The sequence below is a fragment of the Pseudophryne corroboree genome, chromosome 5 (assembly GCF_028390025.1).
Source record: "Pseudophryne corroboree isolate aPseCor3 chromosome 5, aPseCor3.hap2, whole genome shotgun sequence".
In the NCBI taxonomy this organism is placed as follows: Eukaryota; Metazoa; Chordata; class Amphibia; order Anura; family Myobatrachidae; genus Pseudophryne; species Pseudophryne corroboree.
In genome coordinates, this window is record NC_086448.1 from 850,269,210 (window position 1) to 850,413,388 (window position 144,179).

At 52.6% G+C, this 144,179-nt stretch overlaps 1 protein-coding gene across 1 annotated transcript; it reads right to left on the reverse strand.

Moving 5' to 3' along the window:
- Window positions 1-46,804: 46,804 nt before the first annotated feature.
- LOC134928694 (gastrula zinc finger protein XlCGF17.1-like) lies at window positions 46,805-101,956 on the reverse strand. Its single transcript, XM_063924711.1, has 3 exons — window positions 101,609-101,956; window positions 90,305-91,193; window positions 46,805-47,099 (listed from the first exon to the last, which is right to left on the reverse strand). The coding sequence occupies exons 2-3, from the start codon at window positions 91,110-91,112 to the stop codon at window positions 46,969-46,971; spliced, it is 939 nt and encodes a 312-aa protein (XP_063780781.1). The 5' UTR covers window positions 91,113-91,193; window positions 101,609-101,956; the 3' UTR covers window positions 46,805-46,968.
- Window positions 101,957-144,179: the final 42,223 nt, after the last annotated feature.

The following is a 144,179-nucleotide window of genomic DNA, read 5'->3' on the forward strand; positions in this document are numbered from 1 at the left end:
CATCTATATATATATATATATATATATATATATATATATATATATATATATAAACATACTGTGTTATGAGGCAATGCAGTGCCTGGGTATGTGGAGCCTGTGCAGGGCACAGGTTCAGTGTATATTTAACAGACATGAATGTGTTTAAATGTAATGTAGTTAAAGGTAAATGCACTTACTTGGTTGTGTGTCCCAGGAGGGGGGAATCCATGGCTGTGCAGGCTGATAAATTCTCCCAGACCTTTTCCCCCAAAACGGAATGCTTTCTCTTCCAGCCTCAGACTTGAAAGTGGCATTGGAAGAGAGAGGAGAAGCTCAGCTTTGAACCAATCTGAGTGGTTTTCTGGAGCTCAATAAGGATCACCCGTAATGGCCAGGAAACCCTGACCGGGGATCTAGGCTGCCCAGCTCTGGAGCCTGAATCCAGGCTGCAGACAGTGGGCTAGGTCCTGGGTAGGTTTCTGGAAGTCAGTTTAGGCGGGAAAACTTCCCCCAACCTAGACTGAACGGCACCGGGGCGTATCCTGATCCCCCAGGATGGGACATTCAAAGGAGAGTGACCCTCCCCACTGTCCATAGAGGACAATGGTAGCTGTACATGTGACCAAGGCATGCACAGCCCATGGGTAAACATTGATTGGTTGTAAACCACAGGGCGGGCTTACCCCCTGTGGTATTGTGTATTGGAGTAGGATAAAAGGAGGGCAGTTGCCCCATGAAAAGGTATTATACCATTTTCATTCTGCTGTAACATCTTGCTGTACTGCTGAGTTCTTTTCAGAACTATTTGTTGGCATTAAAACATCATCTGCCTCAAGAAGATTGCGTCATCTTGTGACCTACAGGGCTATGCGAAACCTAGCTCCGTTCACCAGCTGTCCAAGGTGAACCAGCGTCTCCAAGTTCCGCCAGCTACTGGTAGAGGCCTAGTCAGCGACTAGTGGGGATTCGTCAACACCACACAGGTGTGGTAAGGCAGCATGTCGGCACATAGAGAGCAGAACTGTGGTTCCAAACGCCACGGCAGGTAAGGAGTTTGGTGGTGGCAGCATAAACCCGCCCACGGTGCAGTGGGTGGAGTCAGTAACAGGTGGTTACTGACGGTAAGTGGGAATCCCCTATGTGGCCAGGTCCCGTGTGACCTAAATATCCATTCTGTGTACTGGGGACGGGACCGTCCGGTCACACTCTGTGGATGCTATGTCAGTAAGATGGAAATTTCGTCTGGCATATGTCTTCCCGCCAATCTCCTTGTTTCCCAGGGTGATTTGCAAATTCAAACAGGAAGGCAGCTCTGTGATATTGATAGCTCCGGCTTGGACCATACACAATTGGTACACAGATCTGCAGATGCTATCACTTGTCAAACCATTGCTGCTGCCCCAATGACCAGTTCTATTGATTCAAGGTCCCGGTCTCTACTCACACCTGGATAAGCTGTCTTAGACAGCGTGGCTCTTGAGTCATCCATCCTAAAGACAAAAGGATTTTCACAAGCAGTAATTCAAACAATGCTTCAGGCAAGGAAACCATCCTCAGCCCGCATCTATTACCGGATCTGGCATGTATATTTCCAATGGTGTGCTGCCAGAAGTTATGAGCCTTGATCCTTTAGGGTTCTCAGAATCTTGGCATTCCTTCAAGCCAGAATTGACAGAGGTCTCCGCCTAACCTCCCTTAAGGTACAAGTTTCGGCATTATCTATATGGTTTCAGAGGAACATTGCAACTCTACAGGATGTTCACTTTTTCTTTCAGGAAGTGCTTCACATCCAGCCTCCTTTTGTACTTCCAACAGCTACTTGGGACCTAGGACTAGTTCTCAAAGCTTCAAGCTCCCCCATTTGAACCATTGCACATGGTGGATCTCAAACAGATGACAGCTAAAACTCTATTTCTACTGGCAATAGATTCAGCTAGGAGAGTATAAGAAGTAGGAGCACTTTCCTGTCGTCCCCCCCCCCCCCCCCCCCATTTCTGGTCTTTCATCAAGACAGAGCATTTCTCAGAACCAGGTCTGGTTATCTTCCTAAGGCGGTCTCTAAATTTCACCTTAATGAAGAAATTGGACATAGGGGGTCATTCCGAGTTGATCATAGCTGTGCTAAATTTAGCACAGCTACGATCAGGCACTCAGATATGCGGGGGGATGCCCAGCACAGGGCTAGTCCGCCCCGCATGTCAGTGCACCCTCCCCGCAGAAATGCAAAAGCATCGCACAGCGGCGATACTTTTGCATTTGAGGAGTAACTCCTGGCCAGGAGAACCTCCTCGCTGCCCGGTCGCAGCGGCTGCGTGTGATGTCATGCAGCCGCCGCGGCCCGCCCCCCCAATGGTCCAGCCATGCCTGCATTGGCTGGACCACGCCCCCTAAATGGCGGCTTAACGCCGCCATCCAGCCCCCTCCCGCCCAGTGACCGCCTCTGCCTGTCAATCAGGCAGAGGCGATTGCTACACTACAATGGTCTTTGGCCACCCAGCATGCACCGGTGCAGATCCAACCCGATCGCTGTGATAAACTGCAGCGAGCGATCGGGTCGGAATGACCCCCATAGTTTGTGCACTAAAGATCTACGTGGATCGTACAGTGACATCGGAAGAACAGAAGTTCTCTTTGTCCTATATGGATTCCATAAGAGAGGATGGCATGCTAATAAGCAAACACTGGCAAGATGGCTTTGGATGACGATCTCAGAAGCATACTCTCGATATGATCTCCCTATCCCGGATAATGTCTCTACCCATTTTACCCACTCAGTCGGTCCCTCATGGACAGCCTGCCGTGGTTCCTCAGCTGAACAACTCTGTAAGGCAGCCACGTGGTGATCTATCAATACGTTTTTAAGACATTATTCCTTTGATACTTTTGCCTCTCAGGATGCTTCGTTTGGCCGTTGGATTCTCCTGTCAAATCAGGAGCATCCCCTCCCTTAAACTCTGCTTTGGGACATCCCCATGTCAATCCTGTGGATCAACTGTGGACCCTGAAGAAAAATAGGATTTTGGTTACCTACCGGTAAATCCTTTTCTTGTAGTCCATAGAGGATGCTGGGGTCCATATTAGTACCATGGGGTATAGACGGGTCCACCAGGAGCCATTGGCACTTTAAGAGTTTAATAGTGTGGGCTGGCTACTCCCTCTATGCCCCTCCTTCCAGACTCAGTCTAGAAACTGTGCCCGAGGAGACAACATACTTCGAGAGAAGGAATTACACAGATAGTGGCGAGATTCATACCAGCTCACACAACAGGCAAATTCGGCTAACATGCCGGTACAACTCAGCAACAGCTGAAACAGTAAATAATGCAGAACTTACCTAGGAACCAGGCAGTACTGAACTATAAAACCAATGCAGGAAAACGCAGCGCTGGGCGGGCGCCCAGCATCCTCTACGGACTATGAGAAAAGGATTTACCGGTAGGTAACCAAAATCCTATTTTCTCTTACGTCCTATAGGATGCTGGGGTCCATATTAGTACCATGGGGATGTACCAAAGCTCCCAGTATGGGAGGGAGAGCGCGGAGGCTCCTGCAATACTGCTTGACCAAACTGGAGGTCATCAGAGGCTAAAGTATCAAACTTGTAAAACTTGTCAAACGTGTTCAACCCAGACCAAGTAGCTGCTCGGCAGAGTTGTACAGCCGAGACACCCCGGGCAGCTGCCAAGGAAGAGCCCACTTACGAGTAGAATGGGCCCTTACAGATCTTGGACATGGCAAACCTGCTGTGGAATAAGCATGCTGGATAGTGAACCTGATCCAGCGTGAAATCGACTGCTTAGAAGCAGGACACACAATTTTCTTGGGATTATAGAGGACAGAGAGTCACTTTTTCTATGACAAGCCGTCCTCTTCACATAAATCTTCAAAGCCCTCACAACATCCAAGGCCTTTGAAGCAATTGAGGAGTCAGTAGCCACTGGCACCACAATAGGTTGGTTGATATGGAAAGCCGAAACAACCTTAGGCAGGAACTGTGGACGAGTCCTAAGATCCGCCCTGTCTTCATGGAAGATCAGATAGGGACTTTTACAAGATAAAGCCACCAATTCCAACACGCGTCGTGCAGAAGCCAAGGCCTACAAAGTGCCCACCTTCCACGTGAGAAATTTGATTTCAGCCTCAGGTAGAGGCTCAAACCAATCCGACTGCAGGAACTGCAACACCACATCAAGATCCCAAGGTGCCGTTGGCGCCACAAAGGGAGGCTGGATGTGCAGAACCCTTTTCAAAAAGGTCTGAACCTTAGGAAGGACAGCCAATTGTTTTTGGAAGAAGATGGACAAAGCAGAGATCTGGACCTTGATGAAGCCCAATCTCAGTCCCATATCCACCCCTGCTTGCAGGAAAAGGAGAAAACGTCCAAGTTGAAACTCCACCGCAGGGAACATCTTGGACTCACACCAAGAAACATATTTTTTCCAAATGCGATGGTAATGTTTAGACATTACCCCCTTCCTAGCCTGTATAATGGTAGGAATTACCTCTCTCGGGATACCCTTTCGAGCTAAGATTTGGCGTTCAAACGCCATGCCGTCAAACGTAGCCGTGGTAAGTCTTGATAAGCGAACGGCCCCTGCAGTAGCAGATCCTCCCGAAGAGGTAAAGGCTTTGGATCTTCCAGCAGAAGATCTAGTAGATCCGCGTACCAAGCCCTCCTTGGCCAGTCCGGAGCAATGAGGATTGCCAGAACCTTTGTTCTTCTTACCACTTGAAGAACTTTTGGTATCAGGGGAAGTGGAGGGAACCCATACACTGACGTGAACACCCACCGGTGTTACCAGTGTGTCCACCGCCACTGCCTGTGGGTCTCTCGACCTGAATAAGTACCTCCGCAACTTCTTGTTGAGGTGGATGCCATCATGTCTATGTGAGGAACCCCCCACCAACCGGTTACCTCCTCGGACACCTCCGGATGGAGGCCCCACTCTCCTGGATGGAGATCGTGTCTGCTGAGGAAGTCTGGTTCCCAGTTGTCTACTCCCAGAATGAAGATTGCTGACACTCTTCGTTCCGCCTTGTCGGTTTATGTAGGCCACTATGTTCACGTTGTCCGACTGCACCTGAACAGCCCGATCTTGTAGAAGGTGTGCTGCTTGCAGAAGGCCATTGTACATGGCTCTTAGCCCCAGAATGTTTATCGGGAGAAGGGATTCTTGATCCGACCACCTTCCTTGGAAGGTTTCCCCCTGAGCGACTGCTCCCCAAGCTCTTAGACTTGCATCTGTAGTTAGAAGGAACCAGTCCTGAACTCCGAACCTTCGGCCTTCCAGAAGGTGTGGTAGTTGTAGCCACCAGAGGAGTGAAATCCTGGTTTTCGGTGACAGACGTTGTGGCCGTAGAGAGCCCTCCGCCACATGGTTAATGGCGGCCATGGCACTGAAGGGGTTAATCCTCAGCTGCCAGGCACCATTTGGACAATAGGCGCTTGGCATCACTGTTAAATGTACTTACGGCGCTGGGCGCGGACTGTTTAAAAATATTTTAATGATGTGTTTTAACATGTCATATGTAGTGCTCTGTGCACAATTGTAGGAATGCATGTTTAAATGTATTTATATTTAAGATGTGCTCACCTGTATTTTAAAGGGAAAAATGCACTTACTATATCTGTCTGAATAATCATCTCCTATCTTCTGGAAATAGTGACATGCTAATCGCCTCTGCTAGCAGAGAGGTGTGAATGACAAAACCCTTTTGATGTTGGACAATGCACGGCAGGTAATGGCTGTGAGTGTCAGATTGGGTTGGGAACCTGTATTTATTTATGTAGCTAGTTTCATTGATATACGAATCCTGAATGGTAGATGCAGGAAGGAAGAACATTTGTTTGGGAAATAAAATACAAACCGTATTTGAAGCTATGTGATAAATTTATCAATAGTGAATGTTAAACTGATAACAAACGTCTGTGTGACAGGAAGGATATTGCTTCATGCACTTATCTCCTTTTGAAATGTAATTTATTTATTTGTATTTTGTAAAATATCCTGATTGGATAGAATGGACTCAGGGGGAGACATGACCCCCTGTGGTACTGTGTGGAAAATTGACATAAAAAGGAGGCCTGCATGCCTCCAGAGTTGTATTATACCATTTTGATTCAGCTGTAACATCTTGCTGTATTGCTCAGTCTTTTTGAAGGCTGTATTTGGGCAAATAAAGATCTTCTGCCTAAAGACAACGCTTCATCTTGTGACCTGCAGGCCTATGTAAAACATAGCCCCATTCTCCGGCTGTCCAGGGAGCAACCCAACGTCTCCAAGTTCCGCCTTCCGCCAGCTACCGGTAGAGGACTAGTGGGGATTCGTCAATACCACAGAGGTGTGGTAAGGCAGCGTGTCGGCACATACAGAGCAGAATGCCACGGCAGGTTAGGAGTTTGGTGGTGGCAGCATAAACCCACTCAAGGCGCATTGGGTGGAGTCAGTAACAGGCAGTTACTGACGGTAAGCGGGAATCCCCTATGTGGCCAGGTCCCATGTGACCTGAATATCCATTCTGTGTACTAGGGACGGGACGCGAAAGTGGTGAGGTCTTTCTTACGAGACCGTCCGGTCACAGAAATTGGTGGCATAGCGGTGGGATAATCCCAGGTGGCTTTTCGGTCACCCGACTGGAGAAGCCGAGTTACTCAGGAGAGGAGTAACTGCAGCGCAGGAGAACGCACAAACGCACAAGATGGCGGACTTCAGTGGAATGTCTAAGGACGATTTGGAGATCGTGTGTCGGCAGAAGGGTGTGCAGATCCCTTCCAATGTGTACAAGAGCACCATGAGGGCGGCGCACATGAGCTTGGAGGAGTCCAGCCGGGCGGAGGTAGAGAGCACTGAGGGCGTCAGCATCGGAGAGGACGGCCCACCAGTGTAACTTCGTAAGGAATCGGTGAGACCCACAAGCCCCGTCCCCTCTCGCAGCAGCAATGTTTCCCTGCAATCCCTGGCAGGGCCAGGATCTCAACGTCCCAGGGGGGCCAGCAGATCGGCCAGCGGAATTTGGGGAAAGGGCAATGGAGCAAGAACGCATGCTTGTCATTCGGATGTGGCATGCGGAGCGGGCATCACAAGCTGTGGTACCCCGGGAGCCGATGACCACTGCTGTACACAGATCAGGACGTATTCATTTTGCCAAGTTTGCAGACAGTGAGGGGGACATTGATGGACATTTACAAGTTTTTGAAAGGGCTTGTAACCTACATGAATTACCCAAATCGGAGTGGGTGAGACACCTTGTGCCCACTCTGCATGGAGAGGCATTGGAGGCCTATCGAGGAGTGGTCACGGAGGACTGTGGGGATTACGACGAAGTCACGAAGGCTCTCCTCCAGCGATTCTTCATCACTCCATAGTCTTACAGGAAGAAGTTCAGAGACTTGCCAAAGAATCCTAGCAGCACCCATGAGCAGTTTGCCACCCAGCTGCGGCAGTACGTGGTGAAGTGGGTGAAGGATTCTGAAGCCACTACATGGGACACACTGATCGACCTGATCTGCAGGGAGCCGTTCTATCGCAGGTGCACAGAAGTGAAGGAGTGGGTGCTAGACCGGGAGCCACCCAGCTTAAAGATGGCTGCCCAGTTAGCCGACAAGTATGTGGCAATTCGGCCACGGGGGCAGAAGCGCCCAGCCAGCAGCCAGCTCCAAAAGACTGTACTCTTAGGGGGACACCCCTCTTCAGCTCATCGCCCCCCAAAGCAAGCATCTTCCAACCCGGGTGCTCTTGGCCAGCAACCGCACCGCAGTGTCCCTGCAACTGATCAGACATCATCCGTGCCACGACTGGAGAAGAAGTGCTACGGCTGTGGGAAAATCGGACATCTGAGGATGAACTGTCCTGCATCTCAAGCACCCCAGACCCGTGCCCCAAATCCGAGTGCTGGAGCCCGGCTGGCTTGTTTGACGAGAGGAGATGAGCCTACAGAGGCTGTTCCCACTCCAGTCAGTCCGATGGAGTGTGGCGAGAAACAGGTGCACTCTGCGGAGAGAGTCACCTGCATGGCCAAACAGCCCCGACACAATATGTGGAGGCACCTGCAGCCGGTCCACGTGGGACACCTGCAGGGGGAAGGCCTAAGAGACTCTGGGGCCTCAATCACTGTGGTGAGCCCCCACCTTATAGATCCTGCTGCAGCATTGCAGGGTCGCACTGCCAAGGTCACCCTGGCAGATGGAATGGAGAAAGCGGTTCCCATGGCAAGAGTCTACCTGGACTGGGGAGCTGGACCAGAGTTGTGAGAAGTTGCCATTATGGATGGTCTACCCAACTGATGTGGTCCTAGGAAATGATCTGGGTGGTGGGATCGTCACCACATTTGCTGGCGCCATTCCCCGGAGTCAAGTTCCACAACCACCGTTGACAGCTACTCCAGCACAGCTCAGCCCAGAGGAAAAGACTACAGCTGCTAGACAATTGCCAGCACAGCCAACCACAGCATCAACCAGCCCAGAGGAAAAGATTACAGCTGCTAGATCGGCACATCGACCCAGCATGCCTTTTGCCTCTGGTATGCCGACATCCCCTAGCAACACAGAACATGTTGGTTCCAGCTCGTTTGATCCTGTGGGGGGTGCCCAATGATGCTCCTGACCCAAGTGGTTTGCCAACTCTGGCGGTGAGTATGAGAAACCACACTGACCTTTCCATGACTGACCCCTACCAGACTGAACCAAGTAGTCCCCACCTAGATCCCCCTGTAGAGTGTCCCAATTTAAGAGAGATTGAAGGCCGCAGGCAGAAGTTTAGGGAGGCTCAACTCTCTGACCCATCCCTGAAAGGCATGAGGCGCCACTCTGGCAGTGGCCTTGACAGTGTTGGGGGAGGAAGTTTGACCTGGTGGGTGTCACAACTGAGGGCTGGAGACCGTGACTGGGAGCCTCAGTTGTAGGGGCTGACGGGTACTTAAATTTAGGAGGAGCTATGTGACTCCTGGACATACGTATTGACAGCAGCAAAGAACGCCCGAGGGCGTGACCACGACAACTGGGAATTCCTTAAGTGCTTTTATTATATAAAAAGTCAAATAACGTGCAAAAGAATAATAGAAAGTCACACGTGATAATTAGGTTCACAATCGGTAAAGGCCAGTAACCTGGAATATGGAAGAAAGTCCTGTAAACAATAAATGAGGCTGGGGTTCGCTGGAAGATGAGGAATGAAGCTGGAGTACGCAGGAACTGAAGGATGAAGGATGATTACTGCAAAGCAAAAGTTCAAACACAGGAATCCAAAGTAGGCTGTAGGGGTTAACACTGGAGAGTCGGGTTACACTGCAGAGTGTAATCACCAGGGAAGTCAGGCTGATCTGCAGAATGGAATTGCAGGAGAAAGTCTGTAGAAGCTTGTAGGCTGGAAACACTGTTGACAATGAAAGCACTGACATCTTTTAGGAGCTGGGACCGGATATTTATACCTGCTGCATAGCAGGGATTGGCTGAGCAATTATGACAAGGCTCCAGTACCGTGGATAGGAGGAATAATGTCATGTGACTGGAGTCTAACATGGCTGCGCCCATGAACAAACAAAGAAGGGGAATTAAGTACTACAGGAAAGGTGTAACACTGGCGATGTAGGCCGCAGTAGCAGAATAACATGCGCCCAGCGGCACGCTGTGGTCAGCGAGACAGGAGTGGCAGCAGAGGCCCATGGAGGACGTACATCCAGAAGGGAAATGGTGTCTCAGTATCCGGATCGTGACAGTACCCCCCCTTTTAGGAGTGGCCCCAGGACACTTCTTAAGTTTACCTGGCCATCTGGAATGGAACTTCTGGATGAAGACTTGTGCCAACTTGGAAGTGGGGAATCCATGACAGGATCCATCTAGGGATGAGCCCACGGACGATGAGGATCAAACAAGGAAACCAGTTGCCTAGTGGGTGACTGGCGGGGTACTTTGTGCTGGGCACATTTTGGGCAGGAGGCCACAAATTCAGTAATGTCCTTTTTTAGGGTCGGCCACCAATTTGACCTGGAAACGAATTTTAAGGTCTTGCGTATGCCCGCGTGTCCGGCAAAGCGAGAGGAATGTGCCCAATGCAAGAGCTTCCTCCTGAAAGCTGGCCTCACGAAATTTTTCCCTGGCGGGGGCATAGAGTCCATCCTCACTGCGGAGAACGCCACTGGATCAACAATATAATGCTTGACAGTAGACTCAGACTCATTTTCTTGCTCCCGGGAGCGGGAAAAGGCATCAGCCTTGTGATTCGGTGACCCTGGACAAAACTGTAGTTTGGAGTCTTGGCACGGAGGAGACGGGACATCAGAAGACTTGTAGGAGGATATGCAAACTGGAAGCTCTTTTTGGAGACAAGTCTCTGAGCAGGAAGGACCCCATGCCAGGATACAGGTCGACTTCCAATCAACTTGAGGGTTATGCAGACGTAGCCATGGGAGGCCTAGGGCCACAGGATGGGTGGCCCTGGGGATAACCTGGAAAGAAATCAACTCTGTATGCTGGTCCCCTACCTTCAGACGGATAGGTAGGGTCTTGGAGGTAATCACCGCCTCAGGAATCCTACTGCCGTCCACGGCAGTTAGAGATATCGGTGATGACAGTCTCTCAGTGGGAAGAGACCACTGCTTAACGAACCTCTCTGTAATAAAGTTTCCGGCTGCTCCAGAATCCAATAAGGCAGTGAGATTCTTTGTACGCGGAGCCACCTGCAGAGAAACTGAGAGATTGCAGTTACTTGGAAATGGAGAGAAATTCGTCACTCCTAGCTGACCTTCTCCTTGGTGGGCTAGGACTTGAGGTTGTCCCGGACGCTTGGGACAGGACTTGATAACGTGAGAAGATTTGGCACAATACAAACAGAGACGCTCAGCGAGACGTCTACTACGCTCTGCTTGAGATAAACGAGAGCGACCTATCTGCATAGGTTCCTCTCTAGACGGAGATGGCTGACGAGGAATGGAAACAGTAGGAATCTTGGGAAATGTGGATCTTCCTCGTTCAACAGCCCTTTCACGGAACCGTAAATCGACCATAGTGCAAAGGGAAATAAGCTTGTTTAATGTTAAAGGCAAGTCTCTAGCCGCGAGCTCATCTTTGATACGCTCGGATAGTCCTCCCCAGAAGGCTGCATAAAGAGCGTCATCATTCCAGGAGACTTCAGATGCCAAGGTCTGGAATTGCACCAAATACTGACCGACAGTTCGCGTCCCCTGACGCAGCCGTAGGATCTCTGAAGAAGCTGATGTCACTCGACCGGGCTCATCGAAAATTCGTCTGAACGTTGCCACGAAGTTAGCATAGGATGACAACAGAGCATCAGACCTTTCCCATACAGGTGAGGCCCAGTCTAGAGCGGCACCAGTGAGTAGAGAAATAAGGTATGCCACCTTAATGCGGTCAGTAGGGAAACTGCTGGGTTGCAATTCAAATTGGATCTCGCACTGGTTTAGGAAACCCCTGCAGGCTTTAGGGGATCCATCGTATTTAGCAGGAGTCGGCAGGTGAAGATAGGGAGCAGGAACAGGTATGGTGGGTGGGGACACCACCGGAGGCGCTGGAGTCGGCACACTGGACGCCCCTGATCCACGGAGGGCCGCTTGAATTTCATCCAGCCGGGAGGAGAGATCCTGGAGACAGCGAACAACATGGCCTTGAGCAGCCTCCTGACGTTCAAGGCGGGTTGCCAATTCTTGAATCAGCCTAAGCGCTTGGGCCTGGTCTCCGGCTGGATCCATTTGGTCAGTGCTTACTGTCACAACTGAGGGCTGGAGACCTCAGTTGTAGGGGCTGACGGGTACTTAAATTTAGGAGGAGCTATGTGACTCCTGGACATACGTATTGACAGCAGCAAAGAATGCCCGAGGGCGTGACCATGACAACTGGGAATTCCTTAAGTGCTTTTATTAAATAAAAAGTCAAATAACGTGCAAAAGAATAATAGAAAGTCACACGTGATAATTAGGTTCACAATCGGTAAAGGCCAGTAACCTGGAATATGGAAGAAAGTCCTGTAAACAATAAATGAGGCTGGGGGTCGCTGGAAGATGAGGAATGAAACTGGAGAACGCAGGAACTGAAGAATGAAGGATGATTACTGCAAAGCAAAAGTTCAAACACAGGAATCCAAAGTAGACTGTAGAGGGTTAACACTGGAGAGTCGGGTTACACAGCAGAGTGTAATCACCAGGGAAGTCAGGCTGATCTGCAGAATGGAATTGCAGGAGAAAGTCTGTAGAAGCTTGTAGGCTGGAAACACTGTTGACAATGAAAGCACTGACATCTTTTAGGAGCTGGGACCGGATATTTATACCTGCTGCATAGCAGGGATTGGCTGAGCAATTATGACAAGGCTCCAGCACCGTGGATAGGAGGAATAATGTCATGTGACTGGAGTCTAACATAGCTGCGCCCATGAACAAACAAAGAAGGGGAATTAAGTACTACAGGAAAGGTGTAACACTGGCGATGTAGGCCGCAGTAGCAGAATAACATGCGCCCAGCGGCACGCTGCGGTCAGCGAGACAGGAGTGGCAGCAGAGGCCCATGGAGGACGTACATCCAGAAGGGAAATGGTGACTCAGTATCCGGATCGTGACAGTGGGAAGGGTTAAGGTACAGGGTAGCCAGGAAAGTGGGAGGGAATAGACCAGATAGGGAATGTGTCCAACTGGTCCCCCCAGGGAACTTTTCTGCCTGACACAGAGCTTACCCTGGTCTGGAATGTCGGATGACGCCCAGACCAACTGTAAGGCTGGTGCCATGCGTTGGCAGCTGGGGCACTCTACCGAGTGTGTTGTCTCTGGGCCTCTGCCCATAGAACCTTTACAGCAAGTTGCTGTGGACATAGCAGGTCCCCTGCCTATGCTCAGTAGATCGGGGAAGACACGCAACCTCCCTGTAGTGGATGCCACACAGGATCCAGAGGCTGGTGTTCTGGCCGCCATCACTGTGGCACAGGTAGCGGACGAGGAGGAAAGAGTAGGCGTAGGTGACAGGGTAGGTTTCCTGAGTGATAGGTCGACAGAGGAGGATTGGAGGGCAGGTCTGACAGTTAGGGCAGACCGTTGCCATATAGGAATGACGGAGGTGCAGTGCCTGGGGCACCATGTGGGAGGAGACAGGGGTAGGCCCAAAGCAGAGGCCACCAGAGACTGTCCCCGACCCACATCACCCAGACCGGTACTGACCTTAGAACCTGTAAGGCCCTACGGACACGTTGTTATTGACTTTAGTCCTGTAGTGAACCCCTTTACAGAGATGGCTAGGAAGGGCATTCCCAAGTCAGTGGACTTTGCACCCGCTTACGAGTTGGCATACCAGTCATTGGAGGAGGCTCTGGTACCCGCTCCAGTGCTGATGGCGCACATTCTTGACCAGGACTGTGTTTTACGAACTACTGCGCCACTGCACAGACTGGGAGCAGTACCGAGCCAGGAGGAGCCATATGAGCAGGAGCACCCTGTGGTCTGTTTGAGCAGTATACTGCTATGGTGGGAGGTGGGGTATTCCACAATTGGGACACCTTGGGTGGCACTTGTGTGTACACTGGACCAGTTTTTACTCTGCTCGTGTAACTAGACCCCACAGTGGTGACTTTCCACCCACCTGAGACTTTTGTGGTGGAGCCTTGAACATGTGGACTATTTGAACTTTGTGCACCCACGAAGAAAGGCCCACTGCACTATGGATGAACTGTCTAGGCCGGAACCTACACCCCCAAGGTAGCGTCCCCTTCAACCCAAGGGACTGCGGGACCAGGAGCCATATCGTTGGGACATGACACACTGGTTTTCCCGCTTGAATTGGGGGGGGGGGGGGGAGTGTGGCCGGAGAGAGCCCTCCGCCACATGGTTAATGGCGGCCGTGGCACTGAAGGGGTTAATCCTCAGCTGCCAGGCACCATTTGGACAATAGGCGCTTGGCGTCACTGTTAAATGTACGGCGCGGACTGTTTGAAAATATGTTTAATGATGTGTCTTAACATGTCACATGTAGTGCTCTGTGCACAATTGCAGGAATGCATGTTTAACTGTATTTATATTTAAGATGTGGTCACCTGTATATTTAAAGGGAAAAATGCACTTACTATAGATGTCTGAATAAGGATCCCCTATCTTCTGGAAATAGTGACATGCTAATGGCCTCTGCTAGCAGAGAGGTGTGAATGACAAAACCCTTTTGATGTTGGACAATGCACGGCAGGTAATGGCTGTGAGTGTCATATTGGGTTGGGAACCTGTATTTATTTATGTAGCTGGTTTCATTGATATACGAATCCTGAATGGTAGATGCAGGAAGGAAGAACATTTGTTTGGGAAATAAAATACAAACCGTATTTGAAGCTATGTGATAAATTTATTAATAGTGAATGTTAAACTGATAACAAACGTTGTCTGTGTGACAGGAAGGATATTGCTTCATGCACTTATCTCCTTTTGAAATGTAATTTATTTATTTGTATTTTGTAAGATATCTTGATTGGTTAGAATGGACTCAGGGGGGGGGGGACGGGGACATGACCCCCTGTGGTACTGTGCGGAAAATTGACATTAAAAGGAGGCCTGCGAGCAATGGTATTATACCATTTTCTTCTGCTGTAACATCTAGCTGTATTGCTGAAGTTCTTTTCAGAACTATTTGGGCAAATAAAGATCTTCTGCCTAAAGACGGCCGCGTCATCTTGTGACCTACAGGGCTATTTGAAACCTAGCCCCGTTCACCGGCTGTCCAGGGTGAACCAGCGTCTCCAAGTTCCGCCTTCCGCCAGCTACCGGTAGAGGACTAGTGGGGATTCGTCAACACCACACAGGTGTGGTAAGGCAGCGTGTCGGCACTTACAGAGCAGAACCGTGGTTCCAAACGCCACGGCAGGTTAGGAGTTTGGCGGTGGCAGCATAAACCCGCCCACGGCGCAGTGGGTGGAGTCAGTAACAGGCGGTTACTGATGGTAAGCGGGAATTCCCTATGTGGCAAGGTCCCGTGTGACCTGAACATCCATTCTGTGTACTGGGGATGGGACGCGAAAGCGGTGAGGGCTTTTCGTACGAAAGCCATCCAGTCACAGACGTATCCCCTGGTGCATGTGTAGGTGAGATCCCGACCACTGGCCCAAGAGATCCAGCTGAAAGGATCGAGCATGAAACCTTCCATATTGTAGAGCCTCGTAGGAGGCAACTATCTTCCCCAGAAGGCGGATGCACTGATGAACCGAGACCTGGGTAGGCTTTAAGACATCCCGGACTATAGATTGAATCACCAATGCTTTCTCCACCGGCAGAAACACCCTCTGCACTTCCGTGTCTAGGATCATCCCCAGGAAAGACAGCCTCCTTGTCGGCTCCAGATGAGACTTTGGAAGGTTCAGGATCCAACCGTGCTCCTTGAGAAGATGTGTCGTGAGAGCAATGGATCGCAATAACCTCTCCCTGGACGACGCCTTGATCAGGAGATCATCCTGATACAGAATTATTTTCCCCCCTTGCTTGCACAGGAGAACCATCATCTCCGCCATCACCTTGGTGAAAACCCTCAGTGCTGTGGAGAGGCCAAACGGCAGCGCCTGAAACTGATAGTGATCGTCCAACAGTGCAAACCTGAGATACAGTATGCCTGATGCGGAGACCAGATGGGAATGTGGAGGTACGCATTCTTGATGTCCAGGGACACCAGGAACTCCCCCTCCGTCAGACCTGAGATGACAGCTCTCAGAGACTCCATCTTGAATTTGAACTCCCTGAGGTAGGGGTTCAAAGATTTTAAGTTCAGAATTGGCCTACCGAACCATCCGGCTTCGGTACCACGAAAAGGTTCGAATAGTAACCTTTGTTCCACTGATGAGGTGGAACTGGAACACTGACCCTGGACACCACCAATTTTTGGGTAGCTTCCAGAAGAATTGTTCTGTCTGCCAGCAGAGCTGGCAAGCCTGACTTGAAGAAACGGTGAGGTGAAAGATCTTGAAACACCAGCCTGTACCCTCTGGACACTATATCCAGTATCCAGGGGTGCAGGCCAGATGACACCCAGACGTGGCTGAAATGCCGGAGTCTTGCCCCCACCTGACCTTCCTCCAGGCCTAGCTGTCCACCGTCATGGACTTTGGGGTATTAGAAGCAGGCTTCTGGTTCTGGGAGCCAGCGGGAGCAGGCTTCTTTCCTTTAGCACGACCACCTTTGAAGAAGGTGTTCGAAGGCTTGTTCTTTCTAGGCCTCGCGGCCCAAAAGGGCTGTGACGTGGCTGGTGTAAAAGGCTTCTTTGTAGCCGGTGCAGCTGAGGGGAGCAAAGGAGACTTACCCGCTGGAGCCATGGCAATCCACGCATCTAGCACCTCCCCAAAGAGAGCCTGACCTGTATTAGGTAGGCCCTCCACACTCTTCCTGGATTCCGCGCCGCAGACCATTGGCGCAGCCAGAGACCCCTGTGAGCCGAGACGGACATGGAGGAGTTCCCGCGCAGCCATGGAACCCAGGTCCTTCATGGAATCCACCAGGAACCCTGCAGAATCCTGAATATTACGTAAAAATAAATCAACGTCACCTTTATCCATCGATTCCTCCTGCAGAGTGATTGACCACCTGGCATTAGCTTTAGAAATCCAAGCACAGGCTATAGTAGGCCGCAGTATAACCCCTGAAGCCGTGTAAATGGATTTTAACGTAGCATCCACCTTGCAATCTGCCGGGTCCTTCAACGCGGTAGATCCTGGGACTGGTAATACCACCTGTTTGGACAGCCTGGAGATAGGCGTTGACAATCGGCGGAGACTCCCACTTTTTTCTATCTTCTTCTGGGAAGGGAAAAGCAACCAAGACCCTCTTAGGGATCTGGAATTTTTTCTCCGGATTTTCCCGGGCTTTTTCAAAGATAGCGTTTAATTCCTTAGATGCTGGGAAGGTGAGGGGGGCTTTTTACTGTCCGTGAAAAAGGCCTCCTTAACCTGCTGAGGAGTTGTGTCAGCAATGTGTAACACATCCCTCACGGCTTCAATCATCAACTGCACCCCTTAGCAAGTGATGCCGTCCCCCTCAACACCTCCCCATCACCGTCTGCTGTGTCGGAATCAGTGTCCGTGTCATCCTGCATAATTGCAAGTGCACGTTTGTGAGAATGTACCGCAGGGGACCCAGAGGAAGCAGTATTATACCATACCACCATAGAGGATTGCAGGACCTGAGTTGCATGCTCAGTCCTAGCAACCCTATCTGAAATCTGAGAAATAGTCCCCCTAAGAGAGGCTAACCACTCCGGTTCTCTAGCTGGGATCTGCGCTACAACAGTGCAATCCTGATTACATGGGATGGGATCTTCCTGGGAAGATAAATCCTCTGCAGCATATGAAACAGAGTCTCTAGACATGTTTGCAAATACACACCAATCACCCCACAAACACACAGGGTACAGGGCAGACAGAGTTTCCCTCCCAAGAATGGCAGAGAGACACAGAGATTGGAGCCAACCCACACACAGCGCTGTTAGAGTATAGGGAGACCGCAAACCAGCGCTGACTGTGTCCCTTAATAGGTGACACAGCCTATAATACAGCCTCCCCTCCCTTCTACAACCCCCTGGTACTGTACAGATAGCTGGAGATTGCTCTGGAGGGACCTGTTCATCCACTGGCAGTGAGCTGCAGGCAGGAAAATGGCGCTGAACGCTGCTGGATCCGCTCTGAGAAGCTCCGCCCCCTTAATGGTGCTGTCTTCCCGCTCTTCTGAGATTATACTGGCGTGAGGAATTTTTGATGGCTGAGATCTGCAGACCCAGACAGGCTTGATTTGGTCAGTGTAGGGTCAGGTGCTGGCTCAGGGCGCCCCTCACAGCGCCGCACCGCAGTACCGCTGAGCCATCCAGAAGCGCGGTTAATACCGTGCTCCTACCCTTAAGCCGCCATCTTCACACTGACCCCCCGATTGTGAGGGGGGACAGTGACTCACTCGCCACACTTCAGCTCTGCAAGGGGGTGGCAACTGGCTGCTGGGGTGAGCGTTCCCCAGTGGCGGGCGCAATCTGTCCCCTCTGCAGCTCAATGTCCAGTCAGCGGAGACAGTGGCTCAGACCCCGCAGAGCGCACACTGCTCCCCACCTCAGTCCCTCATTGCAAGGAGGCTGTTGCCAACAGCCTCCTGTAAAAAAATAAACTCTAAAAAAAACTTTTTCTAAGAAAGCTCTGTAGAGCTCCCCTAGCTGTGACCAGCTCCTCGGGCACATTTTCTAAACTGAGTCTGGTAGGAGGGGCATAGAGGGAGGAGCCAGCCCACACTATTAAACTCTTAAAGTGCCAATGGCTCCTGGTGGACACGTCTATACCCCATGGTACTTATATGACCCCAGCATCCTCTAGGACGTAAGAGAAACAAGAGTTATGGTAGACTTACCATGGTTAACTCTGTTTCGTTGAGGTCCACAGGATCCACAGGGCGCCCACCCCGATGCACCTCATTTGAGAATCTTTCACTAACTCCTTCCTTTTGGTATGGGAGAATGTGTTGTTTTTCTCATATGTACAGGTCTTCCTTCTCGCTTAATTCTGCTCCTGCCTTGGGCTTGCTGACAAAACTGACTTCACTTGGCCAGGAGGCGGGGTAATAGGGATGGTTGGACAGGAACATTCTTGGAGCTCAAAATCTTAACCATTTGGTGCCTGATCCTTTTCCAACCACCTATACCCCATGTCAATCCTGTGGACCTTGAAGAAAATAAGAATTTACTTACCGATAATTCTATTTCTCATAGTCCGTAGTGGATGCTGGGCACTCCGAAAGGACCATGGGGAATAGCGGCTCCGCAGGAGACTGGGCACAAAAGTAAAAGCTTTAGGACTACCTGGTGTGCACTGGCTCCTCCCCCTATGACCCTCCTCCAAGCCTCAGTTAGGATACTGTGCCCGGACGAGCGTACACAATAAGGAAGGATTTTGAATCCCGGGTAAGACTCATACCAGCCACACCGATCACACCGTACAACTTGTGATCTGAACCCAGTTAACAGCATGATAACAGAGGAGCCTCTGAAAAGATGGCTCACAACAATAATAACCCGATTTTTGTAACAATAACTATGTACAAGTATTGCAGACAATCCGCACTTGGGATGGGCACCCAGCATCCACTACGGACTATGAGAAATAGATTTATCGGTAAGTAAAATCTTATTTTCTCTAACGTCCTAGTGGATGCTGGGGACTCCGTCAGGACCATGGGGATTATACCAAAGCTCCCAAACGGGCGGGAGAGTGCGGATGACTCTGCAGCACCGAATGAGAGAACTCCAGGTCCTCCTCAGCCAGGGTATCAAATTTGTAGAATTTAGCAAACGTGTTTGCCCCTGACCAAGTAGCTGCTCGGCAAAGTTGTAAAGCCGAGACCCCTCGGGCAGCCGCCCAAGATGAGCCCACTTTCCGTGTGGAATGGGCTTTTACAGATTTTGGCTGTGGCAGGCCTGCCACAGAATGTGCAAGCTGAATTGTACTACAAATCCAACGAGCAATCGTCTGCTTAGAAGCAGGAGCACCCAGCTTGTTGGGTGCATACAGGATAAACAGCGAGTCAGATTTTCTGACTCCAGCCGTCCTGGAAACATATATTTTCAGGGCCCTGACTACGTCCAGCAACTTGGAATCCTCCAAGTCCCTAGTAGCCGCAGGTACCACAATAGGCTGGTTTAAGTGAAACGCTGAAACCACCTTAGGGAGAAATTGAGGACGAGTCCTCAATTCTGCCCTGTCCGTATGAAAAATTAGGTAAGGGCTTTTATAGGATAAAGCCGCCAATTCTGAGACACGCCTGGCTGAAGCCAGGGCTAACAGCATTACCACTTTCCATGTGAGATATTTTAATTCCACAATGGTGAGTGGTTCAAACCAATGTGATTTTAGGAACCCCAAAACTACATTGAGATCCCAAGGTGCCACTGGAGGCACAAAAGGAGGCTGTATATGCAGTACCCCCTTGACAAACGTCTGAACTTCAGGAACTGAAGCTAGTTCTTTCTGGAAGAATATCGACAGGGCCGAAATTTGAACCTTAATGGACCCTAATTTTAGGCCCATAGACAGTCCTGTTTGCAGGAAATGTAGGAATCGACCCAATTGAAATTCCTCCGTGGGGGCCTTCCTGGCCTCACACCACGCAACATATTTACGCCAAATACGGTGATAATGTTGCACAGTTACATCCTTCCTGGCTTTGATCAGGGTAGGGATGACTTCATCCGGAATGCCTTTTTCCTTCAGGATCCGGCGTTCAACCGCCATGCCGTCAAACGCAGCCGCGGTAAGTCTTGGAACAGACAGGGTCCCTGCTGGAGCAGGTCCTTTCTTAGAGGTAGAGGCCACGGGTCCTCCGTGAGCACCTCTTGAAGTTCCGGGTACCAAGTCCTTCTTGGCCAATCCGGAGCTACGAGTATAGTCCTTACTCCTCTCCTTCTTATGATTCTCAGTACCTTGGGTATGAGAGGCAGAGGAGGGAACACATACACTGACTGGTACACCCACGGTGTTACCAGAGCGTCCACAGCTATTGCCTGAGGGTCCCTTGACCTGGCGCAATATCTGTCCAGTTTTTTGTTGAGGCGGGACGCCATCATGTCCACCTTTGGTTTTTCCCAACGGTTCACAATCATGTGGAAGACTTCTGGGTGAAGTCCCCACTCCCCCGGGTGGAGGTCGTGTCTGCTGAGGAAGTCTGCTTCCCAGTTGTCCACTCCCGGAATGAACACTGCTGACAGTGCTATCACATGATTTTCCGCCCAGCGAAGAATCCTTGCAACTTCCGTCATTGCCCTCCTGCTTCTTGTGCCGCCCTGTCTGTTTACGTGGGCGACTGCCGTGATGTTGTCCGACTGGATCAACACCGGCTGACCCTGAAGCAGAGGCCTTGCCTGACTTAGGGCATTGTAAATGGCCCTTAGTTCCAGGATATTTATGTGAAGTGACGTTTCCATGCTTGACCACAAGCCCTGGAAATTTCTTCCCTGTGTGACTGCTCCCCAGCCTCTCAGGCTGGCATCCGTGGTCACCAGAACCCAGTCCTGAATGCCGAATCTGCGGCCCTCTAGAAGATGAGCACTCTGCAACCACCACAGGAGAGACACCCTTGTCCTTGGAGACAGGGTTATCCGCTGATGCATTTGAAGATGCGATCCGGACCATTTGTCCAGCAGATCCCACTGAAAAGTTCTTGCGTGGAATCTGCCGAATGGAATCGCTTCGTAAGAAGCCACCATTTTTCCCAGGACCCTTGTGCATTGATGCACTGACACTTGGCCTGGTTTTAGGAGGTTCCTGACTAGGTCGGATAACTCCCTGGCTTTCTCCTCCGGGAGAAACACCTTTTTCTGGACTGTGTCCAGAATCATCCCTAGGAACAGCAGACGTGTCGTCGGAATCAGCTGCGATTTTGGAATATTTAGAATCCACCCGTGCTGTCATAGTACTACTTGAGATAGTGCTACTCCGACCTCTAACTGTTCTCTGGACCTTGCCCTTATCAGGAGATCGTCCAAGTAAGGGATAATTAAGACGCCTTTTCTTCGAAGAAGAATCATCATTTCGGCCATTACCTTGGTAAAGACCCGGGGTGCCGTGGACAATCCAAACGGCAGCGTCTGAAACTGATAGTGACAGTTCTGTACCACAAACCTGAGGTACCCTTGGTGAGAAGGGCAAATTGGGACATGGAGGTAAGCATCCTTGATGTCCAGAGACACCATATAGTCCCCTTCTTCCAGGTTCGCTATCACTGCTCTGAGTGACTCCATCTTGAATTTGAACCTTTGTATGTAAGTGTTCAAGGATTTCAGATTTAAAATAGGTCTCACCGAGCCGTCCGGCTTCGGTACCACAAACAGCGTGGAATAATACCCCTTTCCCTGTTGTAGGAGGGGTACCTTGATTATCACCTGCTGGGAATACAGCTTGTGAATGGCTTCCAATACCGCCTCCCTGTCGGAGGGAGACGTTGGTAAAGCAGACTTCAGGAACCGGCGAGGGGGAGACGTCTCGAATTCCAATTTGTACTCCTGAGATACTACCTGCAGGATCCAGGGGTCCACTTGCGAGTGAGCCCACTGCACGCTGAAATTCTTGAGACGGGCCCCCACCGTGCCTGAGTCCGCTTGTAAGGCCCCAGCGTCATGCTGAGGACTTGGCAGAAGCGGGGGAGGGCTTCTGTTCCTGGGAAGAGGCTGCCTGCTGCAGTCTTCTTCCCCTTCCTCTGCCCCGGGGCAGATATGAGTGGCCTTTTGCCCGCTTGCCCTTATGGGGACGAAAGGACTGAGCCTGAAAAGACGGTGTCTTTTTCTGCTGAGAGGTGACCTGGGGTAAAAAGGTGGATTTCCCAGCCGTTGCCGTGGCCACCAGGTCCGATAGACCGACCCCAAATAACTCCTCCCCTTTATACGGCAATACTTCCATATGCCGTTTGGAATCCGCATCACCTGACCACTGTCGCGTCCATAACCCTCTTCTGGCAGAAATGGACAGCGCACTTACTCTTGATGCCAGAGTGCAAATATCCCTCTGTGCATCTCGCATATATAGAAATGCATCCTTTAAATGCTCTATAGTCAATAATATACTGTCCCTGTCCAGGGTATCAATATTTTCAGTCAGGGAATCCGACCAAGCCACCCCAGCACTGCACATCCAGGCTGAGGCGATTGCTGGTCGCAGTATAATACCAGTATGTGTGTATATACTTTTTAGGATATTTTCCAGCTTCCCATCAGCTGGTTCCTTGAGGGCGGCTGTATCAGGAGACGGTAACGCCACTTGTTTTGATAAGCGTGTGAGCGCCTTATCTACCCTAGGGGGTGTTTCCCAACGCGCCCTAACCTCTGGCGGGAAAGGGTATAATGCCAATAATTTTTTAGAAATTAGCAGTTTTTTATCGGGGGAAACCCACGCTTCATCACACACCTCATTTAATTCATCTGATTCAGGAAAAACTACGGGTAGTTTTTTCACACCCCACATAATACCCTTTTTTGTGGTACTTGTAGTATCAGAAATGTTCAAAACCTCCTTCATTGCCGTGATCATGTAACGTGTGGCCCTACTGGAAAATACGTTTGTTTCCTCACCGTCGACACTGGAGTCAGTGTCCGTGTCTGGGTCGACCATCTGAGGTAACGGGCGCTTTAGAGCCCCTGACGGTGTTTGAGACGCCTGTACAGGTAATAACTGATTTGCCGGCTGTCTCATGTCGTCAACAGTCTTTTGTAAAGTGCTGACACTATCACGTAATTCCTTCCATAAGACCATCCAGTCAGGTGTCGACTCCCTAGGGGGTGACATCACTATTACAGGCAATTGCTCCGCCTCCATACCATTTTCCTCCTCATACATGTCGACACAACGTACCGACACACAGCACACACACAGGGAATGCTCTGATAGAGGACAGGACCCCACTAGCCCTTTGGGGAGACAGAGGGAGAGTTTGCCAGCACACACCAGAACGCTATATATATATAGGGATAACCTTATATAAGTGTTTTTCCCTTATATAGCTGCTGTATAGATTTATCTGCCAAATTAGTGCCCCCCCTCTCTTGTTTTACCCTGTTTCTGTAGTGCAGGACTGCAGGGGAGAGTCAGGGAGCTTCCCTCCAACGGAGCTGTGAGGAAAAATGGCGCCCCTTCTCGGCGGCCTTTCTCCCGCTTTTTTAAGGAAAAATTGGCAGGGGTTAAATGCATCCATATAGCCCAGGAGCTATATGTGATGTATTTTTTGCCATCTAAGGTGTTTTTATTGCGTCTCAGGGCGCCCCCCCCCCCCCCCCCCCAGCGCCCTGCACCCTCAGTGACCGGAGTGTGAAGTGTGCTGAGAGCAATGGTGCACAGCTGTGGTGCTGTGCGCTACCTTATTGAAGACAGGACGTCTTCTGCCGCCGATTTTCCGGACCTCTTCAGTCTTCTGGCTCTGTAAGGGGGCCGGCGGCGCGGCTCTGGGACCCATCCATGGCTGGGCCTGTGATCGTCCCTCTGGAGCTAATGTCCAGTAGCCTAAGAAGCCCAATCCACTCTGCACGCAGGTGAGTTCGCTTCTTCTCCCCTTAGTCCCTCGGTGCAGTGAGCCTGTTGCCAGCAGGATTCACTGAAAATAAAAAACCTAACTTAAACTTTTTCACTAAGCAGCTCAGGAGAGCCACCTAGTGTGCACCCTTCTCGTTCGGGCACAAAAATCTAACTGAGGCTTGGAGGAGGGTCATAGGGGGAGGAGCCAGTGCACACCAGGTAGTCCTAAAGCTTTTACTTTTGTGCCCAGTCTCCTGCGGAGCCGCTATTCCCCATGGTCCTTTCGGAGTTCCCAGCATCCACTAGGACGTCAGAGAAACAGAGTTAACCATGGTAAGTCTACCATGACTCTTGTTTTCTATGCAATTTCATTTCTGTTACAATCAAGTTTTACTATTCCGGCGGATCGATTCTCCATATCTGAGAACCACTGCCTGTGACACTTTACTTATTACCTCAGCGGGTTTGGTAAATCAACGCAGTTGCTGCCACCAGCAGAATTACCTTTTGGGTCAAGTCCAGGGTGAGCTCCTGCTCTCACCTGCACACACAATTATTAATACTTAAACAATTAGGTAACATGAGCTTCTCAGGGTTAAGGTGTGAAAACACAGAATCCAGAACTAAAACTAAGATTTTAAAACTTCATAGCTTATAGTTACAGAGAAAAAGAGTTACAAGAATATGTGTAAATAGTCAGATCAGTAATCACAATTTCAAGAAATAAAAATAAGGGGGAAAAAAGACAATATTTCAATCACCTGTACAGTTGAGTGCTGGTTGATTGAGGTTTCTCTTCATATCCTGGACATTATAGGCCCCAGACTCTCCCTGGATGCCACCTCAATGATAATGACCAATTTGCAGAGAGTTTCCCATATTTAAACCTACTGCATTTCACACACAGCTCCACTCCCTTGGGATTCATTTTTACCCTTCCAAACCCAGATTTGATTGAATCTCAATTTACACTTTGGGGTTACTGATCTATTCTAACAGTGGTGGAGTCCCTTATCTTTAATTGCTTATTTGAAGTTGGGGAGAACTGGTCTTGTAATCAGCCTGGACTAGTGTTTACAACTTGTCTCAGGAAGAACAGGTCATGATCTTTTGGCCATAGTGTCTCTGAGGGGTTTGTTGGCTTGACCCCTGCCATGTTATATACAAACTCCAACCTCGGGGAAAGGGGTCCCATGTGTAAACATGGGACCGCTTTCAGTGCGTGGTTCGGGTTTTTCGGTTTGTTTTTTTGCCAAGTACGTGGATTACAAGCTCAGAAGAGGACCGATCTACACTGGATTTTTGTGAGTATAATTTTATTCACAGGTACCCCATGGATTCTACTTGAAGAGGACCGACCCTCGTGTGAACATAGGTATGTGTGCATGTATGTAATAAAGTTTTACTTTCAAGGTGTGTGAGTTCTGTTATTATTTGGGTATTTTTTTTGTAGTAGTACTACAGGTACCAGCGGGCCCGTTTCCCCCTCGCATGCTGGTACCTGTGGTTCTTCAAGTACCAGCTTGCGGAGGAGGCTTGCTGGGACTTGTAGTACTGCTACAAAAAAACAATATTATTTTTTTTACACATGGCTATCAGCCCCCCATCCGCAGCCCTTAGATGGGGGGGACAGCCTCGGGCTTCACCCCTGGCCCTTGGGTGGCTGGAGGGGTGACTAGTTAGTGATTTAATGCCAGGGCCGCAGGGATTATCTCTCTGACTAGTGTAGCCCGGTGCTGGTGTTAAAAATACGGGGGACCCCTACGCTTTTTGTCCCCCGTATTTTTGGCACCAGGACCAGGCACAGAGCCCGGTGCTGGTTGTTGAAATATGGGGGAACCCCTGTCAATTTTTTTCCCATATTTTTTCAACCAGGACCGGCTCAAAGAGCCCGAGGCTGGTTATGCTTAGGAGGGGGGACCCAACGCAATTTTATTTTCAAGTTTTTACAGTAAACACACCCTTTCCCATAGATAACCATGCACAGATCTCACTGATCCTTGCATGATTATCCAAACTCGCCTGGAAAAAGCAGGTCTATTTTTTTGCTGCTTTTTTTAACGAATCGCAAAAAATTACTCCCACACTTGAGCATTCAGAGACTAACATCCAAATACGAATGAATAGTGAATACCCGTGTTGTATGAAATAACAGCCGCGTTTGACCGATGGTCTATTCATTCGTATTTCTGAACTTTGTCATTCAAACCATTACGAATAGTCCAAACACTGCCGAGATTTGTGCTTAGTGAATTCCCGTGTTGGGACTTAGAAAAAAAACAACACAAATCGGACAAACTCGATTTTTTAGTAAATATTGGCCCTGGTGTGTATGAATACCTCCCTGCAAAACACTTACCTTTCCAACCATTTGTCATCCACGGACATGCTTCTCAATACAAAATACATTGATACATCAGGTAATGCGAATAATACATTATTTTAATCATGCCCAATCCGATATATAAAAATTGGGCGGTCACTACATCAAGTGTAATATTTAACTCATATGGGGTTAATATGGTTTTCTTATTGCATACTCTACATTATAGTGCTCATTCTACTTGTTTAAAATGATTGGGTGCCCTGGAGAAAGTAGACATATACAGAAACATTGGTAAATGCGGCTTCTTGATGTATTTTTTTCTTTTCATTTTTGAGTGATGCCTCCACACGATAGACTAGACGCCTGAGGAGGACACCGCAGCTGATTATTGCTTAATGGTGAATGTCGAATCTGAGCAGCCACGTTATTATAACCACTGGGTTAGTACTTTTTGGGGCCACCGTTTGGTCTTAATATGACTTGGATTCTGTTGGTAATTATTATGGTTAATATTAGCTGTAATGCAATGAACTGTACAGTATCTCCTAGTTCCTGAAGGGTTGATGGTTATGGATTCAGAAGGATTTGTGCTTTTAAACTGTTGTCTCCATTTCTTCACCCTCCAAATCCTGTGTTCCTGAGCAAACTGGAGGCGTTTCCTCTAGTGCAGGCATGTCCAAACTGCGGCCCTCCAGCTGTTGTGAAACTACATATCCCAGCATGCCCTGACACAGTTTTGCTGTCAGAGAATGCTAAAGCTGTGTCAGGGCATGCTGGGATGTGTAGTTTCTCAACAGCTGGAGGGCCGCAGTTTGGACATGCCTGCTCTAGTGCAATGGTGTACAGGCAGGCCTTCTGTAACCATACGTTGTACTGTGCAGCATATCGTTCGATGAATTGGTCCCTGATTTTCCTTAATCTGATGCCCTGTTGTCCATCTGTGGTTGTCACATCTCGCTGGCCGATTCTCCAGATACGTCTATCTGAGAATCGCCGCCAGTTACTTCCAACGCGGTATTCGCCACCACCAAGAGTTTTATTGGGCAATGCCACGCCCACAGCGGCTCTTTGGTTCTGCTTTACCAGAATACGCTTTAAAAATCAGTAGCGTGGGCTCACAAGGTGCAGGCATAAGGACACAGAGATCAGAACGAGAAATTTGATTTTAATTTCAAGAATAGAAGAATACTTTAGAACTTATCGTTAAAAAAAAAAAAATAGTTACAGAGTATAACTGATTATATTTAATACTACACTCAGGTTACGATTTCAGAAAGTAAAAAGATAACGTTTCAGAACCCCAAGTTAACGTACGCGGGGGTGGGGTAGAGCAACCCCAGGAAACAGAAACTGGTCCCACTATCTGAGCACAAAGCTGGTCTCTTCCAGAGTGAACCCCCAGCAGTTTCAGTTGCTGGGGGTCTGGGGGTTATAGTGCTACAAGCCACTCCTTACTCAGTGGCCCCCACCCATGCCACTTTAAAAAAGATAGGACTCTCGATTGTCCTCACCCAAATCTTGTTTGTGTCGAAATCCCTGAAGGGCTTCTTAGTCAAGTGAGCAGGGGTTATTTAATTACTTTTAAGTCTGTTTATAAATGTAGACGAGGTTCTTCCTCTGGGAAAACTGACCATATCTTACTTCAATGGACATAGCTGGACAGACACACATTTATAGCAGGGGAATAGCACCTTACTGGTCAGTGTGTCTCTACCTTAGGCCATAGCACGGCTCCCCTGCAGGGAAAGCAAACACTGGTTCAGGAAATCCATCCTTCAAAGGGCTACAGTCATGGCCACGGGCAGAGGTGCAGAATGGAGAGACGAGCTGCAGTCACGGCCACGGGCAAAGGTGCAGAATGGAGAGACGAGCTGAAGTCACGGCCACGGGCAGAGGTGCAGAATGGAGAGACGAGCTGCAGTCACGGCCATGGGCAAAGGTGCAGAATGGAGAGACGAGCTGAAGTCACGGCCACAGACAGAGGTGCATAATGGAGAGACGAGCTGCAGTCACGGCCACGGGCAAAGGTGCAGAATGGAGAGACGAGCTGCAGTCACGGCCACGGGCAAAGGTGCAGAATGGAGAGACGAGCTGAAGTCACGGCCACGGGCAGAGGTGCAGAATGGAGAGACGAGCTGAAGTCACGGCCACGGGCAGAATGGAGAGACGAGCTGAAGTCACGGCCACGGGCAGAATGGAGAGACGAGCTGAAGTCATGGCCACAGGCAGAGGTGCAGAATGGAGAGACGAACTGAAGTCACGGCCACAGACATAGGTGCAGAATGGAGAGACGAGCTGAAGTCACGGCCACGGGCAAAGGTGCAGAATGGAGAGACGAGCTGAAGTCACGGCCACAGACAGAGGTGCAGAATGGAGAGACGAGCTGAAGTCATGGCCACAGGCAGAGGTGCAGAATGGAGAGACGAGCTGAAGTCACGGCCACGGGCAGAATGGAGAGACGAGCTGAAGTCACGGCCACGGGTGCAGAATGGAGAGACGAGCTGAAGTCACGGCCACGGGCAGAATGGAGAGACGAGCTGAAATCACGACCACGGGCAGAATGGAGAGACGAGCTGAAGTCACGGCCACGGGCAGAGGTTCAGAATGAAGAGACGAGCCGAAGTCACGGCCACGGGCAGAGGTGCAGAATGAAGAGACAAGCTGAAGTCATGGCCACGGGCAGAATGGAGAGACGAGCTGAAGTCATGGCCACAGACAGAGGTGCAGAATGGAGAGACGAGCTGAAGTCACGGCCACAGACAGAGGTGCAGAATGGAAAGACGAGCTGAAGTCACGGCCACGGGCAGAATGGAGAGACGAGCTGAAGTCACGGCCACGGGCAGAGGTTCAGAATGAAGAGACGAGCCAAAGTCACGGCCACGGGCAGAGGTGCAGAATGAAGAGACAAGCTGAAGTCATGGCCACGGGCAGAATGGAGAGACGAGCTGAAGTCACGGCCACGGGTGCAGAATGGAGAGACGAGCTGAAGTCACGGCCACGGGCAGAATGGAGAGACGAGCTGAAATCACGACCACGGGCAGAATGGAGAGACGAGCTGAAGTCACGGCCACGGGCAGAGGTTCAGAATGAAGAGACGAGCCGAAGTCACGGCCACGGGCAGAGGTGCAGAATGAAGAGACAAGCTGAAGTCATGGCCACGGGCAGAATGGAGAGACGAGCTGAAGTCATGGCCACAGACAGAGGTGCAGAATGGAGAGACGAGCTGAAGTCACGGCCACAGACAGAGGTGCAGAATGGAAAGACGAGCTGAAGTCACGGCCACGGGCAGAATGGAGAGACGAGCTGAAGTCACGGCCACGGGCAGAGGTTCAGAATGAAGAGACGAGCTGAAGTCACGGCCACGGGCAGAGGTTCAGAATGAAGAGACGAGCCGAAGTCACGGCCACGGGCAGAGGTGCAGAATGGAGAGGCGAGCTGAAGTCACGGCCACGGTCTCCGGGCATGTCTGGGGTAACATGGCGGCGACATCGTCCGGTCTCCGGTCATGTCTGGGGTAACATGGCAGTGACGTCTGCTGGTCTCCGGGGATGTCTGGGGTAACATGGCGGTGACATCTGCCGGTCTCCGGGCATGTCGGGGGTAACACAGCGGTGACATCTGCGCAGGATGACACGGATATCTGGGTGGTACACCGGGCATACTGTAGCTGACGATGATCTGATCATTTCTCCTATGCTATCCAGTTTCCCAAAATCACATCAGTAATATTTTTTATTTAATAGTAATGGCCGGGGTCAGGTGATATAATGCCCAGCCCCTGCCCACCTGCTCTGTATGTACAGGAATAAAAGCTCTGGTTTATTAATAGTTAATGACGTGAAAGTGATAACCCCCGGCAGTCTATCAGAGGCCAGGACCTGTCCCTCCACACTGGATACGGCCTGATCACAGTGCGGTGGGTGTGGTATAGAAGATCTACAGTAATTAATCAGTTGGTTGACACAATATGCGCGACATGCATTAGACTGACAAGGACAAAAGGTTGGCATGGAAATGGTCAGCACAGAAAAGGTCGACGTTTCTGTTATTTTCTGTGTCATTTCCCCTTTTATCCTGTGTGACAGTTACTGGAAATGTACAGCACGCCCTGTGCGCTCGCTCTGCTCGCCAAACATACAGCATGGTTACCTTCTGACAAGCCCTAGGACGGACTTAAGGACCAGTATCCAGTAAGACCTAACGTGTGTGTGGTGGGACTATCTGGAAATCCCTATACCATCTTCCATGAGCTTTTAGAACTGTCTAACAACAGTTCTGAGTGATCTGGTAATTAGTTTGTCTTTCCTTTGCTGCTTGCAGTGATCTGTGCAATATCTGACCTTTTGTATTTTAAAGATGTGTGTTATATATGTATGCTATTAAAACGGTATTTCACTATATGCACTTTATATTTATATTTTTATGACACTTCAATACGAACGATGGAAGCCTGTGAATAAGCACCAGCAGGAATAAGAAGCGCTAGTTAAGTCTCAGTCTCTATATTTTTTCTGTTGTGCACTGTGTTGGTGAGGGGTGAAGGAAACCTCTAGGAGGCTTTGAGACAATACCAGCTGCTAAAAGTATTGAGCACGAACTATTCCTAAATTTTCTCAGTATACAGCATACCCTGCGCGCTCGCTTTGCTCGCCAAACATACAGCATACCCTGCGCGCTCGCTTTGCTCGCCAAACATACAGCATACCCTGTGCGCTCGCTTTGCTCGCCAAACATACAGCATACCCTGTGCGCTCGCTTTGCTCGCCAAACATACAGCATACCCTGTGCGCTCGCTTTGCTCGCCAAACATACAGCATACCCTGTGCGCTCGCTTTGCTCGCCAAACATACAGCATACCCTGTGCGCTCGCTTTGCTCGCCAAACATACAGCATACCCTGTGCGCTCGCTTTGCTCACCGCACTCCAGTTACTGGAAACATACAGCACACCCTGTGCGCTCGCTTTGCTCGCCGTACTCCAGTTACTGGAAACGCACGGCCAGTGCCGGTGCTAGGGTGTTCGGCGCCCTCCTGCAAACTATAAATTTGCGCCCTCCCATATTTTACAAAGCAGTGACACGTATACACATAATGCTCCCTGTACCAGTGACGCTTACACACGTAACGCCCCCTGTAGCAGTGACGCTTACACACGTAACACCCCCTGTACCAGTGACGCTTACACACGTAACGCCCTCTGTAGCAGTGACGCTTACACACGTAACGCCCCCTGTAGCAGTGACGCTTACACACGTAACTCCCCCTGTACCAGTGACGCTTACACACGTAACGCCCCCTGTAGCAGTGACGCTTACACACGTAACACCCCCTGTAGCAGTGACGCTTACACACGTAACTCCCCCTGTAGCAGTAACGCTTACACACGTAACGCCCCCTGTAGCAGTGACGCTTACACACGTAACGCCCTCTGTACCAGTGACGCTTACACACGTAACGCCCCCTGTAGCAGTGACGCTTACACACGTAATGCCCCCTGTACCAGTGACGCTTACACACGTAACGCCCCCTGTACCAGTGACGCTTACACTTAACTCCCCCTGTAGCAGTGACGCTTACAAACGCAACACCCCCTGTAGCAGTGACGCTTACACACGTAATGCCCCCTGTACCAGTGACGCTTACACACGTAACGCCCCCTGTACCAGTGACGCTTACACTTAACTCCCCCTGTAGCAGTGACGCTTACACACGTAACTCCCCCTGTACCAGTGACGCTTACACACGTAACGCCCCCTGTAGCAGTGACGCTTACACACGTAACACCCCCTGTAGCAGTGACGCTTACACACGTAACTCCCCCTGTAGCAGTAACGCTTACACACGTAACGCCCCCTGTAGCAGTGACGCTTACACACGTAACGCCCTCTGTACCAGTGACGCTTACACACGTAACGCCCCCTGTAGCAGTGACGCTTACACACGTAATGCCCCCTGTACCAGTGACGCTTACACACGTAACGCCCCCTGTACCAGTGACGCTTACACTTAACTCCCCCTGTAGCAGTGACGCTTACACACGTAACACCCCCTGTAGCAGTGACGCTTACACACGTAACTCCCCCTGTAGCAGTGACGCTTCTACACGTAACACCCCCTGTAGCAGTGACGCTTACACACATAATGCCCCCTGTAGCAGTGACGCTTACACACGTAACACCCCCTGTAGCAGTGACGCTTACACACGTAACTCCCCCTGTACCAGTGACGCTTACACACGTAACGCCCCCTGTAGCAGTGACGCTTACACACGTAACGCCCCCTGTAGCAGTGACGCTTACACACGTAACTCCCCCTGTACCAGTGACGCTTACACACGTAACTCCCCCTGTACCAGTGACGCTTACACACGTAACGCCCCCTGTAGCAGTGACGCTTCTACACGTAACGCCCCCTGTACCAGTGACGCTTACACGTAACTCCCCCTGTAGCAGTGACGCTTACACACGTAACTCCCCCTGTAGCAGTGACGCTTACACACGTAACGCCCCCTGTAGCAGTGACGCTTACACTTAACTCCCCCTGTAGCAGTGACGCTTACACACATAATGCCCCCTGTAGCAGTGACGCTTACACACGTAACGCCCCCTGTAGCAGTGACGCTTACACTTAACTCCCCCTGTAGCAGTGACGCTTACACACATAATGCCCCCTGTAGCAGTGACGCTTACACACGTAACGCCCCCTGTAGCAGTGACGCTTACACACGTAACGCCCCCTGTAGCAGTGACGCTTACACTTAACTCCCCCTGTAGCAGTGACGCTTACACACATAATGCCCCCTGTAGCAGTGACGCTTACACACGTAACACCCCCTGTAGCAGTGACGCTTACACACGTAACGCCCCCTGTAGCAGTGACGCTTACACGTAACACCCCCTGTAGCAGTGACGCTTACACACGTAACACCCCCTGTAGCAGTGACGCTTACACACGTAACTCCCTCTGTACCAGTGACGCTTACACACGTAACGCCCCCTGTAGCAGTGACGCTTACACACGTAACGCCCCCTGTAGCAGTGACGCTTACACACGTAACTCCCTCTGTACCAGTGACGCTTACACACGTAACGCCCCCTGTAGCAGTGACGCTTACACACGTAACGCCCCCTGTAGCAGTGACGCTTACACTTAACTCCCCCTGTAGCAGTGACGCTTACACACATAATGCCCCCTGTAGCAGTGACGCTTACACACGTAACGCCCCCTGTAGCAGTGACGCTTACACACGTAACGCCCCCTGTAGCAGTGACGCTTACACACGTAACGCCCCCTGTAGCAGTGACGCTTACACACGTAACGCCCCCTGTAGCAGTGACGCTTACACACGTAACGCCCCCTGTAGCAGTGACGCTTACACACGTAACTCCCCCTGTAGCAGTGACGCTTCTACACGTAACACCCCCTGTAGCAGTGACGCTTACAAACGCAACACCCCCTGTAGCAGTGACGCTTACACACGTAACTCCCCCTGTAGCAGTGACGCTTACACACGTAACTCCCCCTGTAGCAGTGACGCTTACACACGTAACACCCCCTGTAGCAGTGACGCTTACACACGTAACGCCCCCTGTAGCAGTGACGCTTACACACGTAACACCCCCTGTAGCAGTGACGCTTACACACGTAACTCCCCCTGTAGCAGTGACGCTTACACACGTAACTCCCCCTGTAGCAGTGACGCTTACACACGTAACGCCCCCTGTAGCAGTGACGCTTACACACGTAACTCCCCCTGTAGCAGTGACGCTTACACACGTAACACCCCCTGTAGCAGTGACGCTTACACACGTAACTCCCCCTGTAGCAGTGACGCTTACACACGTAACGCCCCCTGTAGCAGTGACGCTTACACACGTAACGCCCCCTGTACCAGTGACGCTTACACACGTAACTCCCCCTGTAGCAGTGACGCTTACACACGTAACGCCCCCTGTAGCAGTGACGCTTACACACGTAACGCCCCCTGTAGCAGTGACGCTTACACACGTAACTCCCCCTGTAGCAGTGACGCTTACACACGTAACGCCCCCTGTACTAGTGCCGCTTACACAAGTAACTCCCCCTGTAGCAGTGACGCTTACACACGTAACGCCCCCTGTAGCAGTGACGCTTACACACGTAACTCCCCCTGTAGCAGTGACGCTTACACACGTAACGCCCCCTGTAGCAGTGACGCTTACACACATAATGCCCCCTGTAGCAGTGACGCTTACACACGTAACACCCCCTGTAGCAGTGACGCTTACACTTAACTCCCCCTGTAGCAGTGACGCTTACACACGTAACGCCCCCTGTAGCAGTGACGCTTACACACATAATGCCCCCTGTAGCAGTGACGCTTACACACCTAATGCCCCCTGTAGCAGTGACGCTTACACACGTAACGCCCCCTGTAGCAGTGACGCTTACAAACGCAACACCCCCTGTAGCAGTGACGCTTACACACGTAACGCCCCCTGTAGCAGTGACGCTTACAAACGCAACACCCCCTGTAGCAGTGACGCTTACACACGTAACGCCCCCTGTAGCAGTGACGCTTACAAACGCAACACCCCCTGTAGCAGTGACGCTTACACACGTAACACCCCCTGTAGCAGTGACGCTTACACACGTAACGCCCCCTGTAGCAGTGACGCTTACAAACGCAACACCCCCTGTAGCAGTGATGCTTACACACGTAACGCCCCCTGTACCAGTGACGCTTACACACGCAATGCCCCCTGTACCAGTAACGCTTACACACGTAACGCCCCCTGTAGCAGTAACGCTTACACACGTAACGCCCCCTGTAGCAGTGATGCTTACACACGTAACGCCCCCTGTAGTAGTGACGCTTACACACGTAACACCCCCTGTAGCAGTGACGCTTCTACACGTAACACCCCCTGTAGCAGTGACGCTTCTACACGTAACACCCCCTGTAGCAGTGACGCTTCTACACGTAACACCCCCTGTAGCAGTGACGCTTACACACGTAACGCCCCCTGTAGCAGTGACGCTTACACACGTAACTCCCCCTGTAGCAGTGACGCTTACACACGTAACGCCCCCTGTAGCAGTGACGCTTACACACGTAACGCCCCCTGTAGCAGTGACGCTTACACACGTAACTCCCCCTGTAGCAGTGACGCTTACACACGTAACGCCCCCTGTAGCAGTGACGCTTACACACGTAACGCCCCCTGTAGCAGTGACGCTTACACACGTAACACCCCCTGTAGCAGTGACGCTTACAAACACGCAATGCCCCCTCTCTCTGCTCCAGAATATGGTGGTGCTTCAAAGGGGGAGGGAGTCGGTATCCGTTCACATGGTCGACCATGTTATGGTCGACAGTCATTAGGTCGACCACTATTGGTCGACATTGACATGGTCGACATGGACACATGGCCGACACATGAAAATGGTCGACACATGGAAGGTCGACACATGAAAAGGTCGACATGAGTTTTTTAACTTTTTTTTCTTTTGGGGAACTTTTCCATACTTTACGATCCACATGGACTACGATTGGAACGGTAAAGTGTGCCGAGCGAAGCGGTAGCGGAGCGTAGGCACCATGCCCGAAGCATGGCGAGCGAAGCGAGCCATGCGAGGGGACGCGGTGCACTAATTGTGGTTCCCAGTCACTTTACGCAAAAAACGACACCAAAAAAAGTAAAAAAAATCATGTCGACCTTTTCATATGTCGACCTTTCATGTGTCGACCATTTTCATGTGTCGACCATGTGTCCATGTCGACCATGTCAATGTCGACCAATAGTGGTCGACCTAATGACTGTCGACCATAACATGGTCGACCATTCATACTGGAACAAAGGGAGTCATGGTCGGGGGGCATAGCTTCCGACTGCTGTATCTAGAACAGCACAACCCGTCGCCTTGGGACCTGGCTGCTCGTAAACTGGTGGTGTTTGAACGGTGGGAACCTCCTCCGCTTCCCACAGGTGCTGCCAGCGGGCCCGGGAGAGCGGGTAGAAGACAGGAGGGAGAGCCGCAGCTAGGCTGCCTCCAGTGTGGCTGCGGGAGGCGGGGTAACATTGCGGCAGTTCCCTCATCATTTTGCGTTCGAGGCAGCCATGTACCCTGCATATGTGTTGGGTTGGCCCAGCGCTATCTCCATCACTACTGCTGTTTAAAAAAAAAAAAAAAGGCAGAAACAACAGGGGGAGCACAGTGTCGCGTGCCCTCTCCCATCCCTGGATCCACTAGTGCACACATTCATAGATTGTATAGGGAACACTAACACACACACACACACACACACACACACACACACAGGGACCAGGAGCACACTGACACACTGACACACACTATATAGGTCCCAGTGGCACACTTACAAACTGTTTATAGGCACACTGACACACACACACACACACACACACTCTTTCTCTCTCTCACACACACACACATATACACACACACACACTTTCTCTCTCTCTCTCACACACAAACACACACACACACACACACTTTCTCTCTCACACACACACACACACACACACACACACACACACGTTGTAGAGCTGGCAGCCATGCAGAGACACATACCTCCCAACTCTGTCACAGTGCAGCTCCAGCTCCCCATCCTCACCCGATACTGCACGCAGATTGTCTCCTTCCCATTTTCCCTGGCATCGCGGGAGGGCTAGAAGCCGGGAGGATGCACAGCTGCGCTATCAAGTTGCAGCCTGAGCGGCCGCGGCGCCGGCAGTATAGACAGTGACAGTCTCTCACTGTCTGAGCAGCGTCATGTGGCCGCGCGCATCGGCCCGGCCCTGACCGCACAGCAGCATGTGGGAGCCGGGAGGGTAGGCAGCGGAGCAGCGGCAATGCCCCTTCAGAGCGGCAAGAGCCGTTCCTGCAGGCGCCGCAGCAGCAACAGGGGGACATCAGCTCAGCACAGGAATGCAGATCAGGGAGAGCACCTCTCCATTCCTGGCGCCTCCCTGCACTGCATCCCTTTGCTGAGTGGCTTGCGCCGGCTCGGAGTACGGCACACCCTATGCGCCTGCTTTACTCGCCGTACTCCAGTTACTGGAAACGTACAGCATACCCTGTGCGCTCGCTTTGCTCGCCGTACTCCAGTTACTGGAAACGTACAGCATACCCTATGCGCCTGCTTTACTCGCCGTACTCCAGTTACTGGAAACGTACAGCATACCCTGTGCGCTCGCTTTGCTCGCCGTACTCCAGTTACTGGAAACGTACAGCACACCCTGTGCGCTCGCTTTGCTCGCTGTACTCCAGTTACTGGAAACGTACAGCATACCATGTGCACTCGCTAAACTCGCTGTACTCCAGTTACTGGAAACGTACAGCATACCATGTGCACTCGCTTTGCTCGCTGTACTCCAGTTACTGGAAACTTACAGCACGCCCTGTGCGCTCGCTTTGCTCGCTGTACTCCAGTTACTGGAAACGTACAGCATACCATGTGCACTCGCTTTGCTCGCTGTACTCCAGTTACTGGAAACTTACAGCACGCCCTGTGCGCTCGCTTTGCTCGCTGTACTCCAGTTACTGGAAACATACAGCATACCATGTGCACTCGCTTTGCTCGCTGTACTCCAGTTACTGGAAACGTACAGCATACCATGTGCACTCGCTTTGCTCGCTGTACTCCAGTTACTGGAAACGTACAGCACGCCCTGTGCGCTCGCTTTGCTCGCTGTACTCCAGTTACTGGAAACGTACAGCACACCATGTGCGCTCGCTTTGCTCGCTGTACTCCAGTTACTGGAAACTTACAGCACGCCCTGTGCGCTCGCTTTCCTCGCTGTACTCCAGTTACTGGAAACGTACAGCACACCCTGTGCACTCGCTTTCCTCGCAGTACTCGTTACTGGAAACGTACAGCACACCCTGTGCGCTCGCTTTGCTCGCTGTACTCCAGTTACTGGAAACGTACAGCACACCATGTGCGCTCGCTTTGCTCGCTGTACTCCAGTTACTGGAAACGTACAGCATACCGTGCGCTCGCTTTCCTCGCTGTACTCGTTACTGGAAACGTACAGCACACCCTGTGCGCTCGCTTTCCTCGCTGTACTTCAGTTACTGGAAATGTACAGCATACCCTGTGCGCTCGCTTTGCTCGCCGTACTCCAGTAACTGGAAACGTACAGCATACCCTGTGCGCTCGCTTTGCTCGCCGTACTCCAGTTACTGGAAACGTACAGCATACCCTGTGCGCTCGCTTTCCTCGCTGTACTCCAGTTCCTGGAAACGTACAGCATACCCTGGGCGCTCGCTTTGCTCGCCGTACTCCAGTTACTGGAAACGTACAGCACACCCTGTGTGCTCGCTTTGCTCGCCGTACTCCAGTTACTGGAAACGTACAGCACACCATGTGCACTCGCTTTGCTCGCCGTACTCCAGTTACTGGAAACCTACGGCACACCTTCTGCGCTCGCTTTTCTCGCTGTACTCCAGTTACTGGAAGCGTACAGCATACCCTGTGCGCTCGCTTTGCTCGCAGTACTCGTTACTGGAAACGTACAGCACACCCTGTGTGCTCGCTTTGCTCGCCGCACTCCAGTTACTGGAAACGTACAGCACACCCTGTGCGCTCGCTTTGCTCGCCGCACTCCAGTTACTGGAAACGTACAGCACACCATGTGCACTCGCTTTGCTCGCCGCACTCCAGTTACTGGAAACCTACGGCACACCCTGTGCGCTCGCTTTTCTCGCTGTACTCCAGTTACTGGAAACGTACGGCACACCCTGTGCGCTCGCTTTCCTCGCTGTACTCGTTACTGGAAACGTACAGCACACCCTGTGCGCTCGCTTTGCTCGCTGTACTCGTTACTGGAAACGTACAGCATACCCTGTGCGCTCGCTTTGCTCGCTGTACTCCAGTTACTGGAAACGTACAGCATACCCTGTGCACTCGCTTTCCTCGTTACTGGAAACGTACAGCATACCCTGTGCGCTCGCTTTGCTCGCCGCACTCCAGTTACTGGAAATGTACAGCACACCCTGTGCGCTTGCTTTGCTCGCTGTACTCCAGTTACTGGAAACGTACAGCATACCCTGTGCGCTCGCTTTACTTGCCATACTCCAGTTAATGGAAACGTACAGCATACCCTGTGCGCTCGCTTTGCTCGCCGTACTCCAGTTACTGGAAACGTACAGCACACCCTGTGCGCTCGCTTTACTTGCCATACTCCAGTTAATGGAAACGTACAGCACACCCTGTGCGCTCGCTTTACTTGCCATACTCCAGTTACTGGAAACGTACAGCACACCCTGTGCGCTCGCTTTACTTGCCATACTCCAGTTAATGGAAACGTACAGCACACCCTGTGCGCTCGCTTTACTTGCCATACTCCAGTTACTGGAAACGTACAGCATACCCTGTGCGCTCGCTTTACTCGCCGTACTCCAGTTACTGGAAACATAAAGCATACCCTGTGCGCTCTCGCTTTTCTCGCTGTACTCGTTACTGGAAACATACAGCACACCCTGTGCGCTCGCTTTGCTTGCCATACTCCAGTTACTGGAAACGTACAGCACACCCTGTGCGCTCGCTTTGCTCGCCATACTCCAGTTACTGGAAACATACAGCACACCCTGTGCGCTCGCTTTGCTCGCCGTACTCCAGTTACTGGAAACGTACAGCACACCATGTGCACTCGCTTTGCTCGCCACACTCCAGTTACTGGAAACCTACGGCACACCTTGTGCGCTCCCTTTTCTCGCTGTACTCCAGTTACTGGAAACGTACGGCACACCCTGTGCGCTCGCTTTCCTCGCTGTACTCGTTACTGGAAATGTACAGCACACCCTGTGCGCTCGCTTTGCTCGCTGTACTCGTTACTGGAAACGTACAGCATACCCTGTGCGCTCGCTTTGCTCGCTGTACTCCAGTTACTGGAAACGTACAGCATACCCTGTGCACTCGCTTTCCTCGCTGTACTCGTTACTGGAAACGTACAGCATACCCTGTGCGCTCGCTTTGCTCGCCGCACTCCAGTTACTGGAAATGTACAGCATACCCTGTGCGCTCGCTTTGCTCGCTGTACTCGTTACTGGAAACGTACAGCATACCCTGTGCACTCGCTTTACTTGCCATACTCCAGTTAATGGAAACGTACAGCATACCCTGTGCGCTCGCTTTGCTCGCCGCACTCCAGTTACTGGAAATGTACAGCATACCCTGTGCGCTCGCTTTGCTCGCCGTACTCCAGTTACTGGAAACGTACAGCATACCCTGTGCACTCGCTTTACTTGCCATACTCCAGTTAATGGAAACGTACAGCATACCCTGTGCGCTCGCTTTGCTCGCCGCACTCCAGTTACTGGAAATGTACAGCATACCCTGTGCGCTCGCTTTGCTCGCCGTACTCCAGTTACTGGAAACGTACAGCATACCCTGTGCACTCGCTTTGCTCGCTGTACTCGTTACTGGAAACGTACAGCATACCCTGTGCGCTCGCTTTGCTCGCTGTACTCCAGTTACTGGAAACGTACAGCATACCCTGTGCGCTCGCTTTGCTCGCTGTACTCCAGTTACTGGAAACTTACAGCATACCCTGTGCGCTCGCTTTACTCGCCATACTCCAGTTAATGGAAACGTACAGCACACCATGTGCGCTCGCTTTGCTCGCCATACTCCAGTTAATCGAAACGTACAGCATACCCTGTGCACTCGCTTTCCTCGCTGTACTCCTTACTGGAAACGTACAGCATACCCTGTGCGCTCGCTTTGCTCGCTGTACTCGTTACTGGAAAAGTACAGCATACCCTGTGCGCTCGCTTTGCTCGCCGTACTCCTTACTGGAAACGTACAGCATACCCTGTGCGCTCGCTTTGCTCGCCGTACTCCAGTTACTGGAAACGTACAGCATACCCTGTGCGCTCGCTTTACTTGCCATACTCCAGTTAATGGAAACGTACAGCATACCCTGTGCGCTCGCTTTGCTTGCCGTACTCCAGTTACTGGAAACGTACAGCATACCTTGTGCGCTCGCTTTACTTGCCATACTCCAGTTAATGGAAACGTACAGCATACCCTGTGCGCTCGCTTTGCTCGCCGCACTCCAGTTACTGGAAATGTACAGCATACCCTGTGCGCTCGCTTTGCTCGCCGTACTCCAGTTACTGGAAACGTACAGCATACCCTGTGCACTCGCTTTGCTCGCTGTACTCCAGTTAATGGAAACGTACAGCATACCCTGTGCACTCGCTTTCCTCGTTACTGGAAACGTACAGCATACCCTGTGCGCTCGCTTTGCTCGCTGTACTCGTTACTGGAAACTTACAGCATACCCTGTGCGCTCGCTTTACTCGCCATACTCCAGTTAATGGAAACGTACAGCACACCCTGTGCGCTCGCTTTGCTCGCCATACTCCAGTTAATGGAAATGTACAGCATACCCTGTGCACTCGCTTTCCTCGCTGTACTCCTTACTGGAAACGTACAGCATACCTTGTGCGCTCGCATTGCTCGCCGTACTCCAGTTACTGGAAACGTACAGCATACCCTGTGCACTCGCTTTCCTCGCTGTACTCGTTACTGGAAACGTACAGCATACCCTGTGCGCTCGCTTTGCTCACCGCACTCCAGTTACTGGAAACGTACAGCATACCCTGTGCGCTCGCTTTGCTCGCTGCACTCGTTACTGGAAACGTACAGCATACCCTGTGCGCTCGCTTTGCTCGCCGCACTCCAGTTACTGGAAACGTACAGCATACCCTGTGCGCTCGCTTTGCTCACCGCACTCCAGTTACTGGAAACGTACAGCATACCCTGTGCGCTCGCTTTGCTTGCTGTACTCCAGTTACTGGAAACGTACAGCACACCCTGTGCGCTCGCTTTGCTCACCGCACTCCAGTTACTGGAAATGTACAGCATACCCTGTGCGCTCGCTTTGCTCGCCGTACTCCAGTTATTGGAAACGTACAGCACACCCTGTGCGCTCGCTTTGCTCGCCGTACTCCAGTTACTGGAAACGTACAGCACACCCTGTGTGCTCGCTTTGCTCGCCGTACTCCAGTTACTGGAAACGTACAGCATACTCTGTGCGCTCGCTTTGCTCGCTGTACTCCAGTTACTGGAAACGTACAGCATACCCTGTGCGCTCGCTTTGCTCGCTGTACTCCAGTTACTGGAAACGTACAGCATACCCTGTGCGCTCGCTTTGCTCGCCGTACTCCAGTTACTAGAAACGTACAGCATACCCTGTGCGCTCGCTTTGCTCGCTGTACTCCAGTTACTAGAAACGTACAGCATACCCTGTGCGCTCGCTTTGCTCGCTGTACTCGTTACTAGAAACGTACAGCATACCCTGTGCGCTCGCTTTGCTCGCTGTACTCCAGTTACTAGAAACGTACAGCATACCCTGTGCACTCGCTTTGCTCGCTGTACTCCAGTTACTAGAAACGTACAGCATACCCTGTGCGCTCGCTTTGCTCGCTGTACTCCAGTTACTAGAAACGTACAGCATACCCTGTGCGCTCGCTTTGCTCGCTGTACTCCAGTTACTAGAAACGTACAGCACACCCTGTGCGCTCGCTTTGCTCGCTGCACTCGTTACTGGAAACGTACAGCACACCCTGTGCGCTCGCTTTGCTCGCATACTTCAGTTACTATTCACATTCCTAGTCCACGTGGACGGTAAATAAAGCAGAAATGGAAAATTATGTGGAAAAAAAACTTGTGTCGACCATTCTCACGTCAACCTCTTTTACCTGTCAATCTCATCAAGCACCGTCTACCTTTTACCCTGCGACCTACTGCCACTGTCTATACACAGAAACCGCTCTTCTTACCGACACGGCGTCGGCTATCCTGGATTACTCCCTCTAGAATTGTATGAAATTAAATATATGATCCCTCTGCCACTTACCTGCCCTAGGGGCCGGATTCCGTAAGGATAGGGGCCGCCCACCCACTGCCATCACGCTGTAAATGCAATCGCAACACAATGAGAGCGTAGCTGCAGAAAGTATGGAAGCGTCCGGCCTGGCTGCAACAGCAGGAGTCCCGCCACTATTATTTGGATGAGAGCGGTTACATGTGACGATGTGCAGCTTCCCAGAAAACGCTGCCGACATGCCCCCGTTTCCCCGACGCCACCCCAAAAATGCTCAGTCGCCGGTCCCATGAACGCCTCTACCTGTCAATCCAGCATGTGCACGGGGGTCCCGTCACAAAATGGTGGCGCCATCGCCTTTGTGATGCGACCTGAATTAGGCCCTATTAACTGAACGATATTCCTGTACTCCGATTTCCACTTCCAAATGTAAAATCCCCGCCGGAAAACCTGAGAGGCAACGTCATGCGCAGACACTACAATTACCTGGGGCAATTTATACCTAACGCCGCGTATTCTGTGCTCTGATCTCACCTCAGCCTGAAATAATCCTGATTAAACACAAACAAGAGGGGACCTAGTCTCTGGCAGAAGTAACATGTGCGGACAGATTTAGGGGGTCATTCTGACCCGTTTGCTCGCTGCTTTTTTTCGCAGCCGAGCGAACGGGTACCCACTGCACATGCACCGTAGTGCGCCGGCGCATGCCAGATGGTTGAACGCCATAGCTGGGCTGCGATCGCCTCTGCCTGATTGACAAGCAGAGGCGGATGCTGGGTGGGAGGGGCATATCCGGACCGTATGGGGAGCAGCCCGCAGCAGCTGCGTGAAGTCTTACTCAGCCGCTGCGGGCCGGGTAGCGATGAGTAGCTCCCGGCCATCACGCTAAAGCTGCGCTGGTCGGGAGCTACTCTTGAAGTGCACAGGCATCGCCGCTGTGCGATGCCTTTGCACTTCTGCAGGGGGGGGGCACTGACATGCGGGGTGGACTAGCCCTGTGCTGGACGTCCCTCTGCATGTTAGTGTGCATGATCGTAGCATTTAGCACAGCTACGATTATCTCGGAATGAGGGCCTTAGACTTGAGAAGACGTGTCCAGACTGAGGCCCTCAATCAGCAGTGTTCGCACGCAGGCAGCTTTGCAAATGCAATCACTAAAAATGCAAATACAAATACCACCTTGCTGCATTTGCAATCCTAGTGCTATAATGTCGTCGCAGCCGGAGATCAGTGACCAGTGCTCGCAATGTTCCCCAAACACGGCCATCTGAGCCAGCCTCAGCTAATGTAGGCTTGCTGGTGCAGGGAGCCGTGCGAGGCCAAGAATTATGTATCTTTAGACGGAGACCTTCACCTCGACACTCATAGAAAATGGAGGCAACACGCCCCTATTTCCGACAACGCTGGCCGTCACCCGAACTCCTCTGCTTGCCAATCAGATGCTTACAGAGGGCAGCCTGCAATCATGCTGGAACCGTTGTGCACATGCGCAGGTGATAATACCCCCCCCCCCCCCGCACTCAGAATAAACCCATTCTCCAACACTTTGCCTGAACCACATTGGCTGCGGTTACCCCTGACCCACAGAAGCGCTTGAGGTCACCCTAGGAATTTAATCTTGGCATGTTATATAGACGTGACTTGCACCCAGGACTAGAGCTTCATTATGGGTCAGGAGGCAGTCAGGAATGTTCTAATGTCAGAGGCTTACATAAACGTGGTGTTACTGTATATTCTCTTTATATCGGTGATTACACAACAACAAGATTTCTCTCCATGATCTTCATTGGGGGCACAGATATAAATTGCTTGGGAGGTGATGCTGGTCATTATCACTTTACTAATAAAGATACAGGTAAATGTGCCATTAGCCAGTACAAGGAAAGCAGTGTCTCCATTCTTACCATGGATGCCAGAACACCCCTTATTTACACTTTCATCATCTCTCACCTTGACTGCTGCAATCATCTACTCTAACCTTCACACCACCCGCCTGTTAGAACTCTGTTTTGCATTGTTCTGTGCAGTACAATTCTCTGGTCACCAGGCCACTGGTTATGTGTGCTGCAGTTCTGGAATGCTCCAGATGTGCTGCTCTTCCAAGTCCGTTCTGTGGCCAGGAGTGAGATGCTTACTACTGATCACCATTATGGATTGCACCTGACACCTGTCTATTTAAGTCTGTCTAGTTTCAGCATTCTTTGCTGGGTAATTACTGTTTCATGTTCTGGACTTGTGCGCTACTGTGATCTGCCATACCTAGTTTTATCTGCATTGCAAAATACCTGAAGAACTTCTGATCATATCTTTTGATTCTAGTGCTTCTGTGAGCCCTGTGTCTTAGTGCCTGAAACATAAGAACTTCTACTATTCACCAGGTTACCATTTAATGTATATTCATTTGTCCAAGACAATACGTGTGTCTGCCATTATTACCCCTCTGGACTGTGAGTTACTACCTGCTTTATTATTTATTATTCCAGGACTTTGTGTCTGCTATATGCTACTGGATACAGCGTTATATTCTGTGTTACACTGGGGGAGGGGTAACACAAGAGATACACACTGATAGTGTAGGAGCTTCCGCAGTATAGCAAATATATATTGATTCACGCTTTTTCGCATTTATTAAGATATTTACTGTTAATCACAAAATGAGTTCATGTGTCCTTAAGAAAAATGTGCAGAGCTGGTCAGAATACTATATTTGCTGAATATCTTGTTTTAAAGCATGACTTGTAAAAGACAAATGCAACATTAAATGTATCCAAGGCGGACAAAGCAACACCAGATATATCCAAGGCTAATTGAGAAGAATGCTGAAAGAAATCTTCTGAGTTTATGTCCGAAAGACTGATAAACGAAACAATAACCATTTTCAAGGCTGTTCTAGTTGCCACTTGGAACATTGTATGACAATCGATGTATTTCAAGACATACATGGTGTATTCTGATTGGCTAAATGTATTGGCAAACATGAATCCTTTGTCTTTAAGCTATAAATAATAAAGCTATGACGGCCCCTAGCAGGTCATTTATGATTTGTTTAGGTTACACATGAACTTGTGTCATCTTATCATTCATTGACCTCCAACCGGTTGCTAAAGGAACAGAATTCTGACTGATGACTGCAGAGAGTTTATAGACCAAACCTGAACAGGTTAACATACCCTAACATTTTGGGAGCATCGTCCGGGATATTCCAGCATCTCCTCCACTGGCAACAAATCCTCTGATCTTTCAGGAACCGCTGATAAAAAAAACCGGTAAGTGAGATTTAATGTGTAGATTTCTACCTGCTCATTTGAATCAGCGTTTCTTGACATCTGGGGAAGTCCAGTCGGGAAGATCAGAGAATATCTTAAAGAGCCCAGTGTCAGTCAGAAGAAATTTTTTAAGGTACCATACATTTATGTTATATTGTTGAATTGTGGGTAAATATCTTCAGCTAATTTGTCACAAGTGTAACAGGGGGAATTAATCAAATATCCAGAAAAATTTTACATTTTTAAAAGGTGGCGTATGGCCAAGGTGTATTCTAATGCTGATAAACAGTTTGAATTGATAAATAACCAAAGAGGTATATGCAAATCTTGTACCTGTGTTGTTGTGTTAAGAAAATACAAAGGGTCCGTAGCACCGAGATTGGTGGCAATTACAAGCACTGAAGTCTCATTTGGTTATGTGGAAAATGATGATGAATTTTATTGTACAATAGGTTGTCATTTTAAAAAGAGAATTGTTGGAACATTACATTGAGAATGATTGGTCTAACATCATAACCTATTGGCCTAGGAACCACATAATCCCAGGTCTAAGACCCATTTGCCCGTGCAGCCTCAAACAGCTGTGCCATGCACACAGATAACAGATATAGCATTTACTGTCATCCTTGTTTTTGGATCCTTGCACTGTTGTATGTACTCTGCCAATATGCTTTTGAAAAGGTGGGGAGGAGTCGGGGTGTCTGCTGAATAATGAAACCAGTGTCAGTAACTAGATTCTCCTGCACACATTGTACTGTATATATATTGTATGTCCCTATGCAAGACAGTTAAGGGGTAGGATTGGGTCAGTAATAAAGAACAGCTACTGTCTGAAAGAGACATAAGGTGAACATATTCCAAGAATAGTGGGGAGTTTACCAAGAACACAAGGAACAACAGGGGTACTGGTACAAGCAGGAGTCTATATAGGCAGGGGGATAGACCCTTGGAGTGACTTAACAATAATATTAGGGACGCATCTCAGTGATCCAGAAGAAATAATCTATTATGCAGGTCTCACTTGGGGAGCAGTACTAACAGATTTTCCACCAATACAGGGAGGAAGGGGCAACACTACAACCCCAGTCATTTGTCCACAGACGGATTTAAGGAGCTCTTTAGGTACAAGGATAGAAGAGATTCTTCAGAGTCAGCGTCTCACAAGGAGATTTTAATTCCCTCATAAGGAGTTACTAAAATACCACATCAGGAGGGGTTCCGCGCACGTTCACCCAGGCATGGGAGCGCGGTCAGTAAAGATGTCAGGGCCCGACAAACCCGTGGATATTGTTAGTAACAGGGAGGGGAGAAAAGCTATGAAAGGAATAAGTTAAGTCCCTCATAAGGGGTTACTAAAATACCACATCAAGATGGGTTCAAACCCGTGGATATTGTTAGTAACAGGGAGGGGAAGAAAGCTATGAAAGGAATAAGAAAAATTTACAAAACAGCAGGTTATCCGTCAGAAGGGACACTAGACCTAGAGAAATGGGAAAAAAAAAAAAAAAAGAAATGGGAAAAATTTGCCTCCTGTAACAAGAGTTGGATAATTAAGCATAACTGTAGAGATCAAGTATCCATCTGGATCACTGTAGCACAAGAATTAGAAGCAGAAAATATAAGAAGAGATGAGGAAAATGATTTCCCCATTGTACCAGAGTACTCAATAGCACCACAACCAGCGTTAAACTCACTGCCTGTGATTCCAGCAACAGCACCTCCACACTATACCCCACCCCTATACCCAGACATGCATGCACACCCAGGTACCCCTAGTATGAACAGAATTGAATCATCTGCAAGCTCACTAACAGTGAAATTGAAAAGAGATGAAACAGGAAAATAGAACAACGTTTGAAAGTGGAAAGATGTACATGACAAGACTTAAGAGATGGTGTCATGCACAGACACTCAGGGCACCAGCAGCCCCAGACTTGAAACAGGAGAAGACTGAGTCCATCAGAACTTACTATGATAAAGTCACTATACGACACACAAGATGATAGAATATGAGGGTGTGCAACTCCCGTGTCGGCAACAGTGTACTCAGTCACCACTGGCAGTACGATAAAAGTGACTTTACCCACAGGAGACACAAGGGTTTCAAGAGCTGTTTTTATGCACAACCAGATTCCTCTACATTTACTTACAGATCAAGCCATTGCAACGACTGGATTGGGAGGTTAAGCCCTACCCCTGCAAGAAAGCAAAGATGTAACCTGAAATACAAGCTTGCTATACAAGTCTATCTCTCACAGGAAAAGTAAGACAAAGAGGAACAACAACTCCCAGCATGAACATCATTATGTTGAACACCAGCCTGGGTGGACTTGGACTAAGAAGATGACATGCCAGCAGCAGTGAGAAAGAATATGCAAGTGAAGAAAGGACAAAGTATGAAGAATAATGAATGAATCATAAAGAGAGGTGATTAGAAAAAGAAAAGTTGAGAAACAATATGAAGGTCGCATGAAAGTTTGGAGACTAAAGGAAGTCTGCTTTAAAAAGGACAAAGAAAGACATCTGACAAGTGGTCAGTACTACATGGCAAGATTACAGAGATAATGCCATCGCTATGCAAATAATAAGCACAAGCAGACTCTGCTAATTAAAATATGTGGCATATTCTGCATGTGTCTGAGGCTGTATCTGCATATGGAGTGCTACATTACAGTGTTTACTAGGAAAAGAAAGAGTTATGGTAAAACTTACCTTCATTCACTCTTTTTCTCCCAGGTCCAAAGGATCCACAGGGTTAACCTTGGGGTATAGGCTGGTGGAGACCAGGACTGGCACCGAACAGTAAGCTTGTGAGCCTCCAAGGATGCACTGGGCCCATCTTCCCTCATATACCACCCCCCATGCTCAGGCACTTCAGTTGTAGTAACAAGCCCAAAGTAGGAGCTGGAGAGAGAAGGAAGAATGGTACACATAGGAAACACACTGTCACATAGAGGAGAGAAGGAAGGATGGTACACACAGGGAACACACTGTCACATAGAGAGGAGAGAGAAGGAAGAATGGTACACACAGGAAACACACTGTCACATAGAGGAGAGAAGGAAGGATGGTACACACAGGGAACACACTGTCACATAGAGGAGAGAAGGAAGGATGGTACACACAGGAAACACACCATCTCATAGAGGAGAGAAGGAAAAATGGTACACACAGGAAACACACTGTCACATAGAGGAGAGAAGGAAGAATGGTACACACAGGAAACACACGGTCACATAGAGAGAAGAGAGAGAAGAATGGTACACACAGGAAACACTCTCATAGAGAAGAGAAGGAAGGATGGTACACACAGGAAACACAGTGTCACATAGAGAGAATAGAGAGAAGAATGGTACACACAGGAAACACACTGTCACATAGAGGAGAGAAGGAAGAATGGTACACACAGGAAACACACTGTCACATAGAGGAGAGAAGGAAAAATGGTACACACAGGAAACACACTGTCACATAGAGGAGAGAAGGAAGAATGGTACACACAGGAAACACACCATCTCATACAGGAGAGAAGGAAAAATGGTACACACAGGAAACACACTGTCACATAGAGGAGAGAAGGAAAAATGGTACACACAGGAAACACACTGTCACATAGAGGAGAGAAGGAAGAATGGTACACACAGGAAACACACCATCTCATAGAGGAGAGAAGGAAAAATGGTACACACAGGAAACACACTGTCACATAGAGGAGAGAAGGAAGAATGGTACACACAGGAAACACACCATCTCATAGAGGAGAGAAGGAAAAATGGTACACACAGGAAACACACTGTCACATAGAGGAGAGAAGGAAGAATGGTACAAACAGGAAACACACTGTCACATAGAGGAGAGAAGAGAGAGAAGAATGGTACACACAGGAAACACACTCTCATAGAGAAGAGAAGGAAGAATGGAACACACAGGAAACACACTGTCACATAGAGGAGAGAAGAGAGAGAAGAATGGTACACACAGGAAACACTCTCATAGAGAAGAGAAGGAAGAATGGTGCACACAGGAAACACTCTCATAGAGAAGAGAAGGAAGAATGGTGCACACAGGAAACACTCTCATAGAGAAGAGAAGGAAGAATGGTACACACAGGAAACACTCTCATAGAGAAGAGAAGGAAGAATGGTACACACAGGAAACACTCTCATAGAGAAGAGAAGGAAGAATGGTACACACAGGAAACACTCTCATAGAGAAGAGAAGGAAGAATGGTACACACAGGAAACACTCTCACAGAGAAGAGAAGGAAGAATGGAACACACAGGAAACACTCTCATAGAGAAGAGAAGGAAGAATGGAACACACAGGAAACACTCTCATAGAGAAGAGAAGGAAGAATGGTACACACAGGAAACACTCTCATAGAGAAGAGAAGGAAGAATGGTACACACAGGAAACACTCTCATAGAGAAGAGAAGGAAGAATGGTACACACAGGAAACACACTCTCCTAGAGAAGAGAAGGAAGAATGGAACACACAGGAAACACTCTCATAGAGAAGAGAAGGAAGAATGGTACACACAGGAAACACTCTCATAGAGAAGAGAAGGAAGAATGGTACACACAAGATACACACTCTCATAGAGAAGAGAAGGAAGAATGGTACACACAGGAAACACTCTCATAGAGGAGAGAAGGAAGAATGGTACACACAGGAAACACTCTCATAGAGAAGAGAAGGAAGAATGGTACACACAGGAAACACTCTCATAGAGAAGAGAAGGAAGAATGGTACACACAGGAAACACTCTCATAGAGAAGAGAAGGAAGAATGGTACACACAGGAAACACTCTCATAGAGAAGAGAAGGAAGGATGGTACACACAGGAAACACACTGTCACATAGAGAGAATAGAGAGAAGAATGGTACACACAGGAAACACACTGTCACATAGAGGAGAGAAGGAAGAATGGTACACACAGGAAACACACTGTCACATAGAGGAGAGAAAGAAGAATGGTACACACAGGAAACACTGTCACATAGAGGAGAGAAGGAAGAATGGTACACACAGGAAACACTGTCACATAGAGGAGAGAAGGAAGAATGGTACACACAGGAAACACACTGTCACATAGAGGAGAGAAGGAAGAATGGTACACACAGGAAACACTCTCATAGAGAAGAGAAGGAAGAATGGTACACACAGGAAACACTCTCATAGAGAAGAGAAGGAAGGATGGTACACACAGGAAACACACTGTCACATAGAGAGAATAGAGAGAAGAATGGTACACACAGGAAACACACTGTCACATAGAGGAGAGAAGGAAGAATGGTACACACAGGAAACACACTGTCACATAGAGGAGAGAAGGAAGAATGGTACACACAGGAAACACACTGTCACATAGAGGAGAGAAGGAAGAATGGTACACACAGGAAACACACTGTCACATAGAGAAGAGAAGAATGGTACACACAGGAAACACTCTCATAGAGAAGAGAAGGAAGAATGGTACACACAGGAAACACTCTCATAGAGAAGAGAAGGAAGAATGGTACACACAGGAAACACTCTCATAGAGAAGAGAAGGAAGAATGGTACACACAGGAAACACTCTCATAGAGAAGAGAAGGAAGAATGGTACACACAGGAAACACTCTCATAGAGAAGAGAAGGAAGGATGGTACACACAGGAAACACACTGTCACATAGAGAGAATAGAGAGAAGAATGGTACACACAGGAAACACACTGTCACATAGAGGAGAGAAGGAAGAATGGTACACACAGGAAACACACTGTCACATAGAGGAGAGAAGGAAGAATGGTACACACAGGAAACACTGTCACATAGAGGAGAGAAGGAAGAATGGTACACACAGGAAACACTGTCACATAGAGGAGAGAAGGAAGAATGGTACACACAGGAAACACACTGTCACATAGAGGAGAGAAGGAAGAATGGTACACACAGGAAACACTCTCATAGAGAAGAGAAGGAAGAATGGTACACACAGGAAACACTCTCATAGAGAAGAGAAGGAAGGATGGTACACACAGGAAACACACTGTCACATAGAGAGAATAGAGAGAAGAATGGTACACACAGGAAACACACTGTCACATAGAGGAGAGAAGGAAGAATGGTACACACAGGAAACACACTGTCACATAGAGGAGAGAAGGAAGAATGGTACACACAGGAAACACACTGTCACATAGAGGAGAGAAGGAAGAATGGTACACACAGGAAACACACTGTCACATAGAGGAGAGAAGGAAGAATGGTACACACAGGAAACACACTGTCACATAGAGGAGAGAAGGAAGAATGGTACACACAGGAAACACACTGTCACATAGAGGAGAGAAGGAAGAATGGTACTGTAACAGTATTGATTTCTGACCTACAGCTAGCTATTTGTCTTCTATGTATAAAATGTGTACACATAGCCATTTATTGCATTGTAAGACTTTCATTGTCCATCTTTGTAGGAACAAGCTGTTTGTTGTTAATAAGAAATTGTTCTCCTTTTCAGCTTACATAACAGGCCAGACAATAGGTCTATTCGTGGTCAACAAATAGATGTTTACCTTTGATTAAGTGGCCTAGACATCTAAAATATGCAAAGGTAAAGGGCTATTTGTCCTACATTAGAATTCAATACAACAATAGATTTCCTAATATTGTACAAGTGACCAGGGACTCCAATGACATGTGGATGGAGATATGATCCCTTGACCACCTCTCAGAATTCTGGGTTAAATAGAGGGTCATGTCAGACTGATAGCAGCCTCCATTGAGACCTGAGATTGGCAATAGGGTTCCTTTGACTGACGAGACCTAGGCGCTACGCAGCGACAGGAGGCTCCCTGGGACTACACCTTATGCTAGGACTGTGATTATCCTGTATAACTGCCTTAAGGAACGTGGATAAGTATATTTTCATTATTGTCAATGATATTGTAAATAAATGATTTGTTAAACTGTATTAGTGTTCCTGACTCTCACTATACTTCCGATATAATAGTCCCACTGGGAACAGGTACACACAGGAAACACACTGTCACATAGAGGAGAGAAGAGAGAGAAGAATGGTACACACAGGAAACACACTGTCACATAGAGGAGAGAAGAGAGAAGAATGGTACACACAGGAAACACACTGTCACATAGAGGAGAGAAGAGAGAGAAGAATGGTACACACAGGAAACACTGTCACATAGAGGAGAGAAGGAAGAATGGTACACACAGGAAACACACTGTCACATAGAGGAGAGAAGGAAGAATGGTACACACAGGAAACACACTGTCACATAGAGGAGAGAAGGAAGAATGGTACACACAGGAAACACTCTCATAGAGAAGAGAAGGAAGGATGGTACACACAGGAAACACACTGTCACATAGAGAGAATAGAGAGAAGAATGGTACACACAGGAAACACACTGTCACATAGAGGAGAGAAGGAAGAATGGTACACACAGGAAACACACTGTCACATAGAGGAGAGAAGGAAAAATGGTACACACAGGAAACACACTGTCACATAGAGGAGAGAAGGAAGAATGGTACACACAGGAAACACACCATCTCATACAGGAGAGAAGGAAAAATGGTACACACAGGAAACACACTGTCACATAGAGGAGAGAAGGAAAAATGGTACACACAGGAAACACACTGTCACATAGAGGAGAGAAGGAAGAATGGTACACACAGGAAACACACCATCTCATAGAGGAGAGAAGGAAAAATGGTACACACAGGAAACACACTGTCACATAGAGGAGAGAAGGAAGAATGGTACACACAGGAAACACACCATCTCATAGAGGAGAGAAGGAAAAATGGTACACACAGGAAACACACTGTCACATAGAGGAGAGAAGGAAGAATGGTACACACAGGAAACACACCATCTCATAGAGGAGAGAAGGAAAAATGGTACACACAGGAAACACACTGTCACATAGAGGAGAGAAGGAAGAATGGTACACACAGGAAACACACTGTCACATAGAGGAGAGAAGAGAGAGAAGAATGGTACACACAGGAAACACACTCTCATAGAGAAGAGAAGGAAGAATGGAACACACAGGAAACACACTGTCACATAGAGGAGAGAAGAGAGAGAAGAATGGTACACACAGGAAACACTCTCATAGAGAAGAGAAGGAAGAATGGTGCACACAGGAAACACTCTCATAGAGAAGAGAAGGAAGAATGGTGCACACAGGAAACACTCTCATAGAGAAGAGAAGGAAGAATGGTACACACAGGAAACACTCTCATAGAGAAGAGAAGGAAGAATGGTACACACAGGAAACACTCTCATAGAGAAGAGAAGGAAGAATGGTACACACAGGAAACACTCTCATAGAGAAGAGAAGGAAGAATGGTACACACAGGAAACACTCTCACAGAGCAGAGAAGGAAGAATGGAACACACAGGAAACACTCTCATAGAGAAGAGAAGGAAGAATGGAACACACAGGAAACACTCTCATAGAGAAGAGAAGGAAGAATGGTACACACAGGAAACACTCTCATAGAGAAGAGAAGGAAGAATGGTACACACAGGAAACACTCTCATAGAGAAGAGAAGGAAGAATGGTACACACAGGAAACACACTCTCCTAGAGAAGAGAAGGAAGAATGGAACACACAGGAAACACTATCATAGAGAAGAGAAGGAAGAATGGTACACACAGGAAACACTCTCATAGAGAAGAGAAGGAAGAATGGTACACACAAGATACACACTCTCATAGAGAAGAGAAGGAAGAATGGTACACACAGGAAACACTCTCATAGAGGAGAGAAGGAAGAATGGTACACACAGGAAACACTCTCATAGAGAAGAGAAGGAAGAATGGTACACACAAGAAACACTCTCATAGAGAAGAGAAGGAAGAATGGTACACACAGGAAACACTCTCATAGAGAAGAGAAGGAAGAATGGTACACACAGGAAACACTCTCATAGAGAAGAGAAGGAAGGATGGTACACACAGGAAACACACTGTCACATAGAGAGAATAGAGAGAAGAATGGTACACACAGGAAACACACTGTCACATAGAGGAGAGAAGGAAGAATGGTACACACAGGAAACACTGTCACATAGAGGAGAGAAGGAAGAATGGTACACACAGGAAACACTGTCACATAGAGGAGAGAAGGAAGAATGGTACACACAGGAAACACTGTCACATAGAGGAGAGAAGGAAGAATGGTACACACAGGAAACACACTGTCACATAGAGGAGAGAAGGAAGAATGGTACACACAGGAAACACTCTCATAGAGAAGAGAAGGAAGAATGGTACACACAGGAAACACTCTCATAGAGAAGAGAAGGAAGGATGGTACACACAGGAAACACACTGTCACATAGAGAGAATAGAGAGAAGAATGGTACACACAGGAAACACACTGCCACATAGAGGAGAGAAGGAAGAATGGTACACACAGGAAACACACTGTCACATAGAGGAGAGAAGGAAGAATGGTACACACAGGAAACACTGTCACATAGAGGAGAGAAGGAAGAATGGTACACACAGGAAACACAATGTCACATAGAGAGAATAGAGAGAAGAATGGTACACACAGGAAACACACTGTCACATAGAGGAGAGAAGGAAGAATGGTACACACAGGAAACACACTGTCACATAGAGGAGAGAAGGAAGAATGGTACACACAGGAAACACTGTCACATAGAGAAGAGAAGGAAGAATGGTACACACAGGAAACACTCTCATAGAGAAGAGAAGGAAGGATGGTACACACAGGAAACACACTGTCACATAGAGAGAATAGAGAGAAGAATGGTACACACAGGAAACACACTGTCACATAGAGGAGAGAAGGAAGAATGGTACACACAGGAAACACACTGTCACATAGAGGAGAGAAGGAAGAATGGTACACACAGGAAACACACTGTCACATAGAGGAGAGAAGGAAGAATGGTACACACAGGAAACACACTGTCACATAGAGGAGAGAAGGAAGAATGGTACTGTAACAGTATTGATTTCTGACCTACAGCTAGCTATTTGTCTTCTATGTATAAAATGTGTACACATAAGCCATTTATTGCATTGTAAGACTTTCATTGTCCATCTTTGTAGGAACAAGCTGTTTGTTGTTAATAAGAAATTGTTCTCCTTTTCAGCTTACATAACAGGCCAGACAATAGGTCTATTCGTGGTCAACAAATAGATGTTTACCTTTGATTAAGTGGCCTAGACATCTAAAACATGCAAAGGTAAAGGGCTATTTGTCCTACATTAGAATTCAATACAACAATAGATTTCCTAATATTGTACAAGTGACCAGGGACTCCAATGACATGTGGATGGAGATATGATCCCTTGACCACCTCTCAGAATTCTGGGTTAAATAGAGGGTCATGTCAGACTGATAGCAGCCTCCATTGAGACCTGAGATTGGCAATAGGGTTCCTTTGACTGACGAGACCTAGGCGCTACGCAGCGACAGGAGGCTCCCTGGGACTACACCTTATGCTAGGACTGTGATTATCCTGTATAACTGCCTTAAGGAACGTGGATAAGTATATTTTAATTATTGTCAATGATATTGTAAATAAATGATTTGTTAAACTGTATTAGTGTTCCTGACTATCACTATACTTCCGATATAATAGTCCCACTGGGAACAAAATTTGGTGTCAGAAGCGGGATCGGAATAATTAATAGTGATCAGTGGACCTAATACAGTTGTTTTATGTGTGCCTCTGTCTCATTGTCGTATGAGGGAGGTATCGCATTGTATGTTTCTCTCTGATTCTTTGCTAGATGAGAGAGGTATTTTGTGATTTAGGAGTAGGAAATCACAGTGTATGTTTGTCTGTCCTGTATGTTTCTCTCTGTCTCATTCATATGAGAGAGGTTTTGTGATTTAGGAGTAGGAAATCACAGTGTATGTTTGTCTGTCCTGTATGTTTCCCTCTGTCTCATTCATATGAGAGAGGTTTTGTGATTTAGGAGTAGGAAATCACAGTGTATGTTTGTCTGTCCTGTATGTTTCTCTGTGTCTCATCCATATGAGAGAGGTTTTGTGATTTAGGAGTAGGAAATCACAGTGTATGTTTGTCTGTCCTGTATGTTTCCCTCTGTCTCATCCATATGAGAGAGGTTTTGTGATTTAGCAGTAGGAAATTACAGTGTATGTTTGTCTGTCCTGTATGTTTCCCTCTGTCTCATCCATATGAGAGAGGTTTTGTGATTTAGGAGTAGGAAATCACAGTGTATGTTTGTTTGTCCTGTATGTTTCTCTCTGTCTCATCCATATGAGAGAGGTTTTGTGATTTAGGAGTAGGAAATCACAGTGTATGTTTGTTTGTCCTGTATGTTTCCCTCTGTCTCATCCATATGAGAGAGGTTTGTGATTTAGGAGTAGGAAATCACAGTGTATGTTTGTCTGTCCTGTATGTTTCCCTCTGTCTCATCCATATGAGAGAGGTTTTGTGATTTAGGAGTAGGAAATCACAGTGTATGTTTGTCTGTCCTGTATGTTTCTCTCTGTCTCATCCATATGAGAGAGGTTTGTGATTTAGAAGCAGGAAATCACAGTGTATGTTTGTCTGTCCTGTATGTTTCCCTCTGTCTCATCCATATGAGAGAGGTTTTGTGATTTAGGAGTAGGAAATCACAGTGTATGTTTGTCTGTCCTGTATGTTTCTCTCTGTCTCATCCATATGAGAGAGGTTTTGTGATTTAGGAGTAGGAAATCACAGTGTATGTTTGTCTGTCCTGTATGTTTCTCTCTGTCTCATCCATATGAGAGAGGTTTTGTGATTTAGGAGTAGGAAATCACAGTGTATGTTTGTCTGTCCTGTATGTTTCCCTCCGTCTCATTCATATGAGAGAGGTTTTGTGATTTAGGAGTAGGAAATCACAGTGTATGTTTGTCTGTCCTGTATGTTTCTCTCTGTCTCATCCATATGAGAGAGGTTTTGTGATTTAGGAGTAGGAAATCACAGTGTATGTTTGTCTGTCCTGTATGTTTCCCTCTGTCTCATCCATATGAGAGAGGTTTTGTGATTTAGGAGTAGGAAATCACAGTGTATGTTTGTTTGTCCTGTATGTTTCCCTCTGTCTCATCCATATGAGAGAGGTTTTGTGATTTAGGAGTAGGAAATCACAGTGTATGTTTGTCTGTCCTGTATGTTTCTCTCTGTCTCATCCATATGAGAGAGGTTTTGTGATTTAGGAGTAGGAAATCACAGTGTATGTTTGTCTGTCCTGTATGTTTCTCTCTGTCTCATTCATATGAGAGAGGTTTTGTGATTTAGGAGTAGGAAATCACAGTGTATGTTTGTCTGTCCTGTATGTTTCCCTCTGTCTCATTCATATGAGAGAGGTTTGTGATTTAGGAGTAGGAAATCACAGTGTATGTTTGTCTGTCCTGTATGTTTCCCTCTGTCTCATCCATATGAGAGAGGTTTGTGATTTAGCAGTAGGAAATCACAGTGTATGTTTGTCTGTCCTGTATGTTTCCCTCTGTCTCATCCATATGAGAGAGGTTTTGTGATTTAGAAGTAGGAAATCACAGTGTATGTTTGTCTGTCCTGTATGTTTCCCTCTGTCTCATCCATATGAGAGAGGTTTTGTGATTTAGGAGTAGGAAATCACAGTGTATGTTTGTCTGTCCTGTATGTTTCTCTCTGTCTCATTCATATGAGAGAGGTTTTGTGATTTAGGAGTAGGAAATCACAGTGTATGTTTGTCTGTCCTGTATGTTTCTCTCTGTCTCATCCATATGAGAGAGGGTTTGTGATTTAGGCAGAGCCGGCCCTAGGTATAGGCAAACTAGGCAATTGCCTAGGGCATCTGGTGTGCCTAGGGGCATCAGCAGCTTCTGCTGATTAAAATGATATGCGGCATGCCTATATTCTGTGTGTAGCATTTCATATGCAGATACAGCCACAGTCGCACACAGTATATAGGCATGCTGCATATCATTTTAATCAGCAGAAACTGCTTGTGTATCCTAGCCACATAGCAATGCAAATAAGATGCATTTTCATAAAAAATAGGCACCCGACGTTAGCAGAGCTGCCAGATGATTCACGCTGGGAACTACATGTGTCATTATGTGTATAAGGGCACTAATAATGTGCGGCATATGTGTAAGGACAAATGTGCAAACTGTTCTTATTTAAAATACAGGGGGTAGGAAAAAAAAAAAAGGACTGCTATGGGTGGGGGGTGATGGTGCTGGGAAAGGGGTGCAGGGTCAGAGGCGGAACTAGTGGTGGTGCTATGGGGCACCAGCCAAAATCTTGCCTAGGGCATCATATTGGTTAGGGCCGGCTCTGGATTTAGCAGTAGGAAATCACAGTGTATGTTTGTCTGTCCTGTATGTTTCTCTCTGTCTCATTCATATGAGAGAGGTTTTGTGATTTAGGAGTAGGAAATCACAGTGTATGTTTGTCTGTCCTGTATGTTTCTCTCTGTCTCATTCATATGAGAGAGGTTTTGTGATTTAGGAGTAGGAAATCACAGTGTATGTTTGTCTGTCCTGTATGTTTCTCTCTGTCTCATCCATATGAGAGAGGTTTTGTGATTTAGGAGTAGGAAATCACAGTGTATGTTTGTCTGTCCTGTATGTTTCTCTCTGTCTCATCCATATGAGAGAGGTTTTGTGATTTAGGAGTAGGAAATCACAGTGTATGTTTGTCTGTCCTGTATGTTTCTCTCTGTCTCATCCATATGAGAGAGGTTTTGTGATTTAGGAGTAGGAAATCACAGTGTATGTTTGTCTGTCCTGTATGTTTCCCTCTGTCTCATCCATATGAGAGAGGTTTTGTGATTTAGGAGTAGGAAATTACAGTGTATGTTTGTCTGTCCTGTATGTTTCCCTCTGTCTCATCCATATGAGAGAGGTTTTGTGATTTAGGAGTAGGAAATCACAGTGTATGTTTGTCTGTCCTGTATGTTTCTCTCTGTCTCATCCATATGAGAGAGGTTTTGTGATTTAGGAGTAGGAAATCACAGTGTATGTTTGTCTGTCCTGTATGTTTCCCTCTGTCTCATCCATATGAGAGAGGTTTTGTGATTTAGCAGTAGGAAATCACAGTGTATGTTTGTCTGTCCTGTATGTTTCTCTCTGTCTCATCCATATGAGAGAGGTTTTGTGATTTAGGAGTAGGAAATCACAGTGTATGTTTGTCTGTCCTGTATGTTTCCCTCCGTCTCATCCATATGAGAGAGGTTTTGTGATTTAGGAGTAGGAAATCACAGTGTATGTTTGTTTGTCCTGTATGTTTCCCTCCGTCTCATTCATATGAGAGAGGTTTTGTGATTTAGGAGTAGGAAATCACAGTGTATGTTTGTTTGTCCTGTATGTTTCCCTCCGTCTCATTCATATGAGAGAGGTTTTGTGATTTAGGTAAAGAAATCAGTGTATGTGTGATCAGATACAGGATCACGATATATCAGAGTGCTTATATAAAAAAAAAACTGTTCTGTATAAATCAACAAAATGATGGCATGGTTTAAGGCTAAAACTGATAAAGTTAAGGGTGTAACTTTACCATCATGGGTGTCAAAATATGGACACTGGACCCCATGTATGCGTGAAGCATGCAAATATGTTACCTTGGTCCGTTTAGCGGACCCCAGAAATGCTGTGGTAAATATTGATTTAAGTAAAATGACAAAAGGTGAACGAGTACAATGTGCTCATGTATTATCTATGTGTGCTCAGGCTTTGTTTACAACAGAGGTAGAAATGGTTAAGTTAACTGATGAAAACACTGTATTGAAAGAACAACTAGCTGTCTTACGTACATGTATTAGAGAACAGGGAAAAGAGATTGAAACTGTAAAAGATAATGCCACCCAATATGTTGTAAATGTATTGAACCAGAAACAATTGAACAGGGGAAGGCAGACAGTTGACCCTTTACTGGTTAGAACTGTTGTAGAAGGAAACAATTGGGATGGACTGTGTAGAATAGACCCAGAGGAATTCACAGATGATGGTATTGAGTTTGAGGTGAATGGCAGAGAATTACGCCCGGTAACCACCTCCAAAGTAATATCACATAAGAAACAGAAAAAAGATAGAATAAATGTGTCAGGTAACACTGCATCAAACAGTGCAGAGAGTGAGGAGGAGTCAGAAAAAGAGGGTGATGACACCACCACAGAGACCCGTAATTATACCCCTAGTGAAATTACTGAGTTGGTTGCAAAATACAGGCAGCAAAAGGGACAGGGACTTTTGCAATGGGTCCTACAGATATGGGATAATGGAGGAGACTCTATTATGCTGAACACCACTGAAGCATTGGGGTTGGGTTCCATATGTGCAGATCCACGAGTCAGACGGCAGTTACAAAATCACAAAATTGGATTACGTGTCCGTTCTTTATTGCATAGGGTGAGAGAGGCAATAGCTACTGTGTATGACCATGCCTCTGATCTCATTCCCCTTGACCCTTGGCCAGATTTGTGTGCAGGGATTGAACGATTGAGAGTGCTGGCATGTATGACTGCTTTTCAGAAAAATGTGGGGGGGAGACAGGTTGAAGTTGATTGGGAAGGTCCTGATATGACCCATGTCACACAGCGTATGATGTCTTTCTTTCTACAATCAGCCCCACTGCATTTGAGAATGTCTTTGTTCACTCTTTTACCTGGCACAGCTAAGCAGGTTACTGTGTTTGAAATGATTACTGTGTTAGAACAGATGAGTTTACTGCAACCAAAGGGAGTAGCTCCAGACAAAGTAGTCCAAGCTAGGGCACTGGCCACCCCTGCTACCCAGTACAAAAGCAAGATGTGGCATGATAGACCCCCCAATAGATACAGACGTACACGTAATCAAATGTTTTTTGATCTGTTGAATGCCGGGGTCCCAAAAGATAAGATTGATGGCATTGGAAATGATGCTATGTTTGAAATGTGGAAAAAGATTCAGTCTAAGCTCAAAAGTGAACCAGTTAGTAGACAAAACAATGAAATGGGGGAGGGAAAGCTGGTACAGATTACACAACCCTTTACCCCCACAGCCAAAAGCCCTTATGCAGAGGCACAGGAAATGCTAAGGGAGGTGACCCAAGGGGGTGGGAACACTGGGACCTCCCCCTGGCCAATGTCACAGCCCCTATGAAGGGGGGGAGGGTCCCGGGAAGCAAAGATACCCTACAGTATTTGTTTAAAGAAACACCGGGACCGACGCCCTTTTGCTAATGTTAGCATACAGTGGAATCAAAACACACAAACACAGTGCGTAGCCCTGCTCGATACTGGTGCTGAGGTTTCCCTATTTCATCGGGCAGGCATCCTACATGACACCCCATCGGGCAAACATACATGGGTTGCTGTAGAGGGACTAGGAGTGCAGACATGGGCTGCCCGGGTACAGTGCAGACTCCAAATAGGGGACGGTCCCTACTTTGATGCTTCAGTGTTGGTTTCTGAGCTCCCCGACAACATAATTGGAATGGATATCTTGAGAGGACAGTCCATAGACACATCCTCTGGTAATTATGTTTTTGGGGGTTCTGTAAGAGCCTTCACGGTTTCTGCACTAAAGCCGGTAGTTAGAGGGAGTACAAAATGGTCACCCATACACATACCTTCTCCTGCACAGCCAGCTAACCTGAAGCAATACCACATACAAGGTGGTCTGAAGGAAATTGGGGACACTGTTCAGGCTCTGCTACAAGATGGAGTATTCTGTGAAGCACAAAGCATTAATGATCAAGTGTATCCCGTGAAAAAGCCAAATGGCTCATACAGACTGTCAATTGACTCTTGGCGACTAAACAAAGCGACACCACCCCTAGCTGCAGCAGTACCTTATATGATAACTTTGGTGGAACAAATCTCAAACACTAATGGACAAATAGCCTTACATGCTAGGGTGGATTTAGGAAATACTTTTGGTTCTGTACCCTTTGCAGCAGACAGTCAAGAATTTATGTGGTCTGCTGAACAAGAAGAGGTTTTTCAAATTGCAAAGCAAGCTATCACGGTGCATAATGTTCTGAGTCCACTACAGTCAGATCAGCCATTCTTTCTGGATGTAACTACCACAGAGCATGGAACGTCTCGGGGCTTATGGCAGGAAAATGCAATCAAGGGACAAAAGAAGAAGCCCATTGGATTCCGGGAAAAGCAGTTTTCCTCAGCACAAAGACAATACTCTCCCTTAGAAAAGACTTTTCTAGCTGCATATAATGCTCTCCAACATGTAGAGAGCACAACCAAACAACAGCCAATCGCAATACGTACAGACCTCCCTATTGCAGGATGGCTGAGGCAAGAAGGATTTGAATCACGTTCTGCTGTTGCACGGAAGCCCATGGTACAGAACTGGAAGTGGTACTTATCAGAGAGGGGAGGAGTAGCTTCTCAAGAGCCATCTCAAGTCACCCGCCACCTTACAGGAATTGTTATTTTCCAATCCGATAGCACTGAACAGCTACCCCCACCGTTGAAAGAAGAATCTCCAGTTTCAACTGCTGAACATTACTCCAGTTTAACAGATGAAGAGCAGAAGATTGCTTGGTTTAAAGTTGGCTCCTCTATCCTGACACAAAGGGGCCGAACTTGGACTGCCGCAACATTCCAATCTGTACTGGAGGAAGTTATATATGTGAATGGTGAAGGGGGACCCATCCAAAATGCAGAACTGCAAGCTGTACTGATGCTTCTACAAGAGACAGATGGTCTTTGGATAATCTACACTGACAGTTGGGCCCCGTATAAAGGTCTCACTATTTGGATGCCCTCATGGAAAGAAGAAGATTGGAGAACCCATTCCAAGACTTTATGGGATGGGCCTGAAATATGGAATCAAAATTGGAACTACAACTCCTGCAGGTCTATCTCAATTGTTCATGTAAATGCACACACAGGTTTCTCACCTAATGACACAGCTGATGCCCTTGTACAAATCAAATCAGCCACTCAATCACCAGTGGAGGAAGATGAAAAAATTTACATATACAATCTGGGATGGTGGGCGCATGAACAATGTGGACATAGTGGAGCAGAAAGAACCTATGATTGGGCAAAGGAGAACCATGTGTATTGGGTGTACCATATTCCATTTTATCCAAATGCAGCAGGATTAATAGGAAGAATGAATGGCCTCCTTAAGGAACAAATAAGCAATAGAATGCCCATGCACACTTTAAAGGGTTGGGACAGTGTCCTACAGGAGGCAGTATGCTGTTTGAATGAAAGGGTCCTTACAGGAACCATCCCCTTTCAGAGATTGTTAGAGCCCATGCCACCCAGGCCACCTCACTGTGTCATATTCAGAGCTAAGTATAAGCTCCTAATTGATAAGAACAATAGGGACAACCAGGTTAGGAAAAAGAAGGGGGAGATAGCAGCATTAAGGCAAGGAAAAACATACTATGTTCTGGTTAAAGGTGATGCTAACCCTGCCTATCATTTGTATCCAAGAGCATGCTGATAAGAAACTTAACAATTGTTTATTTTTCCCAACAGGTTGAACCAAGATGTATGCCGGCCTGAGGGAATCTCGCCCTGACCAAGGAGTATGGTGCTATGAATCAGGCACATTCTTGATGATAGTTGGATTCATCTTTTTGTTTTCTTTGGATCGTGTTTGAACAGCATACAGCAGACCAGACATTAACTTTGAAAGCGAACGTAAAAAGATCCAGTAGATCACTCTATGAACTGGATTCAGTTTGGGAGAAAAAGAATATTGGATCCGCACTCCCCAAATTCATCAAAACCTTTTGCATATGTAGCTACTCCTGTTGGCTTGAGAGAGATGAGCCAATGGGAGGATGGATGGAAATTTGACTGATAATAATATTGGACATAACACTTAATAATACATAGAAGCCAAGGGTGGATTGTAACAGTATTGATTTCTGACCTACAGCTAGCTATTTGTCTTCTATGTATAAAATGTGTACACATAGCCATTTATTGCATTGTAAGACTTTCATTGTCCATCTTTGTAGGAACAAGCTGTTTGTTGTTAATAAGAAATTGTTCTCCTTTTCAGCTTACATAACAGGCCAGACAATAGGTCTATTCGTGGTCAACAAATAGATGTTTACCTTTGATTAAGTGGCCTAGACATCTAAAACATGCAAAGGTAAAGGGCTATTTGTCCTACATTAGAATTCAATACAACAATAGATTTCCTAATATTGTACAAGTGACCAGGGACTCCAATGACATGTGGATGGAGATATGATCCCTTGACCACCTCTCAGAATTCTGGGTTAAATAGAGGGTCATGTCAGACTGATAGCAGCCTCCATTGAGACCTGAGATTGGCAATAGGGTTCCTTTGACTGACGAGACCTAGGCGCTACGCAGCGACAGGAGGCTCCCTGGGACTACACCTTATGCTAGGACTGTGATTATCCTGTATAACTGCCTTAAGGAACGTGGATAAGTATATTTTAATTATTGTCAATGATATTGTAAATAAATTATTTGTTAAACTGTATTAGTGTTCCTGACTCTCACTATACTTCCGATATAATAGTCCCACTGGGAACAGGTACACACAGGAAACACACTGTCACATAGAGGAGAGAAGAGAGAGAAGAATGGTACACACAGGAAACACACTGTCACATAGAGGAGAGAAGGAAGAATGGTACACACAGGAAACACACTGTCACATAGAGGAGAGAAGGAAGAATGGTACACACAGGAAACACACTGTCACATAGAGGAGAGAAGGAAGAATGGTACACACAGGAAACACTGTCACATAGAGGAGAGAAGGAAGAATGGTACACACAGGAAACACACTGTCACATAGAGGAGAGAAGGAAGAATGGTACACACAGGAAACACACTGTCACATAGAGGAGAGAAGGATGGCACACACAGGAAACACACTGTCACATAGAGAAGAGAGAGAAGAGGATACACACAGGAAACACTGTCACATAGAGGAGAGAAGGAAGAATGGTACACACAGGAAACACACTGTCACATAGAGGAGAGAAGGAAGGATGGCACACACAGGAAACACACTGTCACATAGAGAAGAGAAGAGAGAGAAGAGGATACACACAGGAAACACTGTCACATAGAGGAGAGAAGGAAGAATGGTACACACAGGAAACACACTGTCACATAGAGGAGAGAATAGAGGGAAGAATGGTACACACAGGAAACACACTGTCACATAGAGGAGAGAAGGAAGAATGGTACACACAGGAAACACTGTCACATAGAGGAGAGAAGAGAGAGAAGAATGGTACACACAGGAAACACACTGTCACATAGAGGAGAGAAGAGAGAGAAGAATGGTACACACAGGAAACACTGTCACATAGAGGAGAGAAGAGAGAGAAGAATGGTACACACAGGAAACACTGTCACATAGAGGAGAGAAGAGAGAGAAGAATGGTACACACAGGAAACACACTGTCACATAGAGGAGAGAAGGAAGAATGGTACACACAGGAAACACACTTTCACATAGAGGAGAGAAGGAAGGATGGTACACACAGGAAACACACTGTCACATAGAGGAGAGAAGGAAGGATGGTACACACAGGAAACACACTGTCACATAGAGGAGAGAAGGAAGAATGGTACACACAGGAAACACTCTCATAGAGGAGAGAAGGAAGAATGGTACACACAGGAAACACTGTCACATAGAGGAGAGAAGGAAGAATGGTACACACAGGAAACACACTGTCACATAGAGGAGAGAAGGAAGAATGGTACACACAGGAAACACACTGTCACATAGAGGAGAGAAGGAAGAATGGTACACACAGGAAACACACTGTCACATAGAGGAGAGAAGGAAGAATGGTACACACAGGAAACACACTGTCACATAGAGGAGAGAAGGAAGAATGGTACACACAGGAAACACACTGTCACATAGAGGAGAGAAGGAAGAATGGTACACACAGGAAACACACTGTCACATAGAGGAGAGAAGAATGGTACACACAGGAAACACACTGTCACATAGAGGAGAGAAGGAAGAATGGTACACACAGGAAACACTGTCACATAGAGGAGAGAAGAGAGAGAAGAATGGTACACACAGGAAACACACTGTCACATAGAGGAGAGAATAGAGAGAAGAATGGTACACACAGGAAACACACTGTCACATAGAGGAGAGAAGGAAGAATGGTACACACAGGAAACACACTGTCACATAGAGGAGAGAAGGAAGAATGGTACACACAGGAAACACACTGTCACATAGAGGAGAGAAGAAAGGATGGTACACACAGGAAACACACTGTCACATAGAGGAGAGAAGGAAGAATGGTACACACAGGAAACACTCTCATAGAGGAGAGAAGGAAGAATGGTACACACAGGAAACACACTGTCACATAGAGGAGAGAAGGAAGAATGGTACACACAGGAAACACTCTCATAGAGGAGAGAAGGAAGAATGGTACACACAGGAAACACTCTCATAGAGAAGAGAAGGAAGAATGGTACACACAGGAAACACTCTCATAGAGAAGAGAAGGAGGGATGGTACACACAGGAAACACACCGTCACATAGAGGAGAGAAGGGATGGTACACACAGGAAACACACCGTCACATAGAGGAGAGAAGGAAGAATGGAACACAGGAAACACACTGTCACATAGAGGAGAGAAGGAAGAATGGTACACACAGGAAACACTGTCACATAGAGAGAAGAGAGAGAAGAATGGTACACACAGGAAACACACTGTCACATAGAGGAGAGAATAGAGAGAAGAATGGTACACACAGGAAACACTGTCACATAGAGGAGAGAAGGAAGAATGGTACACACAGGAAACACACTGTCACATAGAGGAGAGAAGGAAGAATGGTACACAGGAAACACACTGTCACATAGAGGAGAGAAGGAAAAATGGTACACACAGGAAACACTGTCACATAGAGGAGAGAAGAGAGAGAAGAATGGTACACACAGGAAACACACTGTCACATAGAGGAGAGAATAGAGAGAAGAATGGTACACACAGGACACACTGTCACATAGAGGAGAGAAGGAAGAATGGTACACACAGGAAACACACTGTCACATAGAGGAGAGAAGTAAGAATGGTACACACAGGAAACACACTGTCACATAGAGGAGAGAAGGAAGAATGGTACACACAGGAAACACACTGTCACATAGAGGAGAGAAGGAAGAATGGTACACAGAGGAAACACACTGTCACATAGAGGAGAGAAGGAAGAATGGTACACACAGGAAACACACTGTCACATAGAGGAGAGAAGAATGGTACACACAGGAAACACACTGTCACATAGAGGAGAGAAGGAAGAATGGTACACACAGGAAACACTGTCACATAGAGGAGAGAAGAGAGAGAAGAATGGTACACACAGGAAACACACTGTCACATAGAGGAGAGAATAGAGAGAAGAATGGTACACACAGGAAACACACTGTCACATAGAGGAGAGAAGGAAGAATGGTACACACAGGAAACACACTGTCACATAGAGGAGAGAAGGAAGAATGGTACACACAGGAAACACACTGTCACATAGAGGAGAGAAGAAAGGATGGTACACACAGGAAACACACTGTCACATAGAGGAGAGAAGGAAGAATGGTACACACAGGAAACACTCTCATAGAGGAGAGAAGGAAGAATGGTACACACAGGAAACACACTGTCACATAGAGGAGAGAAGGAAGAATGGTACACACAGGAAACACTCTCATAGAGGAGAGAAGGAAGAATGGTACATACAGGAAACACTCTCATAGAGAAGAGAAGGAAGAATGGTACACACAGGAAACACTATCATAGAGAAGAGAAGGAGGTATGGTACACACAGGAAACACACCGTCACATAGAGGAGAGAAGGGATGGTACACACAGGAAACACACCGTCACATAGAGGAGAGAAGGAAGAATGGAACACAGGAAACACACTGTCACATAGAGGAGAGAAGGAAGAATGGTACACACAGGAAACACTGTCACATAGAGAGAAGAGAGAGAAGAATGGTACACACAGGAAACACACTGTCACATAGAGGAGAGAATAGAGAGAAGAATGGTACACACAGGAAACACTGTCACATAGAGGAGAGAAGGAAGAATGGTACACACAGGAAACACACTGTCACATAGAGGAGAGAAGGAAGAATGGTACACAGGAAACACACTGTCACATAGAGGAGAGAAGGAAGAATGGTACACACAGGAAACACTGTCACATAGAGGAGAGAAGAGAGAGAAGAATGGTACACACAGGAAACACACTGTCACATAGAGGAGAGAATAGAGAGAAGAATGGTACACACAGGAAACACTGTCACATAGAGGAGAGAAGGAAGAATGGTACACACAGGAAACACACTGTCACATAGAGGAGAGAAGGAAGAATGGTACACACAGGAAACACACTGTCACATAGAGGAGAGAAGGAAGAATGGTACACACAGGAAACACACTGTCACATAGAGGAGAGAAGGAAGAATGGTACACACAGGAAACACACTGTCACATAGAGGAGAGAAGAGAGAGAAGAATGGTACACACAGGAAACACACTGTCACATAGAGGAGAGAAGGAAGAATGGTACACACCGGAAACACTGTCACATAGAGGAGAGAAGAGAGAGAAGAATGGTACACACAGGAAACACACTGTCACATAGAGGAGAGAATAGAGAGAAGAATGGTACACACAGGAAACACTGTCACATAGAGGAGAGAAGGAAGAATGGTACACACAGGAAACACACTGTCACATAGAGGAGAGAAGGAAGAATGGTACACAGGAAACACACTGTCACATAGAGGAGAGAAGGAAGAATGGTACACACAGGAAACACTGTCACATAGAGGAGAGAAGAGAGAGAAGAATGGTACACACAGGAAACACACTGTCACATAGAGGAGAGAATAGAGAGAAGAATGGTACACACAGGAAACACTGTCACATAGAGGAGAGAAGGAAGAATGGTACACACAGGAAACACACTGTCACATAGAGGAGAGAAGGAAGAATGGTACACACAGGAAACACACTGTCACATAGAGGAGAGAAGGAAGAATGGTACACACAGGAAACACACTGTCACATAGAGGAGAGAAGGAAGAATGGTACACACAGAAACACACTGTCACATAGAGGAGAGAAGGAAGAATGGTACACACAGGAAACACACTGTCACATAGAGGAGAGAAGAGAGAGAAGAATGGTACACACAGGAAAACACACTGTCACATAGAGGAGAGAAGGAAGAATGGTACACACCGGAAACACTGTCACATAGAGGAGAGAAGAGAGAGAAGAATGGTACACACAGGAAACACACTGTCACATAGAGGAGAGAATAGAGAGAGAAATGTACACACAGGAAACACACTGTCACATAGAGGAGAGAAGGAAGGAATGGTACACACAGGAAACACACTGTCACATAGAGGAGAGAGGAAGAATGGTACACACAGGAACACACTGTCACATAGAGAAGAGAAGGAAGAATGGTACACACAGGAACACACTGTCACATAGAGGAGAGAAGAGAGAGAAGAATGGTACACACAGGAAACACACTGTCAGTGATCGCAAAAACGCGCTATAGCGCGTTTTTTACCCCAAAATGAGGACTGGGGACTCACTTTGTAAGAATGGGCGGGTCCCCGGGACGCGCTCTGTTGAAATTGCTCTCTGGCGCCCGATTGGTTACTAGCTGACTTTTCTCTGACCTTATTGGTCAGAAGTCAGCGGCGGCTGCTGCTGCTGCTGGGCGGGGAAGATGCGGTGCAGGGAGTCAGACAGGAACACGCTGAGAGGACTGACAGGAAGATGCAGCGCGGCGCTCCCGGGCTTGATCCACACTTCTCACCCTCTCCCCGGCTGCACTAGTCCACGGGAGGGGAGGGGAGAGGGGAGGGCCGCTAGATTACAGATGATACGGGAGATGCGGACGGAACCGCCGCAAGATGACATCACCCAGCAGAGTGACCCGCCACCTGTGAACAAATCCTGCTCAGAGCTGGCAGGGCAGAGGTAATTTAGCTGAGCCAGTGTGCGGGGGCCAGGCAGAAACTGAACAGCAGCAGGCTAATGCTGCCTTAACAGTGTCTGCCAGCCCAGTGTTTCCACCTTCCCTCCCCAACCAGCCCACTGTTTTCTCACTGCCCTCCCATCTAGAACCACGCTGTCAGTCCAGACACACTGATTCCCCTCCCTAACTCAGCCCAGTGTTACCTCCTCACACCCCTATATCTCTGCCCCCTCTACCTGGCGCAATGTGTATAACGTGCTCTGCCTGGCGCAGTGTGTGTAACGTGCTCTACCTGGCTCGGTGTGTATAACGTGCTCTACCTGGCTCGGTGTGTATAATGTGCTCTACCTGGCTCAGTGTGTATAACGTGCTCAGCCTGGCTCAGTGTGTATAACGTGCTCAGCCTGGCTCAGTGTGTATAACGTGCTCTGCCTGGCGCGGTGTGTATAACGTGCTCTACCTGCGCGCGGTGTGTATAACGTGCTCTACCTGGCGTAGTGTATAACGTGCTCTACTTGGCCAGTGTGTATAACGTGCTCTACCTGGCGCATTGTGTGTAACGTGCTCTACCTGGCGCAGTGTGTATAACGTGCTCTACCTGGCGCAGTGTGTGTAACGTGCTCTACCTGGAGCAGTGTGTGTAACATGCTGTACCTGGCGCAGTGTGTGTAACGTGCTCTACCTGGAGCAGTGTGTGTAACGTGCTGTACCTGGCGCAGTGTGTGTAACGTGCACTACCTGGCACAGTGTGTGTAACGTGCTCTACCTGGAGCAGTGTGTATAACGTGCTCTACCTGGCGCAGTATGTGTAACGTGCACTACCTGGCACAGTGTGTGTAACGTGCTCTACCTGGCTCAGTGTGTATAACGTGCTCTACCTGGTGCAGTGTGTGTAATGTGCTGTACCTGGCGCAGTGTGTGTAATAGCTCTACCTGGCGCAGTGTGTGAAACTTGCTCTACCTGGCGCAGTGTGTGTACGTGCACTACCTGGCACAGTGTGTGTAACGTGCTCTACCTGGCTCAGTGTGTATAACGTGCTCTACCTGCTCAGTGTGTATAACGTGCTCTACCTGGTGCAATGTGCATATTGTCAGCTACCTGGTGCAATATGTATAATATGCTCTGCCTGCGCTAAAGTATATAACGTGCTCTGCTGGCACTAATAACGTGCTCTGCCTGGCGCTAATAACGTGCTGTACCTGGAGCAATATGTATAAGGTGCTCTACCTGGTGCAGTGTGTATAGGAGGTTCTACCTGGTGCAATGTGTATAAGCGGCACTACTGTGTGGTATAATGTGATTTGGTACTATTATGTGGCCCACGCCCCTTCTCCATTAAGCATGCACCTAATTTTTTTTCGCGCGCCTTCGGCGCGCACTGCCTATGCTTAAGGTTCTGGGAGATGGAGAACCGATTCACTTTCTGCCAAGGGGCACCAAAATGTCTAGTTACAGCTCTGGTGCAGGGTGTCCTGCATGCTACACAGCCAGCAGCACTGTCACCCCCATCCCACCACCTTGCAACAAGATTAAGATTAATAAAAACCTTCATTCCGATGGGACCCAGAAAAGGACCGGTAGGACCCCAACTTTTAAAAGTGAGGGGTCCCTGGGACCCACTTTTTTTTGGCCTCAGCGCGATCACTGACTGTCACATAGAGGAGAGAAGAGAGAGAAGAATGGTACACACAGGAAACACACTGTCACATAGAGGAGAGAAGGAAGAATGGTACACACAGGAAACACACTGTCACATAGAGGAGAGAAGGAAGAATGGTACACACAGGAAACACACTGTCACATAGAGGAGAGAAGGAAGAATGGTACACACAGGAAACACACTGTCACATAGAGGAGAGAAGGAAGAATGGTACACACAGGAAACACACTGTCACAAAGAGGAGAGAAGGAAGAATGGTACACACAGGAAACACACTGTCACATAGAGAAGAGAAGAGAGAGAAGAATGGTACACACAGGAAACACTGTCACATAGAGGAGAGAAGGAAGAATGGTACACACAGGAAAACACACTGTCACATAGAGGAGAGAGGAGAGAAGAGGATACACACAGGAAACACACTGTCACATAGAGGAGAGAGGAGAGAAGAGGATACACACAGGAAACACACTGTCACATAGAGAAGAGAAGGAAGAATGGTACACACAGGAAACACTGTCACATAGAGGAGAGAATAGAGAGAAGAATGGTACACACAGGAAACACACTGTCACATAGAGGAGAGAAGAGAGAGAAGAATGGTACACACAGGAAACACTGTCACATAGAGGAGAGAAGGAAGAATGGTACACACAGGAAACACACTGTCACATAGAGGAGAGAAGAGAGAGAAGAATGGTACACAGGAAACACACTGTCACATAGAGGAGAGAAGAGAGAGAAGAATGGTACACAGGAAACACACTGTCACATAGAGGAGAGAAGGAAGGATGGTACACACAGGAAACACACTGTCACATAGAGGAGAGAAGGAAGGATGGTACACACAGGAAACACACTGTCACATAGAGGAGAGAAGGAAGAATGGTACACACAGGAAACACTGTCACATAGAGGAGAGAAGGAAGAATGGTACACACAGGAAACACTCTCATAGAGGAGAGAAGAATGGTACACACAGGAAACACTGTCACATAGAGAAGAGAAGGAAGAATGGTACACACAGGAAACACTCTCATAGAGGAGAGAAGAGAGAGAAGAATGGTACACACAGGAAACACACTGTCACATAGAGAAGAGAAGGAAGAATGGTACACACAGGAAACACACTGTCACATAGAGGAGAGAAGGAAGAATGGTACACACAGGAAACACACTGTCACATAGAGGAGAGAAGGAAGGATGGTACACAGGAAACACACTGTCACATAGAGAAGAGAAGGAAGAATGGTACACAGGAAACACACTGTCACATAGAGGAGAGAAGGAAGAATGGTACACACAGGAAACACACTGTCACATAGAGGAGAAGGGAACTGGTGACCGCAAAAGTTACCTTAACTTTCTTTTTTTCTTCGGGGTCCAAGGTTTCCACAGGGATAACCTTGGGTAGTCCCAAAGCAGTTGTAATAGGGAGTGAATGCACCTAAGCTGAAATGAGGACATTGCGGCCAAAGGTTGCATCCTGAGAGGCAAATGTATCAAAGGCCTAGACCTAAGAAACATGTGGGCAGCAGACCACACAGCAGCCTTGCAGAGGCACTAAGAGGATTGGCGCTGGGCCATGGATTTAACGAAGAATCCATTCGCACAGCCGATCGCAAGGAGATTGACAGGAAGAGGGCGTTTGTGGGTGTCAACTGACCGTTTTCTGGGAGTGTTTGGAAAAACACAGGCGTGTCCAAGCATTTGCAGGGAAGGTGTCTGACGTCAATTCCGGGACCAAAAAGACTGAAGTAATCATAGTGGCTGGGTCCAGACCTACTCAGAAATAGCACAGAACGTTTTTGTACCGCTCGGCTGCACATGCAATCGCACACTGGCAAAGCGAAAATACCCTCCCCTATAGGCGGCCACTATCTGCTCGCAGCACAGCAAAAAGTTGCTAGCGAGCAATCAACTCAGAATGACCCCCCTTGAGTGAAACTGAGTGTATTTCACCATGACGAAGACTGATACCATGGAGCTCAGGGTCTGCAGAAACTGTAATGCCGCAATCTTGTATGCTGACGTCTTGCAGCACTCTGAGGTGGAGCATCCTCTGAGATAGGGTGAGTGAGAATTTGGCCCAGTGGATTAGCCAACCATGGCTCTGCAGAAAGGACATTGTCATCTGGAGGTGACGTTCCAATAACTCCAGAGATTGTGCCAGAAGAAGGAGGCCATGCAAGTAAGGGAGGATTCGAATCACATACCATCAGCTTGGTGAACATCCTGTGAGCTGTAGACTGTACGAATGGTAGGGCTGGAATTGGAAATGCTGATGGAGAACAGCAAATCAGAAATACCGTTGATGACAGGGTGCTATAGGCACATGTAGGTATGCAGCATCCTGCATATCCGGGGAAACCATATAATCCCCAGGCTGCATAGCCAGGACAATGGAACGGAGAGACTCCATAAGGAACTTAGGTACTCTGAGGTACTTGTTCATCAGTTTTAGATTCAGAATGGGACGGTATGACCCATTTGGCTTCTCAACCAAAAAGAGTGTAGAATAGAACCCCTGACCTTATTGAGATCGTGGAACAGGGGTGATAACTCCTGACTGCAGTAAGGAGTGAATGACTTCCATCAGTGTCTGTGCTTTGGTCCTGCCTTGTGGATGAAAGAACCGAAAGTATAAAGTTTGAGCTCACCCTGAGGAAGCTGAAGGCAGGTGAGCGGTCTTAGATGTCTCTAGGTTTTTGATAATCTTGTCCAGTGCTGGTCCAAATAGGAACTCGCCCATCTATGGAAGGGCTTCCAGGGCATTCTTGGCATCCGAATCCACCTTCTATGAGCGGAGCCACACAATGTGGCGTACTGCAATGGAAACTGACGAAGCCTTAGAGGATAACAGCACTGTGTCCAGAGCCACTTCACCAACTTCACCAATATAGTAGGCTGCATCTCTGATGTTGGCAATGCAAGATGATTGTTCCGTGGTCAGATTGACCATGAAACTCCGTTCAAGGTCATCGGCCCAACTTTCAATGGCCCTAGCGACCCATGCTGTGGCAGTAGCAGGCCTGGCAGTCACCCCTGTAAGGGAGTACAAAGATTTAAGACAAGCATCCAATTGTCTATCCGGAGGCTCCTTAAGGGAGGACGCAGTAGGTATAGGTAGGATGCGTCACATGGGCATCAACCATAGGTGGATTCTCCCACTTTGCACAATCCCATGTGGGTAACGAGTAAAAGGAGCTGAGCTTTTTAGGAACTGTGAATTTCTTAGTAGTAGTTTTCCACGCCTCAGTTCTAACTTCTGTGAAGTGGTCCGAGTGTGGAAACTCAGCTAGTACCACCTTCTGCCGTTTGCGCAGAGGATTCTTTGTAATAGTGGTCCGTTCAGCGTCTTCGAGCTGAAGAGAAAATTTGACTGCCCTAATTAATGCTGCCACATTAAATTTAGGTTCAGCTGTGTCAGCAGGAACTGATGATTCTTTAGACTGTGAGAGTGGAGAAGACGGTGATAAAGGCACAGTACGTGGTAGTAACAGTAGGTGCAGGTAGTACGCCTTGCCCTTGTATTATGTTATGCAGCAGAGGAGCAGCCAGACTCTGAATAGAGGTAGAGAACAAATCCAACCATGGAGGATGGATGGGTGGGGCTACAATGGCCTGATACAGCACGGAAGGTGTAGTGGTTAGCATTACTGCCTCACAGCACTGAGGTCATGGGTTTGATTCCCACCATGGCCATAACTGTGTGGAGTTTGTATATTCTCCCCGTACATGCGTGGGTTTCCTCCGGGTGCTCCGGTTTCCTCCCACAAACCAAAAATATACTGGTAGGTCAACTGGATCCCAACACAAAATAACACTATAGTGAATGTGTGTGTGTACATGTGATAGGGAATATAGAGTGTAAGCTCCACTGGGGCAGGGACTGATGTGAATGAGTGTCACGGGCCGGTGGGAGCTCCACTGGGGCAGGGACTGATGTGAATGAGTGTCACGGGCCGGTGAGAGCTCCACTGGGGCAGGGACTGATGTGAATGAGTGTCACGGGCCGGTGGGAGCTCCACTGGGGCAGGGACTGATGTGAATGAGTGTCACGGGCCGGTGGGAGCTCCACTGGGGCAGGGACTGATGTGAATGAGTGTCACGGGCTGGTGGGGGTGTTGGAAAGACATCAATGGCATCCCCTGGACTGAGCATGGCGGCGGGGTATTAGGAGAGAGGCGCCCAGTGCATCCTGGGAGGCTCAAAAGCTTACTGTTCAGTGCCAGTCCTGGTCTCCACCTACATAACCCAAGGAAACCTTCTGGAGAACATAGACCCCGAAGAATAAAATACTGTAACGTATCATTCCATATACAGATACAGCCGCAGTCACACACAGAATATAGGCATGCTGCATATCCTATTACTTACACTGTAACATAGCATTCTGTATGCAGATACAGCCGCAGTCACACACAGAATATACACATGCTGCATATCCTATTACTTACACTGTAACGTAGCATTCTGTATGCAGATACAGCCGCAGTCACACACAGAATATACACATGCAGCATATCCTATTACTGGCACTGTAACGTATCATTCCATATGCAGATACAGCCGCAGTCACAGAATATACACATGCCGCATATCCTATTACTTACACTGTAACATAGCATTCCCTATGCAGATACAGCCGCAGTCACACAAAGAATATACACATGCAGCATATCCTATTACTGACACTGTAACGTATCATTCCTTATGCAGATAAAGCCGCGGTCGCACACAGAATATACACATGCAGCATATCGTATTACAGACACTGTAATGTAGTATTTTGTATGCAGATACAGCTGCAGTCACACATAGAATATAGACATGCTGCATATCCTATTACTGACACTGTAACATAGCATTCTGTATGCAGATACAGCCGCAGTCACACATAGAATATAGGCATGCTGCATATCCTATTACTGACACTGTAACGTAGCATTCTGTATGCAGATACAGCCGCAGTCACACATAGAATATAGGCATGCTGCATATCATATTACTGACACTGTAACGTAGCATTCTGTATGCAGATACAGCCGCAGTCACACACAGAATATAGACATGCCTCATATCCTATTACTGACACTGTAACGTAGCATTCTGTATGCAGATACAGCCGCAGTCACACATAGAATATAGGCATGCTGCATATCCTATTACTGACACTGTAACGTAGCATTCCGTATGAGATACAGCCGCAGTCACACACAGTATATACACATGCCACATATCCTATTACTAACACTGTAACGTAGCATTCCATATGCAGATACAGCCGCAGTCACACACAGAATATAGACATGCTACATATCTTATTATGGACACTGTAACGTAGCATTCTGTATGCAGATACAGCCGCAGTCACACATAGAATATAGGCATGCTGCATATCCTATTACTGACACTCTAACATAGCATTACATATGAGATACAGCCTTGGTCACACACAGAATATAGACATGCCACATATCATATTACTGACACTTTAACATAGTATTCCATATGCAGATACAGCTGCAGTCACACAGAGAATATAGGCATGCTGCATATCCTATTACTGACACTGTAACGTAGCATTCTGTATGCAGATACAACCGCAGTCACACACAGAATATAGACATGCCGCATATCATATTACTGACACTGTAACGTAGCATTCCGTATGCAGATACAGCCGCAGTCACACACAGAATATAGACATGCCGCATATCATATTACTGACACTGTAACGTAGCATTCCGCACGCAGATACAGCTGCAGTCACACAGAGAATATAGGCATACCGCATATCGTATTACTGACACTGTAACGTAGCATTCCGCACGCAGATACAGCCGCAGTCACACACAGAATATAGACATGCCACATATCATATTACTGACACTGTAACGTAGCATTCCATATGCAGATACAGCTGCAGTCACACAGAGAATATAGGCATGCCGCATATCATTTTGCTCAGCATAAACTGCCTGTGTGTCCTATTCACATCATTTTGTAAATAAGAAGCATTTTAATGGAAAAAGTTGCACGTAAAAACACTCAGCGCTACCGAGTCACGCCACAGCATGGAGTGACTGGTACAGCTGTTTAGCATGCAGGGAGGTTAGATGTAAGTGGACACATCGTGTGAAGCACATAATCGGATACACGGGGTCTCCTGTGCAGTAACAGGGAGGGGGGGGGGTGAAGCAGACATGGGCATGTTGCTGAAAGTTTCTGCGTCCAAAGATGCGCAGCCACTCACAGCGGAGGCCACACCCAGACTGAGAAACTGCGCCTGTCACAGCTACATGAAGGGAAATGAAGAGCCTGCAAGATCCCAGCCGGTGAGGATGTGGCCAGTGCCTGCACCATGCCGGCTGTTACATTTCCCACAGGACTCCACATTCCCAAGAACTACAACTGGGGTCCTGGAACAGTTCAATACAAGGCCCGCAGACTAGCCAGTGACACAGTGTTAGCTATGGCAGATCCATCATTAGACTGAATGATTTATTTCTTACACAGAATAAGGCTCATCGCCTTGTAGTAATAATACCCCCGGGTCACTCACATCACATACTTCTTTCCATAGAGCAGTCACCTTGTAGTAATAATACCCCCGGGTCACTCACATCACATACTTCTTTTCATAGAGCAGTCACCTTGTAGTAATAATACCCCCGGGTCACTCACATCAAATACTTCTTTCCATAGAGCAGTCACCTTGTAGTAATAACACCCCCGGGTCACTCACATCACATACTTCTTTCCATAGAGCAGTCACCTTGTAGTAATAATACCCCCGGGTCACTCACATCACATACTTCTTTCCATAGAGCAGTCACCTTGTAGTAATAATACCCCCAGGTCACTCACATCACATACTTCTTTCCATAGAGCAGTCCCCTTGTAGTAATAATACCCCCGGGTCACTCACATCACATACTTCTTTCCATAGAGCAGTCACCTTGTAGTAATAACACCCCCGGGTCACTCACATCACATACTTCTTTCCATAGAGCAGTCACCTTGTAGTAATAATACCCCCGGGTCACTCACATCACATACTTCTTTCCATAGAGCAGTCGCCTTGTAGTAATAATACCCCCAGGTCACTCACATCACATACTTCTTTCCATAGAGCAGTCGCCTTGTAGTAATAATACCCCCGGGTCACTCACATCACATACTTCTTTCCATAGAGCAGTCACCTTGTAGTAATAATACCCCCGGGTCACTCACATCACATACTTCTTTCCATAGAGCAGTCACCTTGTAGTAATAATACCCCCGGGTCACTCACATCACATACTTCTTTCCATAGAGCAGTCACCTTGTAGTAATAATACCCCCGGGTCACTCACATCACATACTTCTTTCCATAGAGCAGTCACCTTGTAGTAATAATACCCCCGGGTCACTCACATCACATACTTCTTTCCATAGAGCAGTCGCCTTGTAGTAATAATACCCCCGGGTCACTCACATCACATACTTCTTTCCATAGAGCAGTCGCCTTGTAGTAATAATACCCCCGGGTCACTCACATCACATACTTCTTTCCATAGAGCAGTCACCTTGTAGTAATAATACCCCCGGGTGACTCACATCACATACTTCTTTCCATAGAGCAGTCGCCTTGTAGTAATAATACCCCCGGGTCACTCACATCACATACTTCTTTCCATAGAGCAGTCACCTTGTAGTAATAATACCCCCGGGTCACTCACATCACATACTTCTTTCCATAGAGCAGTCGCCTTGTAGTAATAATACCCCCGGGTCACTCACATCACATACTTCTTTCCATAGAGCAGTCGCCTTGTAGTAATAATACCCCCAGGTCACTCACATCACATACTTCTTTCCATAGAGCAGTCACCTTGTAGTAATAATACCCCCGGGTCACTCACATCACATACTTCTTTCCATAGAGCAGTCGCCTTGTAGTAATAACACCCCCGGGTCACTCACATCACATACTTCTTTCCATAGAGCAGTCGCCTTGTAGTAATAATACCCCCGGGTCACTCACATCACATACTTCTTTCCATAGAGCAGTCGCCTTGTAGTAATAATACCCCCGGGTCACTCACATCACATACTTCTTTCCATAGAGCAGTCACCTTGTAGTAATAATACCCCCGGGTCACTCACATCACATACTTCTTTCCATAGAGCAGTCGCCTTGTAGTAATAATACCCCCAGTTCACTCACATCAAATACTTCTTTCCATAGAGCAGTCACCTTGTAGTAATAATACCCCCGGGTCACTCACATCACATACTTCTTTCCATAGAGCAGTCGCCTTGTAGTAATAATACCCCCGGGTCACTCACATCACATACTTCTTTCCATAGAGCAGTCACCTTGTAGTAATAATACCCCCGGGTCACTCACATCACATACTTCTTTCCATAGAGCAGTCACCTTGTAGTAATAATACCCCCAGGTCACTCACATCACATACTTCTTTCCATAGAGCAGTCACCTTGTAGTAATAATACCCCCGGGTCACTCACATCACATACTTCTTTCCATAGAGCAGTCACCTTGTAGTAATAATACCCCCGGGTCACTCACATCACATACTTCTTTCCATAGAGCAGTCACCTTGTAGTAATAATACCCCCGGGTCACTCACATCACATACTTCTTTCCATAGAGCAGTCACCTTGTAGTAATAATACCCCCGGGTCACTCACATCACATACTTCTTTCCATAGAGCAGTCACCTTGTAGTAATAATACCCCCGGGTCACTCACATCACATACTTCTTTCCATAGAGCAGTCACCTTGTAGTAATAATACCCCCGGGTCACTCACATCACATACTTCTTTCCATAGAGCAGTCACCTTGTAGTAATAATACCCCCGGGTCACTCACATCACATACTTCTTTCCATAGAGCAGTCACCTTGTAGTAATAATACCCCCGGGTCACTCACATCACATGCTTCTTTCCATAGAGCAGTCACCTTGTAGTAATAATACCCCCGGGTCACTCACATCACATACTTCTTTCCATAGAGCAGTCCCCTTGTAGTAATAATACCCCCGGGTCACTCACATCACATACTTCTTTCCATAGAGCAGTCGCCTTGTAGTAATAACACCCCCGGGTCACTCACATCACATACTTCTTTCCATAGAACAGTCGCCTTGTAGTAATAACACCCCCAGGTCACTCACATCACATACTTCTTTCCATAGAGCAGTCGCCTTGTAGTAATAATACCCCCGGGTCACTCACATCACATACTTCTTTCCATAGAGCAGTCGCCTTGTAGTAATAATACCCCCGGGTCACTCACATCACATACTTCTTTCCATAGAGCAGTCGCCTTGTAGTAATAATACCCCCGGGTCACTCACATCACATACTTCTTTCCATAGAGCAGTCACCTTGTAGTAATAATACCCCCGGGTCACTCACATCACATACTTCTTTCCATAGAGCAGTCGCCTTGTAGTAATAATACCCCCGGGTCACTCACATCACATACTTCTTTCCATAGAGCAGTCGCCTTGTAGTAATAATACCCCCAGGTCACTCACATCACATACTTCTTTCCATAGAGCAGTCACCTTGTAGTAATAATACCCCCGGGTCACTCACATCACATACTTCTTTCCATAGAGCAGTCGCCTTGTAGTAATAATACCCCCAGGTCACTCACATCAAATACTTCTTTCCATAGAGCAGTCGCCTTGTAGTAATAATACCCCCGGGTCACTCACATCACATACTTCTTTCCATAGAGCAGTCACCTTGTAGTAATAATACCCCCGGGTCACTCACATCACATACTTCTTTCCATAGAGCAGTCACCTTGTAGTAATAATACCCCCGGGTCACTCACATCACATACTTCTTTCCATAGAGCAGTCACCTTGTAGTAATAATACCCCCGGGTCACTCACATCACATACTTCTTTCCATAGAGCAGTCACCTTGTAGTAATAATACCCCCGGGTCACTCACATCACATACTTCTTTCCATAGAGCAGTCACCTTGTAGTAATAATACCCCCGGGTCACTCACATCACATACTTCTTTCCATAGAGCAGTCACCTTGTAGTAATAATACCCCCGGGTCACTCACATCACATACTTCTTTCCATAGAGCAGTCACCTTGTAGTAATAATACCCCCGGGTCACTCACATCACATACTTCTTTCCATAGAGCAGTCGCCTTGTAGTAATAATACCCCCGGGTCACTCACATCACATACTTCTTTCCATAGAGCAGTCGCCTTGTAGTAATAATACCCCCAGGTCACTCACATCAAATACTTCTTTCCATAGAGCAGTCACCTTGTAGTAATAATACCCCCAGGTCACTCACATCACATACTTCTTTCCATAGAACAGTCACCTTGTAGTAATAATACCCCCGGGTCACTCACATCACATACTTCTTTCCATAGAGCAGTCACCTTGTTGTAATAATACCCCCGGGTCACTCACATCACATACTTCTTTCCATAGAGCAGTCACCTTGTAGTAATAATACCCCCGGGTCACTCACATCACATACTTCTTTCCATAGAACAGTCACCTTGTAGTAATAATACCCCCGGGTCACTCACATCACATACTTCTTTCCATAGAGCAGTCACCTTGTAGTAATAATACCCCCGGGTCACTCACATCACATACTTCTTTCCATAGAGCAGTCACCTTGTAGTAATAATACCCCCGGGTCACTCACATCACATACTTCTTTCCATAGAGCAGTCACCTTGTAGTAATAATACCCCCGGGTCACTCACATCACATACTTCTTTCCATAGAGCAGTCGCCTTGTAGTAATAATACCCCCAGGTCACTCACATCAAATACTTCTTTCCATAGAGCAGTCGCCTTGTAGTAATAATACCCCCGGGTCACTCACATCACATACTTCTTTCCATAGAGCAGTCACCTTGTAGTAATAACACCCCCGGGTCACTCACATCACATACTTCTTTCCATAGAGCAGTCACCTTGTAGTAATAACACCCCCGGGTCACTCACATCACATACTTCTTTCCATAGAGCAGTCGCCTTGTAGTAATAACACCCCCGGGTCACTCACATCACATACTTCTTTCCATAGAGCAGTCGCCTTGTAGTAATAATACCCCCGGGTCACTCACATCACATACTTCTTTCCATAGAGCAGTCGCCTTGTAGTAATAATACCCCCGGGTCACTCACATCACATACTTCTTTCCATAGAGCAGTCACCTTGTAGTAATAATACCCCCGGGTCACTCACATCACATACTTCTTTCCATAGAGCAGTCGCCTTGTAGTAATAATACCCCCAGGTCACTCACATCAAATACTTCTTTCCATAGAGCAGTCACCTTGTAGTAATAATACCCCCGGGTCACTCACATCACATACTTCTTTCCATAGAGCAGTCGCCTTGTAGTAATAATACCCCCGGGTCACTCACATCACATACTTCTTTCCATAGAGCAGTCACCTTGTAGTAATAATACCCCCGGGTCACTCACATCACATACTTCTTTCCATAGAGCAGTCACCTTGTAGTAATAATACCCCCAGGTCACTCACATCACATACTTCTTTCCATAGAGCAGTCACCTTGTAGTAATAATACCCCCGGGTCACTCACATCACATACTTCTTTCCATAGAGCAGTCACCTTGTAGTAATAATACCCCCGGGTCACTCACATCACATACTTCTTTCCATAGAGCAGTCACCTTGTAGTAATAATACCCCCGGGTCACTCACATCACATACTTCTTTCCATAGAGCAGTCACCTTGTAGTAATAATACCCCCGGGTCACTCACATCACATACTTCTTTCCATAGAGCAGTCACCTTGTAGTAATAATACCCCCGGGTCACTCACATCACATACTTCTTTCCATAGAGCAGTCACCTTGTAGTAATAATACCCCCGGGTCACTCACATCACATACTTCTTTCCATAGAGCAGTCACCTTGTAGTAATAATACCCCCGGGTCACTCACATCACATACTTCTTTCCATAGAGCAGTCACCTTGTAGTAATAATACCCCCGGGTCACTCACATCACATACTTCTTTCCATAGAGCAGTCACCTTGTAGTAATAATACCCCCGGGTCACTCACATCACATACTTCTTTCCATAGAGCAGTCCCCTTGTAGTAATAATACCCCCGGGTCACTCACATCACATACTTCTTTCCATAGAGCAGTCGCCTTGTAGTAATAACACCCCCGGGTCACTCACATCACATACTTCTTTCCATAGAACAGTCGCCTTGTAGTAATAACACCCCCGGGTCACTCACATCACATACTTCTTTCCATAGAGCAGTCGCCTTGTAGTAATAATACCCCCGGGTCACTCACATCACATACTTCTTTCCATAGAGCAGTCGCCTTGTAGTAATAATACCCCCGGGTCACTCACATCACATACTTCTTTCCATAGAGCAGTCGCCTTGTAGTAATAATACCCCCGGGTCACTCACATCACATACTTCTTTCCATAGAGCAGTCACCTTGTAGTAATAATACCCCCGGGTCACTCACATCACATACTTCTTTCCATAGAGCAGTCGCCTTGTAGTAATAATACCCCCGGGTCACTCACATCACATACTTCTTTCCATAGAGCAGTCGCCTTGTAGTAATAATACCCCCAGGTCACTCACATCACATACTTCTTTCCATAGAGCAGTCACCTTGTAGTAATAATACCCCCGGGTCACTCACATCACATACTTCTTTCCATAGAGCAGTCGCCTTGTAGTAATAATACCCCCAGGTCACTCACATCAAATACTTCTTTCCATAGAGCAGTCGCCTTGTAGTAATAATACCCCCGGGTCACTCACATCACATACTTCTTTCCATAGAGCAGTCACCTTGTAGTAATAATACCCCCGGGTCACTCACATCACATACTTCTTTCCATAGAGCAGTCGCCTTGTAGTAATAATACCCCCAGGTCACTCACATCAAATACTTCTTTCCATAGAGCAGTCGCCTTGTAGTAATAATACCCCCGGGTCACTCACATCACATACTTCTTTCCATAGAGCAGTCACCTTGTAGTAATAATACCCCCGGGTCACTCACATCACATACTTCTTTCCATAGAGCAGTCACCTTGTAGTAATAATACCCCCGGGTCACTCACATCACATACTTCTTTCCATAGAGCAGTCACCTTGTAGTAATAATACCCCCAGGTCACTCACATCACATACTTCTTTCCATAGAGCAGTCACCTTGTAGTAATAATACCCCCAGGTCACTCACATCACATACTTCTTTCCATAGAGCAGTCACCTTGTAGTAATAATACCCCCGGGTCACTCACATCACATACTTCTTTCCATAGAGCAGTCACCTTGTAGTAATAATACCCCCGGGTCACTCACATCACATACTTCTTTCCATAGAGCAGTCACCTTGTAGTAATAATACCCCCGGGTCACTCACATCACATACTTCTTTCCATAGAGCAGTCACCTTGTAGTAATAATACCCCCGGGTCACTCACATCACATACTTCTTTCCATAGAGCAGTCACCTTGTAGTAATAATACCCCCGGGTCACTCACATCACATACTTCTTTCCATAGAGCAGTCACCTTGTAGTAATAATACCCCCGGGTCACTCACATCACATACTTCTTTCCATAGAGCAGTCGCCTTGTAGTAATAATACCCCCAGGTCACTCACATCACATACTTCTTTCCATAGAGCAGTCACCTTGTAGTAATAATACCCCCAGGTCACTCACATCACATACTTCTTTCCATAGAACAGTCACCTTGTAGTAATAATACCCCCGGGTCACTCACATCACATACTTCTTTCCATAGAGCAGTCACCTTGTAGTAATAATACCCCCGGGTCACTCACATCACATACTTCTTTCCATAGAGCAGTCCCCTTGTAGTAATAATACCCCCGGGTCACTCACATCACATACTTCTTTCCATAGAGCAGTCACCTTGTAGTAATAATACCCCCGGGTCACTCACATCACATACTTCTTTCCATAGAGCAGTCGCCTTGTAGTAATAATACCCCCAGGTCACTCACATCACATACTTCTTTCCATAGAGCAGTCACCTTGTAGTAATAATACCCCCGGGTCACTCACATCACATACTTCTTTCCATAGAGCAGTCGCCTTGTAGTAATAACACCCCCGGGTCACTCACATCACATACTTCTTTCCATAGAACAGTCGCCTTGTAGTAATAACACCCCCGGGTCACTCACATCACATACTTCTTTCCATAGAGCAGTCGCCTTGTAGTAATAACACCCCCGGGTCACTCACATCACATACTTCTTTCCATAGAGCAGTCGCCTTGTAGTAATAATACCCCCGGGTCACTCACATCACATACTTCTTTCCATAGAGCAGTCGCCTTGTAGTAATAATACCCCCGGGTCACTCACATCACATACTTCTTTCCATAGAGCAGTCACCTTGTAGTAATAATACCCCCGGGTCACTCACATCACATACTTCTTTCCATAGAGCAGTCACCTTGTAGTAATAATACCCCCGGGTCACTCACATCACATACTTCTTTCCATAGAGCAGTCACCTTGTAGTAATAATACCCCCGGGTCACTCACATCACATACTTCTTTCCATAGAGCAGTCACCTTGTAGTAATAATACCCCCGGGTCACTCACATCACATACTTCTTTCCATAGAGCAGTCACCTTGTAGTAATAATACCCCCGGGTCACTCACATCACATACTTCTTTCCATAGAGCAGTCACCTTGTAGTAATAATACCCCCGGGTCACTCACATCACATACTTCTTTCCATAGAGCAGTCGCCTTGTAGTAATAATACCCCCGGGTCACTCACATCACATACTTCTTTCCATAGAGCAGTCGCCTTGTAGTAATAATACCCCCAGGTCACTCACATCAAATACTTCTTTCCATAGAGCAGTCACCTTGTAGTAATAATACCCCCAGGTCACTCACATCACATACTTCTTTCCATAGAACAGTCACCTTGTAGTAATAATACCCCCGGGTCACTCACATCACATACTTCTTTCCATAGAGCAGTCACCTTGTTGTAATAATACCCCCGGGTCACTCACATCACATACTTCTTTCCATAGAGCAGTCACCTTGTAGTAATAATACCCCCGGGTCACTCACATCACATACTTCTTTCCATAGAACAGTCACCTTGTAGTAATAATACCCCCGGGTCACTCACATCACATACTTCTTTCCATAGAGCAGTCACCTTGTAGTAATAATACCCCCGGGTCACTCACATCACATACTTCTTTCCATAGAGCAGTCACCTTGTAGTAATAATACCCCCGGGTCACTCACATCACATACTTCTTTCCATAGAGCAGTCACCTTGTAGTAATAATACCCCCGGGTCACTCACATCACATACTTCTTTCCATAGAGCAGTCACCTTGTAGTAATAATACCCCCGGGTCACTCACATCACATACTTCTTTCCATAGAACAGTCGCCTTGTAGTAATAACACCCCCGGGTCACTCACATCACATACTTCTTTCCATAGAGCAGTCGCCTTGTAGTAATAACACCCCCGGGTCACTCACATCACATACTTCTTTCCATAGAGCAGTCGCCTTGTAGTAATAACACCCCCGGGTCACTCACATCACATACTTCTTTCCATAGAGCAGTCACCTTGTAGTAATAATACCCCCGGGTCACTCACATCACATACTTCTTTCCATAGAGCAGTCACCTTGTAGTAATAATACCCCCGGGTCACTCACATCACATACTTCTTTCCATAGAGCAGTCACCTTGTAGTAATAATACCCCCGGGTCACTCACATCACATACTTCTTTCCATAGAGCAGTCGCCTTGTAGTAATAATACCCCCAGGTCACTCACATCACATACTTCCTTCCATAGAGCAGTCACCTTGTAGTAATAATACCCCCGGGTCACTCACATCACATACTTCTTTCCATAGAGCAGTCACCTTGTAGTAATAATACCCCCGGGTCACTCACATCACATACTTCTTTCCATAGAGCAGTCACCTTGTAGTAATAATACCCCCGGGTCACTCACATCACATACTTCTTTCCATAGAGCAGTCGCCTTGTAGTAATAATACCCCCGGGTCACTCACATCACATACTTCTTTCCATAGAGCAGTCACCTTGTAGTAATAATACCCCCGGGTCACTCACATCACATACTTCTTTCCATAGAGCAGTCACCTTGTAGTAATAATACCCCCGGGTCACTCACATCACATACTTCTTTCCATAGAGCAGTCACCTTGTAGTAATAATACCCCCGGGTCACTCACATCACATACTTCTTTCCATAGAGCAGTCACCTTGTAGTAATAATACCCCCGGGTCACTCACATCACATACTTCTTTCCATAGAGCAGTCACCTTGTAGTAATAACACCCCCGGGTCACTCACATCACATACTTCTTTCCATAGAGCAGTCACCTTGTAGTTATAATACCCCCGGGTCACTCACATCACATACTTCTTTCCATAGAGCAGTCACCTTGTAGTAATAACACCCCCGGGTCACTCACATCACATACTTCTTTCCATAGAGCAGTCACCTTGTAGTAATAATACCCCCGGGTCACTCACATCACATACTTCTTTCCATAGAGCAGTCACTGGCCGTGTCCTGACATTTCCACAATGACCATAAATAGGAGAAGACAATACAACAAGTTGGGTGCTGCTATAATTACAGACTTGTCCCATAGGGGATCCGGTCTGAAGATCGACACTGTCTAGGTCGACAATGTTTAGGTCGACCACTATAGGTCGACAGTCACTAGGTCGACAGGGTTGAAAGGTCGACATGAGGTTTTCACTTTTTTTTTACTTTTTTATACTTAACGATCCACGTGGACTACGATTGGAACGGTAATCTGTGCTGAGCAAAGTGACGCACCTTGTCCGAAGCATGGCGAGCGAAATGAGCCATACGAGGGGACACGGTGCACTAATTGGGGTTCCCGGTCACTCTACGAAGAAAACGACACACTCAAAAAAAAACCTCATGTCGACCTAGTGACGCACTGTTTGTCTAGTGATACTCAGTATTGCTTCATACAGCAACATATTTATCCTCATGAATGCCTGAAATGCAGTCAGTGATCCCATATGGTCTAATAGGAGGAAATGCCGGTCTGCATCTTCTTCCAGCACATGTACAAGGCATTCATTCTGTGCGTGTTTTGGTGACGTCTAAATGTCGTCTTACACGTGAAGCATTTTCCACATTCCACACACGCGTGAGGCTTCTCCTTGGCGTGGCTAAGTTGGTGTTTGGTGAGGTGAGCGCTGCGGCTGAAACCTTTACCGCACTCTGGGCAGCTGAGGGACGATTTAGCCAGGTGGATCTTGCGGTGACGCTGGAAGTCAGAGCTGCGGAGGAAGCTCTTGTCGCATTCTGCGCAGGTATAAGGCCGCTCCCCTGTGTGGGTTCTGTTGTGGATCACCAGTGTGGAGCTGCGGCTGAAACTCTTCCCACAGTCTAGACAGGTATAAGGTTTCTCCCCACTGTGGATCCTCTGGTGGTTGACCAAGTGTGGGTGCTGGATGAAGCTTTTGCCGCAGTCTAGGCACATGTATGGTTTCTCCCCAGTGTGTGTCCTCATATGCATGGTGAGGTAGGTACAGCGGCTGAAACACTTGCCACACTCGCTGCAGGTGTAAGGTTTCTCCCCTGTGTGTGACCTGTGGTGGTTTTTGTACTCGGAGATTTGGATGAATCTTTTTCCACAGTCACTGCACATATATGGTCTCTCTCCGGTGTGTGTCTTCATGTGGCGCAGATGAGCTGATTTACATGGGCTACCTTTACCACAGTCACCACATACGAACGCAGCTGGTTTGGGTGGAGCTCTCTGTTGCTTTCTAGGAGACTTTGCCATTTTCTGAAGTTTCTCCACTTTGATATTATCACTTGGAGGCCATTCAAATGTCTTCTCTACATCAGCTTTCTCATGGTCATTTTTCCTTTCATCAGAAGTGGTCTCCAATGTGTCTACACTTGGCTCGGTGTTCATAGCTGCTCGTCCTTCTGTACTGGTGATATATTAACGCTCAATAATGTCAAGATGTCACAGGTAGACACATAGTTCCTCCACCTGCAAAAGACAAGCCCATTACCGTATTTAGGAATATGGGGGGTAATTCCAAGTTGATTGCAGCAGGATTTTTGATAGCAATTGGGCAAAACCATGTGCACGGCAGGGGAGGCAGATATAACATGCGCAGAGAGAGTTAGATTTGGGTGTGGTGTGTTCAATCTGAAATCTAAATTGCAGTGTAAAAATAAAGCAGCCAGTATTTACCCTGCACAAAAATAAAATAACCCACCCACATCTAACTCTCTCTGCACATGTTACATCTGCCTCGCCTGCAGTGCACATGGTTTTGCCCAACTGCTAAAAAATTTCCTGCTGCGATCAACTTGGAATTACCCCCATGGTTGTACAATCTCAGCACTAGCATGGAGAGAGAACCTTGTCTCATTTCTACATTTTCCAAAATCTCTCTAACTCTACTGGACCTTCTCTTCCAAGAAACATTGTATGTCACCTGGAAATATGACATGACAGTGATGTCACCCCCATCAATGTGACCAAGACTCTAAGCTCCACATTCACGGATCTCGCCTTATTACACTTGTAGTACCTTCTTCCCTGGAGCAAACATCATACCCCGGTGCCCCCTGAGGGTAATAACAGTAACTACTTCATAAGAACATGAAATAGGGGCCTGGCAAGAAAGAGAAGTTGTTCTGTCTTCTCCAATGACTCACCCCATCTCTGAACCAGATGCCCCAGTCTTCCCCAAGGCTTGGGGTACACAATCCCTAAATGTTTGTATATTCCTCTTGTATGACTTTCTGGGGACTTTGTGGTTCACTATTGTACCATGTGTTCACTAAGTCCATCTTATTGTGCATTTTATTGTAGGGTTAGTTAGGTGCTCCCAAACTAGAACCTCTGTAAAGAAAGATTTCATTAGAACCTGAATTTCTACAAGCTATAGGCTATAATGTCTAACACAAAACAATACATTCAATAACAGAAAATAAAGAGGGAAATAGCACACAGGCAAGAGCAGGGTGATGGTCCGTTGGCCAGCGGGAACAGGGTGATGGCCCGCTGACTCTCAACAACAGGGTGGCGGCCCGCTGGACAGTGAGAATAGGGCGATGGCCCCCGGACTAACAGGAACAGGATAGCAACACGTGGCAGGGCTCGGATGGGGACCACTGCTTTTGAAGTCTAATATCTCCAGTTCTCCAGGGCCGATTTTCAAAAATCTGGTACCCCTGGAAAAAGGGGACCATCAGCTAACAGCCTAGGGCCCTTATACTCCTGGGGCCCTTGGGCAACTGCCCATTGAGCCCATACGAAAAGACAGCCCTGCCATTAACATAACAAAGGAGGTTTTATATTTGTAGATACTGTGCGCCTTGTACAGTCGAATCCAAACCTATATCCCTGAAATACCGGACACTGGCCCTTTAAGACTACAAGACACAGAATGTATCAGGGCTATGAATCTGGTATACTTAGTGTTCCGGATTTCACCTTTATGTCCACAGGGTGTAATCAGGCGACGCACACACTTCCATTTACATGAAAGCTGTTATCAGACACTTACAATCACGTTACATTTAATGAAATATCAATACTGTTTCCTGGATATAACTATTAGATGCTTGCTGCCAAACCTAAGATATGGAGGCTCGATGGAAAACCTGGCCCACAGAACATCTCCTGATGCCAGACTGTGACAGCGGGAAAGTTACCGAGAAGCTTCCAAGAGAATCCTATAGTATGAAATAATGGTGTAAAAGACAGAGGGTCTCTTTACTAAGCCTTGGATGAAGATAAAGTACCAGCCAATCAGCTCCTATCTGCCATGCCAGAGGCTGGGTGTGAAAATGACAGGAGCTGATTGGCTGGTACTTTATCTCCATCCAAGGCTTAGTAAATAGACCCTGTGACCAGATGCCTCCGAGAGACCTCACCACCCCACGTACCACGGTCATAGAACGGGTTTAGGTCGCACAGGATCCGGCCAATTAGGGGATTCCCGCTTATCGTCAGTAACCAGACTCCTCCTTCCCATGGCGTCTGCTCTGTATGCGTCGGCACACACTGTCTTACCACACCTGTGTGGCGTAGATGTATCCCCACTGGTCGCTTCACCAAGCTTTTGCATGGAAGCTGGCAGGAGGCGGAGCTTGGAGACGCTGGGTGTACCCAAAAAGCCGGAGAACGGGGCTATGTTTGGCATACCCCTGCTGGTCACAAGATGAAGCCGTCTTCTTGAGGCAAAAGATGTTTATTCACTCAAATAGCCTTAAAAAAAAAGACTCTTCCCTATTTCTAGGGGCAACAGCAATACAGCAAGATGTTCACAGCAGAAGAAGATGGTATAATACCTGTTACACAGGGCAGCTGCCTCCTTTTATCTTACTCCAATACACATACCACAAGGGGTAAGCCCGCCCTGTTGTTCTCAACCAATCATTGTACAATCATGTGCTGTGAATGCCTTGGTCACATGCACAGCTACCATTATCCTCTATGGACAGTGGGGAGTGGTCACTCTCCTTTGATCGTCCCCCCTAGGGGATTTGGTAGCCTCCCCGGAGTCGTTCTGTCTAGGGCTGGGGGAAGATTTCCTGCCTAAACTACTTCCTGGAATCTGCCAGAGGACCCAGCTCACCATCACTAGCCTGGATTCGAGATCCAGAGATGGGCACCCTAGATCTCCGGCCAGGGATTCCTGCCCACCGAGAGTGATCCCTATGGAGCTCCAGGAGAATACTCAGCTTGTTTTAAAGCTGTTTCCCTGCTACCTTTCAATGCAGCTCCCAAATTAGAGGCTACCTGGGACGGCATTCCGTTTATGTGGGAGAGGACTGGGGAAATCCAGCAGCCTGCACACATTCCTGGATTCCCCCCGGGACCCAAACACCAAGTGTATGTTATACACTTTACACACTGTGCCCTGTGCACTGCAGTGCCTCACAATATATATTAATACATTTACATACAGCCCAACGCTGGGCTCTCCTAGCCCTGCAGCCTGACTGCTAGGGCTCTTCCAGTGCTGGAGGTATGGGGTCTGGCTTCCTCCGTCCTCCAGCATGTCTCCACACAGCCGGACATTGGGGTCCAGGGAGCTGGCTCTCCCTTTCATCCCCAGTGCAGCACTTAACTCTGTGGCCTCGTCGCAGACTCCAGAGTTGTTTCGGGCTGCGGCGCACCCCCCTTCAGCCCTGCGGCCGCTTGTGAGCCGATGCCTTCCTGAAGCCCTGCAGCTCGGGTGGTCGTCCCGGCCGCCGCGGCTCTCTGTCTCCCTGCAGCACTGAGGCGCCAGAAACGTAGCTCCCGGACCTCAGCGCCCAGCTCACAGTATCTCCTCCCGCCACACAGGGAGCCGGCTAACCCAATCCCCCATGTGCAGCACACTCTGGCCGGCCATGGCTCCTTCCTACCCCTGGCGCACTGAGAGGTTATCATGTACCGCTGCAGGCGCCGGGAGCAGAACTCCCGGACCCCATCGGCCGGCACTGAGCGCTGTAGCAGGCTCCCCCTTCTCCCCCAGCGCAGCGCACCGGTGGTTGACACACAAGCTGCCACGGTCGCCGGAGAGGGTCCAGGTCGCGGCAGAGCAGCATAATAATAAAAAAATAAAATTTTTCATAAACGGCGCCTAGTGCCTATAACATTTCAAATATGGCGCCTAGCGCCAGTGCCGTTTATAAAGTTGCGCCAAGTGCCATTGTCGCATTTGAAATGACGCCGGGCATGGAGAGTTAACCCCTTCAGTGCCGTGGCCGCCATTACCCATGTGGCTGGGGGGTCCCCGGCCACACTCCTACTCCCCAATTCGAGCGGGAAAACCAGGGAGCCATGCCCTAACGATTTGGCTCCTGGTCCTGCAGTCTCTTGGTGTGAAGGTGATGCTACCTGGGGGGCTTAGGCTCCGGCCTAGACAGTTCATCCCTATTATGGGGGGCCGTTTTTTGTGGGTACACAATGTTCAAATAGTTGACAAGAAGTCCAAATCTCCACCACAACAGTTTTCCCCAATGAAGTTTGCAACTACCTAACAGGTGAGTGGTAAGTCACCACTGTGGGGGGCCGATTGCACCAATAGTGCCAAAATGGGTAGAATGTACACACAAGTGCCACCCATGGTGTCCTAACTGTGGCGTACCCCACCTCCCACCATAGCAGTAAACAGGCTACAGGGTGATCCTGCCATTGCGGTTCCTCCAATGACTGGAATGCCAACTCACAAGTGGGTGCAAAGTCCACTGACTTGGAAATGCCCTTCCTCCCTGTAAGGGACGTCACTACCGAATTAAAGTCGGTGACAACATGTCCGTAGTGCCTTACAGGTTCTAAGGTCAGTACCTATCTGGGTGATGTGGGTCGGGGACAGCCTCTGGTTGCCTCCACCCCCTCTGGCTTGGGCCTACCCCTGTCTCCTCCCACACGGTGCCCCAGGCACTGCAGCTCTGTTTTTCCTATCTGGCATCTGTCTGTCCTAGCTGTCAGACCTGCCCTCCAATCCTCCTATGTCGACCTATGACTCGGGAAACCTACCCTGTCACCTAGGTCTGCTCTTACCTCCTTGTCTGCTACCTGTGCCACAGTGATGGCGGCCAGACCACCAGCCTCTGGATCCCGTGTGGCATCCACTACAGGGAGGCTGCGTGTCTTCCCCGATCTACTGTGCACAGGCAGGGGACCTGCTATGTCCACAGCAACTTGCTGTAAAGGTTCTCCTTTGGGCAGAGGCCCAGAGACAACACAACCGCTGGAGTGCCCCAGCTGCCAACGCATGGCACCAGCCTTACAGTTGGTCTGGGCGTCATCCGACATTCCAGACCAGGGTAAGCTCTGTGTCAGGCACTTCAGGGTATGGTCTATCTCTAGGTGGTAGTCCAAAGGGGTTTCGTGGGCAACCGACACCGGTTGCGCAGAAAAGTCCCCTGTGCGGGCCTAGTTGGACACGTTGCCAAGCTGTTCTATCCCCTCCCACTTTCCTGGCTACCCTATACCTTAACCCTTCCCACCAGGTCACACTTCCTGCCCCAACCTTATCAAGGCCGCTGCCAGAGTGGCGCCTCATGCCTTTCAGGGATGGGTCAGAGAGCTGAGCCTCCCTAAACTCCTGCCTGTGGCCCTCAATCTCTCCTAAATTGGGACACACTACAGGGGGATCTAGGTGGAGACTACTAGGGTCAGTCTGGTAGGGGTCAGTCACAGAAAGGTCAGTGTGGTTTCTCATACCCACCGCCGGAGTTGGCAAACCATTAGGGTCAGGAGGATCATTGGGCACCCCCACAGGATCAAACGAGCTGGAACCAACATCATCTGCATTGCCGTAGGCATACCATAGGCAAAAGGCATGCGGGGTCGATGTGCTGACCTAGCAGCTGTAATCTTTTCCTCTGGGCTGGGCTGTAGTAGCTGATGTAAACTGTGGATGGGGAACTTGACTCCGGGGGATGACGCCAGCAAAAGTGGTGACGATTCCACCACCCAGATGATTTCCTAGGACCACATCAGTTGGGAGACCATCCATGACGGCAACTTCTCGCAACTCTTGTCCAGCTCCTGCTCCCCAGTCCAGGTAGACTCTTGCCATGGGAACCTCTCTCTCCGTTCCATCTGCCAGGGTGACCTTGGCAGTGGACCCTGCAATACTGCTGCAGGATCTATAAGGTGGGGGCTCACCACAGTGATTGAGGCCCCAGAGTCTCTTAGGCCTTCCCCCTGCAGGTGTCCCACGTGGACCGGCTGCAGGTGCCTCCACATATTATGTAGGGGCTGTTTGGCCATGCAGGTGACTCTCTCCGCAGAGTGCACCTGTCTCTCGCCACACTCCATCGGACTGACTGGAGGGGGAACAGTCTCTGTAGGCTCATCTCCTCTCGTCAAACAAGCGAGCCGGGCTCCAACACTCGGATTTGGGGCACGAGTCTGGGGTGCTTGGGATGCAGGACAGTTCATCCTCAGATGTCCGATTTTCCCACAGCTGTAGCACTTCTTCTCCAGTCGTGGCACCGATGATCTCTGATCAGTTGCAGGGACGCTGCAGTGCGGTTGCTGGGTTGGAGGACGCTTGTCTTTGGGGGTGATGAGCTGAAGAGGGGGGTCCCCCTGATGGTACAGTCTTTTGGAGCTGGCTGCTGGCTGGGCGCTTCTGCCCCTGTGGCCGAATTGCCACATACTTGTCGGCTAACTGGGCAGCCATCTTTAAGCTGGGTGGCTCCCGGTCTAGCACCCACTCCTTCACTTCTGGGGCGCACCTGCGATAGAACTGCTTCCTGCAGATCAGGTCGATTAGTGCGTCCCATGTAGTGGCTTCAGAATCCTCCACCCACTTCACCACGTACTGCCGCAGCTGGGTGGCGAACTGCTCATGGGTGCTGCTAGGATTCTTATGCAAGTACTGGAATGATGAAGAATCGATGGAGGAGGCCTTTGCAACTTCGTCGTAATCCACACAGTCCTCCGTGGCCACTCCTCGATAGGCCTCTCTATGCAGAGTGGTCACAAGGTGTCTCACCCACTCCGATTTGGGTAAATCATGTAGTTTGCGTAAATGTCCATCAATGTCCGCATTACTGTCTGCAATCTTGGCAAACTGTGTACATCCCGTTTTGGATGAAGCAGCAGGCAACGGCTGCCAGGGTACCACGGTTTGTGATGGCCGCTCCGCATGCCACATCCGAATGACAAGCATGTGTTCTTGATCCATTGCACTTTCCCCCAAATTCCGCTAGCTGATCCACTAGGGTATCCACGCCGCCCCCCTGGGACTTTGGATCTCTGGCCCTGCTAGGGATAGCTGGGAAACATGGCTGCTGTAAGAGGGGGCAGGACTTGTGGGTCTCGCCGGGTCCATATGAAGGTTCGCTGTTGGGCCGTCCTCTTCGATGCTGACGCCTTCAGCACTCTCTACCTCTGCCCGACATAACTACTCCAAGCTTATGATGCATTGGGAGGGATCTCCACACTCTTATCCCGACACACGATCTCCAGATCGCCCCTAGACATTCCGCTGAAGAACGCCATCTTATGAGTTCTCCTGCACTGCAGTTACTCCTCTCCTAAGTAACTCGGCTTCTCCAATTGGGTGACCGAAAAGCCACCTGGGATTATCCCACCAATTTCTGTGACTGGACACCTCCGAGTGCCCTCACGACCTCGCATCTCGCAGTCACAGAACGGCTTAAGGTCGCACACGACCTGGCCAATTAGAAGTTTCCCACTTACCATCAGTAACCGCCTGTTACTGACTCAACCCACTGCGCAGTGGGCGGGTACTATGCCGACACCACCAGACTCCTCCTTCCTGTGGTGCATGGAACCACGGTTCTGCTCTGTATGCGTCGACACACTGTCTTACCACACCTGTGTGGCGTAGACGGATCCACACTGGTCGCTTCACCAAGCCTTTGCACGGTAGCTGGTGGAAGGCGGAGCTTGGAGGTGCTGGGTGTACCCAAAACAGCCGGAGAACGGGGTTATGTTTGGCATACCCCTGCTGGTCACAAGATGAAGCGGTCGTCTTGAGGCAAAAGATGTTTTTTCGCTCAAAATAAGCCCTCAAAAAAAGCCCTCCCTGTTCCCAGGGGAACAGCAATACAATACATAAATGTATGTGTGTGTATATATGTGTATACATATGTATGTAGGTGTGTGTATATGTATGTATGTATGTGTGTATATGTATGCATATGTATGTATGTATGTATGTATGTGTATATGTATGTGTGTGTGTGTATGTGTATATATGTATGTATGTATGTATGTATGTGTGTGTGTGTATGTATGTCTATATATGTATGTGTGTGTATATGTGTATATATGTATGTATGTGTGTGTACGTACGTACGTACGTACGTACGTACGTACAGATGGTGCCCTCCTCGTCTATGCCTTTAAAAGGATTAACTGAGCCAGGGCAGTCGGACTTAATCCCCTGATGTATTGTTCACTCTGTATTGTATTGCAGCTGAGAACAATAGATGAAAGGCTTATGCTAATAAACCATGGTGGACCTATGTGTATATGTATGTATGCGTATATGTATGTGTATATGTGTGTATATGTATGTATGTATGTATGTATGTATGCGTATATGTATGTGTATATGTGTGTATGTATGTGTATATGTATGTGTATATGTGTGTATATGTGTGTGTGTGTGTGTGTGTGTGTATGTATGTGTATATGTGTGTATATGTATGTGTGTATGTATGTATGTGTATATGTATGTGTATATGTATGTGTGTGTATGTATGTGTATATGTATGTGTGTGTATATGTATGTGTATATGTATGTGTGTGTATGTATGTGTATATGTATGTGTGTATATGTGTGTGTGTATATGTATGTGTGTATGTATGTGTATATGTGTGTATATGGATGTGTGTGTATGTATGTGTATATGTGTGTGTATGTATGTATGTATGTATGTATGTATGCGTATATGTATGTATGTATGTGTATATGTATGTATGTATATGTGTGTATATGTATGTGTGTATGTATGTGTGAATGTATGTGTATATGTGTGTGTATATGTATGTGTATATGTGTGTATATGTATGTGTGAATGTATGTGTATATGTGTGTATGTATGTGTGTATATGTGTGTGTGTGTGTGTATGGATGTATGTGTGTATGTGTATATGTATATGTGTGTGTGTATGTATGTGTGTGTGTATGTATGTGTATGTGTGTGTGTGTGTGTGTGTGTGTGTATATGTATGGTTGTGTATATTTTCTCTTTGTGATCAGGACCAGGTAGTGACAGTACGAGAGGGCAGTAGATAACTTTCGTCCTTACAGCACCTAAATGTTTTATCCTATCTCCGTTTGTTTGAGGTTATTTTGTTTCATCTCTGCACCACTGGATGCTCGCCACAGGTTACTATTCCAAATATCTTGTGACATGGACCCAGGGGCTTATGGGAAAGGTCCTCTCCATGAAGGGAAACTAGATGCTACCATGTGTGTGTGTGTGTGTGTATATATGCGTATGTATGTGTGTATGTATGTGTATATGTGTGTATGTATGTGTATATGCGTATGTATGTGTGTGTGTATGTATGGATGTATGTGTATATGTGTGTGTGTGTGTGCGTGTGTATGGATGTATGTGTGTATGGTTGTATGTGACTGTGTGTATGTATGGATGTATGTGTGTATGGTTGTATGTGACTGTGTGTATGTATGGATGTATGTGTGTATGGTTGTATGTGACTGTGTGTGTGTATGTATGGATGTATGTGTGTATGGCTGTATGTGACTGTGTGTATGTATGGATGTATGTGTGTATGGTTGTATGTGACTGTGTGTATGTATGTATGGATGTATGTGTGTATGGTTGTATGTGACTGTGTGTATGTATGGATGTATGTGTGTACGTACGTACGTACGTACGTATATGTGCATGGATTTATGTATGTGTGTGTATGTATGTGTATACGTGTATGTATAGATGTATGTGTGTGTGTGTGTATGTATGTGTATATGTGTGTATATGTGTTCGTTTGTGTATGTATGGATGTATGTGTATACGTGTGTGTATATGTATGTATGTGTGTATGTATGTATGTATATATGTGTGTATATGTGTGTGTATGTATGTGTATATATGTATGTATAAGTGTATGTATGTATGTATATATGTATGTGTATGTATACACGGGCAGTACGGATGGTGTAATGGTAAGCATTACTGCCTCACAGCACTGAGGTCATGGGTTCGATTCCCACCATGTATGGAGTTTGTATATTTTCCCCGTACTTGCGTGGGTTTCCTCCGGGTACTCCGGTTTCCTCCCACAATCCTAATATATACTGGAAGGTTACTGGTCTCCCAACACAAATTATCCCTAGTGTGAATGTGTGTACATGTGATAGGGAATATAGAGTGTAAGCTCACTGGGGCAGAGACTGATGTGACTGGCCAAATATTCTCTGTACAGCGCTGCGGAATATGTGTGCGCTATATAAATAACTGGTAATAATAAAAATAATAATAAGTATGTATGTGTGTATGTAAGTGTATATGTGTGTATGTATGTATGTAAGTGTATACGTGTGTATGTATGTGTGTGTGTGTGTGTGTATATATGTGTGTGTATGTGTATATATGTATGTATGTATATATATGTATGTATATATGTGTGTGTGTGTGTGTGTGTGTGTGTGTGTGTGTATATGTATGTATATGTGTGTGTTTGTATATGTGTCTAGCAGTGGGGATGAGTAGATTGCGGTGTCTCTGCATGTGTATACACCAGACACACCTGCACCTCATCACTCATTGTTGGGTATATCCCAGGGACACAGCAGCACTACAACGCCCAGCATGCCCGGATTACGCTGCAGGATAAAGAGACTCTGCTCGGGAGCTGAGCAGCAGTAGGCCAGCACCTCTCCCCCACGTGACTAGAGTGCGAGCTCCTGGGGTCACACACACAGAATTGGATCTTACCCTGCAGCTTCCAGTCAGCCCTGACAGACAGCGGCCGCACTGCATCCTGGGACTTGTGGTCCTGAGTCCAACGGCGACTGTCTGCTTCCTGCGCTGGAGCTCGTCCCAGGAACTACAAATCCCGGCAGCCCCCGCGCCCGATGCGGATACCGGGAGTGACCTCAGCGCTAGTTCTGTCACGTGACTGTCAGCGGCCGCAATAATAATAACACATGGCGGCTCCGTCACTGGGGAGGGAGGGGCTACTGCCTGTGTGCACCTGCGGTAGGGATGGCCATCGGTGAGTTCGCCATCGATGGTTGCAATCGATGGCGAGACTGTGAGTGGCCATCGATGGTCACTAACTATGCTGAGGGAGACCATCGATGGTTTCACTCATCGACGGCCATCCCTGTTATGTCTGTTAATGACCCGCAGGCCAATCACAGAGCGGGGACGGGGCGTCACGGGTGCTGGGGGCGGAGCTTAGCTCCCTCACCCAGCATCTTTAAACAGAAAAACAACAACAACTATTTGTTTAGGCTAAGCCATCGATGGTGAGAAACCATATGGTTCTCTCCCATCGATGGCAAAACTATTCAACATCGGCCGTAAACCATCTTTGATTAGGCATCATCGATGGTCGATGGCCATACCTAACCTGCGGCGGGGAGGGAGGGGGTTACTGGCTCAGCCGGTGTCTGGTCCGCCCTGGCTGAGATCCGTGGAGCACCTTGGCTTCCGGGACGTGTCTGTGAGGATCCTCGGCCGCGTCTTCCACCTTGGCACGGTGTGTTGGAGGCCTCAGGTTGGGAGGAGGCGGAATGACAGCGTTCCTGATGATGGCGGGCGAGGATGTGTGTTCTTCCCCTGGTGAAGGGATTGATGATTTCACTCCTGCGATCCCTGACGGTTCGGAGTTGGGTACGCAGGCGGTGGCGCGGGGCGTTGTCCTTACATGTGTCATTGCAGACATCGTTCCCTGAGACTTCATACCTGTCTGGTCTGACTGAAGAGTGGAAACCGGCGGATAAAACGTTTTCCTCTTCAGTTTATCCCCTTCCAGCGGATCATGTGACTGAGTGGAATCGTCTCCCGAAGCGGGTGCCCACGTGGCGCGTTTAGCTCATGGCTCTTCCGCATTTGGCGTCCTTTAAAGATCAGCTGCTTATTTCTAGCCCTCTTATTGGTTCTAGGGCAGTTATCCGTCCTGTGCCGGCCTCCTTATCCGTCCTGTGCCGGCCTCCTTATCCGTCCTGTGCCGGCCTCCTTATCTGTCCTGTGCCGGCCTCCTTATCCATCCTGTGCCGGCATCTTTATCCGTCCTGTGCTGGCCTCCTTATCCGTCCTGTGCTGGCCTCCTTATCCGTCCTGTGCTGGCCTCCTTATCTGTCCTGTGCCGGCCTCCTTATCCATCCTGTGCCGGCATCTTTATCCGTCCTGTGCCGGCCTCCTTATCCGTCCTGTGCCGGCATCTTTATCCGTCCTGTGCCGGCCTCCCTATCCGTCCTGTGCCGGCCTCCTTATCCGTTCTGTGCCGGCCTCCTTATCCGTTCTGTGCCGGCATCTTTATCCGTCCTGTGCTGGCCTCCTTATCCGTTCTGTGCCGGCATCTTTATCCGTCCTGTGCTGGCCTCCCTATCTGTCCTGTGCTGGCCTCCCTATCTGTCCTGTGCCGGCCTCCTTATCCGTCCTGTGCCGGCATCTTTATCCGTCCTGTGCCGGCCTCCTTATCCATCCTGTGCCGGCCTCCTTATCCATCCTGTGCCGGCCTCCTTATCCGTCCTGTGCCGGCCTCCTTATCCGTCCTGTGCCGGCATCTTTATCCGTCCTGTGCTGGCCTCCCTATCCGTCCTGTGCTGGCCTCCTTATCCGTCCTGTGCTGGCCTCCTTATCCGTCCTGTGCTGGCCTCCTTATCCGTCCTGTGCTGGCCTCCTTACCCGCCCTGTGCTGGCCTCCTTATCCGTCCTGTGCCGGCCTCCTTATCCGTCCTGTGCCGGCCTCCTTATCCGTCCTGTGCCGGCCTCCTTATCCGTCCTGTGCCGGCCTCCTTATCCGTCCTGTGCCGGCCTCCTTATCCGTCCTGTGCCGGCCTCCTTATCCGTCCTGTGCCGGCCTCCTTATCCGTCCTGTGCTGGCCTCCTTATCCGTCCTGTGCTGGCCTCCTTACCCGTCCTGTGCTGGCCTCCTTACGCGTCCTGTGCTGGCCTCCTTATCCGTCCTGTGCTGGCCTCCTTATCCGTCCTGTGCTGGCCTCCTTATCCGTCCTGTGCCGGCCTCCTTATCCATCCTGTGCCGGCATCTTTATCCGTCCTGTGCCGGCCTCCTTATCCGTCCTGTGCCGGCCTCCTTATCCGTCCTGTGCTGGCCTCCTTATCCGTCCTGTGCTGGCCTCCTTATCCATCCTGTGCCGGCATCTTTATCCGTCCTGTGCCGGCCTCCTTATCCGTCCTGTGCCGGCCTCCTTATCCGTCCTGTGCCGGCCTCCTTATCCGTCCTGTGCCGGCCTCCTTACCCGTCCTGTGCCGGCCTCCTTATCCGTCCTGTGCTGGCCTCCTTATCCGTCCTGTGCTGGCCTCCTTACCCGTCCTGTGCTGGCCTCCTTACGCGTCCTGTGCTGGCCTCCTTATCCGTCCTGTGCTGGCCTCCTTATCCGTCCTGTGCCGGCCTCCTTATCCGTCCTGTGCCGGCCTCCTTATCCGTCCTGTGCCGGCCTCCTTACCCGTCCTGTGCCGGCCTCCTTATCCGTCCTGTGCCGGCCTCCTTATCCGTCCTGTGCCGGCCTCCTTATCCGTCCTGTGCCGGCCTCCTTATCCGTCCTGTGCCGGCCTCCTTATCCGTCCTGTGCCGGCCTCCTTATCCGTCCTGTGCCGGCCTCCTTATGCGTCCTGTGCCGGCCTCCTTATCCGTCCTGTGCTGGCCTCCTTATCCGTCCTGTGCTGGCCTCCTTATCCGTCCTGTGCTGGCCTCCTTATCCGTCCTGTGCTGGCCTCCTTATCCGTCCTGTGCTGGCCTCCTTATCCGTCCTGTGCTGGCCTCCTTATCCGTCCTGTGCCGGCCTCCTTATCCGTCCTGTGCCGGCCTCCTTACGCGTCCTGTGCCGGCCTCCTTATCCGTGCTGTGCTGGCCTCCTTATCCGTCCTGTGCTGGCCTCCTTATCCGTCCTGTGCTGGCCTCCTTATCCGTCCTGTGCTGACCTCCTTATCCGTCCTGTGCTGGCCTCCTTATCCGTCCTGTGCTGGCCTCCTTATTCGTCCTGTGCTGTCCTCCTTATTCGTCCTGTGCTGGCCTCCTTATCCGTCCTGTGCTGGCCTCCTTACCCGTCCTGTGCTGGCCTCCTTATTCGTCCTGTGCTGGCCTCCTTATCCGTCATGTGCTGTCCTCCTTATCCGTCCTGTGCTGGCCTCCTTATCCGTCCTGTGCTGGCCTCCTTATCCGTCCTGTGCTGGCCTCCTTACCCGTCATGTGCTGTCCTCCTTATCCGTCCTTACGGGCCTCCTTATTCGTCCTGTGCTGGCCTCCTTATCCGTCATGTGCTGTCCTCCTTATCCGTCCTGTGCTGGCCTCCTTATCCGTCCTGTGCTGGCCTCCTTATCCGTCCTGTGCTGGCCTCCTTATCCGTCCTGTGCTGGCCTCCTTATCCGTCCTGTGCTGGCCTCCTTATCCGTCCTGTGCTGGCCTCCTTATCCGTCCTGTGCTGGCCTCCTTATTCGTCCTGTGCTGGCCTCCTTATCCGTCCTGTGCTGGCCTCCTTATCCGTCCTGTGCTGGCCTCCTTATCCGTCATGTGCTGTCCTCCTTATTCGTCCTGTGCTGGCCTCCTTGCCCGTCCTGTGCTGGCCTCCTTGCCCGTCCTGTGCTGGCCTCCTTGCCCGTCCTGTGCTGGCCTCCTTATCCGTCCTGTGCTGGCCTCCTTATCCGTCCTGTGCTGGCCTCCTTATCCGTCCTGTGCTGGCCTCCTTATCCGTCATGTGCTGTCCTCCTTATTCGTCCTGTGCTGGCCTCCTTATCCGTCCTGTGCTGGCCTCCTTATCCGTCCTGTGCTGGCCTCCTTACCCGTCCTGTGCTGGCCTCCTTACCCGTCCTGTGCTGGCCTCCTTACCCGTCCTGTGCTGGCCTCCTTATCCGTCCTGTGCCGGCCTCCTTATCCGTCCTGTGCCGGCCTCCTTATCCGTCCTGTGCCGGCCTCCTTATTCGTCCTGTGCCGGCCTCCTTATCCGTCCTGTGCCGGCCTCCTTATCCGTCCTGTGCCGGCCTCCTTATTCGTCCTGTGCCGGCCTCCTTATCCGTCCTGTGCCGGCCTCCTTATCCGTCCTGTGCCGGCCTCCTTATTCGTCCTGTGCCGGCCTCCTTATCCGTCCTGTGCCGGCCTCCTTATTCGTCCTGTGCCGGCCTCCTTATCCGTCCTGTGCCGGCCTCCTTATCCGTCCTGTGCCGGCCTCCTTATTCGTCCTGTGCCGGCCTCCTTATTCGTCCTGTGCCGGCCTCCTTATTCGTCCTGTGCCGGCCTCCTTATCCGTCCTGTGCTGGCCTCCTTATCCGTCCTGTGCCGGCCTCCTTATTCGTCCTGTGCCGGCCTCCTTATCCGTCCTGTGCTGGCCTCCTTATCGGTCCTGTGCTGTCCTCCTTATCCATCCTGTGCTGTCCTCCTTATCCGTCCTGGCCTCCTTATCCGTCCTGTGCTGGCCTCCTTATCCGTCCTGTGCTGGCCTCCTTACCCGTCCTGTGCTGGCCTCCTTATCGGTCCTGTGCTGGCCTCCTTATCCGTCCTGTGCCGGCTTCCTTATCCGTCCTGTGCTGGCCTCCTTATCCGTCCTGTGCCGGCCTCCCTATCCGTCCTGTGCTGGCCTCCTTATCCGTCCTGTGCTGGTCTCCTTATTCGTCCTGTGCTGTCCTCCTTATCCGTCCTGTGCTGTCCTCCTTATCCGTCCTGTGCCGGCCTCCTTATCCGTCCTGTGCTGGCCTCCTTATCCGTCCTGTGCCGGCCTCCTTATCCGTCCTGTGCCGGCCTCCTTATCCGTCCTGTGCTGGCCTCCTTACCCGTCATGTGCTGGCCTCCTTATCCGTCCTGTGCTGGCCTCCTTATCCGTCCTGTGCTGGCCTCCTTATTCGTCCTGTGCTGGCCTCCTTATCCGTCCTGTGCTGGCCTCCTTATCCGTCCTGTGCTGGCCTCCTTACCCGTCCTGTGCTGGCCTCCTTACCCGTCCTGTGCCGGCCTCCTTACCCGTCCTGTGCCGGCCTCCTTATCCGTCCTGTGCCGGCCTCCTTATCGGTCCTGTGCTGGCCTCCTTATCGGTCCTGTGCTGTCCTCCTTATCGGTCCTGTGCTGTCCTCCTTATCGGTCCTGTGCTGGCCTCCTTATCCGTCCTGTGCTGGCCTCCTTATCCGTCCTGTGCTGGCCTCCTTATCCGTCCTGTGCCGGCCTCCTTATCCGTCCTGTGCTGGCCTCCTTATCCGTCCTTCCGACTTCTACAGAAGGATCAGATTTTCACTGATGTCTGGTTCTTTATCTAGAAGTTTGGACCTTTTTGCGAGGTCTGTTTTGAAGCCACCGTTAGGTCTGCTGGTAGCACCGTGGGGTCATAATCGTCTTTCCTCGGCTCCCTTTGAACCATTGCATTTTGTGGAACATAAGTTTGTCACTTGGGAGTTGGTCTTTCTTACGCCGTTCCTCAGCTCTGCGGGATTGCGAGTTGGGCGCTTTCTCTTTTCTCATCTCACAATGACAGGGCGGTTTTGCGAAAGTTTTCTTAGTTAGTTTTATGGGCCTAATTTAATGTTGAACTGAAGTACAAACGCTTTTGTAGTTGCCGATAATCAATACACTACGCATGCGCAAAATTTTCACATCGCATGTCCGCCGCTTTATTTGCGCTCGGAATAGAGGAAAAAATCGCCTCTGATAAATTATTCTACAAAATAACAACCTCTCCACTAAACAATGCTAGAAAGGCGTGGCGGAGGAGTGTCTGTGGGCGGTCTCCGTGAGTTACAGATCTGGGCGTGTAACTGGGGCGTGTGGTGGGAGCGTGTACCTGGGTCCGGGGCAGTGCAACTGGGGCATGTGGTGGGAGCGTGTACCTGGGTCCAGGGCGGTGTAACTGGGGCGTGTGGTGGGAGCGTGTACCTGGGTCCAGGGCGGTGTAACTGGGGCGTGTGGTGGGAGCGTGTACCTGGGTCCGGGGCGGTGTAACTGGGGCGTGTGGTGGGAGCGTGTACCTGGATCCAGGGCGGTGTAACTGGGGCGTGTGGTGGGAGCGTGTACCTGGGTCCGGGGCGGTGTAACTGGGGCGTGTGGTGGGAGCGTGTACCTGGGTCCAGGGCGGTGTAACTGGGGCGTGTGGTGGGAGCGTGTACCTGGGTCCGGGGCGGTGTAACTGGGGCGTGTGGTGGGAGCGTGTACCTGGATCCAGGGCGGTGTAACTGGGGCGTGTGGTGGGAGCGTGTACCTGGGTCCGGGGCGGTGTAACTGGGGCGTGTGGTGGGAGCGTGTACCTGGGTCCGGGGCGGTGTAACTGGGGCGTGTGGTGGGAGCGTGTTCCTGGGTCCGGGGCGGTGTAACTGGGGTGTGTGGTGGGAGCGTGTACCTGGGTCCGGGGCGGTGTAACTGGGGCGTGCAGTGGGAGCGTGTACCTGGGTCCGGGGCGGTGTAACTGGGGTGTGTGGTGGGAGCGTGTACCTGGGTCCGGGGCGGTGTAACTGGGGCGTGTGGTGGGATCGTGTACCTGGGTCCGGGGCGGTGTAACTGGGGCGTGTGGTGGGAGCGTGTACCTGGGTCCGGGGCGGTGTAACTGGAGCGGTGTAACTGGGGTGTGTGGTGGGAGCGTGTACCTGGATCCAGGGCGGTGTAACTGGGGCGTGTGGTGGGAGCGTGTACCTGGGTCCGGGGCGGTGTAACTGGGGCGTGTGGTGGGAGCGTGTACCTGGGTCCAGGGCGGTGTAACTGGGGCGTGTGGTGGGAGCGTGTACCTGGGTCCGGGGCGGTGTAACTGGGGCGTGTGGTGGGAGCGTGTACCTGGGTCCGGGGCAGTGCAACTGGGGCATGTGGTGGGAGCGTGTACCTGGGTCCGGGGCAGTGCAACTGGGGCATGTGGTGGGAGCGTGTACCTGGGTCCGGGGCGGTGTAACTGGGGCGTGTGGTGGGAGCGTGTACCTGGGTCCAGGGCGGTGTAACTGGGGCGTGTGGTGGGAGCGTGTACCTGGGTCCGGGGCGGTGTAACTGGGGCGGTGTAACTGGGGTGTGTGGTGGGAGCGTGTACCTGGATCCAGGGCGGTGTAACTGGGGCGTGTGGTGGGAGCGTGTACCTGGGTCCGGGGCGGTGTAACTGGGGCGTGTGGTGGGAGCGTGTACCTGGGTCCAGGGCGGTGTAACTGGGGCGTGTGGTGGGAGCGTGTACCTGGGTCCGGGGCGGTGTAACTGGGGCGTGTGGTGGGAGCGTGTACCTGGGTCCGGGGCGGTGTAACTGGGGCGTGTGGTGGGAGCGTGTACCTGGGTCCAGGGCGGTGTAACTGGGGCGTGTGGTGGGAGCGTGTACCTGGGTCCGGGGCGGTGTAACTGGGGTGTGTGGTGGGAGCGTGTACCTGGATCCAGGGCGGTGTAACTGGGGCGTGTAGTGGGAGCGTGTACCTGGGTCCGGGGCGGTGTAACTGGGGCGTGTGGTGGGAGCGTGTACCTGGGTCCGGGGCGGTGTAACTGGGGCGTGTGGTGGGAGCGTGTACCTGGGTCCAGGGCGGTGTAACTGGGGCGTGTAGTGGGAGCGTGTACCTGGGTCCGGGGCGGTGTAATTGGGGCGTGCGGTGGGAGCGTGTACCTGGGTCCAGGCCGGTGTAACTGGGGCGTGTGGTGGGAGCGTGTACCTGGGTCCGGGGCGGTGTAACTGGGGCGTATAGTGGGAGTGTGTACCTGGGTCCAGGGCGGTGTAACTGGGGCGTGTGGTGGGAGCGTGTACCTGGGTCCAGGGCCGTGTAACTGGGGCGTGTGGTGGGAGCGTGTACCTGGGTCCAGGGCGGTGTAACTGGGGCGGTGTAACTGGGGTGTGTGGTGGGAGCGTGTACCTGGGTCCAGGGCGGTGTAACTGGGGCGTGTAGTGGGAGCGTGTACCTGGGTCCAGGGCGGTGTAACTGGGGCGTGTGGTGGGAGCGTGTACCTGGGTCCAGGGCGGTGTAACTGGGGCGTGTAGTGGGAGCGTGTACCTGGGTCCGGGGCGGTGTAATTGGGGCGTGCGGTGGGAGCGTGTACCTGGGTCCGGGGCGGTGTAACTGGGGCGTGTGGTGGGAGCGTGTACCTGGGTCCAGGGCGGTGTAACTGGGGCGTGTAGTGGGAGCGTGTACCTGGGTCCAGGGCCGTGTAACAGGGCGTGTGGTGGGAGCGTGTACCTGGGTCCAGGGCGGTGTAACTGGGGCTTGTGGTGGGAGCGTGTACCTGGGTCCGGGGCGGTGTAACTGGGTGTGTGGTGGGAGCGTGTACCTGGGTCCAGGGTCGTGTAACAGGGCGTGTGGTGGGAGCGTGTACCTGGGTCCGGGGCGGTGTAACTGGGGCGTGTGGTGCGAGCGTGTACCTGGGTCCAGGGCGGTGTAACTGGGGCGTGTGGTGGGAGCGTGTACCTGGGTCCGGGGCAGTGCAACTGGGGCGTGTGGTGGGAGCGTGTACCTGGGTCCGGGGCGGTGTAACTGGGGCGTGTGGTGGGAGCGTGTACCTGGGTCCAGGGCGGTGTAACTGGGGCGTGTGGTGGGAGCGTGTACCTGGGTCCGGGGCGGTGTAACTGGGGTGTGTGGTGGGAGCGTGTACCTGGATCCAGGGCGGTGTAACTGGGGCGTGTGGTGGGAGCGTGTACCTGGGTCCGGGGCGGTGTAACTGGGGCGGTGTAACTGGGGTGTGTGGTGGGAGCGTGTACCTGGGTCCAGGGAGGTGTAACAGGGCGTGTGGTGGGAGCGTGTACCTGGGTCCGGGGCGGTGTAACTGGGGCGTGTGGTGGGAGCGTGTACCTGGGTCCGGGGCGGTGTAATTGGGGAGTGCGGTGGGAGCGTGTACCTGGGTCCGGGGCGGTGTAACTGGGGCGTGTGGTGGGAGCGTGTACCTGGGTCCAGGGCGGTGTAACTGGGGCGTGTGGTGGGAGCGTGTACCTGGATCCAGGGCGGTGTAACTGGGGCGTGTGGTGGGAGCGTGTACCTGGGTCCGGGGCGGTGTAACTGGGGCGTGTGGTGGGAGCGTGTACCTGGGTCCGGGGCGGTGTAACTGGGGCGTGTGGTGGGAGCGTGTACCTGGGTCCAGGGCAGTGCAACTGGGGCGTGTGGTGGGAGCGTGTACCTGGGTCCAGGGCCGTGTAACAGGGCGTGTGGTGGGAGCGTGTACCTGGGTCCGGGGCGGTGTAACTGGGGCGTGTGGTGGGAGCGTGTACCTGGGTCCGGGGCGGTGTAACTGGGGCGTATAGTGGGAGTGTGTACCTGGGTCCGGGGCGGTGTAACTGGGGCGTGTGGTGGGAGCGTGTATCTGGGTCCAGGGCGGTGTAACTGGGGCGTGTGGTGGGAGCGTGTACCTGGGTCCGGGGCAGTGCAACTGGGGCGTGTGGTGGGAGCGTGTACCTGGGTCCAGGGCGGTGTAACTGGGGCGGTGTAACTGGGGTGTGTGGTGGGAGCGTGTACCTGGGTCCAGGGAGGTGTAACTGGGGCGGTGTAACTGGTGTGTGTGGTGGGAGCGTGTACCTGGTCCAGGGCGGTGTAACTGGGGCGTGTGGTGGGAGCGTGTACCTGGGTCCGGGGCGGTGTAATTGGGGCGTGCAGTGGGAGCGTGTACCTGGGTCCGGGGCGGTGTAACTGGGGCGTGTGGTGGGAGCGTGTACCTGGGTCCAGGGCGGTGTAACTGGGGCGTGTAGTGGGAGCGTGTACCTGGGTCCAGGGCGGTGTAACTGGGGCGTGTGGTGGGAGCGTGTACCTGGGTCCAGGGCCGTGTAACAGGGCGTGTGGTGGGAGCGTGTACCTGGGTCCGGGGCGGTGTAACTGGGGCGTGTGGTGGGAGCGTGTACCTGGGTCCGGGGCGGTGTAACTGGGGCGTATAGTGGGAGCGTGTACCTGGGTCCAGGGCCGTGTAACAGGGCGTATGGTGGGAGCGTGTACCTGGGTCCAGGGCGGTGTAACGGGCGTGTGGTGGGAGCGTGTACCTGGGTCCAGGGCCGTGTAACAGGGCGTGTGGTGGGAGCGTGTACCTGGGTCCGGGGCGGTGTAACTGGGGCGTGTGGTGGGAGCGTGTACCTGGGTCCGGGGCGGTGTAACTGGGGCGTGTGGTGGGAGCGTGTACCTGGGTCCAAGGCGGTGTAACTGGGCCGTGTGGTGGGAGCGTGTACCTGGGTCCAGGGCGGTGTAACTGGGGCGTGTGGTGGGAGCGTGTACCTGGATCCAGGGCGGTGTAACTGGGGCGTGTGGTGGGAGCGTGTACCTGGGTCCGGGGCGGTGTAACTGGGGCGTGTGGTGGGAGCGTGTACCTGGGTCCGGGGCGGTGTAACTGGGGCGTGTGGTGGGAGCGTGTACCTGGGCCCGGGGCGGTGTAACTGGGGCGTGTAGTGGGAGTGTGTACCTGGGTCCGGGGCGGTGTAACTGGGGCGTGTGGTGGGAGCGTGTACCTGGGTCCAGGGCGGTGCAACTGGGGCGTGTGGTGGGAGCGTGTACCTGGGTCCGGGGCGGTGTAACTGGGGCGTGTGGTGGGAGCGTGTACCTGGGTCCGGGGCGGTGTAACTGGGGCGTGTGGTGGGAGCTTGTACCTGGGTCCGGGGAGGTGCAACTTGGGCGTGTGGTGGGAGTGTGTACCTGGGTCCGGGGCGGTGTAACTGGGGCGTGTGGTGGGAGTGTGTACCTGGGTCCGGGGCGGTGTAACTGGGGCGTGTGGTGGGAGCGTGTACCTGGGTCCAGGGCGGTGTAACTGGGGCGTGTGGTGGGAGCGTGTACCTGGGACCAGGGCGGTGTAACTGGGGCGTGTGGTGGGAGCGTGTACCTGGGACCGGGGCGGTGTAACTGGGGCGTGTGGTGGGAGCGTGTACCTGGGTCCAGGGCGGTGTAACTGGGGCGTGTGGTGGGAGCGTGTACCTGGGTCCAGGGCCGTGTAACAGGGCGTGTGGTGGGAGCGTGTACCTGGGTCCAGGCCGGTGTAACTGGGGCGTGTGGTGGAAGCGTGTACCTGGGTCCGGGGCGGTGTAACTGGGGCGTATAGTGGGAGTGTGTACCTGGGTCCAGGGCGGTGTAACTGGGGCGTGTGGTGGGAGCGTGTACCTGGGTCCAGGGCCGTGTAACTGGGGCGTGTGGTGGGAGCGTGTACCTGGGTCCAGGGCGGTGTAACTGGGGCGGTGTAACTGGGGTGTGTGGTGGGAGCGTGTACCTGGGTCCAGGGCGGTGTAACTGGGGCGTGTAGTGGGAGCGTGTACCTGGGTCCAGGGCGGTGTAACTGGGGCGTGTGGTGGGAGCGTGTACCTGGGTCCAGGGCGGTGTAACTGGGGCGTGTAGTGGGAGCGTGTACCTGGGTCCGGGGCGGTGTAATTGGGGCGTGCGGTGGGAGCGTGTACCTGGGTCCGGGGCGGTGTAACTGGGGCGTGTGGTGGGAGCATGTACCTGGGTCCAGGGCGGTGTAACTGGGGCGTGTAGTGGGAGCGTGTACCTGGGTCCAGGGCCGTGTAACAGGGCGTGTGGTGGGAGCGTGTACCTGGGTCCAGGGCGGTGTAACTGGGGCTTGTGGTGGGAGCGTGTACCTGGGTCCGGGGCGGTGTAACTGGGTGTGTGGTGGGAGCGTGTACCTGGGTCCAGGGTCGTGTAACAGGGCGTGTGGTGGGAGCGTGTACCTGGGTCCGGGGCGGTGTAACTGGGGCGTGTGGTGCGAGCGTGTACCTGGGTCCAGGGCGGTGTAACTGGGGCGTGTGGTGGGAGCGTGTACCTGGGTCCGGGGCAGTGCAACTGGGGCGTGTGGTGGGAGCGTGTACCTGGGTCCGGGGCGGTGTAACTGGGGCGTGTGGTGGGAGCGTGTACCTGGGTCCAGGGCGGTGTAACTGGGGCGTGTGGTGGGAGCGTGTACCTGGGTCCGGGGCGGTGTAACTGGGGTGTGTGGTGGGAGCGTGTACCTGGATCCAGGGCGGTGTAACTGGGGCGTGTGGTGGGAGCGTGTACCTGGGTCCGGGGCGGTGTAACTGGGGCGGTGTAACTGGGGTGTGTGGTGGGAGCGTGTACCTTGGTCCAGGGAGGTGTAACAGGGCGTGTGGTGGGAGCGTGTACCTGGGTCCGGGGCGGTGTAACTGGGGCGTGTGGTGGGAGCGTGTACCTGGGTCCGGGGCGGTGTAATTGGGGAGTGCGGTGGGAGCGTGTACCTGGGTCCGGGGCGGTGTAACTGGGGCGTGTGGTGGGAGCGTGTACCTGGGTCCAGGGCGGTGTAACTGGGGCGTGTGGTGGGAGCGTGTACCTGGATCCAGGGCGGTGTAACTGGGGCGTGTGGTGGGAGCGTGTACCTGGGTCCGGGGCGGTGTAACTGGGGCGTGTGGTGGGAGCGTGTACCTGGGTCCGGGGCGGTGTAACTGGGGCGTGTGGTGGGAGCGTGTACCTGGGTCCAGGGCAGTGCAACTGGGGCGTGTGGTGGGAGCGTGTACCTGGGTCCAGGGCCGTGTAACAGGGCGTGTGGTGGGAGCGTGTACCTGGGTCCGGGGCGGTGTAACTGGGGCGTATAGTGGGAGTGTGTACCTGGGTCCGGGGCGGTGTAACTGGGGCGTGTGGTGGGAGCGTGTATCTGGGTCCAGGGCGGTGTAACTGGGGCGTGTGGTGGGAGCGTGTACCTGGGTCCGGGGCAGTGCAACTGGGGCGTGTGGTGGGAGCGTGTACCTGGGTCCAGGGCGGTGTAACTGGGGCGGTGTAACTGGGGTGTGTGGTGGGAGCGTGTACCTGGGTCCAGGGAGGTGTAACTGGGGCGGTGTAACTGGTGTGTGTGGTGGGAGCGTGTACCTGGTCCAGGGCGGTGTAACTGGGGCGTGTGGTGGGAGCGTGTACCTGGGTCCGGGGCGGTGTAATTGGGGCGTGCTGTGGGAGCGTGTACCTGGGTCCGGGGCGGTGTAACTGGGGCGTGTGGTGGGAGCGTGTACCTGGGTCCAGGGCGGTGTAACTGGGGCGTGTAGTGGGAGCGTGTACCTGGGTCCAGGGCGGTGTAACTGGGGCGTGTGGTGGGAGCGTGTACCTGGGTCCAGGGCCGTGTAACAGGGCGTGTGGTGGGAGCGTGTACCTGGGTCCGGGGCGGTGTAACTGGGGCGTGTGGTGGGAGCGTGTACCTGGGTCCGGGGCGGTGTAACTGGGGCGTATAGTGGGAGCGTGTACCTGGGTCCAGGGCCGTGTAACAGGGCGTATGGTGGGAGCGTGTACCTGGGTCCAGGGCGGTGTAACTGGGGCGTGTGGTGGGAGCGTGTACCTGGGTCCAGGGCCGTGTAACAGGGCGTGTGGTGGGAGCGTGTACCTGGGTCCGGGGCGGTGTAACTGGGGCGTGTGGTGGGAGCGTGTACCTGGGTCCGGGGCGGTGTAACTGGGGCGTGTGGTGGGAGCGTGTACCTGGGTCCAAGGCGGTGTAACTGGGCCGTGTGGTGGGAGCGTGTACCTGGGTCCAGGGCGGTGTAACTGGGGCGTGTGGTGGGAGCGTGTACCTGGATCCAGGGCGGTGTAACTGGGGCGTGTGGTGGGAGCGTGTACCTGGGTCCGGGGCGGTGTAACTGGGGCGTGTGGTGGGAGCGTGTACCTGGGTCCGGGGCGGTGTAACTGGGGCGTGTGGTGGGAGCGTGTACCTGGGTCCGGGGCGGTGTAACTGGGGCGTGTAGTGGGAGTGTGTACCTGGGTCCGGGGCGGTGTAACTGGGGCGTGTGGTGGGAGCGTGTACCTGGGTCCGGGGCGGTGTAACTGGGGCGTGTGGTGGGAGCGTGTACCTGGGTCCAGGGCGGTGCAACTGGGGCGTGTGGTGGGAGCGTGTACCTGGGTACGGGGCGGTGTAACTGGGGCGTGTGGTGGGAGCGTGTACCTGGGTCCGGGGCGGTGTAACTGGGGCGTGTGGTGGGAGCTTGTACCTGGGTCCGGGGAGGTGCAACTTGGGCGTGTGGTGGGAGTGTGTACCTGGGTCCGGGGCGGTGTAACTGGGGCGTGTGGTGGGAGTGTGTACCTGGGTCCGGGGCGGTGTAACTGGGGCGTGTGGTGGGAGCGTGTACCTGGGTCCAGGGCGGTGTAACTGGGGCGTGTGGTGGGAGCGTGTACCTGGGACCAGGGCGGTGTAACTGGGGCGTGTGGTGGGAGCGTGTACCTGGGACCGGGGCGGTGTAACTGGGGCGTGTGGTGGGAGCGTGTACCTGGGTCCAGGGCGGTGTAACTGGGGCGTGTGGTGGGAGCGTGTACCTGGGTCCAGGGCGGTGTAACTGGGGCGTGTGGTGGGAGCGTGTACCTGGGACCGGGGCGGTGTAACTGGGGCGTGTGGTGGGAGCGTGTACCTGGGACCGGGGCGGTGTAACTGGGGCGTGTGGTGGGAGCGTGTACCTGGGACCGGGGCGGTGTAACTGGGGCGTGTGGTGGGAGCGTGTACCTGGGTCCGGGGCGGTGTAACTGGGGCGTGCGGTGGGAGCGTGTACCTGAGTCCAGGGCGGTGTAACTGGGGCGTGCAGTGGGAGCGTGTACCTGGGTCCGGGGCGGTGTAACTGGGGCGTGTGGTGGGAGCGTGTACCTGGGTCCAGGGCGGTGTAACTGGGGCGTGCAGTGGGAGCGTGTACCTGGGTCCGGGGTGGTGTAACTGGGGCGTGTGGTGGGAGTGTGTACCTGGGTCCAGGGCGGTGTAACTGGGGCGTGCGGTGGGAGCGTGTACCTGGGTCCGGGGTGGTGTAACTGGGGCGTGTGGTGGGAGCGTGTACCTGGGTCCGGGGCGGTGTAATTGGGGCGTGCGGTGGGAGCGTGTACCTGGGTCCAGGGCGGTGTAACTGGGGCGTGTGGTGGGAGCGTGTACCTGGGTCCAGGGCGGTGTAACTGGGGCGTGTAGTGGGAGCGTGTACCTGGGTCCGGGGCGGTGTAATTGGGGCGTGCGGTGGGAGCGTGTACCTGGGTCCGGGGCGGTGTAACTGGGGTGTGTGGTGGGAGCGTGTACCTGGGTCCAGGGCCGTGTAACAGGGCGTGTGGTGGGAGCGTGTACCTGGGTCCAGGGCGGTGTAACTGGGGCGTGTAGTGGGAGCGTGTACCTGGGTCCAGGGCCGTGTAACAGGGCGTGTGGTGGGAGCGTGTACCTGGGTCCAGGCCGGTGTAACTGGGGCGTGTGGTGGGAGCGTGTACCTGGGTCCGGGGCGGTGTAACTGGGGCGTATAGTGGGAGTGTGTACCTGGGTCCAGGGCGGTGTAACTGGGGCGTGTGGTGGGAGCGTGTACCTGGGTCCAGGGCCGTGTAACTGGGGCGTGTGGTGGGAGCGTGTACCTGGGTCCAGGGCGGTGTAACTGGGGCGGTGTAACTGGGGTGTGTGGTGGGAGCGTGTACCTGGGTCCAGGGCGGTGTAACTGGGGCGTGTAGTGGGAGCGTGTACCTGGGTCCAGGGCGGTGTAACTGGGGCGTGTGGTGGGAGCGTGTACCTGGGTCCAGGGCGGTGTAACTGGGGCGTGTAGTGGGAGCGTGTACCTGGGTCCGGGGCGGTGTAATTGGGGCGTGCGGTGGGAGCGTGTACCTGGGTCCGGGGCGGTGTAACTGGGGCGTGTGGTGGGAGCGTGTACCTGGGTCCAGGGCGGTGTAACTGGGGCGTGTAGTGGGAGCGTGTACCTGGGTCCAGGGCCGTGTAACAGGGCGTGTGGTGGGAGCGTGTACCTGGATCCAGGGCGGTGTAACTGGGGCTTGTGGTGGGAGCGTGTACCTGGGTCCGGGGCGGTGTAACTGGGTGTGTGGTGGGAGCGTGTACCTGGGTCCAGGGTCGTGTAACAGGGCGTGTGGTGGGAGCGTGTACCTGGGTCCGGGGCGGTGTAACTGGGGCGTGTGGTGCGAGCGTGTACCTGGGTCCAGGGCGGTGTAACTGGGGCGTGTGGTGGGAGCGTGTACCTGGGTCCGGGGCAGTGCAACTGGGGCGTGTGGTGGGAGCGTGTACCTGGGTCCGGGGCGGTGTAACTGGGGCGTGTGGTGGGAGCGTGTACCTGGGTCCAGGGCGGTGTAACTGGGGCGTGTGGTGGGAGCGTGTACCTGGGTCCGGGGCGGTGTAACTGGGGTGTGTGGTGGGAGCGTGTACCTGGATCCAGGGCGGTGTAACTGGGGCGTGTGGTGGGAGCGTGTACCTGGGTCCGGGGCGGTGTAACTGGGGCGGTGTAACTGGGGTGTGTGGTGGGAGCGTGTACCTGGGTCCAGGGAGGTGTAACAGGGCGTGTGGTGGGAGCGTGTACCTGGGTCCGGGGCGGTGTAACTGGGGCGTGTGGTGGGAGCGTGTACCTGGGTCCGGGGCGGTGTAATTGGGGAGTGCGGTGGGAGCGTGTACCTGGGTCCGGGGCGGTGTAACTGGGGCGTGTGGTGGGAGCGTGTACCTGGGTCCAGGGCGGTGTAACTGGGGCGTGTGGTGGGAGCGTGTACCTGGATCCAGGGCGGTGTAACTGGGGCGTGTGGTGGGAGCGTGTACCTGGGTCCGGGGCGGTGTAACTGGGGCGTGTGGTGGGAGCGTGTACCTGGGTCCGGGGCGGTGTAACTGGGGCGTGTGGTGGGAGCGTGTACCTGGGTCCAGGGCAGTGCAACTGGGGCGTGTGGTGGGAGCGTGTACCTGGGTCCAGGGCCGTGTAACAGGGCGTGTGGTGGGAGCGTGTACCTGGGTCCGGGGCGGTGTAACTGGGGCGTGTGGTGGGAGCGTGTACCTTGGTCCGGGGCGGTGTAACTGGGGCGTATAGTGGGAGTGTGTACCTGGGTCCGGGGCGGTGTAACTGGGGCGTGTGGTGGGAGCGTGTATCTGGGTCCAGGGCGGTGTAACTGGGGCGTGTGGTGGGAGCGTGTACCTGGGTCCGGGGCAGTGCAACTGGGGCGTGTGGTGGGAGCGTGTACCTGGGTCCAGGGCGGTGTAACTGGGGCGGTGTAACTGGGGTGTGTGGTGGGAGTGTGTACCTGGGTCCAGGGAGGTGTAACTGGGGCGGTGTAACTGGTGTGTGTGGTGGGAGCGTGTACCTGGTCCAGGGCGGTGTAACTGGGGCGTGTGGTGGGAGCGTGTACCTGGGTCCAGGGCGGTGTAATTGGGGCGTGCAGTGGGAGCGTGTACCTGGGTCCGGGGCGGTGTAACTGGGGCGTGTGGTGGGAGCGTGTACCTGGGTCCAGGGCGGTGTAACTGGGGCGTGTAGTGGGAGCGTGTACCTGGGTCCAAGGCGGTGTAACTGGGGCGTGTGGTGGGAGCGTGTACCTGGGTCCAGGGCCGTGTAACAGGGCGTGTGGTGGGAGCGTGTACCTGGGTCCGGGGCGGTGTAACTGGGGCGTGTGGTGGGAGCGTGTACCTGGGTCCGGGGCGGTGTAACTGGGGCGTATAGTGGGAGCGTGTACCTGGGTCCAGGGCCGTGTAACAGGGCGTATGGTGGGAGCGTGTACCTGGGTCCAGGGCGGTGTAACTGGGGCGTGTGGTGGGAGCGTGTACCTGGGTCCAGGGCCGTGTAACAGGGCGTGTGGTGGGAGCGTGTACCTGGGTCCGGGGCGGTGTAACTGGGGCGTGTGGTGGGAACGTGTACCTGGGTCCGGGGCGGTGTAACTGGGGCGTGTGGTGGGAGCGTGTACCTGGGTCCAAGGCGGTGTAACTGGGCCGTGTGGTGGGAGCGTGTACCTGGGTCCAGGGCGGTGTAACTGGGGCGTGTGGTGGGAGCGTGTACCTGGATCCAGGGCGGTGTAACTGGGGCGTGTGGTGGGAGCGTGTACCTGGGTCCGGGGCGGTGTAACTGGGGCGTGTGGTGGGAGCGTGTACCTGGGTCCGGGGCGGTGTAACTGGGGCGTGTGGTGGGAGCGTGTACCTGGGTCCGGGGCGGTGTAACTGGGGCGTGTAGTGGGAGTGTGTACCTGGGTCCGGGGCGGTGTAACTGGGGCGTGTGGTGGGAGCGTGTACCTGGGTCCAGGGCGGTGCAACTGGGGCGTGTGGTGGGAGCGTGTACCTGGGTCCGGGGCGGTGTAACTGGGGCGTGTGGTGGGAGCGTGTACCTGGGTCCGGGGCGGTGTAACTGGGGCGTGTGGTGGGAGCTTGTACCTGGGTCCGGGGAGGTGCAACTTGGGCGTGTGGTGGGAGTGTGTACCTGGGTCTGGGGCGGTGTAACTGGGGCGTGTGGTGGGAGTGTGTACCTGGGTCCGGGGCGGTGTAACTGGGGCGTGTGGTGGGAGCGTGTACCTGGGTCCAGGGCGGTGTAACTGGGGCGTGTGGTGGGAGCGTGTACCTGGGACCAGGGCGGTGTAACTGGGGCGTGTGGTGGGAGCGTGTACCTGGGACCGGGGCGGTGTAACTGGGGCGTGTGGTGGGAGCGTGTACCTGGGTCCAGGGCGGTGTAACTGGGGCGTGTGGTGGGAGCGTGTACCTGGGTCCAGGGCGGTGTAACTGGGGCGTGTGGTGGGAGCGTGTACCTGGGACCGGGGCGGTGTAACTGGGGCGTGTGGTGGGAGCGTGTACCTGGGTCCAGGGCGGTGTAACTGGGGCGTGCGGTGGGAGCATGTACCTGGGTCCGGAGCGGTGTAACTGGGGCGTGTGGTGGGAGCGTGTACCTGGGTCCAGGGCGGTGTAACTGGGGCGTGCGGTGGGAGCATGTACCTGGGTCAGGGGCGGTGTAACTGGGGCGTGCGGTGGGAGCGTGTACCTGAGTCCAGGGCGGTGTAACTGGGGCGTGTGGTGGGAGCGTGTACCTGGGTCCAGGGCGGTGTAACTGGGGCGTGTGGTGGGAGCGTGTACCTGGGTCCAGGGCGGTGTAACTGGGGCGTGCAGTGGGAGCGTGTACCTGGGTCCGGGGCGGTGTAACTGGGGCGTGTGGTGGGAGTGTGTACCTGGGTCCAGGGCGGTGTAACTGGGGCGTGTGGTGGGAGCGTGTACCTGGGTCCGGGGCGGTGTAACTGGGGTGTGTGGTGGGAGCGTGTACCTGGATCCAGGGCGGTGTAACTGGGGCGTGTGGTGGGAGCGTGTACCTGGGTCCGGGGCGGTGTAACTGGGGTGTGTGGTGGGAGCGTGTACCTGGGTCCAGGGAGGTGTAACAGGGCGTGCAGTGGGAGCGTGTACCTGGGTCCGGGGCGGTGTAACTGGGGCGTGTGGTGGGAGCGTGTACCTGGGTCCAGGGCGGTGTAACTGGGGCGTGTAGTGGGAGCGTGTACCTGGGTCCAGGGCGGTGTAACTGGGGCGTGTGGTGGGAGCGTGTACCTGGGTCCAGGGCCGTGTAACAGGGCGTGTGGTGGGAGCGTGTACCTGGGTCCGGGGCGGTATAACTGGGGCGTGTGGTGGGAGCGTGTACCTGGGTCCGGGGCGGTGTAACTGGGGCGTATAGTGGGAGCGTGTACCTGGGTCCAGGGCCGTGTAACAGGGCGTATGGTGGGAGCGTGTACCTGGGTCCAGGGCGGTGTAACTGGGGCGTGTGGTGGGAGCGTGTACCTGGGTCCAGGGCCGTGTAACAGGGCGTGTGGTGGGAGCGTGTACCTGGGTCCGGGGCGGTGTAACTGGGGCGTGTGGTGGGAGCGTGTACCTGGGTCCGGGGCGGTGTAACTGGGGCGTGTGGTGGGAGCGTGTACCTGGGTCCAAGGCGGTGTAACTGGGCCGTGTGGTGGGAGCGTGTACCTGGGTCCAGGGCGGTGTAACTGGGGCGTGTGGTGGGAGCGTGTACCTGGATCCAGGGCGGTGTAACTGGGGCGTGTGGTGGGAGCGTGTACCTGGGTCCGGGGCGGTGTAACTGGGGCGTGTGGTGGGAGCGTGTACCTGGGTCCGGGGCGGTGTAACTGGGGCGTGTGGTGGGAGCGTGTACCTGGGTCCGGGGCGGTGTAACTGGGGCGTGTAGTGGGAGTGTGTACCTGGGTCCGGGGCGGTGTAACTGGGGCGTGTGGTGGGAGCGTGTACCTGGGTCCAGGGCGGTGCAACTGGGGCGTGTGGTGGGAGCGTGTACCTGGGTCCGGGGCGGTGTAACTGGGGCGTGTGGTGGGAGCGTGTACCTGGGTCCGGGGCGGTGTAACTGGGGCGTGTGGTGGGAGCTTGTACCTGGGTCCGGGGAGGTGCAACTTGGGCGTGTGGTGGGAGTGTGTACCTGGGTCCGGGGCGGTGTAACTGGGGCGTGTGGTGGGAGTGTGTACCTGAGTCCGGGGCGGTGTAACTGGGGCGTGTGGTGGGAGCGTGTACCTGGGTCCGGGGCGGTGTAACTGGGGCGGTGTAACTGGGGTGTGTGGTGGGAGCGTGTACCTGGGTCCAGGGAGGTGTAACAGGGCGTGTGGTGGGAGCGTGTACCTGGGTCCGGGGCGGTGTAACTGGGGCGTGTGGTGGGAGCGTGTACCTGGGTCCGGGGCGGTGTAATTGGGGAGTGCGGTGGGAGCGTGTACCTGGGTCCGGGGCAGTGTAACTGGGGCGTGTGGTGGGAGCGTGTACCTGGGTCCAGGGCGGTGTAACTGGGGCGTGTGGTGGGAGCGTGTACCTGGATCCAGGGCGGTGTAACTGGGGCGTGTGGTGGGAGCGTGTACCTGGGTCCGGGGCGGTGTAACTGGGGCGTGTGGTGGGAGCGTGTACCTGGGTCCGGGGCGGTGTAATTGGGGCGTGCAGTGGGAGCGTGTACCTGGGTCCGGGGCGGTGTAACTGGGGCGTGTGGTGGGAGCGTGTACCTGGGTCCAGGGCGGTGTAACTGGGGCGTGTAGTGGGAGCGTGTACCTGGGTCCAGGGCGGTGTAACTGGGGCGTGTGGTGGGAGCGTGTACCTGGGTCCAGGGCCGTGTAACAGGGCGTGTGGTGGGAGCGTGTACCTGGGTCCGGGGCGGTGTAACTGGGGCGTGTGGTGGGAGCGTGTACCTGGGTCCGGGGCGGTGTAACTGGGGCGTATAGTGGGAGCGTGTACCTGGGTCCAGGGCCGTGTAACAGGGCGTATGGTGGGAGCGTGTACCTGGGTCCAGGGCGGTGTAACTGGGGCGTGTGGTGGGAGCGTGTACCTGGGTCCAGGGCCGTGTAACAGGGCGTGTGGTGGGAGCGTGTACCTGGGTCCGGGGCGGTGTAACTGGGGCGTGTGGTGGGAGCGTGTACCTGGGTCCGGGGCGGTGTAACTGGGGCGTGTGGTGGGAGCGTGTACCTGGGTCCAAGGCGGTGTAACTGGGCCGTGTGGTGGGAGCGTGTACCTGGGTCCAGGGCGGTGTAACTGGGGCGTGTGGTGGGAGCGTGTACCTGGATCCAGGGCGGTGTAACTGGGGCGTGTGGTGGGAGCGTGTACCTGGGTCCGGGGCGGTGTAACTGGGGCGGTGTAACTGGGGTGTGTGGTGGGAGCGTGTACCTGGGTCCAGGGAGGTGTAACAGGGCGTGTGGTGGGAGCGTGTACCTGGGTCCGGGGCGGTGTAACTGGGGCGTGTGGTGGGAGCGTGTACCTGGGTCCAGGGCGGTGTAATTGGGGAGTGCGGTGGGAGCGTGTACCTGGGTCCGGGGCAGTGTAACTGGGGCGTGTGGTGGGAGCGTGTACCTGGGTCCAGGGCGGTGTAACTGGGGCGTGTGGTGGGAGCGTGTACCTGGATCCAGGGCGGTGTAACTGGGGCGTGTGGTGGGAGCGTGTACCTGGGTCCGGGGCGGTGTAACTGGGGCGTGTGGTGGGAGCGTGTACCTGGGTCCGGGGCGGTGTAATTGGGGCGTGCAGTGGGAGCGTGTACCTGGGTCCGGGGCGGTGTAACTGGGGCGTGTGGTGGGAGCGTGTACCTGGGTCCAGGGCGGTGTAACTGGGGCGTGTAGTGGGAGCGTGTACCTGGGTCCAGGGCGGTGTAACTGGGGCGTGTGGTGGGAGCGTGTACCTGGGTCCAGGGCCGTGTAACAGGGCGTGTGGGGGGAGCGTGTACCTGGGTCCGGGGCGGTGTAACTGGGGCGTGTGGTGGGAGCGTGTACCTGGGTCCGGGGCGGTGTAACTGGGGCGTATAGTGGGAGCGTGTACCTGGGTCCAGGGCCGTGTAACAGGGCGTATGGTGGGAGCGTGTACCTGGGTCCAGGGCGGTGTAACTGGGGCGTGTGGTGGGAGCGTGTACCTGGGTCCAGGGCCGTGTAACAGGGCGTGTGGTGGGAGCGTGTACCTGGGTCCGGGGCGGTGTAACTGGGGCGTGTGGTGGGAGCGTGTACCTGGGTCCGGGGCGGTGTAACTGGGGCGTGTGGTGGGAGCGTGTACCTGGGTCCAAGGCGGTGTAACTGGGCCGTGTGGTGGGAGCGTGTACCTGGGTCCAGGGCGGTGTAACTGGGGCGTGTGGTGGGAGCGTGTACCTGGATCCAGGGCGGTGTAACTGGGGCGTGTGGTGGGAGCGTGTACCTGGGTCCGGGGCGGTGTAACTGGGGCATGTGGTGGGAGCGTGTACCTGGGTCCGGGGCGGTGTAACTGGGGCGTGTGGTGGGAGCGTGTACCTGGGTCCGGGGCGGTGTAACTGGGGCGTGTGGTGGGAGCGTGTACCTGGGTCCGGGGCGGTGTAACTGGGGCGTGTGGTGGGAGCGTGTACCTGGGTCCAGGGCGGTGCAACTGGGGCGTGTGGTGGGAGCGTGTACCTGGGTCCGGGGCGGTGTAACTGGGGCGTGTGGTGGGAGCGTGTACCTGGGTCCGGGGCGGTGTAACTGGGGCGTGTGGTGGGAGCTTGTACCTGGGTCCGGGGAGGTGCAACTTGGGCGTGTGGTGGGAGTGTGTACCTGGGTCCGGGGCGGTGTAACTGGGGCGTGTGGTGGGAGTGTGTACCTGGGTCCGGGGCGGTGTAACTGGGGCGTGTGGTGGGAGCGTGTACCTGGGTCCAGGGCGGTGTAACTGGGGCGTGTGGTGGGAGCGTGTATCTGGGACCAGGGCGGTGTAACTGGGGCGTGTGGTGGGAGCGTGTACCTGGGACCGGGGCGGTGTAACTGGGGCGTGTGGTGGGAGCGTGTACCTGGGACCGGGGCGGTGTAACTGGGGCGTGTGGTGGGAGCGTGTACCTGGGTCCAGGGCGGTGTAACTGGGGCGTGTGGTGGGAGCGTGTACCTGGGTCCAGGGCGGTGTAACTGGGGCGTGTGGTGGGAGCGTGTACCTGGGACCGGGGCGGTGTAACTGGGGCGTGTGGTGGGAGCGTGTACCTGGGACCGGGGCGGTGTAACTGGGGCGTGTGGTGGGAGCGTGTACCTGGGACCGGGGCGGTGTAACTGGGGCGTGTGGTGGGAGCGTGTACCTGGGTCCGGGGCGGTGTAACTGGGGCGTGTGGTGGGAGCGTGTACCTGGGTCCGGGGCGGTGTAACTGGGGCGTGCGGTGGGAGCATGTACCTGGGTCCGGGGCGGTGTAACTGGGGCGTGCGGTGGGAGCGTGTACCTGAGTCCAGGGCGGTGTAACTGGGGCGTGCAGTGGGAGCGTGTACCTGGGTCCGGGGCGGTGTAACTGGGGCGTGTGGTGGGAGCGTGTACCTGGGTCCGGGGCGGTGTAACTGGGGCGTGTGGTGGGAGCGTGTACCTGGGTCCGGGGCGGTGTAACTGGGGCGTGTGGTGGGAGCGTGTACCTGGGTCTGGGGCGGTGTAACTGGGGCGTGTGGTGGGAGCGTGTACCTGGGTCTGGGGCGGTGTAACTGGGGCGTGTGGTGGGAGCGTGTACCTGGGTCCGGGGCGGTGTAACTGGGGCGTGTGGTGGGAGCGTGTACCTGGGTCCGGGGCGGTGTAACTGGGGCGTGTGGTGGGAGCGTGTACCTGGGTCTGGGGCGGTGTAACTGGGGCGTGTGGTGGGAGCGTGTAACTGGGTCCGGGGCGGTGTAACTGGGGCGTGCAGTGGGAGCGTGTACCTGGGTTCGGGGCGGTGTAACTGGGGCGTGCGGTGGGAGCGTGTACCTGAGTCCAGGGCGGTGTAATTGGGGCGTGCGGTGGGAGCGTGTACCTGGGTCCGGGGCGGTGTAATTGGGGCGTGCGGTGGGAGCGTGTACCTGGGTCCAGGGCGGTGTAACTGGGGCGTGTGGTGGGAGCGTGTAACTGGGGCGTGTGGTGGGAGCGTGTACCTGGGTCTGGGGCGGTGTAACTGGGGCGTGTGGTGGGAGCGTGTACCTGGGTCCGGGGCTGTGTAACTGGGTCGTGTGGTGGGAGCGTGTACCTGGGTCCGGGGCGTTGTAACTGGGGCGTGTGGTGGGAGCGTGTAACTGGGGCGTGTGGTGGGAGCGTGTACCTGGGTCCGGGGCGGTGTAACTGGGGCGTGTGGTGGGAGCGTGTACCTGGGTCCGGGGCGGTGTAACTGGGGCGTGTGGTGGGAGCGTGTAACTGGGGCGTGTGGTGGGAGCGTGTACCTGGGTCCAGGGCGGTGTAACTGGGGCGTGCAGTGGGAGCGTGTACCTGGGTCCAGGGCGGTGTAACTGGGGCGTGCGGTGGGAGCATGTACCTGGGTCCGGGGCGGTGTAACTGGGGCGTGTGGTGGGAGCGTGTACCTGAGTCCAGGGCGGTGTAACTGGGGCGTGCAGTGGGAGCGTGTACCTGGGTCCAAGGCGGTGTAACTGGGCCGTGTGGTGGGAGCGTGTACCTGGGTCCGGGGCGGTGTAAATGGGGCGTGTGGTGGGAGCGTGTACCTGGGTCCAGGGCGGTGTAACTGGGGCGTGTGGTGGGAGCGTGTACCTGGATCCAGGGCGGTGTAACTGGGGCGTGTGGTGGGAGCGTGTACCTGGGTCCGGGGCGGTGTAACTGGGGCGGTGTAACTGGGGTGTGTGGTGGGAGCGTGTACCTGGGTCCAGGGAGGTGTAACAGGGCGTGTGGTGGGAGCGTGTACCTGGGTCCGGGGCGGTGTAACTGGGGCGTGTGGTGGGAGCGTGTACCTGGGTCCGGGGCGGTGTAATTGGGGAGTGCGGTGGGAGCGTGTACCTGGGTCCGGGGCAGTGTAACTGGGGCGTGTGGTGGGAGCGTGTACCTGGGTCCAGGGCGGTGTAACTGGGGCGTGTGGTGGGAGCGTGTACCTGGATCCAGGGCGGTGTAACTGGGGCGTGTGGTGGGAGCGTGTACCTGGGTCCGGGGCGGTGTAACTGGGGCGTGTGGTGGGGAGCGTGTACCTGGGTCCGGGGCGGTGTAATTGGGGCGTGCAGTGGGAGCGTGTACCTGGGTCCGGGGCGGTGTAACTGGGGCGTGTGGTGGGAGCGTGTACCTGGGTCCAGGGCGGTGTAACTGGGGCGTGCAGTGGGAGCGTGTACCTGGGTCCAGGGCGGTGTAACTGGGGCGTGCGGTGGGAGCATGTACCTGGGTCCGGGGCGGTGTAACTGGGGCGTGTGGTGGGAGCGTGTACCTGAGTCCAGGGCGGTGTAACTGGGGCGTGCAGTGGGAGCGTGTACCTGGGTCCAAGGCGGTGTAACTGGGCCGTGTGGTGGGAGCGTGTACCTGGGTCCAGGGCGGTGTAACTGGGGCGTGTGGTGGGAGCGTGTACCTGGATCCAGGGCGGTGTAACTGGGGCGTGTGGTGGGAGCGTGTACCTGGGTCCGGGGCGGTGTAACTGGGGCGGTGTAACTGGGGTGTGTGGTGGGAGCGTGTACCAGGGTCCAGGGAGGTGTAACAGGGCGTGTGGTGGGAGCGTGTACCTGGGTCCGGGGCGGTGTAACTGGGGCGTGTGGTGGGAGCGTGTACCTGGGTCCGGGGCGGTGTAATTGGGGGAGTGCGGTGGGAGCGTGTACCTGGGTCCGGGGCAGTGTAACTGGGGCGTGTGGTGGGAGCGTGTACCTGGGTCCAGGGCGGTGTAACTGGGGCGTGTGGTGGGAGCGTGTACCTGGATCCAGGGCGGTGTAACTGGGGCGTGTGGTGGGAGCGTGTACCTGGGTCCGGGGCGGTGTAACTGGGGCGTGTGGTGGGAGCGTGTACCTGGGTCCGGGGCGGTGTAATTGGGGCGTGCGGTGGGAGCGTGTACCTGGGTCCGGGGCGGTGTAACTGGGGCGTGTGGTGGGAGCGTGTACCTGGGTCCAGGGCGGTGTAACTGGGGCGTGTAGTGGGAGCGTGTACCTGGGTCCAGGGCGGCTGTAACTGGGGCGTGTGGTGGGGAGCGTGTACCTGGGTCCAGGGCCGTGTAACAGGGCGTGTGGTGGGAGCGTGTACCTGGGTCCGGGGCGGTGTAACTGGGGTGCGTGTGGTGGGAGCGTGTACCTGGGTCCGGGGCGGTGTAACTGGGGGCGTATAGTGGGAGCGTGTACCTGGGTCCAGGGCCGTGTAACAGGGCGTATGGTGGGAGCGTGTACCTGGGTCCAGGGCGGTGTAACTGGGGCGTGTGGTGGGAGCGTGTACCTGGGTCCAGGGCCGTGTAACAGGGCGTGTGGTGGGAGCGTGTACCTGGGTCCGGGGCGGTGTAACTGGGGCGTGTGGTGGGAGCGTGTACCTGGGTCCGGGGCGGTGTAACTGGGGCGTGTGGTGGGAGCGTGTACCTGGGTCCAAGGCGGTGTGTAACTGGGCCGTGTGGTGGGAGCGTGTACCTGGGTCCAGGGCGGTGTAACTGGGGCGTGTGGTGGGAGCGTGTACCTGGGTCCGGGGCGGTGTAACTGGGGCGTGTGGTGGGAGCGTGTACCTGGGTCCGGGGCGGTGTAACTGGGGCGTGTGGTGGGAGCGTGTACCTGGGTCCGGGGCGGTGTAACTGGGGCGTGTAGTGGGAGTGTGTACCTGGGTCCGGGGCGGTGTAACTGGGGCGTGTGGTGGGAGCGTGTACCTGGGTCCAGGGCGGTGCAACTGGGGCGTGTGGTGGAGAGCGTGTACCTGGGTCCGGGGCGGTGTAACTGGGGCGTGTGGTGGGAGCGTGTACCTGGGTCCGGGGCGGTGTAACTGGGGCGTGTGGTGGGAGCTTGTACCTGGGTCCGGGGAGGTGCAACTTGGAGCGTGTGGTGGGAGCGTGTACCTGGGTCCGGGGCGGTGTAACTGGGACGTGTGGTGGGAGTGTGTACCTGGGTCCGGGGCGGTGTAACTGGGGCGTGTGGTGGGAGCGTGTACCTGGGTCCAGGGCGGTGTAACTGGGGCGTGTGGTGGGAGCGTGTATCTGGGACCAGGGCGGTGTAACTGGGGCGTGTGGTGGGAGCGTGTACCTGGGACCGGGGCGGTGTAACTGGGGCGTGTGGTGGGAGCGTGTACCTGGGACCGGGGCGGTGTAACTGGGGCGTGTGGTGGGAGCGTGTACCTGGGTCCAGGGCGGTGTAACTGGGGCGTGTGGTGGGAGCGTGTACCTGGGTCCAGGGCGGTGTAACTGGGGCGTGTGGTGGGAGCGTGTACCTGGGACCGGGGCGGTGTAACTGGGGCGTGTGGTGGGAGCGTGTACCTGGGACCGGGGCGGTGTAACTGGGGCGTGTGGTGGGAGCGTGTACCTGGGACCGGGGCGGTGTAACTGGGGCGTGTGGTGGGAGCGTGTACCTGGGTCCGGGGCGGTGTAACTGGGGCGTGCGGTGGGAGCGTGTACCTGGGTCCGGGGCGGTGTAACTGGGGCGTGTGGTGGGAGCGTGTACCTGGGTCCAGGGCGGTGTAACTGGGGCGTGCGGTGGGAGCATGTACCTGGGTCCGGGGCGGTGTAACTGGGGCGTGCGGTGGGAGCGTGTACCTGGGTCCGGGGCGGTGTAATTGGGGCGTGCGGTGGGAGCGTGTACCTGGGTCCGGGGCGGTGTAACTGGGGCGTGCGGTGGGAGCGTGTACCTGGGTCCGGGGCGGTGTAACTGGGGCGTGTGGTGGGAGCGTGTACCTGGGACCGGGGCGGTGTAACTGGGGCGTGTGGTGGGAGCGGTGTTACCTGGGTCCAGGGCCGTGTAACAGGGCGTATGGTGGGAGCGTGTACCTGGGTCCAGGGCGGTGTAACTGGGGCGTGTGGTGGGAGCGTGTACCTGGGTCCAGGGCGGTGTAACTGGGGCGTGTGGTGGGAGCGTGTAACTGGGGCGTGTGGTGGGAGCGTGTACCTGGGTCTGGGGCGGTGTAACTGGGGCGTGTGGTGGGAGCGTGTACCTGGGTCCGGGGCGGTGTAACTGGGGCGTGTGGTGGGAGCGTTGTACCTGGGTCCGGGGCGTTGTAACTGGGGCGTGTGGTGGGAGCGTGTAACTGGGGCGTGTGGTGGGAGCGTGTACCTGGGTCCGGGGCGGTGTAACTGGGGCGTGTGGTGGGAGCGTGTACCTGGGTCCGGGGGCCGGTGTAACTGGGGCGTGTGGTGGGAGCGTGTAACTGGGGCGTGTGGTGGGAGCGTGTACCCTGGGTCCAGGGCGGTGTAACTGGGGCGTGCAGTGGGAGCGTGTACCTGGGTCCAGGGCGGTGTAACTGGGGCGTGCGGTGGGAGCATGTACCTGGGTCCGGGGCGGTGTAACTGGGGCGTGTGGTGGGAGCGTTGTACCTGAGTCCAGGGCGGTGTAACTGGGGCGTGCAGTGGGAGCGTGTACCTGGGTCCGGGGCGGTGTAACTGGGGCGTGTGGTGGGAGCGTGTACCTGAGTCCAGGGCGGTGTAATTGGGGCGTGCAGTGGGAGCGTGTACCTGGGTCCGGGGCGGTGTAACTGGGGTGTGTGGTGGGAGCGTGTACCTGGGTCCAGGGCGGTGTAACTGGGGGCGTGCGGTGGGAGCGTGTACCTGGTTCCAGGGCGGTGTAACTGGGGTGTGTGGTGGGAGCGTGTACCTGGGTCCAGGGCGGTGTAACTGGGGCGTGTGGTGGGAGCATGTACCTGGGTCCAGGGCGGTGTAACTGGGGCGTGCGGTGGGAGCGTGTACCTGGGTCCGGGGCGGTGTAACTGGGGCGTGTGGGTGGGAGCGTGTACCTGGGTCCAGGGCGGCGTAACTGGGGCGTGTGGTGGGAGCGTGTACCTGGGTCCAGGGCGGCGTAACTGGGGCGTGTGGTGGGAGCGTGTACCTGGGTCTGGGGCGGTGTAACTGGGGCGTGTGGTGGGAGCGTGTACCTGGGTCCGGGCGGTGTAACTGGGGCGTGCAGTGGGAGCGTGTACCTGGGTTCAGGGCGGTGTAACTGGGGCGTTGCGGTGGGAGCGTGTACCTGAGTCCAGGGCGGTGTAATTGGGGCGTGCGGTGGGAGCGTGTACCTGGGTCCGGGGCGGTGTAATTGGGGCGTGCGGTGGGAGCGTGTACCTGGGTCCGGGGCGGTGTAACTGGGGCGTGCGGTTGGGAGCGTGTACCTGGGTCTGGGGCGGTGTAACTGGGGCGCGTGTGGTGGGAGCGTGTACCTGGGTCTGGGGCGGTGTAACTGGGGCGTGTGGTGGGAGCGTGTACCTGGGTCCGGGGCGGTGTAACTGGGGGCGTGTGGTGGGAGCGTGTACCCTTAGTCCGGGGCGGTGTAACTGGGGCGTGTGGTGGGAGCGTGTACCTTGGTCCGGGGCGGTGTAACTGGGGCGTGTGGTGGGAGCGTTGTACCTGGGTCTGGGGCGGTGTAACTGGGGCGTGTGGTGGGAGCGTGTACCTGGGTCCGGGGCGGTGTAACTGGGGCGTGCAGTGGGAGCGTGTACCTGGGTTCAGGGCGGTGTAACTGGGGCGTGCGGTGGGAGCGTGTACCTGAGTCCAGGGCGGTGTAATTGGGGCGTGCGGTGGGAGCGTGTACCTGGGTCCGGGGCGGTGTAATTGGGGCGTGCGGTGGGAGCGTGTACCTGGGTCCGGGGCGGTGTAACTGGGGCGTGCGGTGGGAGCGTGTACCTGGGTCTGAGGCGGTGTAACTGGGGCGTGTGGTGGGAGCGTGTACCTGGGTCCGGGGCGGTGTAACTGGGGCGTGTGGTGGGAGCGTGTACCTGGGACCGGGGCGGTGTAACTGGGGCGTGTGGTGGGAGCGTGTACCTGGGTCCAGGGCGGTGTAACTGGGGCGTGTGGTGGGAGCGTGTAACTGGGGCGTGTGGTGGGAGCGTGTACCTGGGTCCGGGGCGGTGTAACTGGGGCGTGTGGTGGGAGCGTGTACCTGGGTCCGGGGCGTTGTAACTGGGGCGTGTGGTGGGAGCGTGTAACTGGGGCGTGTGGTGGGAGCGTGTACCTGGGTCCGGGGCGGTGTAACTGGGGCGTGTGGTGGGAGCGTGTACCTGGGTCCGGGGCGGTGTAACTGGGGCGTGTGGTGGGAGCGTGTAACTGGGGCGTGTGGTGGGAGCGTGTACCTGGGTCCAGGGCGGTGTAACTGGGGCGTGCAGTGGGAGCGTGTACCTGGGTCCAGGGCGGTGTAACTGGGGCGTGCGGTGGGAGCATGTACCTGGGTCCGGGGCGGTGTAACTGGGGCGTGTGGTGGGAGCGTGTACCTGAGTCCAGGGCGGTGTAACTGGGGCGTGCAGTGGGAGCGTGTACCTGGGTCCGGGGCGGTGTAACTGGGGCGTGTGGTGGGAGCGTGTACCTGGGTCCAGGGCGGTGTAACTGGGGCGTGCAGTGGGAGCGTGTACCTGGGTCCGGGGCGGTGTAACTGGGGCGTGTGGTGGGAGCGTGTACCTGAGTCCAGGGCGGTGTAATTGGGGCGTGCAGTGGGAGCGTGTACCTGGGTCCGGGGCGGTGTAACTGGGGTGTGTGGTGGGAGCGTGTACCTGGGTCCAGGGCGGTGTAACTGGGGCGTGCGGTGGGAGCATGTACCTGGGTCCAGGGCGGTGTAACTGGGGCGTGCGGTGGGAGCGTGTACCTGGGTCCGGGGCGGTGTAACTGGGGCGTGTGGTGGGAGCGTGTACCTGGGTCCAGGGCGGCGTAACTGGGGCGTGTGGTGGGAGCGTGTACCTGGGTCCAGGGCGGCGTAACTGGGGCGTTTGGTGGGAGCGTGTACCTGGGTCCGGGGCGGTGTAACTGGGGCGTGTGGTGGGAGCGTGTACCTGGGTCCGGGGCGGTGTAACTGGGGCGTGTGGTGGGAGCGTGTAACTGGGTCCGGGGCGGTGTAACTGGGGCGTGTGGTGGGAGCGTGTACCTTGGTCCGGGGCGGTGTAACTGGGGCGTGTGGTGGGAGCGTGTACCTGGGTCCGGGGCGGTGTAACTGGGGCGTGTGGTGGGAGCGTGTACCTGGGTCCGGGGCGGTGTAACTGGGGCGTGTGGTGGGAGCGTGTACCTGGGTCCGGGGCGGTGTAACTGGGGCGTGCGGTGGGAGCGTGTACCTGGGTCCAGGGCGGTGTAATTGGGGCGTGTGGTGGGAGCGTGTACCTGGGTCCGGGGCGGTGTAATTGGGGCGTGCGGTGGGAGCGTGTACCTGGGTCCGGGGCGGTGTAACTGGGGCGTGCAGTGGGAGCGTGTACCTTGGTCTGGGGCGGTGTAACTGGGGCGTGTGGTGGGAGCGTGTACCTGGGTCCGGGGCGGTGTAACTGGGGAGTGTGGTGGAAGCGTGTACCTGGGTCTGGGGCGGTGTAACTGGGGCGTGTGGTGGGAGCGTGTACCTGGTTCCAGGGCGGTGTAACTGGGGCGTGTGGTGGGAGCGTGTAACTAGGGCGTGTGGTGGGAGCGTGTACCTGGGTCTGGGGCGGTGTAACTGGGGCGTGTGGTGGGAGCGTGTACCTGGGTCCGGGGGGGCGGTGTAGTGGGAGCGTGTACCTGGGTCCGGGGGGCGGTGTAACTGGGGCGTGTGGTGGGAGCGTGTACCTGGGTCCGGGGCGGTGTAACTGGGGCGTGTGGTGGGAGCGTGTACCTGGGTCCGGGGCGGTGTAACTGGGGCGTGTGGTGGGAGCGTGTACCTGGGTCCGGGGCGGTGTAACTGGGGCGTGTGGTGGGAGCGTGTTCCTGGGTCCGGGGCGGTGTAACTGGGGCGTGTGGTGGGAGCGTGTACCTGGGTCCGGGGCGGTGTAACTGGGGCGTGTGGTGGGAGCGTGTACCTGGGTCCGGGGCGGTGTAAATGGGGCGTGTGGTGGGAGAGTGTACCTGGGTCCGGGGCGGTGTAACTGGGGCGTGTGGTGGGAGCGTGTACCTGGGTCCGGGGCGGTGTAATTGGGGCATGCGGTGGGAGCGTGTACCTGGGTCCGGGGCGGTGTAACTGGGGCGTGCAGTGGGAGCGTGTACCTGGGTCTGGGGCGGTGTAACTGGGGCGTGTGGTGGGAGCGTGTACCTGGGTCCGGGGCGGTGTAACTGGGGCGTGTGGTGGAAGCGTGTACCTGGGTCTGGGGCGGTGTAACTGGGGCGTGTGGTGGGAGCGTGTACCTGGTTCCAGGGCGGTGTAACTGGGGCGTGTGGTGGGAGCGTGTAACTGGGGCGTGTGGTGGGAGCGTGTACCTGGGTCTGGGGCGGTGTAACTGGGGCGTGTGGTGGGAGCGTGTACCTGGGTCCGGGGCGGTGTAACTGGGGCGTGTGGTGGGAGCGTGTACCTGGGTCCAGGGCGGTGTAACTGGGGCGTGTGGTGGGAGCGTGTACCTGGGTCTGGGGCGGTGTAACTGGGGCGTGTGGTGGGAGCGTGTACCTGGGTCCGGGATGGTGTAACTGGGGCGTGTGGTGGGAGCGTGTACCTGGGTCCGGGGGGCGGTGTAGTGGGAGCGTGTACCTGGGTCCGGGGGGCGGTGTAACTGGGGCGTGTGGTGGGAGCGTGTACCTGGGTCCGGGGCGGTGTAACTGGGGCGTGTGGTGGGAGCGTGTACCTGGGTCCGGGGCGGTGTAACTGGGGCGTGTGGTGGGAGCGTGTACCTGGGTCCGGGGCGGTGTAACTGGGGCGTGTGGTGGGAGCGTGTTCCTGGGTCCGGGGCGGTGTAACTGGGGCGTGTGGTGGGAGCGTGTACCTGGGTCCGGGGCGGTGTAACTGGGGCGTGTGGTGGGAGCGTGTACCTGGGTCCGGGGCGGTGTAAATGGGGCGTGTGGTGGGAGCGTGTACCTGGTTCCAGGGCGGTGTAATTGGGGGCGTGTGGTGGGAGTGTGTACCTGGGTCCGGGGCGGTGTAAATGGGGCGTGTGGTGGGAGCGTGTACCTGGTTCCAGGGCGGTGTAACTGGGGCGTGTGGTGGGAGCGTGTAACTGGGGCGTGTGGTGGGAGCGTGTACCTGGGTCCGGGGCGGTGTAACTGGGGCGTGTGGTGGGAGCGTGTACCTGGTTCCAGGGCGGTGTAATTGGGGCGTGTGGTGGGAGCGTGTACCTGGGTCCGGGGCGGTGTAAATGGGGCGTGTGGTGGGAGCGTGTACCTGGTTCCAGGGCGGTGTAACTGGGGCGTGTGGTGGGAGCGTGTAACTGGGGCGTGTGGTGGGAGCGTGTACCTGGGTCCAGGGCGGTGTAACTGGGGCGTGGGGTGGGAGCGTGTACCTGGGTCCAAGGCGGTGTAACTGGGGCGTGTGGTGGGAGCGTGCACCTGGGTCCGGGGGGGTGTAACTGGGGCGTGTGGTGGGAGCGTGTACCTGGGTCCAGGGCGGTGTAACTGGGGCGTGCAGTGGGAGCGTGTACCTGGGTCCGGGGCGGTGTAACTGGGGCGTGTGGTGGGAGCGTGTACCTGGGTCCGGGGCGGTGTAACTGGGGCGTGTGGTGGGAGCGTGTACCTGGGTCCGGGGCGGTGTAACTGGGGCGTGTGGTGGGAGCGTGTACCTGGGTCCGGGGCGGTGTAAATGGGGCGTGTGGTGGGAGCGTGTACCTGGGTCCGGGGCGGTGTAAATGGGGCGTGTGGTGGGAGCGTGTACCTGGGTCCGGGGCGGTGTAACTGGGGCGTGTGGTGGGAGCGTGTACCTGGGTCCGGGGCGGTGTAACTGGGGCGTGCAGTGGGAGCGTGTACCTGGGTCCGGGGCGGTGTAACTGGGGCGTGTGGTGGGAGCGTGTACCTGGGTCCGGGACGGTGTAACTGGGGCGTGTGGTGGGAGCGTGTACCTGGGTCCGGGGCGGTGTAACTGGGGCGTGTGGTGGGAGCGTGTACCTGGGTCCGGGGCGGTGTAAATGGGGCGTGTGGTGGGAGCGTGTACCTGGGTCCGGGGCGGTGTAAATGGGGCGTGTGGTGGGAGCGTGTACCTGGGTCCGGGGCGGTGTAACTGGGGCGTGCAGTGGGAGCGTGTACCTGGGTCCGGGGCGGTGTAACTGGGGCGTGTGGTGGGAGCGTGTACCTGGGTCCGGGGCGGTGTAACTGGGGCGTGTGGTGGAAGCGTGTACCTGGGTCCAGGCACGGATACAGAGGGGGGCGGTGGGGGCGATCGCCCCCCCTAGCACACTTCTGCCTACAGACAATCTGTCTGTGAAGTCCTGCTCCTTAACCCCTTCCTATCTCAGCTGGCCGTCAGCTATAGTCAGTCAGCTATAGTCAGTGGTGTGAGTCGCAGCAGCTCACAGCGGGTGCCCCTTCCTCCTCACTCACCCTTTTGGCCTGCACGGCAGTTAATCAATCAACATAGTTTGTTGATTGAGACTGCTTTCATCTCCCCAGCGTCTCCTTGCTGATAACAGATCCAGGAAGTGTGGCTGTGTGTTGGGGGCGTGGCTTCACTTATAAGACAGGCTAGTGGGCTAATACAAACAGTATACTATAGTGTGTTTACTTTTTTCCACACTGAGAGCATGCTGCATTCCTGCACCCAGAGACCAGCCAGAGGGACTTTCCTGCCAATCTGTGCCATTGACCAGCCTGTGGAAAAGGGACCATCTTACCAGCCTGTTGCAGAGGAACCAGCCAGTAAGAGATCTTCTTGCCATATTCCCTAGGCAGGGTATTACAGGTTGAGTCTCACATATGTGCGATACAGTAGAACAGAGGATGTCTGTAGTAGATGCACTTATAGGTTTTAAAATATTCCTTGTATTTCATAATATTAAACATTACATATCATGTCCTGTCAGTGAAATACTAAAATAATAGAGAGATGCGTGTAAAAGTACAGAAAATGTGTATAAAAATGCTATACAAGAAATATGGTGTATGCTAATCTGTCCTCTATTTGGTTACTTTCTCATAACACCATACTCCTTCTACAAGGTATCAACTCGGAATTGTCCTCACCGTGTAATTCCCCTACAAGGTGCCCTCACTATAGCCTCACAAATGAGTATTAACGTCTTCAAGTTCCTGTATAGCATTGGTCCTATAATGTGCATCAGTTTATATATCAGTGGGAGAGATCCCTTGATTATAAATGGCACCCTAATAGCTGGTAGGGATATATTGCAAGATAAGCAGGTAAAGGATTTGTTAGTGGGTGTTTGGTATAATAATCACTTCTACAACACATCAAATCAAAGTCCCCCAATATAACATCTATCCAAATCCCTAGAAATATTTCAATTGCTTGATATGGTGCGTCCTCGGGAGCCTCACTCTCTTATAACTGATGTCATTACAGACAAGGGGCCTAATTCACACCTGATCACTGCTGTGCATTTTCTCACAGCAGCCGTTCAGGTTTGAACTGCACATATACGCTGGTGCATGCCAGACAGCCAGGCAGAGGCGGACGCTGGGCAGGAGGGTGCGGGCCGGTGGCGTTTTGCTGCCTTTTTAGGGGTGCGGTCCAGGCAACGCAGGTGTGCCCGGACCGTGCGGGGGGCAGGCTGCTGCGTGACGTCACACGCAGCCGCTGTGACCCGGTCAGTGACTAGTAGCTCCCTGCCTGTGCGCAGGAGCTGCGCTGGTAGGGAGCTACTCATCAAGTACAAAAGCATTGCCGCTGTGCGATGGTTTTGAACTTGTACGGTGGGGAGTCAGACATGCGGGGCGGACTAGCCTTGTGCTGGGTCCCCCCCCCCCCCCCCCCCCGCATGTCTGAGTAACTGATCGTAGCTGCACGGCTACGATCAAGTTTGAATTATGCCAATGTCTTGTCACTACTGTTGCCACAAATGCCGTATTTTGATGGCCCTCTATTATACCATCTATATGTTCATCATAATTTATGACACGTCATGTACAGTTGTGATACCTACAGTATACAAAGTTGTAATTCCCTAATATTGGGTTATAGCAAAAAAATATTAAATTAAAGCAGAATGTCTGGATTAATTATGATTGACTTATTCTATATCAGCACCTCATATTAACATGAGAAACATTAACAATCTGATAATAGATTTATAAAATAGACAATCCTAGCACTGCGCACAAGCAGAAAAAAAGCAGCTCGGTGAGCTCAATATTTTACTTAAAGGTATCCTCACATCTTCACCAAATATGTGCCAAAAAAAGGTTGAATAGAAGTTATCCAGCGCTACTGCATACAGTATGTAGGTCATTCATAAATATACCACTTCAGATACAGCAGATGTCATATCTCACAGTATACTTCTTATTAGGCTCATTCAGATATACCCCAAAATGTAAGAGATAAGCAATTATAGTGAAAACACTGTTTAATAATTGTAAGATTTAATATGAGAAAAACGAAAACATATAAACTCCACACAGATCACATGTATTTCCAAGTGGCCAAATTTTGACAATTCCAGCTAGACATGAACTGTTATTTAAGCAGTTCAGAATGCACTTGAAACAGTGCAAGTCCTGGGTTCTCCCACTGGTGCAGGCTCAGGTTTTGGCTGAAATTTACAATTATTAAACAGTACTTCACTATATTTGCTTATCCCTTTCATTGGAGATAGCTGAATGAGCCTAATAAGAAGTATGACATCCGCTGTATCTGAAGTGGTATATTTATGAACAACCTACATATGCAGTAGCACTGGCTAAATTCTATACAACAATGTGATAATACCTATAATTCCTTAAATTAATTGTATCAATCAGATAACTATGGTATACTTGCAACATTTTTCTGGAAAAAAAAGGGTGGTGGGGGGATTTCCCCAAACCTATGTGGCACATAGATGCAAAAGGGATTTTAATCTACAGGTGAACTCCTGCGAGTATTACGTACTCTCACTTAATCCTGGTTAGTCTCAAACTCCATTATTGGACAATTACAAATGTGGAATTCATCTATTAGGGTTGGCAAGTGTTGAGTACTGTGTGGGATTATCAAATAATTGGTCTAACCCCCCCAAGACTCTGTGCCTAAAATCCCCTTGGTACTATTCAGCAGTTCCCCCTTATTATAATAATATAACAGGGTATTATAATGTGTCTTCCCTTCCTGGTTCAGTAACACCTAGTATGCCAGTTGGTTACCATTTGTATCCATAAAAGTTGCTAGTATCCCAAAGAAAGGAATTATAGGTATTATCACATTGTTACTGTTTCTCATTTTAATATAATGCGCTTATATAGATTCAGTCAATCATCAAGGTTTATGATAATACTGTATTTCATAACGACGTTGACATATAAACCTTGATGATTGACTGTCTCTATATCAGTACCTCATATTAAGATGAGAAATAGCTGCAAAATAATTACTCCAGACATTTTGTTTATATTTAATTTTCTTTTGCTATACCCCAATATTAGGGGATTATAACTTTTTATACTGTAGGTATCACAATTGTACATGACGTGTCATACATTATGATGAACATAAGGAGGGATTTGGATAGATGTCATATTGGGCAACTTTGCTTTGATGTGTTGTAGAAGTGATTATTATACCTAACATCCACTAACAAATCCTTTACCTGCAATTATACCTATTTGTGTGATGGATGAATTTGGACGGGAGAGGGGAGGAGTCAAGATGGGAGGGGTCAAGATGAGAGGGGTGGAGTCAAGACGAGAGAGGGGAGGAGTCGGGACTGGAGAGGGGAGGGGTCAAGATTAAACCGTAAACCGCCCCCCCCTAAAAGAAAAGTCTAGATCCGACCCTGCCTGGGTCCGGGGCGGTGTAACTGGGGCGTGTGGTGGGAGCGTGTAACTGGGGCGTGTGGTGGGAGCGTGTACCTGGTTCCAGGGCGGTGTAACTGGGGCGTGTGGTGGGAGCGTGTAACTGGGGCGTGTGGTGGGAGCGTGTACCTGGGTCTGGGGCGGTGTAACTGGGGCGTGTGGTGGGGAAGCGTGTACCTGGGTCCGGGGCGGTGTAACTGGGGCGTGTGGTGGGAGCGTGTACCTGGGTCCGGGGGGCGGTGTAACTGGGGCGTGTGGTGGGAGCGTGTACCTGGGTCCGGGGCGGTGTAACTGGGGCGTGTGGTGGGAGCGTGTACCTGGGTCCGGGGCGGTGTAACTGGGGCGTGCGGTGGGAGCGTGTACCCTGGGTCCAGGGCGGTGTAATTGGGGCGTGTGGTGGGAGCGTGTACCTGGGTCCGGGGCGGTGTAATTGGGGCGTGCGGTGGGAGCGTGTACCTGGGTCCGGGGCGGTGTAACTAGGGCGTGCAGTGGGAGCGTGTACCTGGGTCTGGGGCGGTGTAACTGGGGCGTGTGGTGGGAGCGTGTACCTGGGTCCGGGGCGGTGTAACTGGGGCGTGTGGTGGAAGCGTGTACCTGGGTCTGGGGCGGTGTAACTGGGGCGTGTGGTGGGAGCGTGTACCTGGTTCCAGGGCGGTGTAACTGGGGCGTGTGGTGGGAGCGTGTAACTGGGGCGTGTGGTGGGAGCGTGTACCTGGGTCTGGGGCGGTGTAACTGGGGCGTGTGGTGGGAGCGTGTACCTGGGTCCGGGCGTGTGGTGGGAGCGTGTACCTGGGTCCAGGGCGGTGTAACTGGGGCGTGTGGTGGGAGCGTGTACCTGGGTCTGGGGCGGTGTAACTGGGGCGTGTGGTGGGAGCGTGTACCTGGGTCCGGGGCGGTGTAACTGGGGCGTGTGGTGGGAGCGTGTACCTGGGTCCGGGGGGCGGTGTAGTGGGAGCGTGTACCTGGGTCCGGGGGGCGGTGTAACTGGGGCGTGTGGTGGGAGCGTGTACCTGGGTCCGGGGCGGTGTAACTGGGGCGTGTGGTGGGAGCGTGTACCTGGGTCCGGGGCGGTGTAACTGGGGCGTGTGGTGGGAGCGTGTACCTGGGTCCGGGGCGGTGTAACTGGGGCGTGTGGTGGGAGCGTGTTCCTGGGTCCGGGGCGGTGTAACTGGGGCGTGTGGTGGGAGCGTGTACCTGGGTCCGGGGCGGTGTAACTGGGGCGTGTGGTGGGAGCGTGTAACTGGGGCGTGTGGTGGGAGCGTGTACCTGGGTCTGGGGCGGTGTAACTGGGGCGTGTGGTGGGAGCGTGTACCTGGGTCCGGGGCGGTGTAACTGGGGCGTGTGGTGGGAGCGTGTACCTGGTTCCAGGGCGGTGTAACTGGGGCGTGTGGTGGGAGCGTGTAACTGGGGCGTGTGGTGGGAGCGTGTACCTGGGTCTGGGGCGGTGTAACTGGGGCGTGTGGTGGGAGCGTGTACCTGGGTCCGGGGCGGTGTAACTGGGGCGTGTGGTGGGAGCGTGTACCTGGGTCCAGGGCGGTGTAACTGGGGCGTGTGGTGGGAGCGTGTACCTGGGTCTGGGGCGGTGTAACTGGGGCGTGTGGTGGGAGCGTGTACCTGGGTCCGGGACGGTGTAACTGGGGCGTGTGGTGGGAGCGTGTACCTGGGTCCTGGGGGCGGTGTAGTGGGAGCGTGTACCTGGGTCCGGGGGGCGGTGTAACTGGGGCGTGTGGTGGGAGCGTGTACCTGGGTCCGGGGCGGTGTAACTGGGGCGTGTGGTGGAGCGTGTACCTGGGTCCGGGGCGGTGTAACTGGGGCGTGTGGTGGGAGAGTGTACCTGGGTCCGGGGCGGTGTAACTGGGGCGTGTGGTGGGGAGCGTGTTCCTGGGTCCGGGGCGGTGTAACTGGTGCGTGTGGTGGGAGCGTGTACCTGGGTCCGGGGCGGTGTAACTGGGGCGTGTGGTGGGAGCGTGTACCTGGGTCCGGGGCGGTGTAACTGGGGCGTGTGGTGGGAGCGTGTACCTGGGTCCGGGGCGGTGTAACTGGGGCGTGTGGTGGGAGCGTGTACCTGGGTCCGGGGCGGTGTAACTGGGGCGTGTGGTGGGAGCGTGTACCTGGGTCCGGGGCGGTGTAATGGGGCGTGTGGTGGGAGCGTGTACCTGGGTCCGGGGCGGTGTAACTGGGGCGTGTGGTGGGAGCGTGTACCTGGGTTCAGGGCGGTGTAACTGGGGCGTGCGGTGGGAGCGTGTACCTGGGTCCGGGGCGGTGTAACTGGGGCGTGCGGTGGGAGCGTGTACCTGGGTCCGGGGCGGTGTAACTGGGGCGTGTGGTGGGAGCGTGTACCTGGGTCCGGGGCGGTGTAACTGGGGCGTGCGGTGGGAGCGTGTACCTGGGTCCGGGGCGGTGTAACTGGGGCGTGCGGTGGGAGCGTGTACCTGGGTCCGGGGCGGTGTAACTGGGGCGTGTGGTGGGAGCGTGTACCTGGGTCCGGGGCGGTGTAACTGGGGCGTGTGGTGGAAGCGTGTACCTGGGTCCGGGGCGGTGTAACTGGGGCGTGTGGTGGGAGCGTGTACCTGGTTCCGGGGCGGTGTAACTGGGGCGTGTGGTGGGAGCGTGTAACTGGGGCGTGTGGTGGGAGCGTGTACCTGGGTCTGGGGCGGTGTAACTGGGGCGTGTGGTGGGAGCGTGTACCTGGGTCCGGGACGGTGTAACTGGGGCGTGTGGTGGGAGCGTGTAACTGGGGCGTGTGGTGGGAGCGTGTACCTGGGTCCGGGGCGGTGTAACTGGGGCGTGTGGTGGGAGCGTGTACCTGGGTCTGGGGCGGTGTAACTGGGCGTGTGGTGGGAGCGTGTACCTGGGTCCGGACGGTGTAACTGGGGCGTGTGGTGGGAGCGTGTACCTGGGTCTGGGGCGGTGTAACTGGGGCGTGTGGTGGGAGCGTGTACCTGGGTCCGGGACGGTGTAACTGGGGCGTGTGGTGGGAGCGTGTACCTGGGTCCGGGGGGCGGTTGTAGTGGGAGCGTGTACCTGGGTCCGGGGGGCGGTGTAACTGGGGCGTGTGGTGGGAGCGTGTACCTGGGTCCGGGGCGGTGTAACTGGGGCGTGTGGTGGGAGCGTGTACCTGGGTCCGGGGCGGTGTAACTGGGGCGTGTGGTGGGAGCGTGTACCTGGGTCCGGGGCGGTGTAACTGGGGCGTGTGGTGGGAGCGTGTTCCTGGGTCCGGGGCGGTGTAACTGGGGCGTGTGGTGGGAGCGTGTACCTGGGTCCGGGGCGGTGTAACTGGGGCGTGTGGTGGGAGCGTGTACCTGGGTCCGGGGCGGTGTAAATGGGGCGTGTGGTGGGAGCGTGTACCTGGGTCCGGGGCGGTGTAACTGGGGCGTGTGGTGGGAGCGTGTACCTGGGTCCGGGGCGGTGTAACTGGGGCGTGTGGTGGGAGCGTGTACCTGGGTCCGGGGCGGTGTAACTGGGACGTGTGGTGGAGCGTGTACCTGGGTCTGGGGCGGTGTAACTGGGGCGTGCGGTGGGAGCGTGTACCTGGGTTCAGGGCGGTGTAACTGGGGCGTGCGGTGGGAGCGTGTACCTGAGTCCAGGGCGGTGTAATTGGGGCGTGTGGTGGGAGCGTGTACCTGGGTCCGGGGCGGTGTAATTGGGGCGTGCGGTGGGAGCGTGTACCTGGGTCCGGGGCGGTGTAACTGGGGCGTGCAGTGGGAGCGTGTACCTGGGTCTGGGGCGGTGTAACTGGGGCGTGTGGTGGGAGCGTGTACCTGGGTCCGGGGCGGTGTAACTGGGGCGTGTGGTGGGAGCGTGTACCTGGGTCCGGGGCGGTGTAAATGGGGCGTGTGGTGGGAGCGTGTACCTGGGTCCGGGGCGGTGTAACTGGGGCGTGTGGTGGGAGCGTGTACCTGGGTCCGGGGCGGTGTAACTGGGGCGTGTGGTGGGAGCGTGTACCTGGGTCCGGGGCGGTGTAACTGGACGTGTGGTGGGAGCGTGTACCTGGGTCTGGGGCGGTGTAACTGGGGCGTGCGGTGGGAGCGTGTACCTGGGTTCAGGGCGGTGTAACTGGGGCGTGCGGTGGGAGCGTGTACCTGAGTCCAGGGCGGTGTAATTGGGGCGTGTGGTGGGAGCGTTGTACCTGGGTCCGGGGCGGTGTAATTGGGGCGTGCGGTGGGAGCGTGTACCTGGGTCCGGGGCGGTGTAACTGGGGCGTGTGGTGGGAGCGTGTACCTGGGTCCGGGGCGGTGTAACTGGGGCGTGTGGTGGGAGCGTGTACCTGGGTCCGGGGCGGTGTAACTGGGGCGTGTGATGGAGCGTGTATCTGGGTCCAGGGCGGTGTAACTGGGGCGTGTGGTGGGAGCGTGTAACTGGGGCGTGTGGTGGGAGCGTGTACCTGGGTCTGGGGCGGTGTAACTGGGGCGTGTGGTGGGAGCGTGTACCTGGGTCCGGGGCGGTGTAACTGGGGCGTGTGGTGGGAGCGTGTACCTGGGTCCGGGGCGGTGTAACTGGGGCGTGTGGTGGTGGGAGCGTGTAACTGGGGCGTGTGGTGGGAGCGTGTACCTGGGTCCGGGGCGGTGTAACTGGGGCGTGTGGTGGGAGCGTGTACCTGGGTCCGGGGCGGTGTAACTGGGGCGTGTGGTGGGAGCGTGTAACTGGGGGCGTGTGGTGGGAGCGTGTACCTGGGTCCGGGGGGCGGTGTAACTGGGGCGTGTAGTGGGAGCGTGTACCTGGGTCCGGGGGGCGGTGTAACTGGGGCGTGTGGTGGGAGCGTGTACCTGGGTCCGGGGCGGTGTAACTGGGGCGTGTGGTGGGAGCGTGTACCTGGTCCGGGGCGGTTGTAACTGGGGCGTGTGGTGGGAGCGTGTACCTGGGTTCAGGGCGGTGTAACTGGGCGTGCGGTG

Bases quoted from the DNA above. Each gene is read 5' to 3' on its own strand.
- LOC134928694 (XM_063924711.1), bottom strand. From the start codon at position 91,112: ATGAACACCGAGCCAAGTGTAGACACATTGGAGACCACTTCTGATGAA. The intron at 47,100-90,304 runs GTAAGACGACAT...TTCATTATTCAG, and splicing joins ATGTGGAAAATGCTTCACGT to CAGACACCCCGACTCCTCCC.